This window comes from Salminus brasiliensis, chromosome 21 (assembly GCF_030463535.1).
Source record: "Salminus brasiliensis chromosome 21, fSalBra1.hap2, whole genome shotgun sequence".
In the NCBI taxonomy this organism is placed as follows: Eukaryota; Metazoa; Chordata; class Actinopteri; order Characiformes; family Bryconidae; genus Salminus; species Salminus brasiliensis.
In genome coordinates, this window is record NC_132898.1 from 30,844,945 (window position 1) to 30,987,421 (window position 142,477).

Below are 142,477 nucleotides of genomic sequence, written 5' to 3' on the forward strand. Positions count from 1 at the left end.
ACTTACGAGATACTGATTCTTGAGGATACAGCAAGAGAGAGTGAGATGAGGGTCATTGATATACATTATATGTTCAGTCCCACACTGAAGCCAATAGAGCTGCTGAAATCACATGACTCTCCTTTCCCGTTTCTCTGTGTAGCAAAAAAAAAAAACGACGAAGAATTTGCTCCAGCTCTGTTTTGGTGACTTTTTCCAAATCAACAGTGACGCTTTTCTCAGCGCACCAGTTCTAGAAACAGCAAACGGCCCACTGTGCCTTCTTTAATCGTCCCTGTCCTCTCTACGTCCCTTAACATCTTCTTTTTTTCATTCTCCGGCCCTCTCTCTCACCATTTATCCACTGTTTACCCAATATATCAAAATCTACCTTAAACCATTCAGCTCATTTTAAGGGGCTGCAAACTAGGTGGAAACTGACCGAGGCTCAGGTTTTGTAAGGTGGCCATAGATGTGTGTATGTAGTGTATTTTACAGCAGATTCGAAACGCAGCTCAGCCAATCAGAATTTAGGACTGGAAATATCAGTTTTATAACTTTGCAACTATGGTGGGCTTGTTTTTTTTTTCTTGTTTTTTTTTTACCACCAGCATGACATCATCAAGCGGTGAGCTCCCACAGCGCCCCCAACCTGTGTTTCTCTTAAATGCATATTGGGGAATGAGCTTACTTGGTGTACTAGATGAAGACAGAAGAGAAATTTGACACATCAGACACTTCATAATTTTGAATGTTGAGATATCACCAATGTTTTTGAACATTACCGTTATCAATTAAGTTTGTATCCAAAATACTCCAATGTATTTTTTCTTATTTTACCACAACCTTCAGTCGTAATGTAACGAAATGCCAATTTAATCGTAATGAGATATCGTCAGCGTTTTTGAATATTACCGTTATTAATTTTATATCGTTTGTATCAGGGCAGTCATTCACTTTGGCTAAAGATGAGTATTCAAGCCCGAAATCCCGTTTTTAAAGCTAAATGAGCCGATACCATTGATCCACATCTTACCCATGATTCCAAAGCAAAGAGCATCTCGGCTCTGTGATGACGGACTGCTCCGACTCCCCCCGACTAACTCTGCACTGACTAATGCGCTGATGGTCTTAATTATTAACTGGCAGAGCTGATGTGTCAATGCTGTGACCTGTTAAGTGGTGATGTGCGAACGCCTTGATTTACACACTGTGTTTGTCTTTTTGGCCGCAGTGGAAGCTAATGGCTAGCAATGAGATAAGAGAGGCTACGCATGCATGCTGTCAATTTTCTCATAATGGAGGCAGCATTAATGAAGAGTTTATCTCACTAATGGCAAACACCATTGGGTTATTGGGACTGTGGGCAGTCTGTGAGGAGGCGTTTGTAATTAATGGTCTGAAAATGAAGACATAAAACCATATCAGCTTCTTCACACTCTACTTCTTCACATTTAGTGAGGAAAGAAATATGAGAAATATACGTATTCCTGAGCTCTTCTGGGACCCCAGCATACTTTATTGCTGAGAAATTGCAAGCAGCAAAAACCCCTTTGTGACCCCCGAAGGCCACTTCCAAAACATTCCACTAGGAAGTATTTCTCAGACAGTTTTTTAAAAAAACGCCATTAAAAGTAAATTACAATTCTGCTCCCCAGGTTGCCTTCAGAGATGTGGGTTATGGGGGTGGTGCAGACATTGCCAAGACAAGTTATTTAACTGCACCAGCTAAAAATAATAAATATAATAAGGTATTTTAAGAATAGGATAGATCCATGTTTGCTGATTGCAGGGTAGATTTTGCACTTTTTTGTATGGTTTGTATTTTTAATATAAACTGAAAAAAAACTGTAATTAAAAATATACTTTATTCCAAAAGCATTTATCTGAGTTGAATAAAAATGGTTAAAAATGGTGGTAAAAAATTACCACATGAAGTAATATTGTGAGTTATTATTTCATCCATATATATGGAAGAAATAATAATAATAAAAATATATATATATAATATATATATATATATATATATATATATAATGTATATATATTATTTCTTTTATTATTATTATTATTTTTTTTTTTGTGCTGTCAATGTTAATTCACATGATTCATCTGCAAATTTTAACATTTTTTAATGCAAATGAATAATTTTACCAGGTTTGGCCCCAACGTCCTCCCATAGGTCTCTCTATTTATAGAGGCTAGTAACATATTAGCGCTTTTATTTACCGATGTAAACATAGCGTAGCTACTGTACAGCTCAGAGGGTAGATTACACTTTATTCATGCTGAAATATGCATTAAATCTCAGAACTAACTCCCATTCTCGTACACACACACACACACACACCGCTGCTTAATCCAGCCCAATGACCGATCATCCATTTATCTCTTAAAAAGTTGTTAAAGCTTTTATGTATTAAAGCCTTTGTGTCTGATCGTTGTCTTGTCTGAGCCTGAAGTCATATTTAATCACAGAATATTCTTATGATTAATGCAGTTTCATCTCACAGCCAAAATTTAGAGGAGAACGTCCTGTAGACTGTAGGGATCTCTGCCACTGCTGGTAGACCCGTATGACCGTATGCTTTCATACACCTGCAGATTCAGCTACTTCCTCCACACTCTGGTCTTTGGCCATGCCCAATGTAATCCCTTCTTTTAGCCAATCATTAACTGTATCTACATTGTGACCCATTTCCACATACACGGTACCACAGATAGGGTTCTCAGTCTATAAATCCTGTCACACACCCCGCCGGTATTTATAGCCCCGTCATCTTTGTGCAGTGCCATCTGCTGGAGCCTCAATGAAAAGAGTGTAGATGATTGAGAGGCTTGAGGTCAACCTTCTGAACCTCTCCTCTAACTTTTAGGCCACTATACATGTTTGTAATTTACATAAAATGGCACAAAATATTAAGTCAATTTAATATGATCTCACTGTGTACCTCAAATATGTATCTTTAGCACGTCGACTTTACATGCCTTCCTGTGCCCCCAGCTACCTCTTAGCGAACCATCTCCCAGACTCTGCAGCTTAGTTTGTTGAGTGGTCTGAGATTGTCTAATCCCAGAAGAATTTCTTCTAATGTTTGTCATCTTGGCAGGACAGGAGCAGAAAATGGAGTCGGAAAGCTGAGAGAAATCGGCGCTAACCCTCACCTAAACAAGCTGTTCGAAAATATGAACGCTGGTGGTTCTCACAGGGATCCTTTGGCTACTTTAATAAGCAGAATGTGGTCATCAAGAGGTCAGAGGAAAGTCATTTCCACAGCCTCAACCCTTTTATGGAGTAGGACTGAGAGGAAATAAGTCACTGGGTATGCTACAGGGATTTGGCAGGAGCTTACATTGTGGCCTGTGGTTCTGCAAATGACACCACTGACTTCATCTACCTTATCGGTGGCACCTGTAGTGAAATACAGATAAGACTCAGGCCGTGTTTTTGTCAACACGGTCATTCAGACCAAGATTACTGACAGCCGGTCCTGGAAAATCATGTTTTCAAACTCAGCTGATTCATGATTATTATGAATTATTATGAATTGGCTGACACTAGGTATTACAGACAGTGACTGCACTGAAGCTATTATGTAACAGGGGTACCTTATCTTGGTTGAATTAGGTGTGCCCGACCTTGGATGAATCAGCCATGTTTATGTGGTCCTCATTGCAGCAGGTGTGTTACTTGGCTCTTGCTAATCAAATGGGCTATGTAGCCCTGGTTGACTCAGGTGAACTGCATATTTTTTTGTCTTTGGCTGAATCAGGCATGGCCCTGGTTAAATCAAGAGTGTTACTTGACCCTGGTTAAATCTGGAGTGTTACTTGACCCTGCTTTAATCAGGGGTGTTACTTGGCCCTGGTTAAATCAAGAGTGTTACTTGGCCCTGGTTAAATCAGGAGTGTTACTTGACCGTGCTTTAATCAGGGGTGTTACTTGACCCTGCTTTAATCAGGGGTGTTACTTGACCCTGGTTAATTCAGGAGTGTTTTTGGTCCTGGTTTAATAAGGGGTGTTACTTGACCCAGGCTAAATCAAGAGTTTTTTGGCCCTGGTTAAATCAGGTGTGTTACTTGGCCCTGCTTAAATCAGGAGTGTTACTTAGCTTTGGTTAAATCAGGAGTGTTACTTAGCCTTGGTTAAATCAGGAGTGTTACTTAGCTTTGGTTAAATCAGGAGTGTTACTTAGCCTTGGTTAAATCAGGAGTGTTACTTGGTCCTGGTTAAATCAGGAGTGTTACTTGGCCCTGGTTAAATCAGGAGTGTTACTTGGTCCTGGTTAAATCAGGAGTGTTACTTAGCCTTGGTTAAATCAGGAGTGTTACTTAGCCTTGGTTAAATCAGGAGTGTTACTTGGCCCTGGTTAAATCAGGAGTGTTACTTGGTCCTGGTTAAATCAGGAGTATTACTTGGCCCTGGTTAAATCAGGAGTGTTACTTGGTCCTGGTTAAATCAGGAGTGTTACTTGGTCCTGGTTAAATCAGGAGTGTTTTAGTGCACATCACCTCTCTCTATGTCATGTGACCGTTTACTTTAGGAAAACACCCTGTTAATGGCAGTACAGTCGTCATCGTGGCACGTCCTGTAAACTCCTTGATATACAGAAGGAAATGTTTATCAGCTTGAACATAACTTATGTTGGATCCCCATGCAAACTAATACTGCACTGAGCTGCAGACCTGGACTCTGCTGCTGGTGCTGAACATGTCCAGACGATGTATGGGCCTGTCAGAGAGTTGATGATATTGCTGATTGATTCCCTCCCTTCCTAATTTTGTTTTCTGTGATTCAGCAGACTCAGTGGAATCTACTCGCTGGGTTTAAACAACTGCTCGCACAGATATATTAGAACCCAGATTTGAGAATATGATCAATTAGAAAAGGCACATTCTACTGAAACTGGCCTAGTTGAAAAATAAGGGGTTCGGTACATGGAAGTGACACACTGTGAACCTCAAAACAGTTCCTCCTTCAAAAGAAAATCCAACATGACCACAACAGGGATGGAAAACAGGCCAATTCCAAACCCCCAAAACTGTTACATCACAGTCTTGACTTGTTTCACCCTGTGAAATTTGCATATACCCAGCCCACTACTGAAAGCCGTAGTTAAAGGCAAGGTAGCGGTAAAAACGCCTGCGGCTTATTGAATATAACGAGGAAGCAAACAGGGATGTGAGCTAGGCTAACAGCTAATGTTTAGCCTAGCTAATCACTGCCTTGTCCACACCCTTAAAAACTTCCTCCACTGAACCAATTGGCTCTTTTTTTTTACTGGTAAGACTTGAGAAAGATAACCCAGCAGAAGCAGAAGCAGAAGGGACAGCAGCACTATGCAGGAAGACTCGGAATAATAATTAGTGTTTTTGTTGCAGTGTTAAAACTATGCTATGCTACATGGCTCCTGTGAGCCACCGCAGTGCCATTAACCAGCCAGTTAAAGCAGAGCTTAATTTTTCAGTGAGAATCAGTGGGTTTCATACTGAGGCAAAATAACAGGGTGGTAAATGGACTTGTTAAATGACATCTAGAGCATCTTGAGCCCCAACAAAAGCACATGGTTATTAATTATATGTCAAAGAACAGCTTAAAACACCTTTATTCCAAGTACATATGATCAATATAAACTTGTGGGTATGTGCGCTATGCTACCTGGCTAAGCTCTTCGTTGTCTACCCCCTTAAAAACAAACTGGACTACCTGAGCTGAACCAAGCTGGAGCTGAACACACCTCAGAAGGGGAAGCATCGGCTTATTTCTTAAGAGGTGTGAGAGGTGAGAAAACCCAACCCCGGAGAAGCAAGTTGTGGCAAAGCTAAAAGCTAACTGGCCACAATCTCTTCAGCTTGCTAACAGCACATCGCACTGAGGGGACATAGCAGAGGTCAGCAGCACTATCCGGTAAGACTCTGGAATAATTACAGAGTTTTTGTTGCAGTGTTAAAACTATGCTATGCTACGTGGCCCCTGTGAGCCATTGCAGTGCCGTAAACCAGCCAATTGTGGCAAAGCTAAAAGCTAACTGGCCACAATCTCTTCAGCTTGCTAACAGCACATCGCACTGAGGGGACATAGCAGAGGTCAGCAGCACTATCCGGTAAGACTCTGGAATAATTACAGAGTTTTTGTTGCAGTGTTAAAACTATGCTATGCTACGTGGCCCCTGTGAGCCATTGCAGTGCCGTAAACCAGCCAATTAAAGCAGAGCTTATCTTTTTTTTCCCCACAAACCTTCTGTTAAAGGACAATTAGTGGGTTTCATAACAGGGTTGTAAGAAGGGCTTGTTAAACAATATCTTGAGCATCTTGAGCCCCGACCAAAGCTACATGTGCACTAGTTATCCTACAATATTCAATAAATGCATTTGTGGCACCTTTAACCTTTAATCCACTAATCAATATATACTCATACTCTCTCTCTCTCTTTCTCTCTCTCTCTTTCTCTTCCTGACTCTCTATCAGAAGTTACTTCTGTTCCCCAGGAAACTACAAATTCTTACTGCATTGCTTTTCTCCGCTGACCTGGAAACTAAGGTCCAGCGCTAATGTCCAGTGACTGGACACTTGTTTGTATAATTGCATTCGTTATGCACCTCAAATCTGAAAATGCATTACACGCCCTGCCGCAGGGGAATAATGATAGGAACTGGGCATGCACCCAAGCCTATTATCCAAGTCTAATGGCCATGCAGAAGGTCCAGGTCTCTAATGATGCCATCTCACTAACTAACATACTACATAAATAAAGCATATGTCATATTCAGACTTCATATCTTCGTATCACCTGGATCCAACTGACGTATCCATCCATCTGGGGCAGCTAATGTACTTGCCGCAAGTGCAACTGCTGTAAAGTCAGATAAGATAAACAGAATTTGGGCCAAAATCCCATTTAACTTGATGGGAACCTGAGGAACACAACTCAGTCCCTCTCAGAATACACTATATGTCCAAATGTTTGTGGACACTCCTTCTAACAAAGGCATTCAGCTACTTTAAGCTGCACCCATCGCTGACACAGATGTGCAAATGCAAACACATACAAACACAGCTTGTCTAGTCTCTGTAGAGAAGCAGAAGTGCCAATAGAATAGGACTCTCTGGAGCAGATAACCATGCTGCCTAGTGCCAGGCGTGGGCTAGAGGGGTATAAAGTCCCCCAGCATTCAATACTTATGGGATGAGTTGGGGTGGTGATTACCCAACATCTTGATATTACTGAACAACACTCTTGAGGCCTAATCTGGGAAAGACGCATTGAAAAGCAGGGAGGCGAGCAGGTATCCGTGCTAGGCTAAAAGCTAACCCAAGCCAACTGACTGGCTTTACCTTCTCTTTAGCTAGCTAACCACGCTCCACAGTGTCTGGATAGCAAAATGATTACAAAAAATAGCCACAGTGTTTTTGTTACAGCGCTAAAAACAAAGCTATGCCATACGGCTTCCGTGTGAGCAGCCGCAGTGCCGCAAAACAGCCAAGCGGAGCAGAGCTCCTCGAGTAATTCACAAGCCAACCAGAACAGAACAATCAGTTTTAATGGGCTTGTTTTCAAAATCCTGATCAATTAGATAAAGAGAGACCTTAAAATAAGAACCTAGTGACACACCTTGTGGGAATAAACATGAAAATTCACAAGATACAATGCAAATAGATTCTGTGAATCCCAACAACAGAGCTATAAAAAATGTATGATTCACTGCATCATTACTCTACGCTGAAACCAAGGCTAGGATAATACCCAGCGTGCCATTTGTGGTGAACAGTAGGCAAATATTGGACCACTCTGAAGATAAATAGCTCTTTTTGCTATTCAATTTGGTGTAAAGTGCTCTGTCGCCTTGATCTCCACACACAGGGGAGGGTTTATCAGGGTGGCTGAGGGGGATGGCTGGAGTTCTGTTTGTTCAGAGGAAGTAAAAGGAGAAAAAAGCAGTAAATCAAAGCCCTGTTCAATCAAACTAAAGCCCTGTGATCTCTGCCTTTCGCTGGCTGTGCGCTTTGATTAACATTTACACCGCAACCATGTCTATAGCAATTATTAGAACACTGCCGCGGTTAGTTCTCCTGTGACATATTTTATCATAATCAAGGATGGATGGAGCACCATTGAGCACAGAATTCATTGTTCTACTGAAAAAGCTGCTTTTTTCCCAATGAGCAAAGCGCTGTGACACCCTGTTTTGTTTACCTTAGCATGAATCTTTGGAGATTCATGACCTAAACGTACTTCTTCTTCTTCTTAATGGTCACATCAAAGCAAACCATACAAATTTCTAATTTTATAGAAGTGTATACATATTGTAGATATTCAGCACTAAAATTCCCCCCTGTATTTGCTTGCTGCACTATTTTTAATGCTAATCTCATTCACTGCTCACATTATATTAGCCACATCAATCCTGCATTGAATAAACCTTTACATAGGGGTGGACAGTATGACAATATATAGTATATCGTGGATATCGGCAGTGCTTATAGAACACTGATTAACTGCAAATGGCATTATAAATAGTAAAGGTGCACATATCTGTCACTGTACTATGTCCTTCACATTTGACCCATCTCTGGTAGTAAACACACACCCCCAGCATGGTGGGCAGCCAACACCAGCACCCAGGGAGCAGAGAGGGTGAAGGGCCTTGCTCAAGGGCCCAACAGTAGCAGCTTGCCAAGCCTGGGTATTGAACCCACAACCCTGTGATCAATAGCCCAGAGGCCTATTCAGTAGAGTGGAGTGCAGCATATTGTAAGTAAAAATCACGGTACTCAGTACGGGAGAGTATTTGGAGAGCAGCTTTGAATATTTTTGTTGTTGGTGCTTTTCATCAATGTGACAAAAAATTGCGTAAAGGAATAATATCGAAAAAATGTCTTTCAATTTCATGATATGATGTTTTTTCCACATCGCCCAGCTCTACCTATAAACATACTGTATATCGCTGGTGTCCAATGAAAACGATGTATCTCCATTCTCATCCGTTTTCCGTTTTCTCCATGGTTTGACCCCTGTAGCTGCTTCTCTACACTGTGTAAATAATTCTGCTCTAAATTACATGCAATAAACTCTTATTTTCCATCGGCTTCCATTCATACTTTAGAACATTTTTTCCTTCTACTGTAAAGTCGCCGTTTTGGAGATGCCTGTTTTTCATCGGACGGAGACGATATGCATCTGGATATGTGCCAAACATTAAGAAAGGAGTGTTCCCTGCTATCATCATATGCTAAAACTGATTAAACTAAAAACAAACCAAAAAAAAAAGAAGCTAATTAACCATCAATGTTTGGCCCCAACTTCCTCCCGTAGGTCACTCTCTTTACAGAGCCTAGTGATGGATTAGCGATAAAACATGTAGCATCGCTATTGATGAGCTCAGAGGATAGATTACACTTCATTTATGCTAAAATATGGATTAAATCTCATAACTAACTCTAATTCTCTTACACACACACACACACTCTTAGCTCTTAGCTCAATCCAGCCCGATGACTGATCATCCATTTATCACTAAAAAGTTCTCAAAACTACAATAATTTATTATAATATAAAAAACAGACTCCTCTAGCCAGTTTATTAGGGATACACACACATTCATTCTTAGTTCTCCTTTTTCATTTTAACCTAATTAATCCCAGAATATTCAACGCAATTAAATACTTTTTCAAAGATTGACACCACTAGTTTTTATACTATGACAGTTTTAATGAAATTTCAGTAAGAAAAAATTGCAATGTTTCACATATGTATAATTTTGCCAGGTTCATGCCAGCACACAGCCCTACTGGTTCGATCACCAGGACCGGTACCCACGACCAAGGGGTCCTTGAGCTACCACGGGTTAAATGCAGAGGTAGAATCCGGCTGTACTGCTGTGCAATGGTGGGAAAATGTGCTTAAGTGTATCCAATGATAGAGCTAGAGATCTGCCCACTTTTTTGGAGAGCAGCTATTGGGAGTGGTTGCTATGCAAGGTATGAACTCCTCCCCAGAGACAGGAGCTGGCACCCATCTAGTTCCAAGCTTCTCCAAACTTTAGGCAACACTGCCCTGAGTAAATGTGCATGGTTCCACAGCTCTGGGCTGGCACAACTGTCTAACTGCCTACGTGCCAAGTGACAGGAGATCATAGGTTGGAATCCGGGCAACCCACAGCCCACCATAGAGTCTGAGAATAGGACCCCTCCCCCTGTACTGCTGTGCAATAGTGCAAAACATTGCTTAAGTGTATTGAATGATAGAGCTCTCTGCACATTTATGGAGAGCAGCTATTGGGAGTGGTTGCTATGCGAGGTATGAACTCCTCCCCAAAGACAGAAGCTGACAGCTTGAGCTGAAATCTCTGGAATGAACGTGTACCATATGGTGCTATTCTCACTACGCTTCCATTGAGCTGTGTTGCTGTTTATTAGGTCTGAAGCGGAGCTGCTGTTTTGTGATTGGTAGAAATGTGGGCAATTATGGACCTGCTTCATTTAACTCTCAATAACATCATCTAGGACAACTGCTTTTCCATGCCAGCCTGCAATGTCCCCTTCCTGTTCAGCTCTGAATCTCAGGCAGGTCAACACCACATTTCAAGCCTTCACTGGTTGCCTGTATGTTACAGAATCCAGTACATGGACCTGTTATTGATATACACACTCCTACATCACTGAGTTGCTCCAACCTTACTCCTTCTCCAGGTCTTTGAGGTCATGTGTCCAATTGCTTTTGGCTCTACCACAGTCTTGGCTGAAACTCAAAGGCGACCGGTCATTTACAGTCCCAGCACAGAGGCTTTGGAACAGCCTTTCACTGGACATTAGGTCTGCCCCCTTTGTTTCGGCTCTGAAAGCAAGACTGAAGGCACTTTATAGCCGTTGCAAGGCAGCACAACAAAGATAAGCCTTCATGTTGAACCCATTGGCGGTAGTAAACACACATACTCGTGAATAGGGGCAGTGAGCACGCACAGGTGGGCGACCTCAGCGCATGGGATGCAATTGGGGGGTTGCCTTCAGCCTTGCTTGAGCAGCATGAGCAGGGAACCTGAGCCATAAATGTTGAGGTCTGTCCAGGGGACTGAACTGGAGACCCTTCTCCAAACTTTGGGCCAAACTGAAATTAATGTGGAATAACTTTCTTTTTTCGACACAGAAATGTGAAATGGATTCACAGTTCTGGGGTGGCGCAACTGTCTAACTGCCCACTTGTCGAGAGACAGGAGGTTATAATTTTGAATCCCAGCAACACCACAGCCCACCATAGAGTCTGAGAATAGCACCTATACATGATAGGTGATAGATGGTAGGGATAAAAAATGGAAGGGCCGGAGTGGTCAGACTAAAGTTTTGACCAAATACCGAAGCAGTTTCAGCCCCAGCACATTTTTCTGATGTTTTTAAGTTGGCTGATACTGTAACGCCCCTACTGTGAAAGGACCATCCTCCGCTCTCTGTGCAAAGCGGCTGCTTTTACCGAACGTTCGTCAGTCAGGACGCCATGCATCATCATAAACACTTTGAGTGCATCTGTGAGCCCAAGCCAATTGAGAATGACGCATCCATTTCAGGCATTGTGCTGCTGGGCAGGGAGGGCTGGAGAGAGGAGCACGACAGATTTATCATTTCATTAATGAAGAGTCTGATGCCACACCATCTGCTGCCTGGCTCTGGCAAGCGCCAAGCACGGGCACAATTGAAACGTTAGAGGATGACAGAGACAAACTGTCATATCAAAAGTCACTGAGAAGGCAATGAGCAACACTTACAACTGCCAGGAGAGTCAAATCTGAGCTTAGAGACTTTACTTCAACGCCAGAGGGAAGATTCTGAGCCCACTGTTCAGGATCTCCTTCAAAATGCAGGTAAGGAATACATATTTTTCAAAGAAATGAGAAAGAAAATGAGGAAATCATTTACTGGCACCCAGTAGAAAGTTTGCTAGTATGGACCACCCCCCGGAAGGGGAGGCGAACTCCGTAGACTTTGAGCTGGATTAAGCCGTAGTTGACATGAGCCTGAAAAAAAGAGGGGAGGAGATGGGGTGGAGGTGGGTGCGAAGTATATATAAAGGGGGGTATAGGGAGTGCTGAGGAGGAGGAGGAGTTCAGGGCATGGTCCTTCTCCCAAAATGTTGCCATGTCATAACTCAGTGGTTGGTGTGGTGCAAAAGATAAAACCACTAGCTGCCAGTGAGCTATTAGACCAGGGATCGATTCCCAGTCTGGGTGCGCTACACCAATACGAGTCCTTGTGGAAGACTCCGAACACTACATTGGCCCACCTCTGTAATACGAGTAAGCTTGTATTACATATTACTGGATAAGAGCGTCGGCTAAATGCCACAAATGTAAATGTCACTCCACTAAAAGGCCTTAGTCATAGGCCAGTGATTTTTCTCTGGGTCAGAAGCCACAGTTCTGTATTCTGAATAATTATACCAATATATGATCTTTGTTCACATGATATCTATAGATAAAGATGAATTGCATATTTGCATAAAACAATGCCAATTTGACTTTGTAATTTTTTAATATCTAATAAAAGATTCCAATTCCCATTAAGGAAAAGGTTAGGACACCCTGGCCTGTACCACAATGGCTGGTGTTTCCTCCTTTGGCTGGAATAACCTCAACAAGTTTCCTACAATTGTCTACCATTCTCCGACATCAACTGGGAGAAGATGTTCTCACTCCTCCAAGCAGAAATCTTTCAGCTGTGTGATGTTTGAAGGTTTTCTTGCTGTACATCCTGTTTCAGTAGGATCCAGACTTTGACTTGGCCACTCCTGAACTCTCCATTTCCTTCTTTTAAGCCGTTCCCTGGTGTATTTCCAACTGATTCATGTGGACAAAAGTATTGGGACACCCTCTCATTCATTGTTTTCTCTGAAATCAAGGATATTGATGATGAATTTACTCCTGCTTTTGGAGTAAATGTTTCTACTCTCCAGGGAAGAAGACTTTCTACTAGATTGCAGAGCACTGCTGTGAGGATCTGATTGCATTCGGCCACAAGAGTGTTAGCAAGGTCAGGATCTTATCCGCAAATCCTCAACTCTTCCAAAAAGTATTCTCCACAGCTTAATGCTCTAGTCCACATCTGGCATTACGAGGGATGGTGCCAATAGGTGCATGCTTATCTGCTCCAGGGAGTCCCACTTCATTGGCGGTACTTCTCTACAGGGACGAGACATGCCGTGTGTGTGTGTGTGTGTGTGTGTGTGTGTGTGCTTTGGCACATCTGTGTCAGCAATGGGTGCAACTGAAAGTAGTTGAATGCAATCATTAGAAGGGGTGTCCACAAACATTTGGACATACTGTGTATATCGAGATGTTGTCACTGTACTACCCAGCTGTTAGCTGCAGGGTCACTCGCCAACAACAACAAGGCACACTGTAGGGAATGCAGGCCAGGGGGATAAGAAACACAAGGAGGGTCTGAAAATGTAAGTAAAACAATATGCAAGTAGGGAATTCTGGGAGCCAGTGAAAACAACGTTGATTTTTACTTATTAAGGCTGCATTGATTAACAAACACTATGACAGTTCCACATCCCACATCCCATTTTTAGGGGACCCAAAGAGGTTCTTCTATGGCATGATTCCAAAAACCCTTCAGGCACCTATAGCCATATGCACCCCAGCCACCCCAGGCAGTTCACTGTAAGTCTAGAAGGGGCCCCTCTGAGATCAGCCATTGTTTTAGCCTGCAATCACAGCTGCATCACGGCTGACTTTCATCTGATTTCCATCCACCATATGGACAAGGCCGCTTCGATAAGACAACCGCCCAAATCCGTCGAAACCACCTCATCCACGATGCATAATTCAGCGAATGTGACAGGGGGAGCGTCGCTCTCTGTATGTGTTCATTGTTATTCCTGTCAGGCCAGTCCAGGGCCAAGGCGAGCGGAGAAACTTGTGCTTCACTGGTTTATTAGGCCCTCCCTCAGAGACTGCCCAGGCAGTCTGAAATGAAAGAGAGAGAGAGAGAGACTGGGGAAACGTGTCCAACGCAAGAGACACTAATTTTAACAGTTCTATTCAGCAGACTTTTGTTTATTCACTTAATCAGCCAGAGCTCCGGCATTCCCCACAGGTCGAATTCAGACCCATTAGGTTGTATTGCAGACGTTTTAACCAGATTAGCAAACCGCAACTGATTTTATTTTCATTCGAAACGATGTGAAACGTGCCAACTATCATGTTCAGGCAATGAGAGCCTGGACTCCCCAAAGCCTAAACACTGGCCCTGAGTCATGTATCTGTGTGCACATGGGAAATTCATGGAATTTACACCATCTGTTCAAATACTTGTGGACACCTCTTCTAAGGAATGCATTTAGCTACTTTGCTGCCCCAAAGGTGACACCCATTGCTGACGCAGATGTGCAAATGCACACACACAGCTTGTCTAGTCCCTGTAGAGAAGTCATGCCAAAAGAATAGAACTCCCTGGAGCAGAAAAACATTGAGGAACCTTTCATCTCCATGCCTAATGCCAGCCGTGGGCTGTGGAGCAGTGGATGAGGTAGGGTGGTGAACATCTAACATCTTGATATCCACTAATACTCTTGTCGCTGAATGCAATCAAATCCTCACAGCAATGCTTCTCCAAAAAGCACAGTTACTCCTACAAAAGCAGGAAAAACATTTTTATAGCAGAAACGACTCTGATTGTAGAAGAAACTAGAATTTAACAGGTGTCCCAATACTTTTGTCCGTATAGTGGATAGGGGAAACTTCTGGTTTGTTGGAACGGATGATGTTGACTTGTAAAACTTTGCTAGTTAGGAACATGCTATCAGAATAGGATAATGTAGGAGACTGTAAGAGAAAGGGAACTCTAAGGGTCTTCAGTCTGGAATTCAGGTGGCCTCGGCTTTGAGCTTGAACTGAGAGATTTCCCTGGGATGGGATGGTCATGGGAAGGGGAAACTGGCATGGGAAGATAAAAGTGGGATGTTTATAGGATGTTAGATTTAGAAGAGGAGGGGTTCCAGGTATGTTCCTTACAAATGCAACTATTTCATAACTCCACTACATGATATTTTGAGGTATAATTTTTGTTGACCACAAGACCATACACACGACCTCAGGAATGTTTTTATAGGTTCCTATAACACGTTCAGACATAGATGTAAGTACTAGAGACCCAGACTTGTGTAAAAGTACAAGTGCTCTATCAAAAAAGTGACTTGAGTAGAAGTAGAAGTGTCTTTAAGCTCCAGACTTAAGTGGAAGTACTAAAGTATTCAACATTTTGTACTTAAGTACTGCTAGTAGTTTATTCTAAAAGTTACTACTTCAGTACTGAAAGTAAAAGTACTGTATTGTGTTATGTAGTCATTAACCATGGCTAGGCCATTATTCCACAATCTTTCGGGAGGCAAAGTCAGTACTCCAGCGCTGATAAGGTAGGTTTGAAATGATCCGTACCATTCATTAGAAGGGATGCCCACAAACATTTGGACATATAATGTATGCCATTTAGGGATGCTGTTACTGTACTACCCAGCTGTTATAGAAACATGCTTAGCAGCAGGGTCACTCTCCAACAACAACAAGGCACACTGTAGGGAATGCAGGCCAGGGGGGTAGACAACACAAAGAGGGTCCGAAAATTTCAGTAAAACAATATGCAAGTAGGGAATTCTGGGATCCAGTGGGAACAATGTTGATTTTTATTTATTAAGGCTGCATTGATTAACAAACACTCTGACAATTCCCCAATTCCACAAACGGCTCTTTAAAAAACATTTAGTGAAACATTTTTAGGGGACCCAAAGAGGTTCTTCTAATAATGGGGTTATTAAAATTATTAAAAATAGTAATGGTTAATGTAAATAAGTTGCCGTATGAAACTGTATTCTGTACTACACTGTAACACTGGTATACACAAAACCTACAGCAATGATAGCCTGGCTGCCTGTTTTAGGAGCTAGTCATAAGGCTAGGCTATTGATAACAGGGTTGTGTGTTCGATTCCCGGGCTCAGCAAGCTGCCACTGTTGGGCCCTTGAGCAAGGCCCTTTACCCTCTCTGCTCCCCGGGCGCTGGAGTTGGCTGCCCACCGCTCTGGGTGTGTGTGTACCCACTGCTCCTAGTTCACTAGTGTGTGTGTGTGTGTGTGTGTGTGTTCACTTCCACAGATGGGTTAAATGCAGAGGACACATTTTGCTGTTCATAGTACAGTGGCATGCTGCTACTGTTGGGCCCTTGAGCAAGGGCCCTGGAGTTGGCTGCCCACCACTCTGGGGGTGTGTGTGTGTGTGTACTCACTGCCCCTAGTGCACTAGTGTGTGTGAGTGTGTGTTCACTACCAGATGGGTTAAATGTGGAGGACACATTTCGCTGTACAGTGACAAATACGTGCACCTTTACCCTTTTTTAACAGTAGGCGAATGAGCAGATGAAGACGGAAGAGTCCGTTGTTCCGATGTCTCCATGTTTGCAGTAGCTCTTGTATCGGTGGCATTAGCAGCGCTACCTAAGCGTGTTTGCTTAGGTAACTAGCAATCGGTGACGGATCATCTTCCAGAAGCTGTGCATGTGACCTACTGTAGGTATGTAAAGATGTGACACGACCAGAAGAACCCCAGCAAAAACCCACCAGACCTCCTGTTTTTAGAATGGATATATTAGGCCTTGCAGGGATGGTCATGTCTGCTAATACCATTTACCATTACCTTTTTTGGTTTCTCTTATTCCTGTGAAAGTGCACCACTACCCAACACACACAAACACACACACACACATATACACTCTTAAAAAGGACATACTGTACAAGCATCGCAGTGTGAAGGTCGGTGTAGCTACGTGATGCATGGCCTCCATTCTCAAAATAATCATTGTTTTACCAGGGCGGCTTTAGGGAAAGTCACCCCCAGATCAATAATACCAGCTGGCTTAGGGTTCTTGATTAGACAGAACAGCAGTACATCAGTACATGGCTCTGTCTATTCCACTTCACCGGAGAGCCCTACAGAGTAATCTGAGGCGATGGCAGACAGCAAAGATTATCAAGCACGCAAGCCGTCCCATCGAGTAGCCATAAATCCAGCTTAATTTGAGGAGGTGGTGGAGGCCAAGTCCAACTCCTGCAGAGAGATTACTGTGGTACCTGCACAACAAGTCGTGTCATTAATTTCAATAGCCTTGTGATTCACCAGCTGATTTCCAGCGCTGATTACTCGCTGTGAGAGGTCAGCAACATGTAGTTATGGGGATTATGAGATCTGTGCGAACAATATAAGGTTTAAGAAGCACAAGGTCTGCTCCATTGGAGCCGATCTGATGGCTGGAAGAGCCTTCTTGGGCTGATTTTCCCTCCAGCCAAGCCATGCTTGGGTGTTTTGCACTGAGGCTAATGGAGTTAACAGGTAATGGATAAATCTCCATACTGATGCTTTAAAATCATGTTTTCAAGGTTTTAAAGGATTAATATCAATAATATCCACCCTTGATGGAAACTATTATAACCGTTTTTAATGCATTACTTTTGTGATGTCATAAAACTCCACATTTACATATATCTGCCTATCCCCACCCCCAAACTCTTATTAGGAGTGTTTTAGCAGGGACTAATTTTTAATATAATACAGGGCAGCTCATTTACATATTAGTTTTCAAGACACAAGTAACAAAAATAAACTTTTCGATTCTCAAAAAGGCCGGAAAATACCGCAAGTAGACCTAAGAAAAAAATTCCAATAGAAGGAAAATGTAGTGTATGGGCCCTTTAATCTTAAACACACCCACTGATTTTGCCTAATTAATTGGTGGGATATAAGCTTCCATTACTTGTAAGCGACATTAGCCTCGTAGCTGCAGTGCAGAGTATAAGTATACTACTACACTATTACTAGTCTTCTATACTGCACTATTACACAGTTCTACTAGGACAAGTCGCAGTGTTCACTCACTTGTATATATATTACAGTGGAGCGCATACACTATATGGACAAAAAAATTTGGACACCTGTTCATTTATCGTTTATTCCAAATTCAAGCGTATTAAAAAGAGTTTATCTTGCTTTTGTTGAAGTAACTGTCTCTACTGTCCAGGGAAGAAGGCTTTCTACTAGTTTTTTTGGTGAGGATCTGATTGCATTCAGCAGAAAGCTCATCCCCAACTCCCCAACTCATTGCAAAAGTACTGGATGGAGCACCATCGCATCATTCCAGAGAGCACAGTTCCTCCACTGCTCCACAGCTCAATGCTGGGGGACTTTATACCCCTCAAGCCCAGGCCTGGCATTAGGCAGCATGGTTCCAATAGGTTCATGTTTATTATCTGTTCCAGAGAGACCCTATTCTATTGGCAGTACTTCTTCTCTACAGGGACTAGACAAGCTGTGTGTGTGTGTGTGTGTGTGCATTTGCACATCTGTGTCAGCAATGGGTGTAAATTAAAGTAGCTGAACGCATTCATTAGAAGGGGTGTCCAGAAATATTTGGACACATGGTGTACTATATATTATACCACAGTTAGTTCAACTTGGTTAAGAGTATCTTACAATAATGACATCTCTGTCATTATTATCAGCCCGCCGTTTTCGCCTGTAATCTAGCAACGGCAACATCTACGGGTTTACCACGGCTGCTTGTGCTTTACTGCATATTTCTTATCATGGATGTACTCAAACACAGATAGAATCCGAGTGACTAAACATATGTTTCCTCCTCCCTGAACTAAACATGAATCTGAGCTGATATTATCGACTGTGTGCTCTGGGCCTGCGAGGGAGGCTGTAACGTGGAGTTCCCTACTGATCTTGGCATCACTTCACAGCAATGTTCCGCCAAATGATACAGCAGCTGCGAGAATTTCCTGTAGATTCAACCTCCCAAAGGACACTTATTGCCTATTGGATCATGTTCCTATAAACAGCAGTAGCACAGCACCCCATAGAGCTGCAGCAGTCCTTGAGTTCAGTCTTTAGTTTTACATATACTCGTCTGTTTGTCCATATTAACGTCACTTGAGTTTCATTTACATAATTACTTATAACATCACTGCATGTCACTGATTTATGATCAATTACTTTTGGTTGAATGGGCCATTCTTTGGAGGTTTGCAAAGGTGTCAAAAGTATACACATGCATTCCTCAGGTAGAAGTGAGTGGAGATACGAGGGTTTAAAAGACTTCTATAGAAGTTGAAGTATCAACTGAAGCTTTTTACTCCAGTAAAAGTGTAAAAGTACTGGTTTCAGAACGACTTCAAGTAGAAAAGTAAAAGTAATGGAAGGAAAACAAAGGCCGAAAGCTTAGGCCGCGCCACAGGGGTCTATAGTGCACTACCCCCCCCCCAAAAAAAAAAAAAACATTTCTGAATTAATGAGGAGAATGATCTATTAAAATGTTGATGTTAAAAATGTTGGGCTGCACTAGGCTCCTGTTTCAGCTGCAGATCTGCCCATTGAAAATGAAGCATTTCAGTAATATCAGCTCTATTAAAGGAGCGTCTCTGTGCTCTACTGAGCATCAACATGAGCTTCATGGAGGAAAATATGAGGAGTCGTTGTCTAGAAGTTTTGTAAAGCTGCAGAAAGTCAAACTTCAAAGGCATGTGATTAATAAGCTTTATATTTATTATAAACCTCTAGATATATTATCATCCAACCACAATCAAATGCTTTTTTTTTTTAAATGTAAGGAGTAGAAAGTTTAGATAATTGGGTGAAAATGTAAGGTGTAGAAGTAAAAAGTCAGCTCAAATATAAATAATTAGTAAATAATTAGTAAACATTTCTACTTAAATAAAGTACTTTGCTACTTGAAATCTCTGTAAGAATGAAGCAGGATGTTTTCTAATGTAATCTAATATTTTCTAGTAATCTGTGTTCTGATTGGCTGCCTTGTACAAATGGATCACCATGCTTAGCAGGCGAACCAGGCGTTGTGACTATATATATATATATATATATATATATATTTTTTTTTTTTTTTTTTGTTCCAGGCTAAAAGCTAACCCACACTCAGGAAAGTGACGTTTGGGGCAGCCCCTCTTGGGCGTGCCTCTTCTATCACTAACACTAGCTGACCGGGTCATCTCTTCATCTCAGCATTATCCAGTAAGACTCAGGAATTATTACAAAAGAAACAGTTTTTATATCTAAACAGAATATTATGAGAATATTATGATTGTGATTGGCTGGCATACAGCAGTGCAATGGCTCACAGGAGTCTCGTAGCATAGCATAACATGGCATAGTTTTAGCAACTATGCCATGCTCTGCTATACAGCATAAAGCATACAGCATATACCTATGCTATGAGACTCCTGTGAGCCATTGCACTGCTGTATGCCAGCCAATCACAATCATAATATTCTCATAATATTCTGTTTAGATATAAAAACTGTTTCTTTGTACTTATTTGTATAAGTAACAGGGTGGTAAATAGGCTTATAGAACTGCATCTGGGCATTTCTAACCTCAACCATCGTCCACACTTACTACTCATACATCAAAAAAGAGCTTAAATGCTGTTCTATGGCATTTCTAACAGGTCTTCCACATCTTTTACAGCAGCGAGGCTGAGATTTGTAGCATCTGCTTGATTATCTAATAGCCCACAGCTTGTGACTCATCAGGGTGCAGAAGCCTCTGGAATAGAGCAGCCAATTACCTGCTTGGTCAAGGTCAGTGGTTAAACGGTTAGGAGAAATCTAACTCGGTGTGCCACAGCATGCATTTTAACAGGAGACCACACCATCGTACAACTTCAGACCACATTCAGGAGTAAAGGTACATACACAGGCACATCAGAATATAATGATCACCTACCTAATAGTGGCCACTAGCGAGACGGCCAGGCACAGACTGTATTAGGTGTTGGAAAGTGTTAATTCATTGTAGAGGTCAAATGCTCCACAGTGGAGCACCGATTGCTCTTTACCATTCGCTGGAGACGTTGTTCCCCTTTGGCATCGGTGGCTTGTGGGGCACCACTGTTATGGGAGGCACTCAAAGTGCAAGAAGTCCGTTCTCGGGATGCCAAAGGAGAACAACGTCTCCAGCGAATGGTAAAGAGCAATCGGTGCTCCACTGTGGAGCATCTGACCTCTACAATGAATTAACAATTTCTTCTTGAGACAGCTCAAGAAATTCAACCTGCCACAGACCCTGATGATCCAGTTCTACACAGCGATCATCGAGTTCATTCTCATAGCCTCCATAACTATCTGGTTTGGTTCCTCCACCTCACAAGAAAGAGCCAAACTCCAGCGCATCATCAGGACAGCAGAGAGGATCATTGGATGTAACCTGCCATCACTTCAGCAGATCTACACCAGCAGGGTGAGGAAGCGGGCTGGCAAGATTACATCTGACCCCTCACATCCTGGACACCTCCTCTTGTAGACACTCCAGACACTCCCCTCTGGTAGAAGACTGCGGTCCATCAAAACCAGCACAACACGCCAGGCTAACAGCTTCTTCCCCAGAGCTGTAGCGCTCCTCAACCAGAGTGGACACCTCCCACTGTAAACCTCAAAACATACAACTGAACTGTACCAAACCGGACTGAACAGCTATTTTGCACTCTGCCTATTTGCACTATGTCTATTTGCACACTGTACAGATGTTCTCTTCTGTAAATATCAGCTCTTTACTTTCTGTAAATATCAGCTCTTTATTACCTTTAGTACTTCTTACTTTTTTAATTCATCCCCTACCCTATTTATCATTTAGTGTAATTTTCCTTTAGTTTAAGACTGTAAATAATCTGTGTTCTGTGTTTTTGTTACTTGTCATACGTGTTGCTCTCACCAAGACAAATTCCTTGTATGTGTAACATACTTGGTGAAATAAAGAGATTCTGATTCTGATTCTGACAGTAACGCAGTAATAGTCTAAGTAGAAGTTTTCATAGTACAGTCCTATCGAGGACTCGTTCTACCTTGGCTGCAGCCTTGGATTTGGAACACAGTGAGCTTTGGAGAAAGTCCTGCTGTTTATGAACTTTTTGGAGCTTAGAAGGGAGAAATCATTGGTCTGACACCAATGAAGAAACGCTAAGGGTCGCTAAGGGGCTTATTACACACTAAGGTGTATTACTCAGTAACTACAGGGACTTCTGTACAAACTGGTGGAGATATTCTTCTGTGATAGACGTGTGTAATAACACTTATGCTCTCCGATTGTTTTTTACCACTTTGCGGAGTCGTCGTTCCCCTTTGGCATCGGTGGCTTGTGAGGCACCACTGTTATAGCGTCGGGAGGCACTCAGTGTACGAAAAAAACAGCCCTGAAGTCTGAAGTGAGCGGTGCAGCAAGCCAACAAAGTGGGTGAATCTAAGAGTTTATATGAACACCAAATAAAAGCTCTAGCGCCCCCTTTCTTCAGCCAATCACCAGCCTTCACCAGCCTTGAAAGACCTTTAAGTACACACCTAAATTTTTGCTGCTCTCAGAAATGATGGCACGTCTTTCCCTCCTTCCTCCCCACCACCAACTGTTTGGTCCTGACAGCTGCCTGGGGGTAGGCTCCACCCTCCTGCCTCTATTTAAGTTTGGCAGGATTTGCAAGAATCCCGATGTCGCAACCGACCTGGGCTGACGACGGGGGCCTTCGCCAAAGATTTTATCACTCAACACACAGTTTGAACTTGCTAACATTGTTCCCATCTCATTATTTGTCAATAATAAATGTACGCTTTACTGCCCTCATGTCTCCAGAGTCTTCTGGTAGAACTAAGGTTTTGGCTTAGACAAAGTCCTGACTTGAACCCCATTGCGTTCTTCTTTAAATACCCGTTGGACGTTTTGCCTGACCACAAGCGGCCAAGTAGCACCATCAAAACCAACAACCAGCATTATCGTCACTACCAGAACACAGAGATAGCCATTATGTACAGATCCAACTGTTTGGTGTAGGGATGAGATCAAAATGATCAAAGCTGTGTTGATAGACCTTCATCGCAGTCGCTGCATCATCACATTCAGCTCTGAATGGTAACGTTATCGAGCTTCCGCTTGCACCGCTTATCAGATTTAAGATTGAACAGATTTTATAGGAAAATTCATAGGAAGATATTTAGGGCGCATGAGACTCATTCTTCATGTGAAGTATCTCAAGAAACAAGATGCTGAAATTCTAAAAATAACCAAGTTAACGAGTTACAACGTACAAGAAGTACGCTTCCCGAATCCATCTTCACTTCCAAGTTAAAGCTTCAGTCGACGTCACCACTGCTGGGAAACGGCAGAACTGCCAGATGTGTCAGTCAAGAATTCTGCCTGAAGTCATTACTGAGCCCAGCCCAGAGCTTAATTTCTCACCGCTGACATTCAGTGGAACGTTAATGGCGAACACTTAGAGGTCTCGGGTTTTTACTGTCATTGTTTCATAATGACCTGCATTAAACACTAACAGTGGTTCTGGTTAAAAATGTACAGTCCAGACAATTTCCAGCTTATTTTAAAGAGTAAAAACTGCCAAGGAATGTATTTAGACTCTAGAGATAAAGGAATACCGGAATATCACACTAGAAGGTCTAGGACAGTAGATCTAGGCCGACTGGGTTTTGGTGTCAGCCGTTTTGAGAGTCCGGCCGTGTTCCAGTGTCTTGCCAGTGACATTTTTGATGTGCCTACGCTCCCATAAGCCTTCACAGGCTCAGTGCCCAGAAACCTTCGGGCTTGTGGTAGGACAGCACGTCCCACCAATCCAATCACACTCCGCCGTCAATCAGCCTTATTTCGCTGACCGCCTGGACCGAACCACGTCCTAGCAGAGAACAATTTCACAATGAAATGATTCTGGCTGCCCCAGAACACACGTAGCGATGATGCTTTCACTTGCAGACTGACCGACGTAAAAAAAAAAAAATCCATGTTAACTTGTAAAGCTGTGAGTCCTTGAACGACCGCCAAAGTGAAAAATACAAGCAAGTTCCAGGTTACACAAGTTTTAAGGTAGCTATAGATGGTCTGGCACAGTGCCCACATCAATACATTTCAATGAGATGCCCGTAAAGAATGTCAAGCAGATGGACACTCTTAGTAACTACGTCCGTTCTCCAGTGAAAAACACTGTCGGTCCATAAATTTTGTATATCATTGCATTCATGCAAAAACTCTTGTAAAAGGACCCATTGAGATCCATTCAGAGGAACACGAAACCTCCAGCAATCGACTCAACTGAGAGTCGACTCATCAAACCATTTATTGATTGGTGGTTGGTGTGGCACAACAGATAACACCACTACCTGCCACTGAGCTATCACACCATGTGGGAGACTGGGGTTCGATTCCTGAGTGACTATGCTGCGCTACACCAATAAAAGTCCTCGGGCAAGACTCCTAACACTATACTGACCCACCTCTGTAATACGAGCAACCTGGATAAGAGCGTCAGCTAAATGCTGTAAATGTAAATGTAAATGATTGATTACCTGAATCAACACCTGAATCTTCCCCTAACCCTTATTTTCTCTGTTCTGTAAACAAACACAAATGTGGTTCTGGTTGAAAATGTACAGTCCAGACAATTTAAAGCTTATTTTAAAGAGTAATAATTCATATAAATATCTGTAAAGACTGCAGGAATACAGGAATATCACACTAGAAGGTCCAGGACAGTAGATCTAGGCCGACTGGGTTTTGGTGTCAGCTGTTTTGAGAGTCCAGCCATGTTCCAGTGTCTTGCCAGTGTCAGTTTTTGATTTGCCTACGCTCCTATAAGCCATGTCATTTGATTACCTGTCATTTGAAAGCAGTGCTCTACATCAACACGACTCACACAGACACTTCAACCACTGGACCCCTGCCCTTTTCAGTGTTTACAGTGTACGCCATAATGGTCACTTCATAGAGATGGAGGTGGACATTCAATCACGGTTCTTGGTCAGTCTTTCCATTGTGTTCCCACAGCCTGCTGCTTAATTTGTATCAAAGCTGGATGCTGTTTGTGCCCTTGTCCCCAGCCCCGGTTCTAATGAGGCTGGGCCCAGTTAGCTGTTTGTTCTAGCCTTCTGTGCCCCTTCACCTCCCTGCTTTTCCCACACTCTGACTCTTTTATGAATCATTCTTGCCCTATGTTTCTGCTGCAATCAGCCGCCACTCTTCCTAGTCTCCCTTTTGTTGTCCTTCTGCTTAAGGGCTTGGAGGGGTTCTGTGGATTTGATGTAGATGCCATCTGGGCACACTTGGCACACACTGACTATGTTTCAGCACACAGTTTTGAACCTTTGGACTGGCTACAAGTGCAGAGGCGTTTCAGATGTTGCACATATATGTATGTGCAGGATATATGGCACCATATGTTTGTGGACACCCCTGCTAATGAATGCATTTGACTGCTTTAAGCTGTGCCCAATTACTGACACAGTCCCAACTGTTGTGACTAGACTAGGACTCTCTGGAGCAGATCAGCATGATAAACCCATTGCTGCCTAACGCCAGGCGTGGGCTAGTAGAGGGGTGTAAAGCCCCCCAGCATTGAGTTATAGAGCAGTGGAATGATGATGGTGCGCCATCCAACATCTATCCTGAGCTCAATAATGCGCTTGTTTTTAAGGAAAAGTAATTGCCCCCTTAAGTAACGAACACATTGACCGAATTTCATTGATAACTGGGATCAATTAAACCAGACACACCCAGGCTTGATTGATTCCAGCTCTGTTGAATGTAGACATCACTTAATTAGGAGCCGGGGCATGTCTGGTCATCAATCCAAGCTCAATCCCAGACTGGGCCGTTTACAAGACAAGAGGCCGAAGCATCAGAGCAAGACTGAGTGGCTCAAAGGGGAGGAAAAAACGAAGGCTTTGGAGAGGCCTAATCAAATTCCTACCCAGAACCCCGTTGAGATGTTGTGGCAGGACCTTAAACAGCACGCTTGAAAGCCCTGATTTAATGTGGCTGATTCTGCAAATTCTGCAAAAAACAGAAGAGCGGGCTAAAATTCATCCACAGTGACCCAGAGCTCCAGTTCTAGGAAGCTTCTGGTTGGGGAAGGTCGTTGCTGTGTGCACAGTCATGGAAAGCAAATCCATTTTTTTTTTACATTTTTTCAATTATTTAATCATTTTTATATTAAAACCAGTAAGAAACTGCTCTCTTTTTATATACGGTCCATTATAATATCCAGCCAATCCACACTGAGAACTCCAGACTTCTAAAGGTTAATCTGGTGAATGGAGGGACATACATATCAGCCTTCTATGGGTTTTGGGAATTTCTATGGGTGATAATCCTCACCGCAGGGTCTTTACTGTGGTCTGCAGTCCTCATCTCGTAGCTCACAGTGTCTTGATTTTATGCAGATTTTGTTTACAAGCCGTGCAGCGGTTTTCAAAAGTGGAGGCCTTGACCCTGACACTGACCTCTGTGGCCCTTTCAGAGCGCTTGGTCTCAGCAGGCTGTGCATGAAGCCAGCTGCGGAGCCGCACTTGGCAAGAGGAACCGTTTCCCCTTTCCTCTCTGTGCTGAACAGCGTGCCTCCTTCCAGCTCCATAAATAATCTGAAGATATCCTTGGAATGCTCTGCCAGGCGGGGAGGTGAGGTTACTTGGGGTAGTACTTCTAGGACTTTTCCCAGTCACTTGTGGGCGATGCATAGGCATTATAAGAGGTTGCCTACAAACCAAACATGGACCAACCATGTCTTCTATCCTCTATCAACATGTATTGGGTGTCTGGATCATATCTGGATGTACTTTGGCTGGATTCCATTTACTTGTGATGTCCTGATCGGATCCAGTATCCGGGCATATTTTAATGGATCGGGTATCAGCTATTTTAATCACAGTCCAGTTCCGAGTCTTTGATTTAACCACGGTGTTCAGAGCGCCATCTGGTGTCCTCAAGGCAAAATTATCGGACATTACTCCCAGCAGCCTGCAGCAGCAGCAGCAGTGCGGACGTTCTCAGAAGGTAAATAAAGGAGTTAAGGTTGAGGAAGCTATTTTACAGTGGAACCTCAAAACAGACCATAATATCTAACCCTTTATAAACCATCACTGAAACACTCGCTCACACCGCTCGCTCGCCTTTCTCTGTTTATAAACCAGCTCTGAAGAGCCAATTCAGAATCGTGTGGAGGCTAACGCTAATCGATAGACTAGCTAATAGATAGATAGATAGATAGACTTAAAAATCCTTATTTTCTATAACATTTACACAGATTTTTTTTAATCCGATTAATCGCGATTCATTATATGAAATTTCGTAGATTAATTGCGATTAATTTTATTATTTTTTAATCGTTTGACAGCCCTATTAATTATAAGTAATTTTTTAGTAAGTAATTTCTTCAGCTGCATGTGTTTAGTTGTATTACCTCCATCTCTCAGTTTTGTTCACATGAAGATCAAACGGCAACAAGATTCTCCAACAGTCAAGCGCAGGCTACGCTAACTCCTTGTCCAAACACCAAAGGGCTTTTCTATGGCCTCTCAAACATAACATAAATTGAAAAATGCAATAATTTCAGCGGTTGTGTGGGAGTTGAAGTGTAGACCAGGCAAAAAGCCCGTCTTGTGGGGTCCATAAACCATAGCGGATGTGAACAAAGCAGCCCCAAGTTGTAAATTCGTCTGGACAGCCTTATCTCTGCGTGGCCTCCATATAATGAAATCCAATCATTTGTGGGAGGTGTGAATTCTCTCTGAGATGTTTACCATCACCACCGGGTTCAAAGAGTGGTCATAATGATGTCCAAGCAGTTTTGTTTTTACCATCTCTTTCTGAAAAGGCACAGCATCATCATTTAAGCTTTATGATATACATAAAAATTGACAAAAATATTGGGACACCTGCTCACTTATTGTTTCTTCCAAAATCAAGGGTATTAAAAAGAGCTAATTCTGCTTTTGTTGAGGTAACTGTTCTACTCTACTGTCCAGAAAGAAGGCTTTCTGCTGGATTTTGGAGGAAGAGCATTGCTGTGAGGATTTAATTGCATTCAGCGTTCAACAAGAGCGTTAGTGAGGATAGTCAGGATGTTGGATCATCACCACCTCGCCTCATTTTCTTAACTCCCCAACTAATCCTATTGGAAAGTACTGGATGGAGCTCCACCACCATCATCCCAGAGCTCCACAGCTCAATGCTGGGGGCCTTAAATTGTATATTAGGTTTTTTTTTAAAGCTTTCCACAGAAATACACCAGAATAAGACGTCTCCAGTCGACTAAACTGAATAGAAACTGATTTTTTCCATCTTCTCAACACCTCTTGAGAAGAGCGTGCATGACCCTTAATTCTGGCATGTGCAAAAGCAGCATTTGCATAATCAACTCTGAATTTCACATCTGCCTCCTCGTAATAATGTACTCCAGTCAGGTGGAAAAACAAATCACTGCCTGGAATACTTTGCTCTCCTTATGGACGTCGTATAAATCAACCATGATTCCTGGTGGACAGCAGGAGGGAAATGAGGTGGTATGAGGAAGCTTCCTTGTAATTTATGAATTATGATAAGCTATCATACAAATGGGCAAGGGCCTTCTGTAATGAGCAGCATGAAGCCATGTAAAATAAGGCTTGTATGGCAGGTGAAGTGTGTGTCTCTCGATGTGCCTCTGGTCTGCAACCGTGAAATTCCTGAGTCCTGGATCAGATCAGATCAGTGTTGGATTTGGGTTGACCTCTCGCGTAGGAGGACTGGCGCTACTTGGGCTTATACTGTCTGTAGGTAGTGGTGGTTTGTGGTAAGTTTGTGACTCTTGCAGATCCTGATGGTAATATAATAACTGTGCAATTCCAACTGGACTTGTGTCTTATATCACTGCTTCATTTATAAAGAGAACTAAATATTTTGCACAGATGCACTTCTAACACTTCATGAACATCAGGAAGTACACAGCACTATTAAACCCAGTACAGCTCAAGTACGTAGAGTGATTACCATCATTTTACTTGCATGAGAAAGGAAGCGAAGGCCAAAAAAGTCCCCACCCCTAGATTACCCACTCGATCTTGCACTTGTGCTTTTGAAATTGGAAATACACGAATGGCTGAAGTTTCCCCGAGAACATGTGGGCGTTCAGTCAGAGCACGAAAGAAGGAAGTCATGTTCGCTTCAGATCTAATGTTCGACTGCAAATGGTGATCCTCACTCAAACCAGACTCATACTCAACCAAACCCCCCGTAAACCCTCCCTGTTTCCTGTTCCTCCAGGGTTACTCCATAACTCTCTTTACCGTCACAGAAAAATGTTGGCAGGCAGTCTCTGCGTGGACCGTCTTGGTGTTTTGGATAGTGTAGCTGTACCTGGTGAAGTCTGCCAGAGCTTTTCCAACAGGAACTCTTAGTGTTCGGTGAAGTGAAATATGTCTTGGATGCTTCAGAGCTGCAGACTGAGCTGTGAGCACAATCCTGTCTGTCATCCTGTCTGCTCAGTTGCTCTGAGTCTCAGTTTTGCATGTTTTTAAAAATAAAAATATGTTTATCTAATTTTTTCCTTTTTCCTCCCAATCTGGGACTGTCTTTGTAGCGCCCCCTAGTTCTAGCAATGCTTCTTAAGTTGGAATGTGATGCCAGCCACGCCTTTTTTCAGGCAGCCGACACAAGCTAACAGCCACCGCCTCTTTTTAGGCAGCTGACATGTTCGGAGGAAAAAGCCGGGTCCCCAGCTCCACCACACTGGCTAACAGCCACAGCGTCTTTTTAGGCAGCCGGCACCAGCTAACAGCCACCGCCTCTTCTCAGGCAGCCATCAGGTTCGGAGGAAAATGCCAGGTCCACAGCTCCACCACACTGGCTAACAGCCACCGCCTCTTTTCAGGCAGCCATCAGGTCCGGAGGAAAATGCCGGGTCCCCAGCTCCACCACACCAGCTAACAGCCACCGCCTCTTTTCAGGCAGCCGGCACCAGCTAACAGCCACCGCCTCTTCTCAGGCAGCCATCAGGTTCGGAGGAAAATGCCGGGTCCCCAGCTCCACTACACCGGCTAACAGATGCCTGTGCTGGGGGTGAGTGATGAGGGGAGAGAGTGCCATCTACCCACCCGGAGGAAGCACAGACAGCTGTGCTGTTTTAGAGTCTGGCTGTCACTAAATAAACCCTATCTAGGGGTGTAAATGGGAACCTGTGTGTCCCCAGTGTCCTCTTTTTTTTCTTTTTTTTTTTTTTTTTTACAAAAATATGGTCACCCATGTTTTGAAGATGATGATCAGCATACATTCAACCAGGTGTGTCCAAACTTTTGACTGGTACCACAGGGTGTGTGTGGAAACAAATCAGACACCCCAACATTTTACTAATGAAGACACTACAGGTTGCACCCAGCCAACTCAAGCTCATGTGGGGCTCCATGTGGAACGTGGGTGGCTAGGTGGGTTCCAGGTGGGTTCTGGGTGGGTTCCAGGTGGGTTCTGGGTGGGTATGGGCTATAAGTGGGTTTGTGCATGCACTGTTACTGGGACCCAGTTGGGCTTCCCAAATGGGCCCCATTGTTGCAGCCCACCATAATCTCACACGGGTCCCAACTATACCCTGTATGCTTTGTACAACCCAGACTGGCACATGTTTGACCCCTCCTGGTCCCATCACTGACCCTGGTGCTCATCCATATGTGGAGCCAACGTGGAACCCCAGTTGGGCTCCCCATACAGGCCCTGCATGGACGTGTTAGCTGGGCTGTGCTCACTGTAAGGTCATGTTTACGTGTCAGTTTGTGTTTTGACAGTCAGTGAGGTCAGATTCACGCTGCAGTGACTAAATTATACCCTGTAGATGTTCGGTGGTTGCTCCCACGTCTTGCTTCTTGGTTTGGATGTTCAGCTCTAGAAAGCAATTTTAATTGGAGTAGAAACAGCAGAACAGCAGGGTCATACCGGGCTCTACCTGGGCCACAGTACTGCCGACTTGGAGCTGACTGAATAAATCCAGTTGAGTGAATTCACACCAAGTCAGTACCAGTCAAAAGTTTGGACACAGAATTAAATTTAGTGGTTTACTCATCTTGTGCTTCTGCTCTTGGGCTGAACTTGCTTGGACGGCCTGACTTGGCCGTGTTGGCCAGTTGTTTTAAACCCCTTGCCAGACTTCTTTGCATCTACAACTAGGGATGCACCGATCCGGCTTTTTCTGGTATCAGTTCTGATACCAATACAAATTTTTAAAAATCTGCATTGTAGATTAAAAACTAGTCGTCCAAACAATGACGAAAAACATATGGAATTATTTAGCAAACAAAAAACTGTTGAACAAACCAGAATATTTCAGATTCTTTAAAGGAGGCACCTCTTGCTTACATGACAGCTTTATGAGGTAGTCACCTGGAAGGGCTTTCAGTTAACAGCTGCGCCTCGTCAAGTTCATTACTTGAATCCGAAAAATTCCAAGAACTTTGAAAGTGTCCTCTAGCGCAGTCGCAAAGACCCTCAGACGTTCTGATGAAACTGGCTCTCATCAGGACCTCCCCAGGAAAGTGAAGACCGGGACGTCCCTCTGTTGTGAGTCAGAGTTACCAGCCTCAGAAACCACAAGTTAACAGCACCCCAGATAACAGCCTAAACACCTAAATGCTTCACAGGGTATTTTGGTTTGTTTAACCCTTTTAAGTTTACAACACGATAGTCTGGATGACTTTGATATTAAAGTTCAAAGTAGGACAATTAATAAAAAATATATAAAAACATGGAATAATAAGGTGTGTCCAAACTTTTGACTGCCCATCTGAGCAGATGTAGAGCAAACATACAGAGCTGGACTCAATTTGGCGCAATACAAGTTTAATGAAGCTGGCTCCAGGCCAAAACTTTGTCTTATTAATTTACAACGAGCTTTTAATGATGATGTAGTCTAAAGTGCCCCATGCATCGTCCACCAGCCCAACAGCATTGGATTACCTTATGAACTCTGTTCGATCGATCTCTGGCAGGCCCTGGACCCTCTTCAGAGGAACCACCGCAGCACATCGCAATTATCTATTAATAAAAAATTTCCCCAAAATGATCTCCCTCATAACTCTTAGAGGGGTGATCTGACACTGCAGGACCACAAATCAGTATCCCCCCGACACCAGAAGGGAAGAGGAAATGGTTCTGCTGTGTGCTTTAAATTCACCACAGTCTCATTTAAAGGTCTGAACTCGTCTGGTTTATTTAAATTGCCTGCCCAGCTGACCAGTCCATGCAGGGCCTGTATGGGTAGCCCAACTGGGAGCCAGCGTCTCGGCTGGCCGGCGATGCCACATCGGCCGCAGTTTGAAGAGAGGCGTCGGCAGCGGCTGGCTATGCATGTGTCTGGGGATTTGCTAGTGCTAGGGGGAGCTACGCTTGAGTTAGGGTTTGGGTTTAGGGTTAGGGTTTAGTTTTAGGTTTCAGTTCAGGGTTAGGTTTAGGGTTAGGGTTTAGGTTTAGGTTTAGGGTTTTGGTTTAGGGTTAGGATTTTGGTTTAGGGTTTAGGGTTAGGGTTTAGTTTTTGGTTTCAGTTCAGGGTTAGGTTTAGGGTTTGGGTTTTGGTTTAGGGTTTTGGTTTAGGGTTAGGATTTTGGTTTAGGGTTAGGGGTTAGGGTTTAGTTTTAGTTTTAGGGTTTAGGGCTAGGATTAGGGTTAGGCTTTAGGTTTAGGGTTAAGGTTTAGGTTTAGGGTTATGGTTTCGGTTTAGGGTTTAGGTTTAGGATTTAAGGTTTAGGGTTAGGTTTAAGTTTAGGGTTTGGTTTAGGGTTAGAGAGGTTTGAGAGGGTTAGGGTTTAGGGTAAGGGTTAGGGTTTAGGGTAAGGGTTATGGTTATGGTTTAAGGTTAGGGTTTAGGTTTAGGGTTAGAGAGGTTTTAAAAGGGGTTGAAATGGTAAAGGAACCTTTAAGAAAAGTTTTTTTTTAAAAGAAAAACAAGGTTCCTTAAAGGTTCCTCAAACTGAAGAACCCCTAAAAGTTCCTCAAGAAAAAAAATAAAGATTTACTAATGAAACAATATTAAAAATATGGTCGTCCCAGCAAGTCCAGCCCAAGCTGAGTGAAGAAGCCTTCATGAAGGCAGTTTTGGGTAGACGTTTGTTGGAGTAACGGTCTCTCCTGTCCAGGGAAGACAACTTTCTACTAGATTTTGGAGGAGCATTGCTGTGAGAATTTCATTGCATTCAAGTGTCATTCATTAGTGGGGTCAGGATGTTGGATGATTGATCACCACCTCACTTCATCCTCAACTTCTCGACTCATCCCATCCAAAAGTACCGGATGGAGCACCAGGTATCATTCCAGAGAACAATCCCAGTTCCTCCACCGCTCCACAGCTCAATGCTGGGGGGCTTTATACCCCTCTAGAACCCACCTGGCATTGGGTATGATGCCTCAAGATCTCAAGATAGGTAAAAAGCCTTGGGTAGATGTTTAGATTGAACAGGTGACAGGTAGCTCATAACAATATGTACAGGAAAAACATTGGCAATGTGTGAGTGATTCATAGTTATGGTGATCAATACTGTGGATCTTATCATTAATAAAGAACGATACTGTGAAACGCAGCCGCATCGCCCACCCCTGCCAGACAGTGGCCCATATTTCCCACAGTGGTGCATGTGTCCAAATCTTCTCTATGTAAATAACTGCCTCTCTGTAGTCTTTGTGTAGTGAACAGGGCTCGTGACTGATGGGTTGCCCAAACTTGCCACCTTTCTGTTAATACCAGCACAACCACAAAGCCCTCTGTTTCTCAAGAAAACGCTGCACAGGTTTGGGCAATGAGAGTTTTGAGAGTACCAAGCCACTCTGACAGGAAAGTGTGGGCAGCGAACTTTCCAAACGCTTGCATTCAGTAACAGTAGTTAATCAATACACAACGTGGACAAAAGTATTGGGACATCTGCTTACTCAGTGTTTTTTCTGAAATCAAGGGGATTCAAAAGCATCTCTCCTGTCCAAGGAAGAAGACTTTCCACTAGATTTTGAACGAACATTGCTGTGAGGATTTGACTGCATTCAATGACAAGAAGTCTTGCATGATTGAAGTACCGGATCCGGATGGAGCACCAGCTATCATTCCAGAGAACAATTTCCCACCTTATACCCCTCTCTACCCCACACCTGGCATTATTAGGCAGCATTTTTAGGTGCCAACAGGTTCATGTTGATCTGCTCCAGAGAATGGTCCTATTCTATTGGCAGTGCTTCTCCACAGGCACTAAACAAGGTGTGTGTGTACATTTGCACGCCTGTGTCAGCAATGGGTGCAACTTAAAGTAGCAGAATGCATTGAATAGAAGGGGTGGCCGCAAATATTTGGACATATGGTGTCAATGACAGTTCCGACAGTTTCAAGACATTAAGGCTTCCCTTAATGTTGCACCAGTTCTCTCATAAGCACTGTGGAATCCACAAACACCCTCATTTACAATCAGCTGAGCGGTACCTTGCTGTTATTGCACATCCCTGATTGCAATCTTGGGGATCACTGAACGGCACAACACCTCCCTCAGAGAGGGATTTGTGAGCTAGACCAGCAATATAACCATCTAATGAATCACTAATTACTTCACCGGTTAATGAGATGAGATGACATTAAGTGGTGGGGAGTTTCAAAGATACCCCCTTTAAAGCTTTTTTAAACACACACACACACACACACACACACACACAAAGACAGGGAATCAGCTATTAAGACTGTGCTGCCCTCTAGTGTTACCACAGGAGCTGCAGGTATAGGAGGAGCAGGTATAGTACGGACATGGACATGGCCAATCAGTGTAAACCAAAAAGATTTGGAGTTTTTTTCTTTCTATTTTTGGAAGAAATGTTTATCTTTAATCATCTTTTCTAAAATGAAAATAATAGAAATGTAATTTTCCTGTGAGGAAAAAAAATCAACCCCCCCTATCTTGGGTAGATGTTTATTCAATGTCCAATTTAATCATGTCCAATCATCATGGCCAGATCCAACGGTGGCCAAACTAAGGCCTTCAGAAGGAAGGTTGTAAATAGAGATGCACCGATTCGATATCAGGATCAGATATCGGCCCCGATATTAACAAAATTAGCTGGATCGGGTATCGGATGATTAGGCCGATCCATGGAGCCGATCCTTTCACTTTAATTTGGTGGTGTGAGACGGCACTAAATATGCAAATAAATTAATGACAGATGGCAAATCAGTACATTTATATCTGTGTTAATTTGTTATATTATATAAAGTAATGTTTAAGTCAGTCCTGATGTCTTAAGTCTCTCCCACATGGTGAGGTGTACGGTTTATTAAGTAAGCAATGGTATCAGACTGGTAGCGGGTATCGACCGGTATCAGAACTGAAAAAGCCGGATCGGTGCAGTTGTAGAGGCAGAGGGCTTTAAAGGGGAGGGGGTTTAAAAACAACTGGCCAACATGGCCAAGTCAGGCCGTCTTAGCAAGTTCAGCCCAAGAGCAGAAGCACAAGATGAGTAAAGAAGTCTCCAGCAGTAGCTGTAGCTCTCGCCACAGCTGAAGTCAAAGTCTGTGCAGTGTTCTCTCTATTAATCGATTGATCGATTGGTCAAAACTCTAAAAACAGTAAGAAGTTAGTGAGTTTTTTGCATTTTGAATTTGGTTAAATTTTAATTTTCCATTTAGGAAAATAGGTATGGTGTGGTAATGGGCACTGGTACATATATAACGTATATATTTAAATTTTTTTAATAATAAATATAAGACAATTGCAGTCTTTGTGGTATGTCACTGACTCAGTCTGCCACCTGCCCTGGATCATGTCGTTTGAGAAGGTAAAAAAAATTGTAGTTGCGATGCTTCTACGACATAATTTGCTCATAAACCAAGCTATTTCCACATAAACAACCCAGGCATGTCATTTCTTTGGAATTGCATATGGAAAGTAACCTGTGTAGCAGGTGCAATTTGACGAAAATCATTTTTTTTTATAAAATATCTTGTATAAAGTAGTTTTGAATATTGATATTTGCGATATACAGCCCAGCCCTAATTATAAAAGTGGTCAGTCTCGTCTGCAATCAAACCTGAAGACAGCTCTTTCAGTTTGACGTTTAATATGGCGGCGTGTGGCAAGAAACATCAGTACACAAAACAAACTCAAGGGTTGTGAAAAGCCTTCTGATATCTGCAGAACGGATCGATTCCAAGGTGCTGGCAGAAGATACGAAATAAATAGAATTGAGGGCACAAATACAGCAATTTGATTGGACGCTCCTGCAGGCAGGATAGTCGTTTCTTCACCTTCGCTGTTTTCCATCTGACAAGTCCTTCATCATGTACGAATGAGTATGAATGTGAGTCATTAGCTGACTCCTCTGCACGAAACACCGCTGACAAATCGGGCAGATGAAGGGCTTTTCTCCTGTGTGGATTCTCTCGTGGTCCTTCACGTGACTTTTCTGACTGAAGCCCTTCCCACAGAACTGGCAGCAGTACGGCTTCTCCCTCGTGTGATTGTTTATGTGACTCTCCAGCGTCTGCATCTGCTTGAAGCGCTTGCCGCAAACGCCGCAGACGTGCCGCTCCTCGTTGTTGTGACTCACCACGTGCTTCTCCAGCCACAGGTACGTTTTGAAAGGCTTGTTGCAAACCTTACAGTAAAACAGATTGTCCGCGAGGTCGCTTTGCGAGTGCGAGGGCCGATCAGGGAGGGCATTAAAAAGTCTATACCCTGAACGCGCGCCCAGGTCGTCCTCGTCAACCTCAAAGTAATCGATGCCTTCTTGTTCCCGCTGCGCTGCGGACAGGTCCGAGTTCTCGGAGCAGGCGGCTTGGGAATCGCACAGCTCTGCTTTGACTGAGATTGGATCTATAGGCAGACCATTGCACTCCCTCTCCTCTATGTCCATAGATTTCCCCGGGAGACAGGACATTGGGTCTTGATTGTGGCCAGGAGTTAACGGCTGTTGTGGTTCTAGGTTCTGCTGTACAGCGCAAAGCTCCAACTTCACTTGTATCATGGGTTCTGAGTCGTGTGGGCCTTGGTTGGTCTTGCTGTCCTCTGCAGGACAGGGCTGTATGTCCGGGGGAACTGAGCAGAAGACAGAAATTAGCGCAAATCAAAGCAAGTTCAGATTTTCCACAGAATCTAAAATCACATCAAATAATCTTTAAAAAGGTTTTAGTTATTAATTTCTTTCTATATTTTGCCCCATTTCGATGGTCAATTACCCAATCACTCGACAGCCATACTAGGAAGGGCCATAAACCCACCTATGGAAGAGCAAGGCCAATTGTGCTCTCTGGGACTCCGGCTGCTGATGGCAAACAGCATGAACCAACAATCCCTGGGTCATAGTGGCAGCGCCTTTAATCCTTTGGACCACTGGACCAAACTTTGATTCGTTCATTAACCAGGGGTGGAAAAAGCCTACTTCACTACATTCAATTGGGGTCAATAGTTTACATACACTCAGGAATGTCATTGGCAATATTGGGCTTTCAGTGATTTCTTTAAACCGATCTTTTTCTGGGCTGGAATGAAGGACAACACAAATCTTTACTAGAAAAAATATGAATTTGATTTCCAAGTTTTCATTTTGGGGTTTTCTGAATTCAACACAGGATCAAAACTAAGATCTGATTAAATGTCCCTTAACAGGTTGCATCTTGAACACTTAATTTTGAATTGGTGAAAAGCAACAGACCCGTTTAAGCACAGTCCACATGCAGTATTTTCAACAGGCTTAAGGTCATCAACATTCCACAACCATCTATGATGTTTGTTTGGGGTCGTGGCTACCACCACCATGTTTAACAGCAAGTACAGCGTTACCCATTCGACCCCAGAAACTGTTTGTGAAAGCCCAAAATTGCTATGATGACTATAATGGGTGTATGTGCCCTTCATACCATTACTGTAAATATTATTTTTTAAGTATTTTAAGTATAAACTGGACTATTATTTAAGATAATTACGTTTGGAGGTATCACACACTGGGGGCACAACTAACCTAAAGTGAAATATAACTTTTTTATGTAGTTAAACATCTTCTCATACTTCTAAAGCTGCATCATTGGCGAACTTGACTTTATTAAGACAGATATTTCTTAAGAGTTACTTTTAAACTTGTAATTAATTTGACAGTATTTTTTCCCCACAGTATTTACAAGTCTTCCTGTACATGAAATTGTGAACGGACACTAATTATTATTGGAAATAAATCATATTTGCATTTCATATATATATATATATATATAATATATATTCTGTTTATTTGTTACGACCATTTAGTAAAAATGTAGTAAAAGATTTGTCCATGGTTTATGAAATACAGTGAAATGTTATTGTATAGATTGTAAAATCAGAGATACTGATAATGTAGGGTGGTCTCTTCTTTTTTTCCTTGTTTGTTTGTTTGTTTACAATGTTGACAAAAGGTGGTGCTGTTTACAGTCTTCAAAGGGCTGTCATGACGTCATTATGGTGGTATTATGACTTCCTGGCAATGCAACTTTCATCTGTGCACAATATAAGATCATATTAGGGGGTCTTTCTCTCTTTCACAGGGGCTTCTCAGCTAGCTGCTTCTTCACGTTGTCAGCATGCTGTCAGAGCTTAGGAGAGCCTCCAGAGAGCCCTCAGAGAACCTCCAGAGAGCCTCCAGAGAGCCCCCAGAGCCTCCAGAGAACCTCCAGAGAGCCTCCAGAGAGCCCCCAGAGAACCTCCAGAGAGCCCCCAGAGAACCTCCAGAGAGCCTCCAGAGAGCCCCCGGAGAACCTCCAGAGAGCCCCCAGAGAGCCCCCAGAGAACCTCCAGAGAGGCCCCAGAGCCTCCAGAGAACCTCCAGAGAGCCTCCAGAGAACCTCCAGAGAGCCTCCAGAGAACCTCCAGAGAACCTCCAGAGAGCCTCCAGAGAGCCTCCAGAGAACCTCCAGAGAGCCTCCAGAGCGCCTCCAGAGAGCCTCCAGAGCGCCTCCAGAGAACCTCCAGAGAGCCTTCAGAGAGCCTCCAGAGAGCCCCCAGAGAGCCTCCAGAGAACCTCCAGAGAGCCTCCAGAGAGCCTCCAGAGAGCCTCCAGAGAGCCTCCAGAGAGCCTCCAGAGAGCCCCCAGAGAACCTCCAGAGCCTCCAGAGAACCTCCAGAGAACCTCCAGAGAACCTCCAGATGCTCTGGACACCATGACCTGTCCTAACCTAGTGCTAGTCCCCCTGACTGCCCCCTGAACCCCCCTATTATCCAGCTGCAGCTAGGTTAGCTGACTAGCACTAGCGCGAGCTCCAGCTCCCTGCAGGTCGTTACCTCGTCGCTCTTCTCCTCTGGTGTTGATGCTCACCAGCATTTCCCTGAGGTAGCGGTTCTCCTGCTGTGCTCGGTCTATCTCCTCCTGATATTCACAAATCGTCTCTTTAACCACCTGAAAGATCTCCCCAGCTGCTGCGATCAGGCGCTCCTTAAAGAAGCAGCTCAGAAACTCCAGCTTAGCCATTCCAACAACTTTTTACCAAACTATTACGAAAAAAAGATCTTTCTTAAATAAGAACGTAAACCTCTGATTTAGAAGTTTAGCAAATGTTTGTTTTTTTCCACAAATAAAACGAAGAAACCCTCTTATTGACCAAAGGGTCATAACAAGCGTGAATGCACTTCCGGTCGTAGTCGCTTGTACTCTTCAAAATAATAGTCTGGCAATTATTTTTTTATTATTATTTTTTTTATGTATTTATTTAATGTTAAGTTTGATTATTAATGATTGACAAATGTCCAAAAATTTAAAGAAATATATATATGAAATGTATTATACTGAGAGTTTGAACACAGAGGCTGTGTAATGGTATACACTAATGCAGAATAAAAGTGCCTAGAAAATCACTATGCAGTGTTCAGGACACCAACATTGCCACCACCAACATCACAAGAACAAGGTTTATTTATAGGATTTGAGCAGATAAGTTCCAAGTATCTTATTATGTTGAAAGATATCAGGTAAGACAAAATGGAATAACATAAAAAGGAATAACATAAAATGTATTTACTTATAGTGTAAATTATTTATCCAAATTTTTGCTAACCCTTTCTGCTGTTACACTGGGAATTTCCCCACTGCGGGACTAATAAAGGACTATCTTATCTTATGAGGAAGAAGCATTTTCTTTATAAAGGTCAGGCCGGTGAAATGGAAATCCAGTAGGTGCAATTCTGCACATTTACAGCAGTTGGCTGATGCTCGTATCCAGAGCTTCCATCTGAACCGTGTTACACAGGCAGGTGAGTGCAGTGCGGTGTACTCACTGTGCACTGGGCAGTGGTGGCTCAGCGGTTAGAGCGCCGGGATATCGATAACAGGGTTGTGGGTTCGATTCCCGGGTTCGGCAAGCTGCCACTGTTGGGCCCTTGAGCAAGGCCCTTTACCCTCTCTGCTCCCCGGGCGCTGGAGTTGGCTGCCCACCGCTCTGGGTGTGTGTGTGTACTCACTGTCCCTAACACATGTGTGTGTGTGTGTGTTCACTACCGGATGGGTTTACATTTCGCTGTACAGTGACAAATACGTGCACCTTTACCTTTTGAGTGGGAGCACCCCAAGGACTCCTTCAGTGTAGTGTGAAGTCTGGACACAGCAACTCCAAGAATAGGTTTCTACATTTTTATTATTTTCTGTATTTTAGAACAGGGAACACATCACAGCTATGAAATAACATGAATTTGGGCCATTAAGAAACTCTTGGGTCCCTCCTGTGTGTCTTGGAGAAGCTTTACAGGCTCTTGCTGAGCTTTATGAAGATGCCCTTCCAACAGGACTGAAGAAGCTCCTGATGAATATGCTACATACATATCGTTGGCTCCATGGACATCTAAATATTGCGGCTGTTCGATGATAAAACGCCTCTCTGTAGCTGCTCTGTACACTGTGCGACTAATTCTGGATGAATGGACCAACAGAAATGCTTTAAAAAGACTTGGAATACAAAGAAGTTCTCTGCAGTTTTGGATGTTTTTCAATATATTTTTGTATAATTTCACTATTCATACAGTGACGACAAAACCTCTGAGAACACTTTGAAACATGCTGTGTTTTATTTAAAGCTAGAAAAATAAAGATCAGAAACTTTTAGAGATAAAAAACAAAAAAACAGAAGTTAAAGTAAAATAAAGAAGAAATTTTAGGTAAATATTCAAATTTAAGCACATTTGGAAGTGTTGACCATGATACGGTCCTCACTTCTATAGAGACAAAACGTTCCATGAGGTTTAAAGCCCACAAGGTCTTTAAAGCCCCCAAAAAGAAAAAGAAATTCATGTTTATATATATAAAAAATAAGATTTTGTAACCCCAAAAATGTATAAAATCAGGTGGAAAAAAGGCTAAATCAAAGCATGTTCACTCCAGCTCTCAGACTTTTGGGCCTTACTGCATTAAAATGCGTCTCAAAAACAACATTCAAACATTTGAGCTCAAACCTTTACATTAAAATATCGGTAAAATGATGAAAAATACATTCGGTCAGGTGTGCAAACGTCCGAGTTATGCATCACAAGCAGTCAGAGCACAAGTCCACGAGTCAACTTGATCAAACCCACAATCTGTCCTCTATTCCAGGCCATAAACTACAGACAGACAGAAAACACGTCTGACGTTCATGAGCTGTTCACGACTGTTTACCTCCGACTGTTCGCTAAATAAACAGCCAGATGTGACGCCCAGAGCACAGCCAAAACCGTCTACATACACGCCGCATTAAACAAATATCTCATATCTCCATATCTCCCAGCACACAACCAGTCATTTGCCAGGATCAGGGCAACACGAGTAATTGCTCAGCCCCGGTGCAGCCATTCCGCATAGACCTCTCGATGTCTGATGCTGGGCTCCTTCAGTTGAGAAGGGGAGATGTTAGGCTAACGTTGCTACTAAAGGAAATACTGGACTTAGACGGTCACCAATCCTTACTGTGACGGACTTCTTTCAACACAGAGACAGGGACATGGGCACCTAAGGCTCTCCAATGCTCAAGGAGAGCACCACCCACCTTGCAACTTCCAGGACTTAAAGGATCCAACGCTAAGCAGGACGCCTTCAGAGGTCTTTAGGGGCCTCGAATGGTCAGATCTGTTGTGGCACTCAATGTGGGGTACTCAATATTAAGGAGGTGGTGGTAATGTTATGGCTGTTTTGTGGCAACAGAGTTAGTTAACATGCTAATTAGCGCATTAGTGGAGAAGAACTCACCACTGCTGAACATAGTTTTCATCTAAACCTGAGTAAATGCTGACATGGCGGGAGTATCTTCAAGGTTGCTGCGTTAGCCAGGTGGCTAACTGCTAAGTTAGCTTCTAGCCAAAGCAGTTCTCAATTGTTTATAGTTGGTTACTAAGCTAGTTAGCATGCTAACAGCACCGAAATGGAGGGATTTTTGAGGACCAGGCCTTTACTGCAAATGGAGAGGCATTTTTGGGCGTGTATTTTGGGCGAGTGGTGACAGTCTAAGGCCTCTGATGTTCATTAGCTACATTAGCCTAGCTTCTTTGCTCCTAAACCACATCTGGAGTAAGAGTTAAAGCATGCTAATTTGATTGGCGTTCTGAAGCCCGAAGCCCACTGAACAAATCCACCATGTTGTTACGTCATCATATCCTGTGTTTTCAGCTTTTCCACTGCCTGTAGTTGATCCTGATGGTTTTTGCGAACGTGTGCCCGGACATGATTGAACTGGGTGAAGCGCTGCCCACACACCGAGCAGCCGAAAGGTTTTTCGCCTGTGTGGATCCTTTCATGCTCCTTCAGGTGACCTTTCTGATTGAAGCCCTTATTGCAAAACTTGCAGCGGAACGGCCGGAGTCCCTGGTGCACAATCATATGGTTCTTCCAGGTCACCCGTTTTTTGAAATGCCTGCCACAGATCTGGCAAAGGTAAGGGTCAGTGCAATTGTGACATTCCAAGTGTGACGCCAGCTGAGAAAGGTCACCGAAAGTCGTGCTACAGTAGGGACAAGAATGGGTGTCCTCCACCTTTATACCTTCCACGCGAGCAGCACTTACGCTCTGACTTAGCATCGCAGCGGAGTTAGACATGAGCTGGGCGTCACAAGGCACTAGGTTGATTGCGATATAGGAATTCATCTGCAGAGCTTCGTGCTCTTTTGTTCTCGGGGGGCAGCGCGGCGCAACTCTCGGAGGGGGCGCAACTTTCTTCACAGGGGGGGTGGAGCTGCATGTCGAGGCATCGTTCAAGAGCTGCGGCTCGGCATCCTGCTGAACGGCGCAAACCTCCAGCTTCACCTGAATTAACGACGGTTCGGAGTTCAGTGGTTCGTCCCTGGGTTTCTGCTGTTCGGGTTCTGCTGGCTGGCTGGCCTGAGTGTCTGAGGGAAAAGCAGGATGCAGGATGAGAACCAGGCTGACACAGACTGATGAGAGCACCACACTAATTTACCTTAATCTCTGTCTCTAGTGAACCAGTTGGGACACTTCTTCCGATGTCAGTGCAATGTGCCAATCACGAGCATGAGTCAAGAGCGTTACCAAGCTGCTCCATCATTATCACCAACTTGACCATCCAGCAAATCCATCGACCTCAAAACCCCAAAAGTTGGTTAACCATGCTGCTTGGGGTACAGTAGGTGGACAAAAGTATTGAGACACCTAATTTACTGTTTCTCTCTCATCCCAAAAGCATCGGATGAAGCATCAACCATCAATCCAGAGAACACTGGACGTTCCCCAGCTCCACTTCTACCCCTCCAGCCCACATCTGGCATTATCAGGCAGCATGGTGCCAACAGGTTCATGTTGATCTGCTCCAGAGAGTCCTATTCTCTTGGCAGCCTTTCTCCACATGGGTAGACAAGCTGTGTGTGTCTGTCTGGGTGGGAGTCAGCAATGGGTGCAACTTCAAGTAGCTCAATGCATTTATTACAGGGGTGTCCACAAACATAGCAAGTCTTCACCACCACCACTAGCTTGTGCAACCCTCAAAGGCCAGCTTAGACCATCTGAGAGCAAGCTTGATGAACGGGGGAGGGTTTAAATCCCTTTATTTTGCTGGTAACGATCTAGAAACAAGGCTTTTTAGATATTACTACTAACATTACTGCTACACACCTCAACATATGGCTCCTCCAGAGCTTATTTAGCTAGCAAAGACACGTATCTGCGAGGAGAACTGGCTACAGAGGAGCTAACTAGGCTAAGTCAGCACATGTTTACCTGCTTCCTTGTTTACGCTAGCTTCAGCCAGCACTCTCCTGAGGAACCGGATCTCCTCCCTGGCCTGTTTTATTTCATCCTGCTGCTCGGAGACGATTTCCTGAACAGCCTGAAATATTTCTTCAGCGACGCCGATTAAACGCTCCTGCAGGAACCGGCTAAAGGCGTCTAGTTTGGTCATGTTGCCCCGCAGTCGCGCCGCCGACCTCGCCTCCTCTCCAGCCTCCTCTCCAGCCTCTTCTCCCCGAGTTAAAACAGGGCGATGCGCACAAGCGCCCCCTAGCGGCCGGAGCGCCCGTCGAGCTGATCCCCCTTGGGTTATATTAGCTATCATGCTACTCGTTAGCCAGCCGAGTTGCCCCCCTCCTCCCCTCTGTACAGTGTATTTTATTTAGTGCTAATTATTTTTTTTTAGCCCTTTATTATTTTATTTGGATCCCAATTATCCATCGATAGCAAGTGAAAATCCATTTTTTATATTTATTTATTTTTTATTCAAATTCTAGGTTAATCAATTCACTTTTTAAATTTTTTTTTTACTTTTAAACTTAAAATTAATTAATTATTAACTCAGAAACTCATTAACACCATAATTCCTACACAACGTAAAGACAGCAGTAGTAACAGGGTGGTGATGTTTTTTTTACAGAGATCCTGAAGCATAATATATCAACTGGATTCACACATTCATAATGAAGCTTTGGAAGTATTTAAATTATTATATTTAATGTAAATTAAATATATTAATATGTATAATTATATTTATTATATTTCATATAATAAATTAATATGTATATTTTCAGGTTGCTTAGTCATTAACAATTATTTTATCATTGTATTGCAGTTTAAATTGATAAAACCTGGATCTCCTATGCCCTGTTCACATGTATCCGGATAATTCAGTTTTTTAAATGAGGTTGCTGTCTTTGTGAAAACGCTTTTTATTTTGGTCACTGAATATTAAGTTTTCTAAAAAAACTCTATACTATAACTATAACAGCTCAATCTCAAATACCTCCTTACTCCCTACATAGTGTCCTTGGGCAAGACTCCCAACACTACACTGACCCTCCTCTGTAATACGAGTAACCTTGTAAGTCACTCTGGATAAGAGCTTCAGCTAAATGCCATAAAAAACTACATAAGTCATAGAACTACAACGTCCACACATATATGAATACATTTAAATGGTTCAATTACAGGAATATAATTCTCTGTTTAGAGTCAGCATGGGTAATTTGATTACTTACATAGTACACTTCATAGGGAGTAGTGTCTAATTTGGGATTAAACCCAAAAAGGTACTATCACCCCATAGAGGGTTAGCATGCTGATGCAAGCATTTTTGTGTATGGAAAGATCACCAAAAAAGGATCTCTAATCTCTAATTAAAAGGAAACGTGTGGACAGGGCCTAATATTTGTATTTTTATGCATTTACTGTATTTATTGTCTTTTGTACTTTTGTTATTTATGCAACATGTCTTGTCTATTGTCCTGTTGCACCACGTCCTTACCTATTCTGCACTGGAAACTTAGCCTAACAGTGCTACACTGTACTGTACAACCCTGTATTAGTATAATGACAATAAAGCTGAATTGAATACTTTGTCGATTGCAATACATCAGAGATTATACACTAGACTGTCGGGGGCATCAGGTAAAATCACTGACAGGATCAATTATTGTAGAATTATTATAGAAAACCTATATAACAAAATTTGTATTTTTTTCTATTATCATTGATATTCTTTGTATAGTTGTTTATTTTTATTTTCTTTTGCTTGCAATATCACCACTTCGACACAGTGGTGGCATCTGCCATCTTTTATGGAGTGGTCTGCTGGGGCAGTAGCATCTCGACGGCAGATAAGAAGAGACTGGACAAACTCATAAAGAGGGCCGGCTCTGTCCTGGGGTGCTTCTTAGACCCAGTGCAGGTGGTGGGAGACAGGAGGATGACAGCCAAGCTGGCATCCATGCTGGAGAACAGCTCCCATCCCATGCATGAGACTCTGGCAGCACTGGGCAGCTCCTTTAGTGACCGGCTGCTTCACCCCAAGTGTGTGAGGGAGGGGTATCGCAGGTCCTTCCTTCCTGCTGCCGTCAGACTACACAACCAGCACTGCTCCCAGCGGACCACATACACACACACTTTACTACACACACATGTTCATGTTCAGGGAATACTATGTGCAATACCCCCCCCCCCCCCCATGTGCAATTAAGAGTCTTTTGCTGTAAATAATATTGTTTATTGTTTTTTTAATTCTTATTAATATTGTGTATATAGTGTAAATTATTTATCTAAATGTTTGTAACTGAGTGTCCTGCTATCCCTTTCTGCTGTTACACTGGGAATTTCCCCACTGCGGGACTAATAAAGGACTATCTTATCTTATCTTATCATGCACACCCTTACAATACTGTCATCTACTGTCTTCTTCTCCTAATAAATAAAAAGTTGTCCACAAAAATTTGTTGGCAAGCGTATAAAGCAGATACTAGAAAATCTGGTATCGGTATCGGAAAGGAAAAAGTGGTATCAGTGCATCTTCAGTAAAAACTGCAGAACACGGGTTTTCTCCCATTGCATTGCTCAATTAACTATGTGTAGTATCTTTACTTTTAAGAGTGCATGACCAAGATATCGTCGCTGTCCAATGAAAAACACGTATCTCCGAAATGATCCATTCATCCAGAATTACTCAATCACTGTACAGAAGCAGGGAACCCGACAGGGTTCGAACCATGGAGAAAAAATGGAAATGGAAATACCAATTTTATTGATTTTCTTGGACAGCAGCGATATATATATACTGTAGTCAGATGTACAGATATAACACCACCATTTTTTAATATCCAGTGTAGTGAATAAAAATCTTTATTGTGCCATTTATGAGGTTTCCAAAACACCTCTATATCATTCGTATTAAGGTCCGACTTAAAAGGCAGAGAATCCATGATGCAGATTTGCTGATTTGATGTTCATGACTTGGATTTCACATCTACCTTACAGGCACTACCTTCTTAAGCACTGTGGCTAGCTGACCACGGTGGTGATTCTGAATGTGCACCTTGACCTGATTTGTCCAAATGAAGCACATTCCACATGCAGAGCAGCTGTAGCGCTTGTCTCCGGTGTGGGTCCTCTCGTGGTCCTTCAGATGACTCTTCTTCTTGTACATTTTACCACAGGACTGGCACTGAAAGGGTCTCTCAGTGGTGTGGGTTTTGAGGTGCAATCTGAGCACGTGCACGTCACCATAGCTCTTCCCACACAGGTCGCAGCGGTACGGCCGTTCTTTGGGACACGTAATCCTGTGCTTCTTCCGTAACCAGGCGCTTGTTAATGGTTTATCGCATACGCCACAGCTCAGCGATTTCTCAGCTGAAGGCGCTGCTGCATCGGGCAAGTCACCACGTGCCGGGTTGCAGGGAACACTGGGACAGATGGCCGGCTCAGGTTCAACGAAGTCAGAATGATTTTTGCTTTGAACCCGAGTGTCAGACGGATGCGGTTCCTCAGGATCACATGGTTCTAACTTGATTATCATTAAGGTGTTTCCGTGCAGACGGTCATCTTTCCGTCCCTCCGCGTCCACAGCGTTCCACGAAACAGACTGAGGTGGCTTTTGGCCACCAGCTCGTTTTTCCACGCTCAACTGCGGTTGAGGACCCGTGTTTTCTTGCATGGTGGCCAGCTCGAGCTTCACCTGTATTAGTGAGGGTGCTGGGTCCTGTAGGCCCTGGCTGGTGTTTTGTGGTTCATGGAGCACTCCATCTGTATGGCTAGTCCATGTGTCTGAAGGGTATATGACAGAATAGTAGAAACATGAAATGAAAAACTAATCGCCTCCAAAGGAAATAATTAAAACGAGAAAAACAATAAACTAATATTTCACTTTTTGCACTCTTAATAAAGATGAAAAACCCTCGACCCTTAACCCAGGTCCTGGAGGCATCCTGCCCCGCACATTACAGTGGACGTCCTGCTTTAACACCACCCCCACAGCTCTGAAAGGCTTGTTAATGAGCCGATTAGTTGAATCAGGTGTATTGGGAGCTGGGAATCCACTCAAATCTGCAGGGCAGGGTGCCTCCACAGGGACCAGGGTTCAGGAACACTGGGCTATGAAATAAAGAAACACACTAGACACTTATTTTTGACCCCTTCTCCAGCAGACATCCACAATGCAATTCATTTGTGCTCTTTGCGTTTTATCTACCAAAAACTACCACACTGAGACCTCTGGGAGGAGGTGGTCTCTGCCTGGTCCCAAACGAAGTCTGGAGCGGTTCGTTTGTGATGAGAATGTGATCTGACCTGATCTAAACAGGAGACATAGCCCGTTCAAAACGTTCAATTACAAAACGATGATTTAACGAGACGAAAGGGTAAAGTACTGTTAGCGTCACTTCTAGCTTTTATTTACTAAAAATGTTTGAATGCTTAGTTTGACTCTGTTTTGCTCTCTCTAGAGATTTGAACTGAATATTAGGCTATTTCGCATTGTTTATGATAAGCTGTGAAATACAGTTTGTTACAACTGGCCCAAATAAGACTTTCTTATGAGAATATTTGAGAACTTCTTAAGATTTTTTGGAGATCTGCATTTAAAAGAACATTCTCATGAACCTTTTAGTGTTTATTTTAATCACCTTCATCAGGTTTTTCCAAGAAAAGCTTTTGTGAATTCAGCCCTGGTCTCGTATGGCTGGAAATAACTGCCCGGTGGCGTTGTGAAGATTGCCGCAGACTTTGTTTAAGACCAGAAACTACATTTTTGTTAACGTCATCTGTTCTTTGTAATATTGGCCTCTTTTTTAACCTCCTGTAACTGTGGATCAGACTTCGAAACATTTTAAAGTACCAAGAGGTAGTCTGTGCTATAATTCGCCTACAAGAAACAACAAAGTTGAACTGAATTTAGTCTTTTAAATGCACAACATTTGATTAAACCCCCATTTGCCGTGTTCACTCTCTCGTTTCACTGAGAGCATGACCGAAAAGTGTAAGACCTTCAAAAACAGTCCACTGTAAATGAGCTAGCACTGATCATTTGTGCCCTGATTTCAGCTGAATTTGTATGTCTTGCCCTTCTAATACCTGCAGCTGATTGCGATGCTTATTGCGCATGTGGGACTTGAGGGGAGTGGACTGAACGAAGCGTTTCCCACAGATTGGACAGGTGTAGCGCTTGTCTCCAGTGTGGATCCTCTCGTGTTCGTTACAGTGGCCTTTTTGAATGAAGGTCTTTCCGCAGAATTTGCAGCAGTACGGTTTTTCCCCTGTGTGCTTTCTAAAGTGGATCGTAAGGGAATGGGGCTGCCTGTAACACTTCCCGCACAGCTTGCAGCAGTAGGTTTTACGCTTTTCCCGCACGACCTGTTTATGTTGCGACAGGCAAGCGCATTTCGAGAAAGGCTTTCCGCAAACCTTACAATCAAGCGGTCTGTCTTCGTGATTCTGCAGATGTGACGCCAGAAAAGAAGGGTCAGCGAATGTTTCTTCGCAATGAGGACAAACAGGGGGGCCTTGCTTAACTGTTTCATTTCCCATAAGATCTCTACTCGGGCTGACGGCAGGCACAGCAATTGAGTTCGTAGTGTTGGAGCATGTGAGCTGGGAGTCGGGCTGTTCTAGTTTGACAGTGATCATCTGGTCCTTTTTCTCAACCATAACTGGTGTAACTGATAAACATGTAAAGTCCTCACCATGGACACTCTTTGCACACGGAGAACTGCTTGCGGACACATCGTTCAGTGGCGGCTGCGACTCAATTTCTTGCTTTATGGTGGCGAGCTCGAGCTTCAGCTGTAATACTGAGGGATCCGAGTCCAGTGGTCTTTGGTTGGAGTCTTGCTGAACAGGAGACCCCTCAGCGTGACTGGGCTGCAGATCTGTAGGTAAATGTAGTAGAAGACAGAAGGTCAGTAAACAGAGGGGCAAATGGACCAGTACTTGCAGTTGCAGCTGTAATCTTCTCATGTTTTCTATGCCATGTAGGTTACTCGTTAATTTGAGGCCTTTGAGCTCAGTGCAAGGTCGTAGCTCTGCGACTCCCTAGCTCTTCGTCCAGGATTCCAGGCCTAGCTTATGTAGCTGATAGAAGCTACAGGTAGTTATTGTTCCAGTGGCCTTGAGGGTGCAGGCTCTCTCATCTTAGAGAAACCAAGTGTCAGATGTTTGATTGTTGACCATGTATGAGTTTCCGCCCTTGTCGTTAATTTGCATATATGTTTTGTATACATTTTTATCAGATTTTCTGATGAATTTGGACATCCAATTAACCAACCCGAACATATTAATGCATAATAAAGTATTGAAATAATAAACATAGGTAAGATTACACTCATTTCTTTTGAATATGGGTTTCGAGATCTTTATAATATATTCTCTCACCATCATTGTTGAAATGTGCACATCCATAATAGTCACATTTTTTACTATTTTGCTGTTTGATACAAAAGGAAAATTCATGCAGTTTTCATTTTCTATGACATAAATACCAGAGGCAGATTACATTTGCCCAATGTCTTTTATTTCACACCAATATCGGGTGCATTGAGTGCATTATTAATATCAGGACATGCTGGACCAGCTGAAAAATATATATATTGCGATGTCGGTTTTTCCCGTTTTAGTTTATATATATATAAACTAAATATTTATATATTCTAGTTTATATATATATATATATATATATATATATATATATATATATATATATATATATATATATATAAATAAAATAAACTAGAAAGACTGTTGAGTACCTGCTAGAAAGCAGATCACAGAAGAAGGCAATAATCATCTTAACTTTCAATGGAAGAATTTCTTATCAAATTATATATTTACAACAAATGGACACATTAAGTAAATCCCCCAACAAACAATCAAACCAATCAAACCACAACTTTATTTCTTAAAAAAGACATTTAATACAGTACATATGTTTTTATTACTGCGAAAACGCAGTAAAACTTCAAGCTTATGTAATTACCATGATATTACATATTTATAGTGGGACGTGTCTTCCTGCCGCAGAGAAGAGTCTAACAAAAAGCCAATCACAACAGTAATTCAGACGGTAAAGGCAAACAGGGCATTAACTGTAGATAACTTCAAGTGTTTCTCTGGAGGAACTATTAAAAATGGGACCCTGAACGTACGACATATAAACCAGACATCACAACTCAGTCCTGTGGAAAATAAGATCATCAGTAAAGTGTTTCTCATGTGATGTCCTGTTCACCAAGGAGGTGGTGGATGGAAGCAGGCCTGGAGAAGGATGGAGAAGGCCTTGGCCTGAATGATTTTTGCAGGGAGGTAAATACAGGGGGTTGTCACGTAAAGCGGAAGCCAAAAATATGATCAACAATATTACATATAAAACTGAGGCCCTTTGGGATAGCTGGGACCTCTAACTTCTCTACACATGTCTGTCAGATGCCTACAGACAGTCGTAGGAGAGGTAAAAACTGAATCATGACATTATTTACATTTACATTTACGGCATTTAGCTGACGCTCTTATCCAGAGCGACTTACAGAGGTTGTGGGCAAATGTAGTGTTAGGAGTCTGGCCCAAGGACTCTTATTGGTGTAGCGCAGCACCCAGTCACCCAGACCGGGAATCGAACCCTGGTCTCCCACATGATGTTGTTGTAACACAATGGTAGGTGGTGGTGTTATATGGTTGGTGCATTATCTTAAGATAAGAAGTTCTAATTGGTCTTAACACACTTAATTCAAGTGATCCTCAACCATGATGTTATAATGGCTTCATGACTGTTTTATCAGTTTTGTCAGAAGTTAAACATCTTACAGTCCCTCACAGACACTGAGGCAGGCAGCTGCTGAGGAGTACAGGCTGTCTCTAATACTCTACAATGCAGATTTATGGATTAGCCAACTAAGGTTAACCAATAAACCTAAAAACTAAATGGCTCACTCACTTTCTGACCTCACTCAGCTATTATCCCCAGGCCAGGTGTGCTCACAGTGCTTCAGGTCAATCACAAAGCCTCCTAGATTGCTGCCATCAGTGAAGTCTGCTCCCTATTAAACTCCTACAGTTCCCACAGTCGCCCAACACAACACACGCAACACGTGACTGGCTGGCTAGCTACAGCAGCCACGCTGAAGGTCCTAACGCACTCGTTTTTTGGAGCTTATCATATAATTGAAGCGTTTTATAGACAGTATTATATCATATCTACAGGAAAAGGTAGTTAGTTGGTTAGTTAAAGGACTGACAGACTAGGCAGCCACCGTTACCTGGTGCTCTGAGCTCGCTGCTGGCGCTGACGCTAATCTCGGTCAGTATGTCCCGCAGCCGGCGGTTCTCCTGTTTAGTGCGCTCTATCTCCCCCTGGTACTCAGAAACGGCCTCTTTAACGGCTTCAAAAATCTCTCCAGCGACTGACAATAATTTCTCAACGAAGAAAGAATTTAAATGCTCCATTTTAGTCATTTTAAAGCGAGGGGAATCACTGCCGCCGTGAAGAGCAAGCGAAACGGCTCTTCCTCAGCGTCTCCACCGGCCGGAAAAGCCAAGCTTAGCCCCACACTGCCCCCTGTCGGATTCTCGGGTGTGTTGGAGAGGTAAACAGTGCGGTGCTCGGTTGAGTTGTGCTACATTTTATTTTATTTATTATTATTATTATTATTATTATTGATGATGATAATTTGGTTAAGCAATAATGCAATCTTAGCTTACTGTTTGTTTGTATAAATGTTTTAATAAAAGGTGTAGATGGAGAATTAAAAAAATAAAAAAATAATAATAATCACCCCAATTACCTTACCTTTACCGTCTGATTCACACAATCCAAATACCCCACCTAATAATACCTAATAATGAATATCCAAACCCACAGATTTTTACTAGCTGTACCAATAAGCAAAGGCTGCGTCCCAATTGCGCACGACACACTAATACCATAAGATATACACTGTATACTAACCTTAACAGCGTGGGTATTTCAGGTCAGTAGACAAAATATTAACGTACCAACCCGTTTTGTACTAACTAACTAAGTGATGAAGCGTTGCTATGCCAACAGCATTCCTGCAAGGTGAGTGGCTCATCACTTTCCAGCTCTGGCTGAGTTTGTGAGGGATTCTCCATATCAAAGTACAGCAAGTTGGACTGTACGGCGAGGACAGACTACCAAGGACAGAAGGACGCTGTACGGTAATTCTGCGATTGGAACAGCAGCGTGGTGAGCAATGCATTCTGGGAACCTTACAGGAATCCTACAGGAACCCTTTGGTGGGATTTGAAGAAGGTGGCTGTGGCAGCAAACCCAACATCATCTGTGAGCTGGAGGAGACTGTCCATGAGGAACGGGCTGAGCGATGGTTCCTCAGGAAACTGAAAGTGGTTCTTCGGACAGTCCGGGACACTAAAATTGGGCTTAAATCAAGGTCTTCATTTAACGCTTAGTCTAAGAAACATCACTCCTTAAATAAATATATAAATAAATCTATGTATTATAGATTTTTTTGCCTGTGTGACCTGAGAGACGAGACTGCTGAAGAAACGTGGCTGTTGAGCTGCTCTGGTTGAATGCAGGTGCTGCTGGCAGATACAAGTCTGTATGGGTGTAAGGTTATATGGTCTATATAGCATTTCTTTAAGAGAAATTACTACTTTAATTGATCAATTAAATTATTATTATCATTTTTATTTTTATAGTTCTTCAGTTAGGTGCTGTAGAATTGAACTATTTTATATTTGCAAGCTGCAACAAGATTCAAGGCTAATTTATTTGTGTGATTATAAAGAGTAAACAATATTGCCAAAACATCCCGCAAATGAGAGAAAATAGAATTGGAATAGATTCCAATACCAGCACAGGCCTAATACAATCTACCGCCCCCTGCCACCCACCGCCAGCGAGGCAAGCAACTGGCTGACCACATATACGCAGACACAGGCTGTAACTGAAGACAGCAGCGACCTCACTGCCGTTATACGGACTGCTGGTGAAGGTTACGAATGTGCTTCTTCACCTGACTGGACTGGACAAACCGTTTCCCACAAACTGAACAGCTGTACGGCTTTTCTCCAGTGTGAATTCTCTCGTGGTCATTCAGGTGACTTCTCTGCCTGAAGCATCTCCCACAGAACCGACAGTGATACGGTCTCTCTCCTGTGTGAGTCCTGTAGTGAATCTCCAGCACCTGAGCGTAACTGTAGCACTTCCCGCACAAGTCGCAGCGATACGGCCGTTCCTTCTGATGCACGACCAGGTGTTGTTTCAGCTGTCCACGGCTTTTGAAAGGCTTTCCGCAAAACCTGCAGCAGAAAAGGCCTTCAGCCGTCCGGCTTTGAGAAACAGGATCCGGCTGTACCGGACACTGATAAGAAGGGTAGCTGCCGTGATCATCTCTTAAACCTTCCACATGATTCTCAGGCAGGTTTTCTGTTTGTGCCACAGCTACATTATCAGGGCAGAAGCTCTGAGAGTCCCATGGCTCCAATTTGATTGTGGCTCCTGCGTTATGCGGACCCTCACCTCCTATTTCTTCCTTCACGGTCGTTCCAGAGATGTGGTCAGGTGGTTCTTCACTATATGCAGTTGCTGCCGAGGGGGAAGAGGACGGGGATAATGGGTTGTTTAATGGTTTGTGAGACTCTGCATTCAGATGCATGCCAGAAAGCTCCTCCTTTACTTGTATGAACGAGGGCTCTGCGTACAGCGGCTCCTGGTTGATGCTTGGGAGCTCCTGAGGAACAGCTTGACTGGTTGGATCACCTGTAGAGAATGAGAATATTAAAATAAATAAAGAACACAAAGGGATTTATAGACAATACAGCTAAAGGCAATCATATATATATATATATATTATATAAAACTTTCAGTAATATTAGCACCATTGTCAGTTATTTCTCTTTTTTTTCTCGACATGACTATTAAGAGTGTTACATTTTATTGATTATATTTCATTATTTGTTCCATGTTCATCTTATTTAAAGGCAACTGTTGGGGGAAAGGGTTAAAAGTGATAATGAAGATGGACTTCACCTAAAATCAGATTTTGTTTCCTGTGTTTTTGTACCTGATTTTTGTGTATTAACCAGACTTCTAGCTGAAAATGCAATAGTTACGAAAAATGTCCACATTGGTCTTTACTGGCAGGGGTTATAAATCGGCATCATGTTATATGTGTCTTACTCGGACTAAATGTATGGACAGCATTTAGATTCCAGGTATCTTCCCAGTATCTGAACACCTGAGCCGGGAGTCAAAAGGTTTTCCAGTTGGACACTGGCTGTGTTTACATGCCAAAAGATTTTCGGGTTCATCTGTATATCATCCTACATTTACAGCATTATGCTGTCCTGCCCAAGGACTCTTATCGGTGCAGTGCAGCACCGTCACACAGACCGGGAATCGAACCCCACACCACCCTCCACATGGAGCGATAGCTCACTGGCAGGTAGTGTTGTTATCTGTTGTACCACACCATCCTACTTTCTCTTAGTCTCATCCAGCTGAGCTGAGAAACACAGACTCCTCACCATGGGCACAGGCAGAAGAGCTTGCAGACACACTGTTCACTAGCAGCTGTGGATCGCCCCCTTGCTCAATGGTGGCAAATCCCGGGTTGAGCTGTAATACCGAGGGATCTGATTCCAGTGGTCTTTGGTTGGAGTTCTGCACAGGAGTCTGTCTGTCAGCACAAGGGGGTAGTAGATCTAAAGGTAAGTACAGAAGGAGACAGAAGATGAGGGAAATACTTAAAGAAGACAACAACAAAATAATTCAGTTTTCTCTCTTAAAAAAGCCACATATTTCCAAGAACAAACCAATCTCTACGAATTGGTATAAAGCACTCTGGAAACATAACTGGTCACTAGATCGTAACGTTAGTCACACTGCTCTAATCAGCCTAGATTTCACACTGTTTACGAAGATTTGTTGACTATAAAATAATAGAAAAATACAATAAACTAAATTCAAAATAAAATATTCAGTTTCAGGATTAAATTTGTTTGTTCGGTGGATCATTATCTACGTTTTTTTGGGCAAATGGATACAATCTCAAAATATTAAACATATTCCTTCCATCTTCTCTGCAGTTGGTGCAGTTTACAGTTTAGTGCCGCTTTCTATTGCTGCCCCTGGTTTGACGTCGCACAGAAACCACAGGGACTTTGATTTTCTTTCTCTAGTTAAAATAATAGATTTATAGATTTGTTTTTTTTCTCATAAGCAGTTCCTGAAGAAGACAGCATGGCATTGTCAGGTAGTAGTTTCCTCAGTTTATGATGTCATTTTGAGTTGAGGTCTGGAAAACCAGAAAACCTTTTAGAGAGAGATCTGCAGGTAGGATTGCATCAATTTACAGAACATTAGTTTGACAAAGACCTGCAAAGGACCTTCAGGAAGATTTAGGAAGAAGCTGACTCTGGAGAGGTGGTGCACTGTTCTACTGTGCAGCGATACCTGCACCAGTATGACCTTTCTGGAAGACCTTCCTGTGCTTACCACAAAATCCAGCATCAGAACTGATCCAGCATCAGATATGATCAAAGAATCGTCGCATAGGAACCACGTAGAGATTTTTTTGTATTTATTTTTCATTAAATTTTTTTAAAATCAGACTAGTAATAATTGACAATAAGGAAGTTTGCTTGCTGCCTGGCAGAATGACTGACTAGTCAGGAGAACTATAGCTCTGTAGATTTATATACACTACTATCACTACTACTACTACTACTACTAATATTACTACTACTACTACTACTAATAATACTACTACTATCACTACTACTACTACTACTACTAATATTACTACTACTACTACTACTAATAATAATAATACTTATACTACTACTACTACTACTAATAATAATAATAATACTAATAATACTAATAATAATACTTATACTACTACTACTAATAATAATAATAAGAAACAATAATAATAATACTAATACTACTAAAACTACTAATACTACTACTAATACTACTACTATTAATACCACTAATAATACTAATACTACCACTAATAATACTACTACTACTAATAATAATAATAATAATAATACTTATACTACTACTACTACTAATATTACTACTACTACTACTACTAATAATAATAATACTAATACTACTACTAATACTACTACTAATAACACTACTACTACTACTACTACTATTAATACCACTACTACTACTACTACTAATAATAATACTACTATTACTACTACTACTATTAATACTAATAATACTAATAATAATACTTATACTACTACTACTAATAATAATAATAAGAAACAATAATAATACAACTAATACTACTAAAACTACTACTACTACTAATACTACTACTAATACTACTACTATTAATACCACTAATAATACTAATACTACTACTAATAATAATATAAATACTACTACTAATAATAATACTACTAATACTAATAATACTACTACTATTAATACCACTAATAATACTAATATTAATAATAATAAAAATAATTAACTAATAATAAAAGAAATCTAAAATCTTTGTGAATTTACACAAAGGAAGCCTGTATTTTGAGGGAGATCTCAGGCGACACTTCAGGCTGAATCGGTTCTTCACACACAGTCATATTCATATAAACTCAGTTACAATACAAACGCAGCCATAATTAGCGACATAAACAAACAAACAAACAAACAAACAAACAAATAAATAAATAAATAAATGAATAACGAATCCACTGACCTGCTGTCTGCGCGTGTCTGCTGATGCTGACCGTGATTTCCGTCAGTATTTCCTTCAGGCGGTGATTCTCCTGTTTAGTTCTCTCCACCTCTTCCTGATAAGCAGAAACGGTGTCTTTAACTGCTTCAAATATCTCCCCAGCCACCGCCATCAAGCGCTCAATAAAGAAGGAATTCAAGCGCTCCAGTTTAGCCATGATGAGCATCAGGCCATTAAACCCTCCTCTTCTGCAGCGCTCCGGCGGCAAGAAAAACAACCGGCCGCGCACACTGCCACCTGCTGCCTGGGAGAAGCAGCGCTCCAGCACAGGGGCTCAAAAACATTCAAATGAGGACATTTACATGTAGATAGAAATATTAGCTATTTAAAGCTCTACAGGGAATAATGTTAGGCTGCAGTCTTTACTTAAGGTGAAAGTCAAAACAATAAATTAATTAAATCTGGCAATCTGGCAAATTGCTATCTAGCATAATAGATATCTAAACAGTGCCATAACTGTTGCACATGCCACATTTTCATCATATGCTAAAGGACACAACTAAATTAAATAAAATTTGTTCCCTGCAGAGGATGTGTGAATTATTTTTACTTAGAAAATCATTAAAATATGTAATCTGACCAGGGATGCATGGGGGTTCCCAGTGGTACAGAGCCATGCCGCTTTGCCATCAGCAGCCGCAGTCAGGGAGAGCACAATTGGCAGTGGGTCCGGGTGGGTAGACGGTGCCTAGCTCCCGCCATCACTCTAAATACGCTGTTAGTCGGCACCTGCTGATGCCAGCTGTTTGAAAAGAGGCTGTGGCTGGCTTTGGGTGTGTAGGAGGAGGCATGTGCTAGTCCTTATCCTCCTAGTGTTAGGGGGAGCTAGAGCGGATGGCCTGGTTGGCAGTACCAATTTAGGAAAATAAGGGTAATATTTATTTTTAAAAACCCAAACAAACAAACAAAAAATCCCTCAATTGCCAGAAAAATGAGACAACACAAATATGGAAAAAAAAATACCAAATTTATTTATTTTTTCAGCTTAATAAATTAATTCTTGTTTGGTCAGCTGTACACTGACCCCACAACCCACATAATAGACCACACACAGACATAAGGACAATCAGTACACCAATCTATGATGCTGTAACCCCAAGATTCAACCGGACTGAGGACCTCATTTTGCCACTATGCTAACAAATAGGAGATGCAATCATAGGTAAGCTGAGGTTGAGGATGCTAAAGATGCCCGAAAATGTCCATGTTTAGGTAGAGCTGGGTTAAGTAAGGAAGTGAACCCCACCATGAGCGTCCTTGATAACATGTCCATGTGGGGGGCCGGTATGGTTGGCCTAACTGTGAACCAGAAGGTTTTGGCCCCACATATGGATGCCCAGTAGAGTCAGTGATGGGCCCCCTCTGGGTTGTACACTGCATATGGGGCCTAGATGGGACCCATGTGAGATTAGGGTGGGCTGTAATGATATACAACCAAATAGGTCCCAGTAACAGCACATGAACCCACACTAGAACCCACCTAGCCCAGGTTCCACCCATATTACCCCCACCTGAGCATGCTGGCCATTTTAATGGCCCTACTGGTCTCCCTTACTATACATTTACATTGTTTAGCATAAAAAATAACTTTTCTTTTTTAATTGACTACTGATAATCGATAGTGACAGCCCTAAACTTATCAGAAAGCAGGGAAACACAGTGTGGGCTTTGGGTTTAATAGGTAACAGATGTTGTTTTGCACATATCAGAAATATTCAGTTTTACTTCCATCAGTAACGTTAACACTGCATTTACTGGTCCTGTAAATCCCATGTTTGATTTGATCCATATCTGGTATCGTTGTTGTCAGACAATCAGAACACACCCAAGACTGTTTTACAGTTCTGCATAGACGCACCTCTGCGTTTCAGTGAACATGCACAGCATAGGTGTTGTATGACTGTATGCGGAGGTCTCAGCACTTCACTGTTGAATAATACTTTGAGGACGGGGTGTAATTCTCAAGCCAACCGATCGTCAAACTGATCCTTTTTGGTTTCTTGCTGGTTCTAGATCATAAAATGTGTTTTTAATTGTAGTGGACATGCTATGATGATGATGATGATGATGATGATGATGACGGGGTCATTCAGCAAGGCACGTTTGGGGCCGGATTCACAGAGGCTTTTCATAAGAGGAAGTTAGGAAGACTCTTAGGATGAGCACTTAGAAGTTCATAAGAACCTTCTGAAAAGTAATTCTCAATAAATAAATAAATAAATAAAAAAACTCCTCATCCTCTCCCTAAATTCATTATTAGGGATAGATAGATAGATAGACAGACAGATAGATAGATAGATAGATAGATAGATAGATAGACAGATAGGGGGGGCACAGCTTTTAGACCTCATTGTTGATCTTTTATGTTGCAGTTTGTTGCATTTCCTTTCTCCACATTTTAGACATTTTAATGTATTAATTAATGTTCAAAAATGTCATTAAGACATAGCAGTGATGGTGGAGGCAACAGCCAAATAAAAAAAAAAAGGTCTCTTTTTTTGGTTCTCTGTGGTGAAACATTATTTTGAACACATAATAAAATTAACCAATTATGCAACACCACTCGCAGCAAGTCCACTTCAATGCGAACCCCAGAGCACCAATTTCTCTTTGAATGATTGTACCGAACTCTCGGGAGCAAGCGGACCTGGGTCTGGGGAAAAACGCTAGGGTGAAAATGTCCTGAAAAGACCAGAGTAAAGCTTTCGTTAAGTTAAGAAACTATGCTGCTATACTTTATATGAATTTATTTTCCAAGAACGACGATTGTTTAAGAAAAAAATGGCAAAATTAATGGAAAAATCAAAGACATCCATGAAGAATTTCGTTCTTAAGACACTTTTGTGAATCCGGCCCCTGCTGTTTAATGTCAGTCTGTACATTAATGTCAGCTCTATTGCTACATGACTACAACTCTGGCTAATGAAATGATCTGCTTAGAAGTATCTCCTAAACGTGTCTGGCTGTGCTGAGTAACAGACAATATAAGTGCTAGTCATAAGTTCAAGTGCTCACAAGTTCTTGACGGTATTCAATTCTGAGCATTTTCTACGAAGGTCTGCCCAAAAAAGATCTGAGAACAGTTGGTCGCTTCAACATGTCCCATCAGATTCAACAGTTGCTCTTTATTTTCCTTATAATTGTGGCCACCTGATCGTGATGAATCCGAAGATGCTCCTTGCCCTGACCCAGCCAAGTGAAGCGCTTCCCACAGACCGAACAGCTGTAGATTTTTTCTCCTGTGTGGATCCTTTCATGGCCCTTCACGTGACCTTTCTGGTTGAAGGTCTTGCCGCAGTACTTGCAGTGATACGGCCGCTCTCCTGTGTGAGTGCGAAGGTGGATTTTGAGTACATGTGCATAGCTGTAGCACTTCCCACACAGCTCACAGCGGTACGGCCTCTCTTTCTGGTGCACCACCATGTGCGCCTTCAAGACCCGATCGTATCTGAACGGCTTGCCGCAGACTTCGCAATAAAGCAGTCTGTCCGTGGTATGGCTTTCTATGTGAGGAGTAAACTCGCTATAGGAGTCCTCGCCTTGAGAGTACGTCTCGGCGTCTGGTTCATCCTTGATATCTTTGACGGCTACCAAACAATTCTCAGGTCCGCGTTCAGACTGCATCGAGTCATCAGAGGAGATGGCCTGAGAGGTCCAGGCTTCTACTCCGCTCGTAGAGTCCGTCTGTGAGCAGTCGCCTCGTTTCTCCTCAGCGTTCAGACCTTTGGACATAAAACAGCGAGGCGGCGACTCCTCCTGACCGCAAGCAATGATGGCGTATGGAGAAGGACATGACGACCGATCTTTCACCGGCTGTTCCGGCTCGGGATCCTGCTGTACGGCGGACAGTTCCAGCTTGACCCGAACAACGGAGGAGCCCGAGTCCGGGTGGGAGGTGTTCTGAGCAGACGTTACACCTGCATGGCTTGGCTGGATGTGAGAATCTATCAGGGAAGAAGGATGGGTTAATAAAACCTCACACATATAACACATATAATCCACTCTACATCCAAATTACACCCTTAATGTAAAGAATGCACTTACAGATGTGCAAACGCACACACACACTTATCTAGTTCCTGTAGATAAGTCCGGCCAATACAATAGGACTCTCTAGAGCAGACAGACATGAGCCTATTGGCACCTTGGTGCCCATGTTGGGGGTATAAAGCCCCTCCAGCATTGAGCTGTGGAGCTCATCCAATACTTTTGGGACATCCTGACCTCACTGACACTCTTGTAGATTGCAAAGTGCAATCAAATCCTCACAGCAAAGCCTTCTTCTTCCCTAGACAGTAGAGAGTAGGGCTAGTTAGGCCCTTGTCAGTGCTTCTCCACAGGGACTAGACAAGCTGTGTGTGTGTGTGTGTGTGTGTGAGTGTGTATTTGCACATAGCTGAATGCATGCATTAGTAGGGGTGTCCACAAACATTTAGGCATATATCTAGTGTCTCTTATAAGCCTATAAAGCCTTTAAGGATGCTGTGGCCATGCAGAAACCACCCCAATTTACACTGAAGAAACCCAGGAACCTGAAAAAAGGGCCACCACGTGTTATTTAATGTTATTTAATGGGCATTTCTTCCCCAAAATGAGCAGATACAGCCCTGAGTAGCCCTAACAGCGCAGTGCAGAGGCCGCTGTTTACCCGAGCCGCTGTTTATGCTAGTGCTAACTTCTGCTAGCATTTTCCTCAGGTACAGATTCTCCCGCTGGGAGCGATGCAGCTCCTCCTGATACTCGGAAAAAGTGTCCTTAACAGCCTGAAATATCTCCCCTGCGACAGCCATCATCCGTTTATAGAAGAAGGAGTTTAAAGACTCCAGTTTAGCCATCTCTGCTGCCGACGCCATGGCCAAACAGCTGCTGCTTCAGTGACGGGCGGCCGCGACCGCAGAGGTCCTCCCTATCGCCCCCTCATGGACGAGCAGAGGACCATCCCATCCTGCCACACACTCCCAGCCCTTACGATTATAACAAATATTCATCATATTTTATATTTGTTTACAGTTCAACGAACGTTTTAGGGGTTAAACTGCTTTAATATTTAATAATATTCCCGTATAAAACGCTGTAAAAGTCCAATTAAAGCATTTTTTTGTAATAATTAATATAAATGGCCAGCTGTGGTCTGTTTCCTCTTTTCTTTTTAATTCGATATTAAATTCAGTAAATAAACAAGTAGTTATTGGTAAATTCAACTATGCAAAACTTGCATTGTTCTCACTTCAACAGTACAGGTAATCTGAACAGGGGTGACCAAACCTTTGCACACAGCTGTACAGATTACCTCATGTCTTAATTTAATCAAATTGTTTTATTTGTTCATATTTATTCCTAATGTCACTTCAATTTGATAATGGAAATCATTTCAAAAATCAGTGTTCAGTTTTTATTTGTATATAATTTGCAGTCTTTTATCAATTTTACTGTTATTGCCATTCCCATACTGCAGACTTTAGTGTTGTAGTGATTATTATTATTATTATTATTATTATAAGTAATACTTGCATAAATCGAATAAATGCTAAGGTTCTAAAACAAATAAATAATAAGAATAGTCATATTATAATTAAAATATGTATTATTATTGGTATTATACATCTAACAAATGTGAAGTTTCTAAGACAATAAATACTAATAAATAAATAATACTCATCATATACTATTATTAAAATATGATTATTATTATAAATCTAATAAATGCTAAGGGTAATAATAAATAATCATATATTACAATTACATATTATAATTATACATCTAATAAATGGTAAGGTTCTAGAACGACAACATAATAATGAATAATAAATACTCGTCTTATATTATTATTAAAATAGTATTATTACTATTATTATTAGTAGTAGTATAAATCTAATACAGGCTACGAATTACAAATTAAATCATACATAAATAATAGATACTCATCATTTATTAATAAAATATGATGCTGATTATTATTATTATAAATATTAACAAGCTGGCTAGTGCTAGCTACCATAAAACTAATTCAATAGAAAAGACACTGATTTGTTAGGAGATGGAAAATGAGGACGGGCAGCCCAAGACAGATGGACAGGCTCAAAGACATCAAGAAGAAGCCACAACAACCTGACCTCACTAACACTCTTGTCGCAGAATGCAATCAAATTCTCACTGCAATGTGCTTACAATAAAATCTAGTAGAATGCCTTTTTCATTGAGAGTAATATGTGTATATATATATATATATATATAGTTGGTTTCAAAAGAAACAATCAATAAGCAAGTGTCCCAATACTTTTGTCATCATAGTGTATTCACAATACATCCAGCTGTACAGACCTTAATAAGTGGATTTATTCATGCAGTGTGTGATTTTGGACACAGCCACAGTCTTAGTCTTCCAAGCTTTGAGGCTTTCCCATATCTACATTCTGCTGCTGCCATTAAAAAAAGCAATCACACTGTTTTAAAAAAAGAGAATTATTTCTTTAATGGTTTAATAAAGAAACCCATGGGCCGTTACAGCAAGTGGAGGAGTAAAACATAGCTAGTTACCAGTTTACTTACACAATATTATTACATGGTTTTTGTTATTACTATTATTATAATTATTATTATTATTATTATTATTATTATTATTATTATATAATCTGATCTCAGTAGTATCACAACGAGCAGGCATAGGTGCATGTAAGCAAACAGCAAGATAGTGCTCAAGCCAAAATAAAATAACTACTAAAACTTAAGAACTTTCAGTGGTGGAAAAAAAAGCAGCTCTCCTAAGCCACTATTAAAAACACGCTGCAGCTCAGTGCAGAAGAGCCGGACAGACAAAAGCTTTTCAGCATGTTTAGCATCTTTACAGACCAAACCTGTGAAACCGCGAGAGAGCGTGGACTGGCAGAAGGGACAGTAAGGTCCAGGAAAGGAAGTGGAAGGGCATGGTCTCTGATTCTAAGCACATTTTATCATTTTAATGCTTTGGTACAGTCTTTCATTTTTGTGTACGGTCACTGTAGATATGCAAACAAAATATAAATAAATAAAATAAAGACAAACAAGCTGAAGAACAGCACATGAGCATTAAAAGTGACCAGTATGACAAATAAAGGAAAGTACTACAGGCATGTGCTGTGCTTAAAGATTGGCTTGCTTGAGAAGGGGATTGAGTGGACAGGAATACTTCACATAACAAGGAGACATCAAATGCTTTAAAGTATAAAATCCAGGGACGTCTGATGTTATCAGACGGCACATAATCGCTTAAAAAATAAAAGTGTAAGAAATGTTGGTAGGTTTACATGTGGCCGATACTTCAAACCGTATTTATTGGGCTCCAGGAGAGAAGAAGTGCTAAAATATCTACATTTAAATTGAGTTATTGGATAAGTGTCGGCGCTGTGACTTAAAGAACCTGTATCTCAGGTTATCGGAGACGGAGGAAAAAAGGCTTTTTAACTTTCAGTGGAAGTCGATGTATAAAAGATCTTGTTCCAAGACTGTCTGGCACATTTCTAAAGTGAAAAATGGCAAAAACTGAGATACAGGACTTTTGCTTCACTGTAATGATATGGTGCATTTCTCTGCGATGCCCAGTTTCTACATATCAGCAGAAATGTACATGGAAAAATAATGGATTCCCATTTTTTTTAACAAGGTGCATCACAAACATGGATCTCTACAACGTGTTTGTTTTCCTTCATGGCTGCAAAAAAGCAGCGTACAATAAAATACAATGCATTACAATGTGTGTACATCACTCATTCTGGCCAAGCAGAACGAACAAGTATGACTCCTGATGTGGGATAGAATAAATACACTTTCCAAAGAGCTTTCCAAATTATTGCTTATTGCCGGCTTTTGACAATAGTAGCCACTTGGTCAGGGTGATAATTCCGAATGTGTACTTTGACCTGATACGTCCGATTGAAATGCTTCCCACACGCCGAACAGCTGTAGGGCTTTTCACCCGTGTGGATCCTCTCGTGCACCTTGGCATGTGCTTTCTGATTGAACGTCTTCACGCAGAACTTGCAGGTGTACGGCCTTTCACCCGTGTGAGTCCTCAGGTGGAGTTTGAGCGCGTACGAGGTGCTGTAGCACTTCCCGCACAGGTCACAGCGGTACGCTCTCGCCTTGTGGTGCGCCACCATGCGCGTCTTCAATAGCCCTCCTCTGAAAGGCTTGTCGCAAGCCTTGTGAGGAAACACGTTCTCCGCAGCCGGGCTCTGCAAGTGAAACGGGTGATGGGAGAAGTCACACTGAGATGGGCGGTGGGGGCCTGGTTCGTCGTCGATGGTCCTGAACTGATTCCACAAGCTTTCGTTTTGGACCGCACAGGGGTTCATCTCGTCCGAGCAGAACGTTTGCGAGTCACAGCGCTCAAGTTTGACGGTGACGTGCGAGTCCACCGACACGCCGGCGTCCTCCTCGTCCTCCATGTCAACCGCTCTGTGTTGAGGTGGCTCTTGAGGAGTGTCAGGATCCGCAGGGATGCAGCAAGCGGGTACGGCATCGCTCAGCGGCTGCTGCGTTTCGGCGTCCTGCTCCGTGGCACTAAGCTCCAGCTTCACTTGAACTACCGAGGGCTCTGGGTCCAATGGGTCTTGGTGAGAGTTCTGCTGCTCGAGGAGAACTCCGTCCGCCTGGATGGTCTGCACATCTGCAGGAAACATACATTAGTTTACAAGCTGCAGATAAGGTCCTCCTAGTAGACAGTTCTCCAGGCATCTCTGTAACCAGCAGCCCCTTGTACACTCAGCTAAACTTGACCTGCATACACTATATGGCCAAATGTTTGTGGACACCCCTTTCTAATGAATTCTAATGCATTCAGCTACTTTAAATCACAGCCACACACAAACACCCTGTCCCTGTAGAGAAGTACTGACTAGAGTAGGACCCTCGAAAGCAGATAAACATGGCTACTGGCACCATGCTGCCTTATGTCAGGCGTGGGCTAGTAGAGGGGTATAAAGCCCCCCGGCATTGAGGAGCTGTGGAGCAGGGGGGGGGGGGGGGGCAGAACTCCATACTCCATTACTTAGGGGCATTTTAGTGGCATTTTAGTGGCATTAACCTCTTCAGGTGGCTGTTGTCCTTCATTACCCCTGCCTTGTGCTGCAGTGACAGCTTCTACACTATCTCCAAGCCTTTACACTAGACACTGGAACACTGCAGTGAGGATCTGACTGCACTCAGCCTTACTGCAGAGGTCAGGGACAAACGATGGACACTTATTTTTGAGCACCAATCTCATCCTAAAGCTCCTGGCTGGAGCTTCATCACCCCATAGGACTCCTGAGACTCCTGGGACTCCTGAGAAGGCAGTTGCATTGCATTGCATTGCATTGCATTGCTCCACAGCCCGATGCAGGGGGGGCTAATGCCCCTCTACTGGGCACCAGGGCATCCCATTACACTGACAGTGCCGGTGTAATGTCAGGACAGCCAGTATCTGACACATACAGAGCCTCAGGCTGGCTGGCTGGTTGGCTGGCTGGCTGGTTGGTTGGCAGGCTGGCTGGCAGGCTGGCTGGCAGGCTAGCTAGCTTCTCTGCTGCTGCACTGAGGATAGCTAGCTACGAGGCTAAAATATCGCTTCAGCAGCGTTGTTAGACACCTAATTACCGTCTAATAAGATGATCCTTTCTTCTGAAGGGAAATATATGAGGGGTCACACCGAGCTGGCAGTGTTAATGAACGCTACAGCGGAGGAGCGAGCTCCGGGACTCACCTGCTCCGCCGCCGCCGCCGCCGCCGATGCTAACTTCTGCTAGCATTTTCCGCAGATAAACGACCTCCTGCTTGGAGCGGTCTATCTCGTCCTGGTACTCCGACAGCGTGTCCTTGACCGCCTGGAAGATCTCCGCAGCCACGGCCATCAAACGCTCACAGAAAAACGAATTGAGCGTCTCTAGATGAGCCATTTTTCCGGCGCAGGCCATCGCGAACGGACTCTCTGCCATCTTCTTCCTTTTGTTTTTAACAGGAGGGGCCGCGGCGTTACAACAGCGCCCCCTGCCGCCCTCTTCTGCGGGCTAGCACGGATGCTCACACCGCCACCTACCGTGTTTTGTTTTTTTTTGCGCCGTTAGGGAAGATAACGAAAATAAAGAGCAAGACGAAGTACTAAACCCTTAACTAAGCCTTTTTTAATTTCCTAAACCTTGTTTTAAGGCATTATTTTGTAAGGGCCTCCTAGTAGAGACCCTCCAAGCAGCCCCTTGTACACTCAGCTAAACTTGACCTGCATACAGTATATGGCCAAATGTTTGTGGACACCCCTTTCTAATGAATTCTAATGCATTCAGCTACTTTAAATCACAGCCACACACAAACACCCTGTCCCTGTAGAGAAGTACTGACTAGAGTAGGACCCTCGAAAGCAGATAAACATGGCTACTGGCACCATGCTGCCTAATGCCAGGAGTGGGCTAGTAGAGGGGTATAAAGCCCCCCCAGCAATGAGGAGCTGTGGAGCAGTGGAAGAGCTGTGTTCTCTGGAATGAAAAGTACTTTTTGGGATGGGATGAGTTGGAGGGGTCGTGATCGCCCAACATCCTGACCTCAGTAATTGTGCTCTTGTTGCTGAATGCAATCAAATCCTCACAGCAATGCTCCCCTTTCAAAATCTAAGAAAGCCTTCTTCTTCCCTGGACAGTAGAGACAGTTACTCCAATAAAAGATCAAGACCAAAGGGTCAAGTCTTTTTAATACACTTGATTTTAGAAGAAACAATGAATGGGCAGGTGTCCCAATACTTTTGTCTAGTCTGTATAGTGTAATTGCTTAGAGAAGAGTGTGATGGACCATTTCCACAACAGGAAAATGTTCATTTTTTTTTTATTCAATAAAGTATACACTCATTTTCAGTGTTAAAAAGTATGTACAGAATGTGACCAACATTGAGGATTGAATAATGAGAAACAGACTTTTATTATAGGAATATTATAGGAACATCAGGGGTACACCACAGGTACGGTATGGACCATTGTTTATTTGGGAAGGATGTGTTGTAACAATGCATTCACTATGCATCACTAGACCCTGCTTTGCAGAGGCTGTACTTTAGCCTGGCTAGCTCTCACCATGAGTCATTTATATGCTTCAAAGTCGATAAAAATAATAGATGTTAATATTGTGGCTTAAAAAAAACACAGCTTGGATTTCAAAAACATGATAAAAAATACTTCTATGGTGCAGAAACAGTCTTCAGGACGAACTACGGGAAGTATCTGTCCGGCTGCTGTTAAACGTCTCAGATGCCGTTGCTATGGGAACAGCAGAAGATGATCAAAAGCACGTTCCACCTGAAACTTTCCACATTTAACCCCATGTCAGGTTGTGCCACACTCTCCTCTCCAAAATGAATGTCTGAAGTCCCTGGGTGGTGCAACTGTCTAAGACCCCGTTTACACTTGGTCACTTCATGCGACTAGTTTCTGGACTGTATCCTGATAAGGTGGTCAAATATGTCTCCAGTTAGTCAGACTGAAATCAATCCAATCACTGAGTGGGACTGCCAGCCCAAATCCGATTTAGGCTGGCAACCTGGTCAATCCATGTGACTAGTATCTGGATTGTATCCTGATGAGATTATAGCCACATGCGTTTACAGTGGGTAGTCAGGCTAAAATTAGCATATTCCATAGGCCGGAATATGCAAATTCGCTCATTGCACAGCAATTATTACTGGTTGTATTACTGGGAGGGGTTTTGGTTGTGGGAGGGGTTTTGGTTGTGTCTTAAAGAGAGACGGATGTGTTTATGCTGCTAGGACATGTGGATCAAATGCGTATCAGATCACCTCCTGAAGTGGTTTGAGTGATCGGATTTGAATCTGGTTTCAATGAGTCTTGGGAGCGTTCACACTTGCATTTTTTAATCCAGATCCACAATCCTGATACTCACGATGGATGAAGTGACCAGGTGTAAAAGGGGATCATTGGATATAATCAGACTACCAGCCTAAATCTGATTTTTGGCACATCTAGATTGGATCCAGATTGTTTTTTGGTAGCCTGGACAGACTGACAAAAAGCCACATGAAATCTGACGCTCTATCTGGGCGCTCTGGGCGCCCTGGCCACTCAGATCGGATTTCAACGTGTCATTTTGCATCATGTGCCCATGAGTGATGGAAGTGAAGTTACCTACGTCGTTACCATAGCAACCCATGCAGATAGGTTTGTGAATTCTGAAATCCGATCTGATCACTTGTAACTCAAATCCGATCTGATCACTTGTAAATAAACAAATAGCAGTGCGGACAGTCATCTCACCAGATCTGACTGATCTGAGAAACCAATCGGACTTGCCTGCAGTCTGAACACTGCCTTAGTGTTGGCCCCATCATCATCAGACTGCAAATTCAGATCTACGTGACGCCACAGCCAACCGCGTCTGGGAGTCCAGGAGAGCATAACTGGCCTTGCTTTCTCTGGGTTGGTGGGACGGCTCTTCCTCTCTCTCCTTCTGTAACAGAAAAAGATGTGGTTGTCTGGCTCGTACGGGACTTGCTAGACAACGGACGTGCTAGGCTTCAACCTCCTAGCGCACAGTGGTGGAAAGTGGTAACTGCTAAATTTGTGTGCTGGTCTGTATATCAGTCTACAATAATCATCTGCTGTGTTCGTCTACTGATTCAGAGAGTACTGCAACTGTTCGCGATGGTGAGTCCGAAGGTGTATCTTCATGGCATTTGACCTGCTAAAACCCCTCCGGCAGACCGGGCAGCTGAAGGGTTTCTCGCCCGTGTGGATCCTCTCGTGCTCTTTCAGGTGGCTCTTGAGTTTGAAGCGCTTTTCACAATAACCACAACCGAAGGGTCTCTCCCCCGTGTGGCTGATAAGGTGCACGTTCAGAACTTTGGCACAACTGTAGGCCTTTCCGCATAACTTGCAGTTGAAGGGTCTCTCTTTCTGGTGCACTATCATATGCGTCCGCAGGGCCCCTTTTGTCTTGAAGGGCTTGCCGCACACCTCGCAGCTAAACAAAACCATGTGCCCCTGCAGGTGCGAGGCTAGCTGAGAGGCCTCATCGAAGGTGCGGCCACAGTAAGAGCACGACAGGGAGCCTTGCTCGTCTCCGGCTTGAAGGTTCACCTCTTCTTTCTGGGCTTCAGATGAGCTCGTGGGTCCAGAGGGAAAGGCTTGGTATCTATCCGGTTCAGCTTTGACTGCAACTACCGTGTCCATATGTAGACCGCTGTCCTCGTTTTCCTCCAAGACCACAGGCTTGTCTGAGAAACTCGGCGCTGGCTCCGGACTACGGGCGCTCTTTTCCAGGTCAGGAGTGCAGGCATACGGATTATTGAAAGACGGCTGTGGCTCACATTCCTGCTTTAGAGTTGCGAGCTCCAGCTTTACCTGTATTACTGAAGGCTCAGAGTCCAAAAGCTCCGGGTTTGAACTGCGCTCCTTAACCCCGTCGCCACTGCTGGTCTGAGAGCCTGTGGGGAAGGTGGCACAAGATTAGCTCAGAACTTAGTTTGAGAGTTTGAGACTTGCAGAATGCTGTTTCCATTGCACCTTTAGACACATTTAGTGACACTGGAAATGAATGGGTTAATGGGTTGGCTGAATTAGGTGTGCTTGGGTAGGAAAAGCACAAAACGTCCAGGACAGGCGTTCCCCACCCCTGCTTTAGGGTAAAAAGACATCATGAATCATAAAGCATTTTTCTTATGTGTTCCGACGTAATTCCAAGTCTCTGAGCAACCTGAGCCTCTTTGCTTAATGATTTTGACAATGGGAGGTAAAATACAGCATTATTGGTTAAATACAGACAAAAGTCACTAAATTCTGATGAATCAAGCTCAATGTGACCAAGATTCTGGGAATTCCTGCAGGAATAGACTAAATTCCCAGCTGAATGTGTCTGAAAACAGTGGAAAACACTCTATCCTTTAAACACGTGTGATTTGAGCCTCAGTTAGGTGGACGTTCCTGTTCAATGTACACGGATCATTGGTTCTTTGGTTCTTTGGTGATTTGGATGAACTGCTGTTGAGTCCAACTGCAGATAATCGCTTGTGTCATTCCCCATTCAGTCCGACTAAAGGCGCCGGGTTCCAGCGGGAGTGTGATGTCAATGCCTAGCCTCTATAGGTGGAAACCTTTATGTAAATTTTTCCATTTTCGTAACAAAAACTGTGTCAAAATGACTTGGAATAAGATATTTTTCCACTGACATTTAAGACGTAACTGAGATAACTGCTACAGTATAATGATGTAGTTGGGGTAACAGTTACAGTATATTAAAATAGTTGTAGGTAATGGTTACTGTGTGATGCAGTAGCTGAGCTGACTGTAACAGTATGATACAGTAGTAAAGGTGAGGGTTACAGTATGATACAGTAGTAAAGGTGAGGGTTACAGTATGAAACAGTAGGAAAGGTGAGGGTTACAGTATGATACAGTAGTAAAGGTGAGGGTTACAGTATGAAACAGTAGGAAAGGTAAAAAGGTGAGGGTTACAGTATGATACAGTAGTAAAGGTGAGGGTTACAGTATGATACAGTAGTAAAGGTGAGGGTTACAGTATAATGCAGTAGTAAAGGTGAGGGTTACAGTATGATGCAGTAGTAAAGGTAAAGGTGAGGGTTACAGTGTGATGCAGTAGTAAAGGTAAAGGTGAGGGTTACAGTATGATACAGTAGTAAAGGTAAAGGTGAGGGTTACAGTATGATACAGTAGCAAAGGTGAGAGTTACAGTATGATAAAGTAGTAAAGGTAAAGGTGAGGGTTACAGTATGATGCAGTAGTAAAGGTGAGAGTTACAGTATGATACAGTAGTAAAGGTAAAGGTGAGGGTTACAGTATGATGCAGTAGTAAAGGTGAGAGTTACAGTATGATACAGTGGTAAAGGTGAGGGTTACAGTATGATGCAGTAGTAAAGGCAAAGGTGAGGGTTACAGTATGATACAGTAGTATAGGTAAAGGTGAGGGTCACAGTATGATACATTAGTAAAGGTAAGAGTTACAGTATGATGCAGTAGTAAAGGTAAAGGTGAGGGTTACAGTATGATACAGTAGTAAAGGTGAGGGTTACAGTATGATGCAGTAGTAAAGGTGAGAGTTACAGTATGATGCAGTAGTAAAGGTGAGGGTCACAGTATGATACAGTAGTAAAAGTAAAGGTGAGGGTCACAGTATGATACAGTAGTAAAGGTAAAGGTGAGGGTTTCAGTATGATGCAGTAGTAAAGGTGAGGGTTACAGTATGATGCAGTAGTAAAGGTAAAGGTGAGGGTTACAGTATGATACAGTAGTAAAGGTGAGGGTTACAGTATGATACAGTAGTAAAGGTGAGGGTTACAGTATGAAACAGTAGGAAAGGTAAAAAGGTGATGGTTGCAGTATGATACAGTAGTAAAGGTAAAGGTGAGGGTTACAGTATGATACAGTAATAAAGGTGAGGGTTACAGTATGATGCAGTAGTAAAGGTAAAGGTGAGGGTTACAGTATGATGCAGTAGTAAAGGTGAGAGTTACAGTATGATACAGTAGTAAAGGTAAAGGTGAGGGTTACAGTATGATGCAGTAGTAAAGGTGAGAGTTACAGTATGATACAGTAGTAAAGGTAAAGGTGAGGGTTACAGTATGATGCAGTAGTAAAGGCAAAGGTGAGGGTTACAGTATGATACAGTAGTATAGGTAAAGGTGAGGGTCACAGTATGATACATTAGTAAAGGTAAGAGTTACAGTATGATGCAGTAGTAAAGGTAAAGGTGAGGGTTACAGTATGATGCAGTAGTAAAGGTAAAGGTGAGGGTTACAGTATGATACAGTAGTAAAGGTGAGGGTTACAGTATGATGCAGTAGTAAAGGTAAAGGTGAGGGTTACAGTATGATGCAGTAGTAAAGGTGAGGGTTACAGTATGATACAGTAGTAAAGGTAAAGGTGAGGGTTACAGTATGATGCAGTAGTAAAGGTAAAGGTGAGGGTTACAGTGTGATGCAGTAGTAAAGGTAAAGGTGAGGGTTACAGTATGATGCAGTAGTAAAGGTGAGGGTTACAGTATGATGCAGTAGTAAAGGTAAAGGTGAGGGTTACAGTATGATGCAGTAGTAAAGGTGAGGGTTACAGTATGATGCAGTAGTAAAGGTAAAGGTGAGGGTTACAGTATGATGCAGTAGTAAAGGTAAAGGTGAGAGTTACAGTATGATGCAGTAGTAAAGGTGAGGGTTACAGTATGATGCAGTAGTACAGGTAAAGGTGAGAGTTACAGTATGATGCAGTAGTAAAGGTGAGGGTTACAGTATGATACAGTAGTAAAGGTAAAGGTGAGGGTTACAGTATGATGCAGTAGTAAAGGTAAAGGTGAGGGTTACAGTATGATGCAGTAGTAAAGGTAAAGGTGAGGGTTACAGTATGATACAGTAGTAAAGGTGAGGGTTACAGTATGATGCAGTAGTAAAGGTAAAGGTGAGGGTTACAGTATGATGCAGTAGTAAAGGTGAGGGTTACAGTATGATACAGTAGTAAAGGTAAAGGTGAGGGTTACAGTATAATGCAGTAGTAAAGGTGAGGGTTACAGTATGATGCAGTAGTAAAGGTAAAGGTGAGGGTTACAGTATGATACAGTAGTAAAGGTAAAGGTGAGGGTTACAGTATGATGCAGTAGTAAAGGTAAAGGTGAGGGTTACAGTATGATGCAGTAGTAAAGGTAAAGGTGAGGGTTGCAGTATGATGCAGTAGTAAAGGTAAAGGTGAGGGTTACAGTATGATGCAGTAGTAAAGGTAAAGGTGAGGGTTACAGTATGATACAGTAGTAAAGATGAAGGTGAGGATTACAGTATGATGCAGTAGTAAAGGTAAAGGTGAGGGTTACAGTATGATGCAGTAGTAAAGGTGAGGGTTACAGTATGATACAGTAGTAAAGGTAAAGGTGAGGGTTACAGTATGATGCAGTAGTAAAGGTGAGGGTTACAGTATGATGCAGTAGTAAAGGTAAAGGTGAGGGTTACAGTATGATGCAGTAGTAAAGGTGAGGGTTACAGTATGATGCAGTAGTAAAGGTAAAGGTGAGGGTTACAGTATGATGCAGTAGTAAAGGTGAGGGTTACAGTATGATGCAGTAGTACAGGTAAAGGTGAGAGTTACAGTATGATGCAGTAGTAAAGGTGAGGGTTACAGTATGATACAGTAGTAAAGGTAAAGGTGAGGGTTACAGTATGATGCAGTAGTAAAGGTAAAGGTGAGGGTTACAGTATGATGCAGTAGTAAAGGTAAAGGTGAGGGTTACAGTATGATACAGTAGTAAAGGTGAGGGTTACAGTATGATGCAGTAGTAAAGGTAAAGGTGAGGGTTACAGTATGATGCAGTAGTAAAGGTGAGGGTTACAGTATGATACAGTAGTAAAGGTAAAGGTGAGGGTTACAGTATAATGCAGTAGTAAAGGTGAGGGTTACAGTATGATGCAGTAGTAAAGGTAAAGGTGAGGGTTACAGTATGATACAGTAGTAAAGATGAAGGTGAGGATTACAGTATGATGCAGTAGTAAAGGTAAAGGTGAGGGTTACAGTATGATGCAGTAGTAAAGGTGAGGGTTACAGTATGATGCAGTAGTAAAGGTGAGGGTTACAGTATGATACAGTAGTAAAGGTAAAGGTGAGGGTTACAGTATAATGCAGTAGTAAAGGTGAGGGTTACAGTATGATGCAGTAGTAAAGGTAAAGGTGAGGGTTACAGTATGATACAGTAGTAAAGATGAAGGTGAGGATTACAGTATGATGCAGTAGTAAAGGTAAAGGTGAGGGTTACAGTATGATGCAGTAGTAAAGGTGAGGGTTACAGTATGATACAGTAGTAAAGGTAAAGGTGAGGGTTACAGTATGATGCAGTAGTAAAGGTGAGGGTTACAGTATGATGCAGTAGTAAAGGTAAAGGTGAGGGTTACAGTATGATGCAGTAGTAAAGGTGAGGGTTACAGTATGATGCAGTAGTACAGGTAAAGGTGAGAGTTACAGTATGATGCAGTAGTAAAGGTGAGGGTTACAGTATGATACAGTAGTAAAGGTAAAGGTGAGGGTTACAGTATGATGCAGTAGTAAAGGTAAAGGTGAGGGTTACAGTATGATGCAGTAGTAAAGGTAAAGGTGAGGGTTACAGTATGATACAGTAGTAAAGGTGAGGGTTACAGTATGATGCAGTAGTAAAGGTAAAGGTGAGGGTTACAGTATGATGCAGTAGTAAAGGTGAGGGTTACAGTATGATACAGTAGTAAAGGTAAAGGTGAGGGTTACAGTATAATGCAGTAGTAAAGGTGAGGGTTACAGTATGATGCAGTAGTAAAGGTAAAGGTGAGGGTTACAGTATGATACAGTAGTAAAGGTAAAGGTGAGGGTTACAGTATGATGCAGTAGTAAAGGTAAAGGTGAGGGTTACAGTATGATGCAGTAGTAAAGGTAAAGGTGAGGGTTACAGTATGATGCAGTAGTAAAGGTAAAGGTGAGGGTTACAGTATGATACAGTAGTAAAGGTGAGGGTTACAGTATGATACAGTAGTAAAGGTGAGGGTTACAGTATGATGCAGTAGTAAAGGTGAGGGTTACAGTATGATGCAGTAGTAAAGGTAAAGGTGAGGGTTGCAGTATGATGCAGTAGTAAAGGTAAAGGTGAGGGTTACAGTATGATACAGTAGTAAAGGTAAAGGTGAGGGTTGCAGTATGATGCAGTAGTAAAGGTGAGGGTTACAGTATGATGCAGTAGTAAAGGTGAGGGTTACAGTATGATGCAGTAGTAAAGGTAAAGGTGAGGGTTACAGTATGATGCAGTAGTAAAGGTGAGGGTTACAGTATGATGCAGTAGTAAAGGTAAAGGTGAGGGTTACAGTATGATGCAGTAGTAAAGGTAAAGGTGAGGGTTGCAGTATGATGCAGTAGTAAAGGTGAGGGTTACAGTATGATGCAGTAGTAAAGGTGAGGGTTACAGTATGATGCAGTAGTAAAGGTAAAGGTGAGGGTTACAGTATGATGCAGTAGTAAAGGTGAGGGTTACAGTATGATGCAGTAGTAAAGGTAAAGGTGAGGGTTACAGTATGATGCAGTAGTAAAGGTAAAGGTGAGGGTTACAGTATGATGCAGTAGTAAAGGTGAGGGTTACAGTATGATGCAGTAGTAAAGGTAAAGGTGAGGGTTACAGTATGATGCAGTAGTAAAGGTAAAGGTGAGGGTTACAGTATGATGCAGTAGTAAAGGTAAAGGTGAGGGTTGCAGTATGATGCAGTAGTAAAGGTAAAGGTGAGGGTTTCAGTATGATGCAGTAGTAAAGGTGAGGGTTACAGTATGATGCAGTAGTAAAGGTAAAGGTGAGGGTTACAGTATGATGCAGTAGTAAAGGTAAAGGTGAGGTTAGAGGCTACTGCACCTGGTCGGGGCTCAACTCTGCTGATGTCAATTTCAGCGAGAGTCTTCCTCAGACAGCGGTTCTCCTCTAAGATCCGCGCGATCTCTCCCTGGTACTCAGCCACCGTGTCTTTAAACACCTCGTATATTTCTCCAGCGACTGACATTAAGCGCTCCGTCAGAAACGAGTTGAGAAACTCCAGCTTGCTCATTTTGGAAGAACACGAAGGACTCCCCTTTGTCGACTGCTGTTCGGCTCGGTGGTTTACGAGGATGACGTTCTGTTAGTTGGTGAAGATCGCCCACCTGTGGCCTGGAGCGAGTACAACTGGCGGATACTGGCTAATGTAGCGTCTAAACCCACACGAGTACACTACTACATATACTACATATCCCACAATGCACTGCTGAATAATATAATTAATATAATATTGCAACAATTCATATACTATTATAACACGAATTCATACTTCATATATATTAATACATAATATTTTTAATTATTAATAAACAATGCAACAAATTCATGCTAATTTACTTAATGATTATATGATGTTTATTGTAATTATACTTCATAAATTAAAGGACAAAACAATACATTATAAATTAAATGTAATATTTCTTAATAATATAAATATAAGAATAATTTGTATACATACTTAATTATTAATAAATGATGCATCAAATTCATGCTAATTTACTTTATGATTGTATAATGTTTAATGCAATTAAACTTCATTAACTAAATGAACAAATAATGAATAATACAAATTAAATGTAATATTTTGTAATGATATGGATATAAGGAAAATGAATATAATATAGCAATTAATACTTAATATGATGCATCAAATTCATGCTAATCTACTTCATGATTCTATTATGTTTAATGTGATAAAACTTCATAAACTGAAGGAAAAAATAATTAAATATAATAAATAAATATTATAAATTAAATAGAATATTTCTTAATAATATAAATATAACAATACCTAATATAATATTATTTATATTAATACTTAATATGATGCATCAAATTCATGCTAATCTACTTCATGATTATTGTCTCATTTTTCTATGATGTTTAATGTGATTCAACTTTATGAATTAAACGTTCTTGGTAGTTAGGTAGTAGGTTGTTTTGAACCCGGCCAAAGTCGCTGTTTGTTTAGGTGGCGTCTTTTATGCCGTATGTAAAGACATGGGCCTTCTGCTCAGATTTAATTGAATTAATCAAACAAATATTTAAGAAAATTACCTCAAAACAAATGATATTAATGCTTATGAGGGGAACATACCTTCTAGTAGGGTATGCGTACATGAAGATCATGATATCATAATATGTGGATTTTTTTCTATAATTATTATTAAATACACACTACCTAGCTTGCAATATTGCCATGGTCCAGCATTTACCCCCAGGGCTGGCCCAAGCCTTTATGGGGCCCTAAGCAGAGCCCCCATACCAATACACTGAAGCGCCCGGGCCTTTATCGACCATCCAAGCGGTGCGTATCTGCATTTGCCCAAGAGAGGCAGCAGCCAACAGCATTTCATTTTATTACTCAGTGTTATTTAATATATATATATATATATATATATATATATATATATATATATATATATATATATATATATATATATATAATTTTATCATGATATCTTGGTATCTTGATATCTTTTAGGGGCCTCCTGGTGATGTTGGGGCCCTAAGCGGCTGCATAATTCGAGTATGCCTTGGGCCGGCTCTGTTTTCCCCTGTCCCCTGCAATAAATAACTGCATAGAGGTGGTCAGAGGTTTTAACAAGATCCAATGGTCAAACCTAAAGTGACTGTGAGGCGGGTCAGTTCTGACAGCTGTGGTTTAAGGGTGGCTGAGGTGAGGTGTATAACAGCTGTAACACACAACCTCATCGTAACGACAGAGTTACATAAATGATTATTTTAATCTTTCCTAATTGTTCTTGTATTGTTTTTATCTTCAGGTGCAGCTGTGGCCAGATGTTTGCATTCACACATGTCAAATAAAGCCTTTTTATGTGGCACAGAGAAGCTGCCAGCTGTAGTCAATCATGATAACTAACAGGAAGTTAAGAGGCTTTGATTAGTTTAGAAACTTTCAGCACTACTGAATCAATAATCTGAGTGGTTGTATGAATATTATATGTATATTTTAGACCATGTCTGTATTATTTTGACTGCATATTAAATTCTTGTTTTTTTTTCTAGTACAGATGACAATACAAAAATAATGAAATAATGAAAGCGTAATATTGATAATATTGCAATATTGCTTAGTGTTTACAAACTTCCAACCTCAACTTCACCTAAAGTATAGGTCCAGTTAGCATGTCTGGCACATTTCTCAACTATTGCTTATTGTGGGCCAGATGTAAATGCCACATGTAGCTGGTGGCCCAAAATCAGTACATACAGTATGTTCTGTTTAGGTTTTAATAAAATGTATTTTATAATTTAAGGATAATTTATTGTCTTTATTTCTATATTAATACAATCTATTGATCTGTTGACTTTGCCTTAGTTAATAATAATATAAACGTAAGAATAATTCATATTCTAGCAAATGTACTTATTTATATTATTATTATCTCACTTTATAATGTGAGATAATAATAACTAATATTAATATTAATATTATTAATAAGAATAATATGACTATTATGATGTTTAATGTGATTACAGTTCATGAATTAAATGTTCTTGACATGAAATATTACATATATATTAGTTTTTCCTTGTTGAACAAATACAGTATAAATACATTTGAACATAAATGGCATTTTGTTATTGTCATGCAAAAACAGGGTATCTTCATTATTTTGGAGTTTCTCACTTTTTGACATAATGTGAATCTGGTTCTTGACATAGTCTCCGAATCTCATGATGAATGGACCAATAGAAATGCTCCAAAATGACTTGTAATAAATTCTTTTTACTTTGACCTTACATATTCCATTAAAAGTTAAGAATAACTTTTCCATAGCAGAAAATATGTGTATGAATATGTACTCGTGACCTCCACATATACATCTACTATGTGCTTAGGAGCAACAAGTAGCAATTGTATGATATATATAATTGTATGATATATATAATTACAAATATTATATATATTATAATTACAAATATATGCAAATATATTAAATATACTAATAAAGCATATGGTGTTCATAGTATAGTCCTATATATATATATATATATATATATATATATATATATATATATATATATATTAGATTTGTACTGGAATGTGCTAAAAGTGTTAAAAATGGGCATCAGCTGTCTGTACATTCACCTAGAATAACAGCAACAGGTCTATGTTACTGTAAATGGTACAGTAACTGTACTGTAAACTGTAATGTTTGTAAAGCATGACACAGAAAAGATTGGCTCTTAAGTGAGGCAACATAAGCTTTTAAATTCCCCCTTATGGTCTTTTATTATCTATAAGCACTTATTTGCTTTTTCATTCACTGAAAGTAAACAGACACGGGTCACACCTGTGGTAAGTGCTTTTACGAGTCGATAAGGAGATATTCTGAGCCCTTAATCAGTAACGGAAACTGAGAATGTATTTATCTGTGCATATCACTTTTACTCTGTTATTTCACTTTCAGCTTTTTATATTAATCATTCATGTGATTATAAAAGTGTTCATTTATTCATATTTTAATATTCTCTCCTATTTTGAGTTCCCTTGTTTCAGTAATGTCTTCTAGAATTTGCTGTGAATTAGGTGTTATGACATTCACCAGACAAACAACCATTTCAACATTCAAATGTTGTACTTTTTTAATCGTGTAAAGTATATTTTCGCAAGTGGTGCAAATATAAAAAAAAAAAACTCAATTAGCTTTTCCCTGTTGGACAAATACAGTATAAATACATTTGAACATAAATGGCATTTTGTTATTGTCATGCAAAAACTGGGAACGACAGCCTGAACCCACACCTCAGTGTACAATGTAAATGTATATTATATATAATTAGTAATAATATATAATAAATATAATATGGTATCAAACTATAGTAAATAAAAGTCAAATATAAGTACATAGTCTTTTCTACGTAGCTCTGTAGTTACTTTTCCATAGCAGAAAATATCTATATGAATATTTACTCGTGACCTCCACATTTACATCTACTACGTGTCTAGGAGCAAACGTACTGGATATGGCTTTCTATCAAGTTCTGTACAGTACAGTAAGTGCTGCATTTATTTAACAGTGTTAAATTTAAGGACATTAACCTGAGTAAAAGAAGCTCATTTAGTTATTACCCTCCACTGCATCGAATTCACTTAAAAGAATTATGATATATATATTATATCTTATATATATAGAGAGAAAATATTAATACTTATTTTATATTGATATATTAATGTATATACATATATTATATTAAATATATTTATTTATTATATATAAATATAATAATTTATAAATATATTTATGTGTACATATGTAGTATTTATAGGATGATACTATAAACTCAGTATGCTTTATTAATATATATATACATATATATACACACACATATATATATATATATATATATATATATATTACAAATTATATGTTATATATATTTAAATATACTAATAAAGCACATGGTGTTTATAGTATAGTCCTATAAATACTACATATGTACACATAAATATATTATATTATATTATATTATATTATATTATATTATATATGTATATACATTAATATATCAATATACAATAAGTAATACTATTATATATATATATATATATATATATATATATATATATATATATATATATAAGATATTATATACATATATATGTATATATTATTACTAATTATATGTTTACATATATATATATATTTACATATACTAATAAAGCATATGGTGTTTATAGTATAGTACAACATGGTAATCTACTGTAGTAAATAAAGGTAAAATGCTATATAATATGTATTACTTTCAATGTATGATGGGTACATAGCTCTGTAGTTTTGGTGTATGGTGGCTTTACTTTTTACTTTTTTCTTTAGTCTTTTTTGTTTGTTTACCAAAGTAATAATAATTTCACTGGGGTGTGATCTTTTTATATATTACATATATTTATGTACAGTATAGTATAGGACTATATTATAAACACTAAATACTATATAATTATATATAATATATTATTATGTAATTATGTAACATGTAATTATAGGTATTATACACAGTATTATACTATAGTATACTATAGTAAATAAGAGTAAAACACAATATAGTGCACAGTATTTTCTATGTATGATGAATATGTAGCTCTGTGGTTTATTTTCCATGGCAGGAAATAAATGTATTCATACTTACTCCACATATACATCTCTTACGTGTTGCATTTCATATGCAATGTGAAACCTTAGCAATACGTTGTACCTTGAAAACAAGGGCAGATGAAGTTTATCTGAATTATGAGCCATGTCTGGAAAGTTATCACTGTTAAACCTCTTCGGAAAGTGCTGACAGCTGAGAGATTGGAGTGGGCAAATATGTGTGGAGGAGAAGGGATTAAGGAAAACGTTGCAGCCTAGGGGTATATAAGGGGGCAGGTGCCCACTGTTCATTGCACATAGGCAACATGGGCAAACTACTGATTTGTGTTGGTGAGCATGCCTTCTATTACTTTCTGTTTCTATTACTACTTATTACATATATATACTTACTTACTTTTTACTTACTTTTTTAGTATATATACTATTATATATATATACTTACTATATCTTATTTTCATTCTACAGTTTCACATTTAGACTATTAGACTTTTTTACTCAACATTTAAACTCTAAAAAATGACGTTTCCAGAAAGAAGGACATAAAAAAACATTGAATTAGATGTTATTGTAGAAACATGCTTGTAAATGTAAAGATTCTACACCAGTTATATTGTTCTTCTAGAGCTAACGGAACTTTTACTTTGAAAAGTGTAGGCCGTTCTGTTACCAATACAGTTACTGGTGCAATTCGTTCTGTCAGAAACCTTTTTAAACAACAGCATTATTTTATTAGAAATCATTTTGTGTTCTGTTTAGGAGGTTTTTTTGGTCTATTTAAGATGATGAATGTGTGAAGATTTGAACTGATGTATATAAATCTTTTTTTCATTTCCAGGACTGGCTCTCCTGCTGCACGTGCAGCTAGGTAAGCTTCTTATACCAAATCCTTTCAAATATCAGTAGTTTGCTGCTGTTTCCAGCTCTTGTAAATATGTACTGATATGAATATTATTCTGCATTACGCTGAAATCAGTCTAAAATTACTGTAAGAGAATTCAGTTGTAGTTTTCCATTTTAAAAAATCCTTCATCTACCTTCTATACCTAAATAAGTGTTATTATTATAGTTGAACATTTGCTTTGCTTAAGTTTTATTTGGACTGAATACTTTTAGTATTTTAGCTTTACTCAATTGCATTTGCAAGAGAAGAAGAGAAGAATGTTCAAAGTAGTGACAACAAAGCTGATCTTAAATTTTATTAGACGAGTTTTTTTTATAACACTGTAAAATAAGCCGCATGATTATGCAAATTACACCAGCGCTTTATTTATTTAGTTGCCACACCACACCGTCAAATCACACAAATGGAAAATCAAAAAAGAAAATGTGTATTTTGTAATAACATTTTTATATATTTATTTAAAATAATTTTTAATAATAATTTTAACAGATTTTATGTTTTATTATGAAAGTATTACATTTACTAAAATTATTATAAAACAAAAATATATTTTAATTGTTATAAAACATAATGTATCATTTTTTATGTTATAATGTTTATGAGAGTTACTATTGTAGTATGGCAGTTTAGCTTTGCCCATTCATTTAAAGAAGTGTTTTGGACTGGACTGCTTTCTTGAACAAACAATACATAGCAGCCAATCAGAGCAGAGGTCATTTCCATGTAAAGGATGAATTATAACAGTTCATAAAGTCACTTTGGACCTTTAGTTGATACTTTCACTTTCGCTCATGTAAACTCTGGCTTTAGTTTCTTGAGGAATGAGGTTTACTTTTGATAAACTACCTTAAGTTTCACGCCTGTGCTCACAATGATGCCTCCTCTAGGATCCTCCTACATCCTGTCATGTTACTTCACCAACTGGGGACAGTACAGGCCTGGCGCAGGAAAGTACTTCCCCACCAATGTTGACCCATGCCTGTGTGACCATCTGATCTACGCCTTTGCTGGCATGAACAACAACGAGATTGCCACCTACGAGTGGGACGACGTCAAGCTCTATGGCGAGTTCCAGGCCCTGAAGAACCAGTAAGATGTTTTCCTTTGCTTTAAGCTTTAAGTTGCTGTCCAATCAGACTAGCTTGTTACGAATAAACGATTTCTACTATTTAAAAGTTGACCAAAGCATTGACAACTGAATGCTCTTTTTGTTTTTAACAGGAACAGCAACCTGAAGACCCTTCTGGCTATTGGTGGCTGGAACTTTGGGACCGCCAAGTATGTTAAGCCTTGATTGTGGTCTGATTTAGGAGATGCAAGCAATTCTGCAGTTTCTACAATCTCATTAACATTCATTTCTCTCTCTCTCTCTAAGGTTCTCTGCTATGGTGGCTAGCTCTGCTAACCGTCAGACCTTCATCAGCTCTGTGATCAAGTTCCTGAGGCAGTACGAGTTTGACGGTCTGGATATTGACTGGGAGTACCCTGGATCCCGTGGCAGCCCTGCTCAGGACAAACAGCTCTACACCACTCTTGTGCAGGTGCGCACCAAAATACTGGAAATCGGAGCTGTTTCTTTCCATGAATGATCTGAGGAGTCATTCACGTCCTCATCACATACACAAGAATATGACTGGAGGAGGTAGGGGGGCTAACACTCGCTAACCCTTCCATATGTTGTCTCCACGTAATAGGAAATGATGGCTGCTTTCGTGGCTGAGGGCAAGCAGACCAACCGTCCTCGTCTGATGCTGACTGCTGCCGTCTCCGCTGGCAAGAGCACCATCGACTCTGGATACCAGATTGCCCAGCTTGGCCAGTTCGTAGTCCTTCTAGAGTCTTCTTGAATCCCTCTGGGTACTACGACAGCCAAACTGTATAGTCATAGTATATAGGGGCAGTGGTGGCTCAGCGGTTAGAGCGCCGGGATATCGATAACAGGGTTGTGGGTTCGATTCCCGGGCTCGGCAAGCTGCCACTGTTGGGCCCTTGAGCAAGGCCCTTTACCCTCTCTGCTCCCCGGGCGCTGGAGTTGGCTGCCCACCGCTCTGGGTGTGTGTGTGTACTCACTGCCCCTAACACGTGTGTGTGTGTGAGTGTGTTCACTACCAGATGGGTTAAATGCGGAGGACACATTTCGCTGTACAGTCCACACTGTAAAGTGACGAATACGTGCACCTTTACCTTTTTAGTCCTCCACACGTTGACTACAAAATCCCTCTGCTTTCTTCGCAGGGTTCTGGACTACTTCCACGTCATGACCTACGACTTCCACGGCTCTTGGGAGCAGCAGACTGGAGAGAACAGCCCCCTGTACCAAGGACCAGCTGACCAGGGATCCTACATCTACTTCAACGTTGTACGTGTCCATCTTCATGCACATAACCAGAGCGAAATCTAGCCTCTATCTGAGTTCCACTGAGTTCTAATGCTGTAAACATCCTCCTCCTCCTCCTCCATCACTACAGAACTACGCCATGAACTACTGGAAGAGCAATGGCGCCCCTGCTGAGAAACTGCTCGTCGGCTTCCCCACCTACGGACACACCTTCAGGCTGGCCAGCTCTTCCAACACTGGTGTCGGAGCCCCCGCTAGTGGACCCGGACCCGCTGGAACCTACACCAGGCAGACTGGATTCTGGGCTTACTATGAGGTGAGGCCTTTAGAAAAAAAAAGGGGGGGGGGGGCATATCTTACACTTTTCCTTTAGGACCTTCATTATCCCTTAGAATGAACTGTGCTTTAAAGGTTGATATATGTAAATTACCACAGCTCTGATTGGCTACTACCGTACATAAAGCAGTATATATGCAAATTATGACATCACAAAAACACTCAATTGAAACCTGCTTGGAAATTTTGGGATATGGGCCCTTTAATGTGTGGCCTACTTACTATATGATGCTTGGCCTGTATTTATGGTTCTAGGTGTTTTAATCCAATGCTCTCTTCCTAGATCTGTACCTTCCTGTCTCAAGGAGCCACTCAGGCATGGGACACTCCCCAGGATGTGCCATACGCCTACAGCAGCCAGAACATCTGGGTTGGCTATGACAACATCAAGAGCTTCCAGATCAAGGTGATGTTCACTTTACCGGTTCCTCACCCACCTTATATATTTATATGAGCTTTAATATTGAACCACATCAGCGTTGAGGTACGACATCTTTTTAAACACTGACTGTCTGTTTCTGATACGCTACAGATTGACTGGCTGAAGAAGAATAACTTCGGAGGTGCCATGGTGTGGTCTCTGGATTTGGATGACTTTAGCGGTACCTTCTGCAACCAGGGCAAATACCCTCTGATCAACACCCTGAAGAGTGGACTGGGAACTGGCCAGAGTGAGTCAAACACACACACACACACACACACACACACACACACACACACACACATACACACACTCATATTGTATTTCATAAACCATAATATCTTCTTTCAGGGTCAATTCTGGCCCTGGAGTACCTGTGGACACTGGTTTTCCAGGCCTGGAATTAAAGAACCTTGACTTTTATTATGTAGCAGGAAATACTATTAACCAGATATTAAATAAATATGCATAAATAAATGTATATTTTCTTATTTCATCTACTTTATAAACAACAAAAGTGAATTAATTATAAATGATATTCTGTAATTATCTACTTATGATCCTTTTTGGTCATGATATCTGAGATTTGATCACCACTTGTTATTAATATTGCATATTAATTCCATTTAATGACTTTTTTGATGCTTTCTCCATCATTTAGAATCATCTACAGCTGTTTATCCTTCTTAAATCACATCAAAAATGTCTGTTATTCAAACATTTTTCTTCTAATATAACTGCAGGTTGCTCCGCCCCTGCCAACCCCCTGCCCCCCGTCACCGCCGCCCCAGCCCAGCCCAGCGGTGGTGGCAGCAGCGGCAGTGGAAGCAGCAGCGGCGGCAGCGGTTTCTGCGCCGGCAAGGCTAACGGCGTGTACCCCGACCCCAGCAACAAGAACCATTTCTACAGCTGTAACCAGGGCGTGACCTACGTTGAGCACTGCGCTACCGGCCTGGTCTTCGATGCCAGCTGCTCTTGCTGTAACTGGGCCTAAACCCATGTCCAGAACTTAAGAGGGCCTGTTGGCTACTCTCCATGTGATTTGTCTGATTGGTCATTAGTCATGTTAATCTCTGTTCCAAAATAAATAAAACCCAGCAAAGTCAAACCCTGCCTGGTGTTGATGGTGTTGTTTTGTCCGCTCCTTTGTCCTCTGTCTCGCTCAAACCTCAGCAGAGCAAAATGTGGACCATTTCTATTGGTCTGTTCATCATGCAGTTTCTATTGGATAGAACAATCATTGGAAAGGTCATCTTCAAATGGAGATCTCATTCCAACAGCAACCATATATGATCACCTACACCAGGCAGACTGGATTCTGGGCTTACTATGAGGTGAGGCCTTTAGAAAAAAAAAAAGGGGGGGGGGGTCCATATCTTACACTTTTCCTTTAGGACCTTCATTATCCCTTAGAATGAACTGTGCTTTAAAGGTTGATATATGTAAATTACCACAGCTCTGATTGGCTACTACCGTACATAAAGCAGTATATATGCAAATTATGACATCACAAAAAACACTCAATTGAAACCTGCTTGGAAATTTTGGGATATGGGCCCCTTAATGTGTGGCCTACTTACTATATGATGCTTGGCCTGTATTTATGGTTCTAGGTGTTTTAATCCAATGCTCTCTTCCTAGATCTGTACCTTCCTGTCTCAAGGAGCCACTCAGGCATGGGACACTCCCCAGGATGTGCCATACGCCTACAGCAGCCAGAACATCTGGGTTGGCTATGACAACATCAAGAGCTTCCAGATCAAGGTGATGTTCACTTTACCGGTTCCTCACCCACCTTATATATTTATATGAGCTTTAATATTGAACCACATCAGCGTTGAGGTACGACATCTTTGGAATTCCTTTTAAACACTGACTGTCTGTTTCTGATACGCTACAGATTGACTGGCTGAAGAAGAATAACTTCGGAGGTGCCATGGTGTGGTCTCTGGATTTGGATGACTTTAGCGGTACCTTCTGCAACCAGGGCAAATACCCTCTGATCAACACCCTGAAGAGTGGACTGGGAACTGGCCAAAGTGAGTCAAACACACACACACACACACACACACACACACACACACACACACACACACACATACACACACTCATATTGTATTTCATAAACAATAATATCTTCTTTCAGGGTCAATTCTGGCCCTGGAGTACCTGTGGACACTGGTTTTCCAGGCCTGGAATTAAAAAAACTTGACTTTTATTATGTAGCAGGAAATACTATTAACCAGATATTAAATAAATATGCATAAATAAATGTATATTTTCTTATTTCATCTACTTTATAAACAACAAAAGTGAATTAATTATAAATGATATTCTGTAATTATCTACTTATGATCCTTTTTGGTCATGATATCTGAGATTTGATCACCACTTGTTATTAATATTGCATATTAATTCCATTTAATGACTTTTTTGATGCTTTCTCCATCATTTAGAATCATCTACAGCTGTTTATCCTTCTTAAATCACATCAAAAATGTCTGTTATTCAAACATTTTTCTTCTAATATAACTGCAGGTTGCTCCGCCCCTGCCAACCCCCTGCCCCCCGTCACCGCCGCCCCAGCCCAGCCCAGCGGTGGTGGCAGCAGCGGCAGTGGAAGCAGCAGCGGCAGTGGAAGCAGCAGCGGCGGCAGCGGTTTCTGCGCCGGCAAGGCTAACGGCGTGTACCCCGACCCCAGCAACAAGAACCATTTCTACAGCTGTAACCAGGGCGAGACCTACGTTGAGCACTGCGCTACCGGCCTGGTCTTCGATGCCAGCTGCTCTTGCTGTAACTGGGCCTAAACCCATGTCCAGAACTTAAGAGGGCCTGTTGGCTACTCTCCATGTGATTTGTCTGATTGGTCATTAGTCATGTTAATCTCTGTTCCAAAATAAATAAAACCCAGCAAAGTCAAACCCTGCCTGGTGTTGATGGTGTTGTTTTGTCCGCTCCTTTGTCCTCTGTCTCGCTCAAACCTCAGCAGAGCAAAATGTGGACCATTTCTATTGGTCTGTTCATCATGCAGTTTCTATTGGATAGAACAATCATTGGAAAGGTCATCTTCAAATGGAGATCTCATTCCAACAGCAACCATATATGATCATATATTCAGTGAATCTCATCCAGCAAAACAGAGTTCATCACATTTGTTTCCATTTTTATTACAAAATTTCAAACAATTGCTTTTGTGAATTGCTGACACAACCAAAAATGACACTAAACATAAAGACCCTAAAGCAAATTAGCTTTGATGCATCGGCTAGCAGGCTAGCAGTAATTTGGGGAGAGAGAGCGAGCCATCTACCCTCCTGAAAAGAGCAAACCCAATTGTGCTCTCTCAGGTTCCTGCTGCTGATGGCAGGCAGTGGACCCAGGATTCGAGCCAGGAATCCTCAGGTAATAGTGGCAGTGCATTAGTCCGCCAGACCACTCTGAGCCTGAGTTGACAAGTTTGCAGCTGACCAAATTAGTTTCTTTCCAGTCATTTCTATTGGTCTGTTCATTATGCAATTTCTATTGGATAGAAAGATCATTGAAAAGGAGATCTCTTCATCTTCAAATGGAGATCTCATTCCAACAGCAACCATATGTGATCATATATTCTTATCCAGCAAGACTGAGTTAATCACATTTGTTTCCAGTTTTATTACAAAAATTCCAAACAATTGATTTAGTGAATTGATGATACAACCAAAAAAATGACACTAAACATAAAGACCCTAAAGCAAATGACCCCCACAATCCCCCGAAACACTGACAAATTGAAAAACATGATACAAAGGATCCATATCACTCCTTTCAAACAATAAAAAATTAAAATAGAAGCCTGATATATACAATACACAATACACAATAAAAAAAATACACTTGCCTGCTAACACTCAAAAACAGTACAGCACCACAGATGAGGAGCACAAGTGCACTAAGTGCTTGCGTCACCCATTCATGAATAAACTACTGATGAAGCTCACTGAGTACTTACAGCTATGAACACTCAGATGTTTGCATACACTCATCATTTTTAACCAGATTACCCAATAACTCAACCCACTCATTAGTACTCTCCCCCCATTACAAGTAATGCTCCAGACACTCCAGAGAGTGAGGCCTTCCCTGACACATATGCAGCCAGCCACCAGGCATCCAACTCACTCTGAGGAAAGCACTCGGAACCCAGCTCTGATGCATCGGCTAGCAGACGCCAGTGCCGCCCTGCATCACACTGAAGTGATGTGGGAAGAGAGAGCGAGCCATCTACCGTCCCTAAAAAAAGCAAACCCAACTGTGCTCTCTCTGGTTCCTGCTGCTGATGGCAGGCAGTGGACCCAGGATTCGAGCCAGGAATCCTCAGGTCATAGTGGCAGCGCATTAGTTGGCCGGACCACTCAGAGCCTGAGTTGACAAGTTGGCGGCTGACCATATTAGCAGCTTTATGGTCAGATATGACAAAGATTGAGTTGTTTGGAGGAATAAAGGTGAGGCCTTTAACACTGTATATGTACAGTTAAGCATGGTGGTGGTAGCATCATGCTCTGGGCTGTTTTGCTGCCAGTGGAACTGGTATACTGCACAACGTGGGTGGGATGCAGACACAATTGAATGCTCCAACAGGATATAGACCCCAAACACACATCATAGGTGGTGATGGAATGGTCAAAGCAGGCCTTGCGACAGTCCTGACCTCAACCCAATTGCAAATATGGTGGTTCTGCTTAAAAGTCGGGTCAATGCCAGGAAATTGAAATAAATTATGCCAAAAAGATTGGTCAAATGTCCAACCAGATTTCTGCTAGAAGCTTGTTAATTGCTATGACAAGTGTCTGAGCAAGGTGCAACTAGCTAAGGGCTATTATACCAAATATTAGGTGTGATGTATGTATGTTTTCGAGCCTGTATAAATATGCTCATTTTAGAAAAACACTCAAAAATCCAACCTGTGCACCAAATTCTTGTTTTTTCTATTACAAAACAATCAAAGAAGCCCAATATCGCCATGACATTCATGTCTGTGACTGAGATATGTAAACCTTTACATATAACTGCTGTATAATTTTGAGTATTCTTGCCTGAATACGTCAGCTTTATGATTATTTCTGCATTAAAGTACATAAATATCCATCACTGGATCAGCAATATGAGCCCCAAATGAACTCAAAGTCTTTGAATAATTCCTCACATTTGAACCCAAAGTCAATTACGACTTCATTATGTCTAGTTTGTAGCAAGTGTCCTCAAACTTTTGACCAGTTTTGTGCATTGGACACTTGATAACAGATACTGTATAATCCATAAAGTGTTGTAGCGTCTCAGCGTAACTTGATAGCGTCTCAGAGTCTGGTGGTGTTTTTGTTTGAGATCACGTAGACATTCGAGTCGTCCATCCTTGCTCGACCGTAGCGCTCACCCCTGTGCCGTTCCAGGTAAGGACCCCAGTCTTCGGTGGGCAAGCATGTGGATTTGAGACGCTATAAGGAGAATCAAGCCAATCAAATAAGAGCAGGAGAACATACAGGCTTTTCACACATTTGCCTGATCACATTTTCAACACCCATCATTCCATGCCTTAATATAACATCCCCTCTTACCTGCCAGGGGCTTCCGCTGGCCTTCACAAGCTTCCAGACGGCCACAACTGGGATCCACATTAGGCAGAAGGCAGTCATGCACCAGCCCAGGGCAATGCCCCACTCAGGATATTCAACTGAGCCATAAGTGGGTGCTGTGAAGGTGTACACGGACCAGGCAAGAATGACCTGCAGATACACAGACCGTTCATTTGAGCTTCATAGATTTCACAGCCTATGGTGCTTTACAGTGTTTAAATATATGAACATAAAAAAGTGAATTGAAAAATGTTTTTAAAATAAAAAAACAGGACTGTGATTTGCTATTTAACATTTTTTATTTAATAAATTATGATTTTTATATAATAAAATAAGCTGTTTTTGGCATTTAATCCAGTTTCTTGAATCAGAAATTCAATTTGTAAGAAAGTAAAATTCTAGCAAATAATTATTAAAGTCGAAAAATGTATTAAAGCATCCAAATTCAGATGTTACTAGTAAAGAATATACAGTTAATTCTTATGCAAATGTTAATCATAATGTATTTCATGTACAAATACTTTTGCACACATTTGCTACACATTATTTGTCCTCACATTTTACACTAAAAGCTATATATACTATAAGCTACTAAACAGGAATTATGCTCTAGAATGCACAGGCATGTGTCCTCTGCAAAGGATGTGAACTGATCTTCACTTAGAAATTCAAAAGCACATGTCATTTGACCAGGGGTGTCCAAACGTTTGCATAAGACTTCAGAGTTTAGTTGTCCCTAAATTAAGTTATGCTTGAAAAGTGTATTGAAAAGTGGTCATTTTTTCTGCCCAACTATGCCCAGTCTCTGCATGCCCAGCGGAACAGCGCCACCTAGGGTAGGGTGGAGGGCAGAGGTTCTTAAATGCCTTGCACAAAGGCACAGCCATGAATATCCAGTCAGCCCTGGAGGATGTTGGATCAGGAGGCTGTAGGACTTAGGAGAAGACGTTAGTGTCCCTATGCCTGGGCTTTGAACCTACAACCTTCAGATTCTCAGAACTTGATTTTCCTAGATTACTTTAATGGTAGGGATATCATTGACCAGTATACCAAAATTACCATCTAATTTTAATTTGTAAAGTAAAATATTACATTTTGATATGTTACAATCCTCATATTCTTAATATTAAACATCGAATATATGAAAAGGTTCTGTAAAATATATATGAATAAATATATATATATATATATATATATATATATATATATATATATATATATATATTTCTATTCCTACTTTTTACTTTTACTATTTTCACAATTTAACTATTTTATTATTACTATAAATGACTATTTTGCTATTAACAATATACTTAAACTATATATACGGTCTTTACATTATATAAATTTTATATATACACTATATATGTCTATACACTATATATATATATATATATATATATATATATATATATATATATATATATATATATATATATATATGGTCTACAGGTCTATAGTGAATATCTCTATAACAATAACAATAGTTTAGTGAACGCACCAGGAGAACGACAGGTGTGATGAAAAACCAGCAAGCTCTCCACCAGATCCAGAAGAGGGCGCTCCTGGTCCCAATCATCATCTCAATGTCTTTGACAAAGCGGTTCCCACCTGAAAGCAGAAAGAGCTCCAGCTCAGAAACATGAGACCAGCACAGGATCAGTGAGCTTCAGTACACCATTGAGTTCAGTCAAACACTGACCGTAGATGCAGGACAGCCCAAAAACCTCCAGCAGCCCAGCAACCAGAAGAATCCATCCAGCACAGAAAGTGTCTATGAGGTTCACCCAGTATATACCTGCCTTTAAAAAGAGCATTTCACGATGAGCTGCTTTGATGGTGGGCCAGTTTGATTGACAGGATGTACCGGCTGATTGCAAAAGACCTACCCCAGTGACACACGGCAAGCCCAGCAGGAACAGAACTACGCAGATGATCACGGTGATGGGGCCTCGCTTGGACTTCAGGATCTTGGGGTAGGCATCCTGGAGACACGTGGTGATGACCTCTGCAGGACAGATCATGTGTAAGTCAGAGGTTTCCAAAAAGGTCACTGACCTCCAAAGTCCTCCCAAGACATAGTGGCCACAGGGAGGATTACACCGGCCATATGTAGACTGTAACCTTCACACATAAACCTTTGTGTGCATCCTGCACATGCTCAGATAGCCTCACCTATTCCAGCAAACTGGGAATCCAGGCCGAGAGTTATGAGCATGAAGAAGAACAGGATGGACCACAGGGGAGATATGGGCAGTTTGGAGAGGGCATCAGGGTAAGCGATAAAAGCCAGTCCAAAGCCTTAAAGAAAGAGGGGAAATAGATTTAAGGCTGAAGTGAAGCTTTCTGCTTTAAAATCATAGAATATTTTAATTAGTTTTAATTATTTGGTTGTTTACTAGTTTATCTGTAGACGGATGAACACACCCACACACAAGTAGCTCTGGTAGCTACAGGGTACTTCTGTACTAACTGGTGGTGCTATTTTTTGGTAGTAGAAGTACAGATTAAGGCTTTTTTATAAAGGATTAAATGTCTATGATGATCATTACTATAAAGCATCTTAATTAAAACCTAAATTCAATTATTAAAAATGAAGAAAATCAAAAGATACATACAAATTATAACAAAAATATTTTTTAATATAAAAAAGTAAGGGATAAATTAGACTTTAAGCTTTAAGACTGAGAAAATGTGTGTGTGTGTGTGCGTGTGTGTGTGTGTTACAGAGAAAAAGACGAAGGCAGTAAACAGAAAGAGCTATAGGGAGCTTACCGGCCTGTGCAACCTCTGAAACAGGCCTCCCGTAGACATGCGCCATGTGCCCGAGGATGGAGAATATGGCAAAGCCAGCAAAGATGCTGGTGCTGCAGTTCGTGACGCACACTATGATGGAGTCTTTGTAACAGTTGTTATGGAACTTGTTGTAGGAAGCCAACGCCGTTAATCCGCCCCAGGCAATAGACAGGGAGAAGAATATCTGAGTGGCTGCATCCTTCCAGACCTGCGTAAAGACAGAAGGCAGACTGAGACAAGGACAAGGAACAAGGATCAAGGCCTAGGGAGGATGTGATGTTTCAAACAGATGGTAATAATGATAATAATAATCTTAAAAAAATTTAAAAGCCCTGAAATCTGAATCTGGAATCTTGCCTCGGCCTCAGCCAGTTTGGTGAGGTTGGACTGGGAGCCGATGTAATACTCAATGCCGTTTCTCGCACCCTCCAGAGTGACGCCACGTATTAGCAGGATCAGCAGGACAGCATATGGAAATGTGGCTGTGAAATACACCACCTGAATGAATGTAAACACATAGATCGTGTATGATAAACATCATGAATTCCACGTTATGATGACGATAATCACAGCACTCACCTACTGAACCACTGTTTACTGCATTAACAGCAGTTCATTCTGGGTATTTCGGGGTTCACTTTTCCAATTACTGTTACCATCACTAGTTTTATCAATCAAATCAAATCTAATCTAATTTATTTGCATAGTTTTACAACTGGCGTTGCCACAAAGCAGCTTTACGGACGAAGTAAGATGGCAATAGAGCAACAACATAGAAACGTAGGACCCCAAGCGAGCAGCCAGAGGCGACGATGACAAGAAACGACTCCCTTAAATTATTGATAAAAGGCACTGAACCAACTTATAAGACTGTTCATAAGACAACGAGAACCTCCAAAAGTTCCTCAAGGGTCTCATTAGGTACTTTGGTTAAAACAAAGTACCTAAAGAGACACAAACTGAAGCTTCTGGATTGGCTAAAGTTATGAGATTTGTATGACACATAATCACATAAATATGGAAACACTCACTTTCCCTGAGGACTTAATGCCTTTGAAGAGAGCTGCCCCGATCATGATCCAGCCCAGCAGCAGACAGAGGGCCAGATGCCACACCACCGGCCCCATCTCGTCCATACTGCTGGTGCGCTGCAGAGCCACCACACTAAAGCACAAAGCATTTACGTCACTTTACAGAAATGTCAGCGTCACCACAAATATCTGATGATCAAATGACCTTTACCCCTCCTCACTGGCCATTTTATCAGAAACACCTTCCATATAGCATATACGCCCTTTGCAGGTATACAGTTACTGATGGAGGCTCATCTCTTGCTGGACAATTTATCAACAGGTATGACTGAGGTGGCAGACGACTCTCAGTACAGCAGTAATGCTGTGTGTTGTCCAGAACTTGGCGTACAGTAGGTGTTGAGGCATTTGATTGCATACATTAGCACCAGAGGTGAGGGCAAGTAGTGATGTTGGATGGTCAGTTTTGGGTTACAAACATCACTCCAACTGGTCCTAAAAGTGCTGGGTGGTCCAGAGAACTCGCTACGTGCTACTCCACAGCTCAATGCTGGTGGCTTTATACCCCAGAGCATCCCATTCTGTTGGTAATGTTTTTCAATGAACTTACACAATCTGGCCAAAAGTATTGAGACACCTGCTCATTCATTGTTTCTTTTGAAACCAAAAGGTATCAAAAAGAGTTAATCCTGCTTCTTTTGGAGTAAATGTCTCTACTGTCCAGGGAAGATGGTGTTCTTCTAGATTTGAACTTGGTGATACAATAGGTATCACAATACAGAGTACAGCACTGCCCTCTAGTGTCTATAGCACACTATAAACTACTGTCTGACACCAATCTGTACATTTAAGTAATGCATTAAAATCAACACTGTGTTTTTGAGAAGCGATACAGTATAGAGCGTATGCATGTGACGTCACAGGTGGCGGAAAAAAGACAGACTGAGTGGCAGCGTTCAGGTTCATTTTCTTCGAATGACGCTAAAACACAGAAACGAGAAAGAGCTGCTATGCGACAGACTGTACAAACAGCCTCTGCAGGAATTCATTAGTTTCTCTTCTCTTTTTCAGAAGAGAAAAGTTTCTCTTTCTCTTTTTATCGAGTGGATTTGCTGCAATACCTAGAAACGACTGGAATCCAGGCCCTGAAACATGTAGGAACTCACTGAGTGGGGAAGTCACGCTCTGAAAACAGGTGGGAAAAAAACAAGCCCACTGTAGTTGCGAAGTTTAGCAACATGCTAAGTTCAAGTAAGAGAGAAGATGTGGGCCATCCTGGTTGAGCCTCCTGAATGTGGCTGAAAACAGTGGAAAACAGTCCTTAGACCATTCACTCGCCTCTGTGCTCTCAGATATGAGGCGCTATCCTCTAAACCCTGCTGGCTACACATCACTGTCCATGGACCATTCGTTCTTTAGTAATTTGGGTGGATATCTAGTGAGAGGCCTTTGGATCTTTTGGTGGTCATTTTCCTCTGATGACTGGACTAATAGGTGGCTAATAACAGGTCAGCTACAGGCACTAACTGTACACCTTCACAGTGCACCTCTATGGTAGGTGTTTCTGATAAAATGGCCAGTGCCTTTAGATACAGGGTTGGTGTCGCCAATATACCATGAAAGCTCTTTCAACAGTTCTGGAAACTGCCTCTACACGTCTGGGAAGACATTGCACTAGATGTTGGAACATTGCTGTGAGAATTTGATTGTGTTCAGCCACAAGAGCATTAGTGAGATCAGGTACTCGTCGAACCTTGCTGGCTCCACATCACTGTCCGTGGACCATTGGTTCTTTAGTAATTTGGGTGGGTGGCTGTTGAGTCCAGCTGCATTTCACTTAAGGGGGCGTGTACCAGCATGAACTGCCCTCTATTACTAAACATAATATCATGATACTTCGATATATGGAAATTATTATACACCCCTATGAGTGATACTGTGTTATGGGTGTATCAGGCCCAGTAGCATTGCTGTGGTTTGTGGAAACACAGTCTAGACTCACTGACCACTTTATCAGACATGCCTAACTACACATAGTTTGTTAGTCATGCTCTAGCCCTTCATCAGTGGTCAGTTTCTGACCATGACAACGCTGCCAGCACCTGATACACTCATACAACCACCATGTTGGTGTCTTTCCTGTGTGGAGAATCGTCAAGATAACCCAGATAATATCTAGTGAGTGGCCTTTGGGTCTTTTGGTGGTCATTTTCCTCTGATGACTGGACTAATAGATGGCTAATAACAGATCAGCTACAGGCACTAACTGTAAACCTACACAGTGCATCTCTATGACAGTCGTTTCTGATAAAATGGCCAGTGCCTTTAGATACAAGGTGGGTGTCGCCAAAATACCATGAAAGCTCATCCAACAGTTTTCCAAAACCAAAGTTTTATCAAAGTCAGGAACTGCCTCTAAACATCTAGGAAGACATTGCACTAGATGTTGGAGCATTGCTGTAAGGATTTGATTGTGTTCAACCACAAGAGCATTAGTGAGATTAGGTACTAAGGTTGAACGATTACGTCTAGAACCAGAACCTAAATTTAAGGTCCACATTTGAAGATCTCCATAGTGCAGTAGGTGTTGAGACATTTGATTGCATACATTAGCATCAGAGGTAAGGGCAAGTAGTGATGTTGGATGGTCAGTTCTGGGTCACAAACATCACTCCAACTGGTCCTAAAAGTGCTGGGTGGTCCAGAGAACTCGCTACGTGCTACTCCACAGCTCAATGCTGGTGGCTTTATACTCCTTTAGCTGATGCTTGGTATTGGCAATGGTGAAGTTCGGCACATATGTGGAGTGTCCAGAGCATCCCATTCTGTTGGTAATGCTTTTCTGTGAAACTACACAATCTGGGCAAAAGTATTGAGACACCTGCTCATTCATTGTTTCTTTTAAAATCAAAAGGTATTAAAAACAGTTCATCTTTTGGAGTAGCTGTCTCTACTGTCTAGGGAAGAACATTGCTATGAGGATTTGACTGCATTCAAAAGGATGTTGGACGATCACCACCTCACTTCATTTCAACTCCAGAGAGCACAGTTGTTTCTCTGCTCCACAGCTCAATAATGCTGGAGGTCTTTATACTCCTCTAGCCCACACCTGGCAACTTCTATTGGCAGTACTTCTCTACAGGGACTAGACAAGATGTGTGTATGTGTGTGCATTAGCACATCTGTATCATCAATGGGTGCAATGTAAAGTAGCCAAACGCATTCATTAGCAGGGGTGTCCACAAACTTTTGGACATCTAGTGTATCTGATTGACTTTTCTTGTTAAAAATCCAGAATACTCACTCCCAGTACTGCTCGCTGAGGCTCTGTAATGGTGCATTGACTATGAACTCGTCAGGACAGCTCTGGTTTCCATCGGCCATCACGCTCCTGTTCACAGCCGCAAGACTTCCATTGAAAGAAGTCATATTGCAATACTCTGTCGAGATAAAAGAGAATGAGTGATAGCAGAACCTGTCCATTGTTCTACTTTACGTGTGTGTGGTATAAGTGGTGGTGCTGGGAATTTCTATCAATGGCAGGCAGTCAAGTGTTTTCCAGGAATTCTTGCTAAAGACACGTCTCTTTGACAAGGACGTTCCACTAAGCTGGTTTTCGGCTGGGTTCAATATTAGCAGTGAAATTCCTAGGCAGAACAATGCCACCATGGAATGCTGTTAGCTCAGGTGAGGTTGAGATGTTAATGATTGATTTCTTTCTCAGCAAACAGACGAGCTACATCTATCGGCCAGTCTGTTCTAGAAGAAAAGTGCTTGTCAAACCTGTAGCGGTGATGTTACAGTCCATGTCAGACCAGCTTGAGCAGTCGCTCCATGGCAGGGGGTACTGAAACGATGCAAACAAGTAGTAGATACTGTATGCGATGATGACGTTGTAGTAGATTGACACGAAAGTGCTGACTAGCATCATGGTAATGCCCACACCTGCAAAAAAAAAGTCACAATACACAAGGACATTAGCTTGAGAAGCTTAAGCTAAAGAACGTGATAGTACCATATCCCGTTATTTTCTCTTACATTGACCCCATGACCCCTAAACCTCAACCTTGTACTGACTCTACAAGACAGCTGACAAACCAATCCCTCCTAATACTGTGATGGTACAACCTACTCATTCATGCAATGTTCATATCCACCATCAGAATGATTTGTTGGTGCCAGAAGGGCTGGTTTGAGTATTTCTAGGCCTGCTGATCTTCTTGGGTTTCCAGCATAACACTCTCTAAAGTTCCTTTAGAGAACGCTAGAAAGAAAAGCATCTAGTGAGTGGCAGTTCTGCAGACGGAAACACCTTGGAGAATGGAGAATGGCCAGGCTGGTTAGAGCTGACAGAACGGCTACAGTAACTCTGCTGCTGTGTTCTCTCTTCACAGGCTTCCTGTAGCTGCTGCCCACATGATTCAACCCCCTAAAGCTGGTCTACAAAGCCAAGACTGGACCAGCCAGCCCCTCCGTACTTGATGGCGATGGTCAAAAGCTGATCTGCACCGAGAGACCTTCCAGCTTCAAGTACGGCTCGACCCGTCATCCTTTAAGATCCACGGAAGACGAGCATCCAGACTTTTTTCTGTCCTGCACCAAAGTGGTGGAACGAACTTCCCCTGGGAGTCCGAACAGCAGAGTCCAACGCTCGTCTTCAAACCCAGACTGAAGACCCACCTCTTCTGAAAGTACTCAGGTTAAGAGAAGAGTACTATGGTCTCCATATTGACTTGTATTTAGTAGAGTCTAAGATTAGAGGATCTTTGAATTCTAGTCTATTTAAACTAGCTGAGGTTTTTCTTAAGTAAACAGTGAAGCTCTTTTGTAAGTCGCTCTGGATAAGAGCGTCTGCTAAATGCCTTAAATGTAAATGTAAATAACCACTCTGTACAACTGCAGTTGTAGCTCAACCTGAAGGTGACTGGGCTACAACAGTAGAAGACCCTGTTGGGCTCCACTTCCATCTGCCAAGCACAGAAAGCTGAGGCTGCAGTGGGCACAGGCTCACCAACACTGGACAGTTAGAGACTGGAGAAAAGTTTATTTTCAGATGAATCTGGATTTCTGCTGAGGCTCACAGATGCCGGGGTCAGAATTTGGCACCAACTGCATGGATCTATGGCAACAGTCCAGGCTTGTAGAGGTGGGGTAACGGCATGGGGAATGGTTTCTTGGCACACTTTGGGCTCTTAAATACCAATCGGTCATCACTTAAATGATGAAGCCTATTTAAGTATTGCTGCTGACCATGTGCAGCCATTCATGACCACAGTTTACATGATGATGTCACATATCATGTCCTCAAGAACATGAAAATGAGTTCACTATTCTTCAGCGGTGGGTCTTCCCAGTCACCAGATCTGAATCCAATACAATTGGTGGTTCGCAGCCTGGAAGTGCTGCGGAAACATCTGCAGGAATTTCGGGATGCAATCATGTTGACATGGACCAGAATTTCAAAGGAATTTTTATAGCATCTAGGGCAAAGGGAGGCCCTACCCAGTATTAGTATGCAGTAAATATAGTATATCAATCTTCCTCATAATAATCCTGGTAGCTCGGTAGGTGTATATCACTTCGTTTCCTCTTGAACTGTGCTTCCTTTTCAGCAGCAGCATATTGATTGCAATATCAAGGTCTTCCATATAAAAAGACATCAAAATACACAAAGGTGTGAACACTATCAGGTGATTTCTGATAAGACAGTGAAGACTGTATCTCACCCTGCAGGATAGGCACGGCCTTCCACACATTAATAGGTCCTTGGCTGCAGAACTGCCCAAAAGAGCTCTCCATAAAAAAGAGAGGCAGCCCAGCGATAGACAGCATGATCACATAGGGGATCAGGAAGGCTCCTGAAAAGACAGAAAATAAGGAAGAGCAGTGAAAAAAATAGAATACCTTTACTGGCCAAGTAAGATATCACAAGGAAGGAAGGTGTCTTGCTAGTACCTCAAACTGAAACAAATATTTGTCAGGATGGAAGAAATGACAGGATTACCTGGTGATTCTCTATTGATTCTATTAGGGCTTTGCGTAGTCTAGGTCAAAGCTATAATGTAAGGAGGTTCCCCTACGTCTTTATGGTTGCGCCTTCAAATATCTAGAATATAGAGAGCTTCAAGAATCTCCAAGATTCATCAGACCAGGCAAGGTTTTCCCAGCCTTTAACTGTCCAGTGTTGGTGAGCCTGTGCCCACTGCAGCCTCAGCTTTCTGTTCTTGGCTGACAGAAGTGGTACTGGACGTGGTATTCATGCTGTTGTTGTAGCCCATCCTCTTCAAGGCTCAACATGAGTCAATACTTCACGGACGGGTTGAATTCTTAAGGCAACATGACCCTGTGTAACCCTTAGTCCAGCGGACTAAGATGCTACCGCTATGACCTGAGGATCACTGGTTTTAATCCTGGTTAATGCTCCCTGCCATCAGCAGCCGGAGCCTGAGAGAGTACAATTGGCCTTGCTCTCTCTACAGGTGGGTAGATGTCTCTCTCTCTCTCTCTCTCTCTCTCTCTCTTTCTCTCCCCAAACCACTTCAATCTGTTGGCTGATGCATCAGAGTTGGGTACCTGGTGCTTTGTTTGTTGGTTGGGGGTTAATTGTCTAATCTAAATTTGAGGATGAAAAATTGGGTAAAAGTTTTATTTATAATAATAAAAAAAAACTTTCAGGGAATGTGACATAAAACTACACAAACATTTATGACGTCTTGACAAGCCACAGTAGTAATAAAGGCCGCTTAGGTCAAATTTTTCAAAAGCACATTTGCGATGTCTATCCAGTGCAGAATAGGTACAACAGAGCAAGGACAACAGACAAGACATGAGACATGAGTGCAGAGACAATAGTACAAAGACAATAAAAACAATAACTACAGTAAAAACAAAAACCTGTGCATGGGCATATTGTCGCTGTCCAATTAAACACATGTATCTCCAAAACGATGACTTTGAATGGAAGTCAATGTAAAATAAAAGTTTATTCCAGAGCATTTAGAGCATTTCTATTGGTCCATTCATTCGGAATTATTTACACAGAGTACAGAAGCAGCTCCAGGGTTTAAACCATGGAGAAAACTAAAAATGAACAACTTTAACATCCTATACAATGTAATGTCTATGCAAGTGTACGTCTCGAAAGTCTTATGTTGGTGTCTTGTAGCCCTATAAACACTGCCCATTCAACACCGTCCATAATTACATATCGGCACTGTCACACAAAAGCAGCTTTACAGTAGATGGACAAACAACTGTTTACCTTCAATGAAAGTCAATGTAAATAGATTTTATTCAGAGTCATTTTGAAGCCTTTATATTGGTCCATTCATCTCAAAATTTGGATAATGATAACAAGTAGTTTGCCCCTGTTATATCTGACTACTCCCCCATTAAACTGAGATCTGACTTATGTACTATCATTAAACACACTGTCCAATGGCTTACAGTGTACCAGGAACGACCCGAGAACATGAAGTCAAGGTAGCAAAAAGCAATGTTCCACCTGACATTTAGTCGAATTAACAGTGTGATGGCATAAAGTGCATTGTAGTAAATCCATTTTACAGGTCAGTGATAGATAGAGGCTTATACAGTACAATGCAACACTGTTAGGCTAAGTATCCAGTGCTGAATAGGTACAATAGAGCAAGGACAACAGACAAGACATGAGACAGGGTGCAGAGACAATAGTACAAAGACAATAAAAACAATAACTACAGCAAAAACAACCAGCTCCAGGGTTTAAACCATGGAGAAAACTAAAAATGAACCAAAACTGAGATACATGTATTACATTGGACAGCAGCGATATGCAAATGTTTGCATGAAGGCCGGGTGATTAATTTGCAAGTTAAGCTACTGTACTTACATTAAAATTTAATAAATATGTAGACCAATGATTAGAATAGGGTGTTGTGGGAGTAATGAAGTCAAGTAATGAAGTACAAATACTTTGTTATCTTACGTAAGTAGAAATGTTGGTTATCTAAACTTTCCTGGAGTAATTATTTATTTTTCAGACTTTTTACTTCTACTACATTTTCACCCAATTATCTGAACTTTCTGCTCCTTACATTTTAAAAACAGCCTTGTTACTCCTATTTCATGTCAAAGTGTGACACAGCAGCGTCTGTAGTCTAGTATGAAGACTGTGTCCGAGAGACTCAAGAGAGCTGCAGTGAAACGTCCCGACTAAGCCCCACATTTACATTCCAATAAAGCTTATTGATCACACGCCTCTGAAGTCTGATGTTCTGCAGCTTTACAAAACTTCTAGACAACGACTCCTCATATTTTCCTCCATGAAGCTCATGTTAATGCTCAGTAGAGCACAGAGATGCTCCTTTAATAGAGCTGATATTACTGAAATGCTTCATTTTCAATGGGCAGATCTGCAGCTGAAACAGGAGCCTAGTGCAGCCCAACATTTTTAACATCAACATTTTAATAGATCATTATGACTTTTAGAGAAATGGGTTTTTGGGAAGGGGGGGGGGGTGCACTATAGACCCCTGTGGTGCTGCTTAAGCTTTCGGCCTTTGTTTTCCTTCCATTACTTTTACTTCTACTTGAAGTCGTTCTGAAACCAGTACTTTTACACTTTTACTGGAGTAAAAAGCTTCAGTTGATACTTCAGCTTCTATAGAAGTCTTTTTTATAAACCCTAGTATCTCCACTCACTTCTACCTGAGGAATGAATGTCAATACTTTTAACACCTGTGTAAACAGCATCACATAGGCAAGCAAAGTGTGCAGTGTGGTATGAGGATGAGTCTCTATGAGTATGAGATGAGTCTTGAAGTCAATCAAAAGGTGGCTTCAGTAGATATAACACCCTAATGCCCTAAAGACAATATAAAAACAAGCAGACGGGCCCAGCTCATCCCATAGCATCTCCAGGTGTGGGCAATCAGTAATTCCTGATAAGCTTGCTAACTCACCCCCTCCATGCTTGTATGTCAAATAGGGGAATCTCCACACATTCCCCAGGCCGACTGCATATCCAATCATAGACAGCATGTACTCTCTCTTACTGCTCCAGTTCCCCCTGTCTGCGTTCTCATCTCCAGTCCCGACATGGGCATCTTGGTTTTTACCTGCATTCTTCTCCTAGAGCAGCAAACACATGGGTTTAGCATGGGTTATTATGGACCACCACAGGGGAACACAAGTCTCATGGACAAAGACACAGTGAAGCACCTGCACACCTGCTCAAGACAAGCCTTTAATTTGCAGCTGTGCACACACACACAAAGCAGCGTTTACCTCATCAGACGCCGTGGGGTTTTTGAAGACTAGGTCTGAGATGCCGTTCAACCCGTATTTCCTCATTGTCCTTGTGAAGCAGCACGTTGACTATGGAAATCCTGGACAACATGAATGGTAATGGCAACATTGCCTCCAGCAATGGAGTTTTATACCCACCGTTCTCCTCCCTCCTCCTGAGGGCGCATGCTAGGCCAGAGCACTTATGACAGAGGAGCATAGTAGATATGTCCACAATTTCCTGGATGCTAGCTTGTACCTCAGTGAGGAGCCTAGAGAGTTCTCATGAGGTATGTTTTATAGGTTTGGTATAATGGCTAACAAGCACAGGTGGTTTTTGGGAGTCATTATTGTACTAATATACAATACTAATATTTTTTTTTTGAGCAAAGCCACAAAAGACCACTTTTTAATCCTCAAAGAACCTAAAAATCAGTGGTTTCTTTAAAAAATGACTTTTAAAATGAGATACGTGTGTTTGGAGAGTATTTTTAATGGTAGAAACTCTTTATACCAAAGCTTTTTCCTAGAACTTTATATCTAAGCCATGAACCATTCAGGAACCTTCATTCCGACCATGTTATATTAAATGAGTGTATAATGCAGTGACAGTGTCTCGGTCTAAATCTCTAGTCAAATCTCTTTAGTTAAATCTCTAAATTTGCTAAATCACATTAGGGCCTTTTTATAGTCTTTATATATTATTCCCATGTAGAGGAGTCTATTCCCTGTAGGAGTCATGTGATTTGCATTAATGCCAAAAGTTCATTGACTCTCTCTACTTTACTGCATCATTTTATTGCCCACAACACTATCAACAAAATATTCCATGGCACGATTACAGTGACACCATTCCAAACCTGGATTTCGCCATACCCTTCACCTTTGACCTTTCAAGCTGCTATTCTCTGCTATGGAGCTTCTAAAAAATGTATGGAAGTAATGGAAAGTCCTGCAGAAATGGTTAGTGTAAGCTTATAGAGTAGTAGTGTAGTGGGTTAGGTTTAGGGTTAATGTAAGCTTATAGAGTAGTAGTGTAGTGGGTTAGGTTTAGGGTTAATGTAAGCTTATAGAGTAGTAGTGTAATGGGTTAGTGTTAGGGTTAGGGTAAGCTTATAGAGTAGTAGTGTAGTGGGTTAGGGTTAGGGTTAATGTAAGCTTATAGAGTAGTAGTGTAGTGGGTTAGGGTTAGGGTAAGCTTATAGAGTAGTAGTGTAGTGGGTTAGGGTTAGGGTTAGTGTAAGCTTATAGAGTAGTAGTGTAGTGGGTTAGGGTTAAGGTTAGGGTAAGCTTATAGAGTAGTAGTGTAGTGGGTTAGTGTTAGGGTTAGGGTAAGCTTATAGAGTAGTAGTGTAGTGGGTTAGGGTTAGGGTTAGGGTAAGCTTATAGAGTAGTAGTGTAGTGGGTTAGGTTTAGGGTTAGTGTAAGCTTATAGAGTAGTAGTGTAGTGGGTTAGTGTTAGGGTTAGGGTAAGCTTATAGAGTAGTAGTGTAGTGGGTTAGGGTTAGGGTTAGTGTAAGCTTATAGAGTAGTAGTGTAGTGGGTTAGTGTTAGGGTTAGGGTAAGATTATAGAGTAGTAGTGTAGTGGGTTAGTGTTAGGGTAAGATTATAGAGTAGTAGTGTAGTGGGTTAGGGTTAGGGTTAGGGTAAGCTTATAGAGTAGTACTGTAGTGGGTTAGTGTTAGGGTTAGGGTAAGCTTATAGAGTAGTAGTGTAGTGGGTTAGGGTTAGGGTTAATGTAAGCTTATAGAGTAGTAGTGTAGTGGGTTAGGGTTAGGGTAAGCTTATAGAGTAGTAGTGTAGTGGGTTAGGGTTAGGGTTAGTGTAAGCTTATAGAGTAGTAGTGTAGTGGGTTAGGGTTAAGGTTAGGGTAAGCTTATAGAGTAGTAGTGTAGTGGGTTAGTGTTAGGGTTAGGGTAAGCTTATAGAGTAGTAGTGTAGTGGGTTAGGGTTAGGGTTAGGGTAAGCTTATAGAGTAGTAGTGTAGTGGGTTAGGTTTAGGGTTAGTGTAAGCTTATAGAGTAGTAGTGTAGTGGGTTAGTGTTAGGGTTAGGGTAAGCTTATAGAGTAGTAGTGTAGTGGGTTAGGGTTAGGGTTAGTGTAAGCTTATAGAGTAGTAGTGTAGTGGGTTAGTGTTAGGGTTAGGGTAAGATTATAGAGTAGTAGTGTAGTGGGTTAGTGTTAGGGTAAGATTATAGAGTAGTAGTGTAGTGGGTTAGGGTTAGGGTTAGGGTAAGCTTATAGAGTAGTACTGTAGTGGGTTAGGGTTAGGGTTAGGGTAAGCTTATAGAGTAGTAGTGTAGTGGGTTAGGGTTAGGGTTAGGGTAAGCTTATAGAGTAGTAGTGTAGTGGGTTAGTGTTAGGGTAAGATTATAGAGTAGTAGTGTAGTGGGTTAGGGTTAGGGTTAGGGTAAGCTTATAGAGTAGTACTGTAGTGGGTTAGGGTTAGGGTTAGGGTAAGCTTATAGAGTAGTAGTGTAGTGGGTTAGGGTTAGGGTTAGGGTAAGCTTATAGAGTAGTAGTGTAGTGGGTTAGGGTTAAGGTTAGGGTAAGCTTATAGAGTAGTAGTGTAGTGGGTTAGGGTTAGGGTTAGGGTAAGCTTATAGAGTAGTAGTGTAGTGGGTTAGGGTTAAGGTTAGGGTAAGCTTATAGAGTAGTAGTGTAGTGGGTTAGGGTTAGGGTTAGGGTAAGCTTATAGAGTAGTAGTGTAGTGGGTTAGGGTTAGGGTTAGGGTAAGCTTATAGAGTAGTAGTGTAGTGGGTTAGTGTTAGGGTAAGATTATAGAGTAGTAGTGTAGTGGGTTAGGGTTAGGGTTAGTGTAAGCTTATAGAGTAGTAGTGTAGTGGGTTAGGGTTAGGGTTAGGGTAAGCTTATAGAGTAGTAGTGTAGTGGGTTAGGGTTAAGGTTAGGGTAAGCTTATAGAGTAGTAGTGTAGTGGGTTAGGGTTAGGGTTAGGGTAAGCTTATAGAGTAGTAGTGTAGTGGGTTAGGGTTAAGGTTAGGGTAAGCTTATAGAGTAGTAGTGTAGTGGGTTAGGGTTAGGGTTAGGGTAAGCTTATAGAGTAGTACTGTAGTGGGTTAGGGTTAGGGTAAACTTTATAATAGATTAAGATTAAGTTTAGGCTTTGGTTGAGATGTAGGTTAGGTTACAGTTTAAATTAGGTGTTAGGGACAGTAGGTTATGTTTAGGTTAGGGTTAGGATTAAGTTTAGGTTTAGTAGATTAAGATTAAGTTTAGGTTGAGGTGTAGGTTAGGTTAAGTCTATGTTAGGTTAAGGTTAGAATTAGGTGATAGAAAAGGAGGTTAGGTCTGGGTTAGAATTAGGTTTAGGTTTAGGCTTAGGTGTAGGTTGAGATTATAGGTTCAGGTAATAAAACATAGATTAGCTATAGAAGCTACTTATCTATGACATTTTTATTCATTTTAGAGTGATTACTGAGGCTATTCCTATGTTTGGCAAACTGAACTTAGCAGATCACTCCCATTTTTTTCCAATTCTTTGAGCAGGTAACACAAAATCTTGCAAAGTACATAAACATAAAAAAAAAAAAAAAAAAAAAAAAAAATATATATATATATATATATATATATATATATATATATATATACATAATATTATAATATAATAATATATATATATATTATAATAACTATATTTATATTACATATTTTATGTATCTGCTAAATATACTTTATTGGAACTTTTTTTTATTAAGCAAATCAGTAAATTAATTGTAGCTAAAGTTTAGGAAATGGTTCTGTAAAATGCTCTGTTCTCTTAGAAAATTAACAAAATATAGCGTTTTTACACAATAACAGTTTTCCTCAAATTTGAGTAAAAACAATTCTGATATCTTGTAATACAAATAGTATGGCCAAGTTCTTGTTGGATGTTCCCTCAAGACAGGTTTACAGAGATCTGGGCCTGAGCCTTATTAGAGCGATCCAATCACGGGAGTCCCTCAGATCAGGAGGAACCAAGACCTGTTCTTTACCGAAATGGAAGCAGTCTTATTTTTATTGCCTTTTTAACTTTGGAGGAAGCAAATCAGCACCGACTCTAATTGTTGTTGTGATGTCGTCCAGTTGGGTGAAATTCTGACTCAACTTCCCTGTTTTAGTTTTGTAGAGCAAGCATGGCAAAGCACACACACCGGCACTTTTACCACCACCACCCAGATTCACGATCACGCCATCTAATCTTTAGACTCTCAGGCCTTCAGATATCAGCAATACACTGGAATTCAACTGGATGAACTCTGGAAATGACTCTTCACACCCAGTGCTGGGAAACTGCCAATAATAACAGTGTTGGCACACACACACACACACACACACACATGCGCGCACACACACACACACACAAACCACAGGCTGAGCATAATATGAGCTATACAACATTGGTTATGAGTCTCACTTGGAATGACAGTTGGTCACTAAGGTCATCATTAACGCAATTCCCAGGTGCCCCGCGGTCAGAGGAAAATAACACTGTCACCTTTGGTGACTCTCAGGGAGACGAGGTGAGGCTCTCTGGTTCTCTCTGAACAACAACAGAATTCAAAGGTGTTTGTGTGTTGTTGTTTTTTTGGGGGCAAATCCAGGTGAGCATGAGCAGATTTTATTCTTATACCCTTTTAATTTTACAAACCTCTATTAGCAAAGAATCGCCCCATCAGTTTGGACAGACGTCCCTGTAGTTACTGAGTAATGCACCCCTGCGTTAATAAAGTGTAGCGATTTTCTCAGGACGGCTTCTAATTTAGGTAGACTCACGTCTATCACACAGTTCCTGTCTGTCAGGTCATGTCATACTGCAGACAGTTTCCTCCCCGTGGACCTCCAGGTTCAAACAGCTCTGTCATTAGCAGAGTTCAAATTAATGATCCCCTGAAGTTGAGGTGGACGTGTGGGCAGCTGAAATGCTTTACAATTCTGAGTCTAAAAAGATTTTATTTGATTTTAACTTTAAAAAGTAAACGTTTAAGTTCACTGAACATCAGATAAGCTCACAGCACAGAACCTAAGATCTGATATTCAGTTAACTCAACTTTTAGGTCAGCTACAGTATATGGAAGCCCTTCCCCACCACTTAAAATAATAATAATAATAATAATAATAATAATAATAATGCACCTATTTTACCTATTTTTTGTCATTATTACCTGAATTCATATATATATATATATATATATATATATATATATATATATATATATATATATATATATATATTTGAGATGCTAAGTCATTAGTGTGCTTTCTCATTATTTTGAGATTTTTTCTTGCTGTTTTAAGAGCATCTGTGCTTTTGCTGTGCTTTTTTTTAAATTAGAAGTGGTGGTAACATTTTTCCATAAAGTTTAATTACATTTTTGGATTCATAAGTTTAAAAACAACACTGGGATATTTCAATATTTTAGGTGATGCTATTACTCTGTTTCTACTACTAGGCTGTTTCTATGTTGGGCAAACTTAGCAGATCACTCCAATTTTGGTCCAATTCTTTGAGCAGGTAACACAAAATCTTGAAAAGTACATAAACTGTTTTATATATTTTTAATAAAAGAAACAATATATAATATTATATATTATAATAACTATATTTATATTTTTGTATTTTTTGTTTTTTTTTTACAGTTTATCTTAATACCTACATTTCTTACAGTCTACCCACCTACCTACACACCTCCCAGCCACTGGATCTGACTCCAATAGAACACCTTTGGGATGTGGTAGAATGGGAAATGTGCTGCATTAAAAGTCCTGAAAAATCTGCAGAATTGCACAATCTAATCATGTCAACATGGACCAGAACCAACATCATGGTGAATTCATGGCAGGATGAACTGAGGCTGTTTTGAGAGCAATGGGAGGCCCTTCCCAGTGCAGTAGTATTAGTTTGTTGCCACTCGGTTTCCTCTTTAGATGGAATTGTGCTTCCTTTTCAGCATAATATTGACGATATCAAGACACACAAATTCATGAACTGAGGCAGTTTTGAGAGCAAAAGTAAGCTCTTCCAAGTATATATATATAGTCAAATAGACCCATACCCTCTGCAGGAAGCTGCATATCTATGCCATTTTTATTTATTTTAGAGCATATTTTTATTTATCTGCTAAATGTACTATATTGGAACACATTTCACACATTTTTTTTTGTATTAAGCAAATGAGTAAATTAATTGTAGCTAAAGTTTAGAAAATGTTTCTGTAAAATGTTCTGTTCTCTTAGAAAATCAACAAAATATGCCATTAGGGGCACCCAAACTTTTGCATACCACCGTATATGAGCCACATTCCAAGTGCATTCCATAACATATTTAGATGTGGTTCAGTGGTTCACTTTAAGCCCCCTGTTGCTCTAAACCTCTGAGGGATGACGCGTCCATTATTATGTCCCTGACAATGTGTTATTAAGGTGCTCTTTTTTTTTACCTTAAACCTCCCATGTCAACGTGAATCCCAAAACAATGGCTGACCCCTACATTACACGTGTTTTCTTCATGCTCATGAATAACAGCAGTGTCTTGTTGGGTTAATGGCGTGGACAATGACGGCCTCCTGGTTCAGCTGGAGCTCAGAGGAATTCCAAAGTAGCTGATATTTCAGTCAGGCTTCCAAATAACACCGGCTTGGGACGTTCCTTAGGCGACTTCCTTCCATCTTCAGTCAGGGTGGCTCACTTACCTTGGTTTTCAGTGATGGAAACCTGCCTGTATCTCTGGATGCTTTTACTTTCACTTTTTACATTTTTGCTGCTGCATTTTATGAAACAGTGCTTCTGCTGCTTTTATTGTATACTATATGTCCAAATGTTTGTGGACACACATGTGCAAATGCACACACAGCTTGTTTAGTCCCTGTAGAGAAGTATTGCCAATAGATTAAGACTCTGGAGCAGATTAACATGACATCATGCCTACCGCCAGGCATGAGCTATAAAGTGTATAAAGGGTATAAAGTGAAGTGATAAAGGTTAATATTAAAAATGTGATTATGATTATGAAAGGTGGCCCAGACCATGCCATTAATTGTGGCATGCTGGAGCGGATGGATGCCAGGGTCAGAGTCAGGGTGCTTCCATGTCTGTGTTACCTTCTGGTTCTCTCCTTTTAATTATGTTATAATCAGACCTGCCAGAGTCGTCAGCCACAGTCTGATAATGTTACCATTCTCTGTAATCCAGGAATCTAATTAGATCTAATTATATCTCCTTGCCTTCTCCCACTTAATAACTGCCCACATGTCTGGCCCGACACTAACTGACCACTAGGCTCCTCTGCTACCCATGTCAGACCAGCTGCCCACCCACCAGACTGACTGCTGGTTAGGCTGCTTTGTGATTTGAGTTGTAAGTGAGTGTTTCAGCCCAGACAATGTTTTAAATGAGGTGCAGTACAGGGCAGCCAATGATAACAGAACAAATTTACATATATTAGTCTTAAAGGCACAGTAACAAAAACATCTGGCTTAATTCGTAAGGATAAAGAGAGGTTGGGAAATGGTCATGTAAAATGAATTCTGACTGTTTATGGGGTAAAAATATAGATGTTATAATTGGTCTTCTGGGGGAAAATAAAGTCCAGGGCCTTAAAGTACCCATATCTGTGGACTGGTTGCATTCTTAGCCTTTGCAGGTTTAAGAGTCTAGACCTCAAAAGGTTCAATCAAATATCTAATTCTGTGATTCTGCTAAAAATACCACTGCAGTTTTACAGCTCACTCATCTGCTTTTACACTACTACTAAAGTTGTTTCTTGGAAAAGTGCTTTTACTTCCACGTCACTGAAGTCCTCATACTTTTCCTTGATTATGGGTTAAGACTACTCTACCCACTTCTGATGGAGGTCACTCCAACTATTCCTCTTCTTTTATTCTTGTATTATAACATGTATTATAACGTGGTTAGCCAGGGCAATGACTGATAGGACACATGCCTGTTTTATGATCTGCTATTCAGGCCACTATACGATCCTGCCGTATTTTTCCCTTCACAAGACCAAAGAATCTGGTGACGAGGATCTGGGGCAAAACCGATGAACCGAAATTTCCTTATCGGCGTCTTACTTTTGATGTTTTTACACAGAAAGAGAGAAAGAGTGAAAGAGTGTTCGCTCTGTTTCTTCTTAAGGACAGAGAGGCAATGACCGAACAAGCTACGAGGTAAGCAAGGAAGTAACTTTCCACCCACGTTGGTCATAGATCACAGCCTCGACATGGTTGATTTCTTACTAAAATACGTTACTTTTATTAACTTCAAAGATCTGAGACATGTCAGAAACATCAGGACCTCAGTCTGTCATAACTTGTTACATGCAGTACACTCGCTCTTAAAGCATCAGAACATGAACGTGAGCCGTTCGCAGTGTTTGACTGGAGGAATCCAGCCACACTTCCTTATCTAATCTTAGAATACACAGGGAAAAAAAAAAAAGCATCTAGGCAATGCCAAAAAGCACAAGTTTTACCAGATGCGCCCACAGGCCGACTTCTCCCAGGCCTGCAGACAAAATAAATACTCACAGCATTTTTGTTCAACTGCCACTCCTGAGCTCACATGAGTCCAGGTAAAGCACACCTAGAGCTGACCTGCAAACATTAACTGTGACCGACTGACCACCATGTTGACTCTAACACTGACTTTGGCAATAGCTGTAGACATACACACTGACCAGCACCTAGCCCATGCAAACAATGATAAAGAGATGAACACCCACACACATATTACACACACATACCGTGCAAAAGTCTTAGGATGGTGTATTTTAACAGTAAGTGTGTTTTTGCTTGAAAAAAAAAATACAGATATAGTCACTCACGAAAAACCTTGTATCTCCATTTTTGATGTAATTGAAATCTTGCAGTTGTTCTTCACATTGTTTACAGTCTGTCACAAGTTCAAATCCTGGGCCTTGCTGCGTTGCCATCAGCAGCCAGAGCCTGAGACAGCACAACTGACCATGTTCTGCTCTCTGTGGGTGGGTAGATGGTGCTAATTTTCCTCATCACTCTCAATGTGATGTGCATCTGCTATAGGCATCAGGTATCAGAGCTGGGGATCTAGGGCTTCACATATATTAGAGGAGGCATGTGCTTGTCCTCGCCATTCTAGTGTCGGGAGCATTGCAGGTGATAGTGGGAGTCCTAGTGAGTGGGTGGGTTTATTGACTCTAAAACTGGGCTAAAATTGGGGAGAGAATTGGGAAAATAGAAAATTATGATGAATGAACCAATAGAAATAAAAAAGGAGTTTTTCTTTTTTAAATTTGCTGTTTTTGAGATACAAGGTTTTTGTGTGACTGCAGTTAAACACATATACAGTAATATTTATGTTTTTAGAAGAACACAGGTTTGCTAGCTGACTTCTGACTGATTAGATGCAGAAGGTGTTGGATGGTAACTGAAGAAATATCGAGCATCCTTGAATACACTTGAAGACTTTTGCACAGAGCTGTGCACCACAAACATGTAAATATACACTGAAAAAAGTGATGCAATAAAATGACCAGATTCAAATATGTACATCGTTTCCACATTAATAAAATATATGACATCAACTTCACTAATAAAATGCTGCATGACATCCACGACGCTCCCATTGTCTATATTATTTTGGTAACAATGACTAGTCTAAATGACTAGTAAAACCTTTGTTTACTTTGTTTGGAGTATAGGTGAGGCATTCAACCTCAAGAACACTACAAACTGTTAAGCATGGTGGTGGGGGTAGCACCATTCTCTGGGGTTGTTTTGCAGCCAGTGGAACTGGTATATTGCGCAACATAGACGGAATAATAAAGGAGGAGGACTACAGAATTCCTCAGCATACAGTCAAAATTTGGACACAGTTGGGTTATGGAACAGGACAATGAGCCACAAACACAAATTTAGCGGTGGCTGTAGAATGGATAGAGAAAGCTCATTTTTGGCTTTAAGCTTTTGGAATGGCCTTCCCAAAGCCATGACTTAGCCAACCCTATCACAAATACGTACGGGTCCAATCAGAGTAAGTTCTTTTAGCATGATTGCACTTCTCTAGCAATCTGTAAGAGGTGGAATAGGAAAGTCCTACGTTTTTGGGATGCGCTGTATGTTGTGGGAAGACTAATTAGTGGACAGTTTGATGAGTATGATCAGTAGAACTAAAGCCGAATGGTATATCAGGTTAAAAGTAAAGATAATTAATTGATGAGTAGTGGTCAAATATCCAGCCTTAACACTGCTGTTTTAACTTGCCTTTCTAATTCAGGCGCTGCCCTCAACTACGCGACTGCAGCACACAGCGCCAACTAGTGTATTAATTGTGCATTTGTTGATTGTCAATAAAACCCCTATCACCTACATATCTGAATCAAGTACATTTAGTGCATTACTTTTCTTTTTAGTGTACAAGGCAAAACGTGCAGGAAGGTCCATCCAAACAACCTCAAACTGACCACAAAAATTAAGTATACCCTTACGTTACATTTTCAATACCCATCTAGAGCTCCTACCTTTCTTCTGACCTTCTCTCCTTGTCTTTCTCCTTTCCATCCACACTACCTCTCACACAGGATACACAAGAACAAACCACAGTCCTCCTTAAAATAGAAATATACATCAACACAAAGCACTGAACAGGCAGGAAATCAACACGACAGGTAATCGGGCACAACACAATAAAGGAGCGCTTGACAATTCTGGACAACACTTAAGAAGAAGATGAGCGGCGAAAGGTGGACCAACGAGAGGTGGACCAAGGCAAGGCTGCCCTCTGTCTCCTGGCTTAAGCAGTTACAGGGCAATGTCTGAGGCCAGACGGAGGCACAAGGACGACTCGGATGGGATGTCGCTGCGACTGATCTCGTTGCCCTCCAGGCGCAGGACCCTCAGCTTGGAGAAGTTCATCACATCCACCACGCTGCAGAAGCTGCCCAGGGTAAACTCTGTGACAATTCGGAGAAACGGGAACAGATCAGACATCGGCTTCAGAAGCTCACTCTGCGTTACTGAAAGAAGGACTGCAAAAACAATGAAAGGTGTGAAGCCACGCAAGGGTCAAACATTCGCTGCTGTGCTGGTGATGCAGAGCAAAAACACACCGTGTCACCAGTTACGGGCATGTTCACACTCACACAAGTGGCAAATGTGATTCATGTAGCGGAGCGTAACTCTCATTATTACAGAGCGTTGAGATGATCTGCCTTGTATTTCTTTAATCCGCTCGTAATGAAACCAGGCTGCGTCAAACAACAGAAGGCCAGATCTGCAGTGTAGTAATATTCGAGCAGATGCATGCACATGGACATCATCATCATAGCATAAAAACCCCCAAAATAACATATGCTGACTGTCAAAAGTTTGGAGACACCTCACCTTGTTGTGAATCTTGTTACACTTTATTTAAGCAGGAACTACGTAAATGCAGGGTAGCTATGAAGGCTTTCGCTGATTTGTTAAAAGCACATATTGAAACTCTTTTGCCTCAGATGTGGTTTAAAGAAAATTCCATTGTTTTTTTTTTTTGGAAAGTTTAACATAAATCAGTCATTGAGACGTAAATAACGCTGCTCAGAGTGGCTTGGTGGACGCTTTTCTGTATAGTAACCATTTTATGTATTATTCAAAAACAATAGTGGATAGTATGTTTTATAGGTAAAGAGAATGATGGGAAAATTATAAAGGTATATAAAAAACATTTATTTTGGATGTTATTTTAACCTATAACCTTACAGCCTTACATATATAATTAGTTTTAGGATTTTAACTGAATTTTTAAAGTTTGACGCCATAAAGTCTTGTATCACAGTGCCTCACGCTTTAGAAAAACAGCATCTATTAGAATCATTAAATCATCTGCCTCCTCTTACCATCACTGTGAACCATTCTGACTAAGCGAGATTCTCCAGAATGGAACATTTCACAGCAGTCCCACTTTGAATGACTTGACTTTGAATGCTAACCTTGATCGTTTAATTATGCATTTTTTTGCAAACTGATGGATTTCCCCTAAACTCTTTGAACCCTAGGCTAATTCTGAGATCCTGTGTAACTATTAATTATTCAGTAACACCTATAAATTAGTCAGTAACTGTGATGAACATAATATATGTAATATAAGGAGTTGAGGAATGATCCCACACACAGGCCTTTGAGGTTGAAGTGCTGATAAAAGGGCATAAAAGTGTGGAGGTTGTTGATATTCCTAATGTAACACTGTCATAAGTACTGCTATTAATATTTTAAGATATGTAAGATATTATTTCCTTAGAATAAACCTGGATAGTCTTTGTTGATATGTTAATTTAATACAATAAAGAAAAATTACTTATTTATTTAATAAAATCCTGAAACGTAAAGGGGCTTCGAATGGTTCTTTGAGGGATGCCATTTTTAATAGAGATGTGTCAAGACCTTTTGCATCAAGTGAAGGTACTTTAGACCTTTTAAAGGTACTTCGCCTTCTTCACACATCTTCACACATTGGAACAAAAAGTGGTTCTTCTATAGGATCGCTTGCAGAACCCTGGTTAAGAGTGTATGGTAATGAAAACAGCCAGTTCCATGACCCAAATCTTTCTATCAGAGCATTGACAAAGTGCCCAACAGATGAGATCAGCTAAAACTGTGCAACCTTGGAAACAACCACTAGAGGGCAGAACTGGAGATTTCTCAAAACTCACACACACACACATACCAAGAATATGAAGGTTAAGGCCCAAACAGCTGTACCTTTGATCTGATTGGCCTGTAGATAGAGGTGCTCTAGAGTGGTGCTGACGGGAGGGATCCTCTCCAGCTTATTGAAGGAGAGGTCCAGCTCGACCAGGCCGCTCACATTGAAGGTGTTGGTCGGGATGCCCTTGTCCGTGAGGTCGTTGTGAGAGAAGCGCACATACTGCAGGTTGGAGAAGCGGTTGAGGAAGTTATCCGGGATGGTGTCGATGGCGTTGAAGCCCAGATACAGCTGGTGCAGCATGTTGGGCAGACCTTCTGGAACCTTCTTCAGCTGGTTGTTGCTGATGTCCAGCAGCGTGAGGGAGTTGAGGCCCTTCAGTGCTCCACCCATGTCTTGGATGGCATTATCGTTGAGAAGCAGGATGGTCAAGTTGTCCATTCCCTCGAATGCGTTGGGCAGCACCTTGGCGATTTTGTTGTGGTTGAGGCGGAGGTCACGGAGGGCACGCGACAAGCTGGCCGGAACTTCGGTGAGGTTGTTGCCGCTCAGGTAAAGCCGGTCCAGCTTGGCTAGGTTGGCAAAGGCCTTCTTGCCCACCGTGCCAATGTGGTTCTCATGCAGCATGACCCACACAAGGTTGGTGGCGTTCCCGAAAGCGTCGTCCGACACGGCCTCGATCTGGTTGTGCTGCAGGTAGACGTACTTCATGCGGGATGGGATGTAGGGCATCTGCTTTAGTCCGCGGCTCTCACAGTACATGGCGATGGGGAAGGTCGGAGGGCAGTCACATTCGGCGGGGCAGTCCCCTCCAGTGTTGTCAGCCTGCAGGGCGGCCATGGGGTGCAAGTTGTAGATCCAGAAGAACGGGTCTCGTTCCTGGGCCACCGTGAGGTGCAGGAGCCCCACCAGCAGGAGAGCTGCCAGGCTCATTGTTATGGAACAGGGGAGGCTCGGCAGCTGCAGAGGAAAATAACAAGAACTTACTGCAAATCAGGAGCGCAAACGTCTGGTGTCCCACACAGTTCAGGAGTGGCCCTGCTCAAACACACCTGATACGACTGAATTGAGTGTTTTTAGATTAGTGGATGTGTTGGAGCTTTGGAACCAGGTGTGGACACCTTAGTTTAGGGTCCTGGTACTGGAGTACCCCTTCACATTTTAGAGTTTTGCATGCTTTAACAATCCCAACTCTATCACTAACTCAGGTAGAACTTGGGAATTAGCTGGATTAGGTCTGTTAGAGCAGGGAAAACACAAAAACATGCAAGATTGCAAGACCAAGGTTGGGAACAACTGTACGAGGCATGCAAAGGAATGAAGGAAATAATCAAAAACAGCAAACAGAAGGAATACAAAACAGAATTCTACACAAAATAGAGTTCAACATGAGTGTAATGTAGAATACAGCATGTAGAGGAGCCCCCATGCAAGCTACAAACAAAGAAACACTCTCCTTGAGGTACCTACTACCTACTAAATGTTCCTCAAACAAAAAGAGGTTCAGTCATAGCTGCCAAATATCCATCTTCCATCTAATATTAAAGAAAACACTGTAAAACAAGCCCAGACTCTAAATGCAGCCACTGAGGGCACCTCTTCATGGAAGCAGATTCCAAAAATTCAACAAGTGTCCCATGAAGAAACCAAAACCAGTAAACCACTGTTGTTTTACAGTTTCCTCTAGCATGCTGCAGATTACATAGGAACACACCTACCTGCTTAAGTTAAAAGGCAATCCCGCCTTCTCGTCCAGAGCCTCTGTAGCACTGTGCAGAGTGGCTTTGCCAAAGTCTTTGTGAATACCCCCTCTTCCCCTTCAAGCTCTTTGCCTCCACCCCCCACCCCCCACCCCAAAAAAAACCCTCCCAACCCCTGTCCAATTACCGCACACTTCTCCCCCTCGCCATCCTTGGGCCACTCTTCACCAGTGTGGGGTGGGTGATGGCTCTTGCTCACCACCAGCTGGGAAAGAAGTTAGCGACATGCGTTCATCTGCACGTTGACGTTTTAATGTTGTGGGAAGAGTGGACCTCAACGTCCGACCAACGTGACCCCATTAATGGGGCATCAGTGGGCTGATTCCCTGAGTGGGCTTCGTTTTGTCCCAGCTGAGGTCCAGACCATGTAGGCTTTTGGGCTGTTCACAGGGGGAGGCAACATCTGGCCTTTGCTGTGGTAGATGTTTACAAAGTCAGCAAAAACTGCTGAGACATGTTCGGTGTTGGAGATTTAAGGCCAGTTTGCTACTGGGCACTGGAAGGACATCCTCCATTAATAAGCAAAAAAAATTACATCAGGCCAAATTAAAATGATGAATTAATTAAGTGATTTTTGACTTAACTTAGTTTAGTCACAAGTTTAGCTGAGCTGAAACTGATTAAACATGGTGTAAGATGTTTAGTCTGTGGCTCCGCACCCCCCCCAACCCCCCCAATCTATTTACCATCTATTCCCATCTGCAGATTAGGACTCCCCCATCACATGACCTCCCCAGACTGGAAGACAGTGCAGCTCTGAGATCTTGCTGAGATTTGAACCTATGGCCTCCTCACACTTGATGAGCAGCAGTTAGACCACTTTAATAGTACCTTCCCTTTAACCGGAGTCACCGGAGTGACTGTCTAACTGCTTGCTTGTCTCATCAAGTTCAAAAGGTCAAAAACCTTTTGCAAAACTCTCAACAAACACTTTCTTTGAGAGAGCTTTTACAGGCATTAAACATTTTAGACGTCTGGTTCCTTTCATCATCACTCTGAACAACTCTGGTTCTAGCTTTGTCTAGAACCGAGCATTTCAAACCAAACCACTCCAATCACTTTGTTTGCTTTCATTTAATGCTGCAAAAATGTTTGAAAAATCGATGAAACGTCCCTTTAAAATACAGCACATCCTGAGCACTGATGGCCTCAAACAGTCTCAAACAGCTCCGTAGCAACAACAGCCTCCCAGACAGCGGACATCTCTGTTAAAGTAGCAAAGCAGGGGCTGACCATCCATCCCCCAGAACGCAGACCTTGAGTGTAATTCGACAGAACAGGACTCGCTGTGTGCAAGCAGACTTTCCACTCTCCGCATGGGACCAGGATGTAACGTTTGCCAAGTAACATTCAAGCAGGAGAGAAGCTGAAAGGTGAAGAGAGAGAGACTCTGGCTGCTCCTTCATGAGACTTCTGGTCAAAACCACAGCACTAAACGCTCTGCCACTGTTCAGTTTATTTTCTTTAAAAGACTGAAGCCACTGAGTTTCTGCTTGTCTTTCCCCGCGCCTCCTCATTCTGCATGTCGTGTCTGCCCCGCTGTGGAATGCCTGGTCCCTCCTTGCCCTCAGAGGCCTCTTTAATGCCTGGCTGGAGCAGACAGCTGGTTTCAGATAAGCAAATCCACGGAGCTAGAAGTGGAGACAAGAGAGCGGGGCTACAGATTACTACCAGGAGAGAGGAATGGAGCCAGGCAGCCTCAGGTTGGAGAGATTTCCTGCTGTTGCTTCATGGAGCGTGGATGGAGAGCAGCCTGAACAGCCTGGCTAACAGTTCACTGTATTTATTTATTATTATTTTTTTACACATGGGTGGACAACGTGGACAAATCCTGTACTTGAGTAAAAGTACAGATATTTTCAATGTTTGCAATGGTTGCAACTTGAAGTAGGTTATGGCTAAGGTTAGCACATTCCTTATAGAAAGAGTGTCCACAAACATTTGGACATTTAGCGTAGCTCCAATTTTATTCCAAATGTTTAAATAAGGTGCTTCTAACTTCGTGGCAGCAGTTTGGGGAGGATCCCCATTTACAAAGAAATGGTTTCCCCAGTTTGGTGTGGAAGAACATGACTGGTCAGCACACAGCTCTGACCTCAACCCCATTAGGCACCTTTGGGATAAAGTGGAATGCTGGCTGCTAGCAGTTCCTGTCAGTCCTTGACCTCCTTCTAACAGCCCTGGAAGAGTAGAGGACCAACTCGCTATTAATGACCATGCTATTTTGAAGCACATGTGGATATGATATTCTGGAGTCCATATACTTTTGGCCAAGTGTTTTTTTTTACCACTTTCCCCACAATTAAAGCATTTTTGAGTTATTTGTTTAATCCCCAGCTGGCATGCTTATAAGTGTAATGTGGACTAGGTGGGTTCCAAATGGGCATCTGAGTGGGTTTGTACATATGTTTTTACTGGGACCCAATTGGGCTTCCCATGTGGCCCCCATTGTTACAGCCCACCCTAATTTCACATGGGTCCCATCTAGGCCTCATGTACAGTGTACAACCCCTCCTGGTCCCAGCACTGACCCTGGTGGGCATCCATATTTTGGGCCAACATGGAACCCAAGGACAAAATGTGCTAGTTCCAATTGGGCTACACATACAGGCCCCACATGGACATGTTAGCTGGGTTGGGTCTCTGATGTTTCTTCAGAATGGGGCAATATAAAAAAGCACCCAGTGTTTTGAGAGAATGGCCAGACTGGTTCAAGCTGACGCAAAAGCTACAGTAGCTCAGATAACCACCCTGTACAACTGCAGTAAGCAGAAAAGTATCTCAACTTAGAGGTTGATGGGCTACAACAGGAGAAGACCACTTCTATCAGTCAAGACCAGAAAGCTGAGGCTGCAGTGGGCTGGACCTTGACTTCTGCAGAGGCTCAAAGATGGTAGGGAAAGAATTTGGCACCTACAGCATGAATCGATAATGGACTCAAGCTGCCTTGTGTAGTCCAGTCCAGGCTGGTGGAGGTGGGGCAATGGCATGGGGCAATGAATGCTTTCTTGACATACCTTGGTCCTCTAATGGTTACTGACTGTGTGCATCCCATCATGACCACAGTTTACCATCTTCTAACGGCCACTTCCAGCATGATGATGCACCATGTCCCAAAGCAAACGCCAGTGGAGTACAGCTGCTTTGGGAAGTGGTCCAGCAGGAGATTTGCAGCATGGAAGAACTTCCATATGCATGATCAGAATCTCAAAAGAACGTTTCCAACATCTTGTGGAATCCATGTTGATCCACGGACTTGAGGCTGTTTTGAGAGTAAATAGAGGCCCTACCTAGGATTGGTAATAAAAGTGCTTGGTGAGTGTATGCAAGACAACCGAGCAAACCACCGCCTCCCCCATTTCAGTGGTCCTGTCATGCACACACTGAGCTGGATCTCATCCCATATGGAGCTGAGACTCACATCAGGAAACACTCCACATTCCTGCAGCCCTATGTCCTCGCATGGTAAACTCTCTCCAGCCGTGACGAAGAGCTGAAGTCTTTGATCGACACACTGGTAGTATGACATGAAATGCTAGCATGTCAACCAACAAGAGAACAAGCAATAAATAAGTCTGCTCAAGGCTTCACTCAATCATTTAATGTGACTCATTTTTTTTAGTTTATGACTAAGATTTTGAAATGTTCACCACTGAAGAATTAATGACGTGCCAGCTGTCAGTGCCCAAGCAGTGCCCAGGCCTCTAATTTATTTAATATTAGAATATCCATAGAAATATCCATGGACTCCTCAGATTATTATGAAAACGTTCTGATTACAAACCTTTGTATTGCTAACACAGACCCTGAGCTACTCATGTAACATCAGGACCTGACCCCTTGATGTTTTAGGGAGCCCTGACCCCAGCCCCATCCAACACCTCTGTAATGAATCCGTACCCCGACCACTATAGACATCTCAAGTCATGTGTCCTTCTGTAGAACATCCATCCAGGTCTAATGATGCACAACAGCAGAATTGTATGGTCTAACATTGTCTAAATACACTTATTAAGGCTATGATGGTACTCATGTCTTACTCGATTTGCTTGATAATCAGGCAAGGTGTAGTATATGTTGAGTAGAGTATTTAAGTATATTGGATTGTAAAGATATTTGAACACTTCTGTAAGTCACTCTGGATAAGAGCTTCTGCTAAATGCCTTAATAATATAAATGTAAATGTACATGTAAAGCCTTCCCAGAAGCGTAGAGGCTGTTACTATAGCAAATATGAGTCAACGTCCCCAATAATCCCCATAATTCAGGGAGAAACACCAAACTGAGCAGATGTCTACAAACTTTTGGACATGCAAAAGCTGGAGCTCTGTCTACTCCTACAAATTAGTTTAGGCCCAAGAGACACTGGGTATGTTTGTAAGAAAGTGCATGTACGTTTCTGTTCCACCTTAAATGCTGCATCGGTTACAATTGCGACTTCTGGCACCTGGTTGTAGCTGTTGCACCATTTAAGGTGGAATGAATAGTTAAGAATATGAAGCTGATGAATGAACAGGCAAGCTACTTTAGGCTGTGCATTGTGTGCATGTTATGTCTGTAGGACTGTACATATATTAACCCTCTGGAGTCTATGAATGCGCTGGTGCGTCAAATTCGATGTTTCGATGTTTGTATTAATATCTTTGGGAAAATACAGCACAGAAATACGGCTCTGACATTTCCTGAATCTCTGCCCTGAGTGGTCCAGCAGAATAGGGTGCTGTCACTATGACTAGAGGGTCACTGGTTTGAATGCCGGTCAATTGGCCTTGCCCTCTCCAGAATGGTCCTCAGAGTGCATTGGTTGGTGGCCCGACGGCATTGCATTAGTGGCAGTTCGGAAAATGTGATGGGGGTGGGGGTTCCTATGGGTTGGGTGATTGGCCGATGGGCCAAAAGTGTTATTAGAGACTTCTATTACCAAAAAATAGCCCCACCAGTTTGTACAGACGTCCCTGTAGTTAGTGTGTAATAAATAAGACTTCCTGCATTAAGGGGTTAAAAGGTCATTACAGTGTATTTGCTCCTTTGAGAGAAGGAATGGAGGGGAACAACTCGACAGCACTGCCATGGTGGAAGAATGGGCCTCTGTGCTCAGCTGGATTACTAAAGCAACACGACACCCAGCCCACATTGTTGCATGAGTCTCCTTTGTGTCTCCTCAGGCACTGCCGGCGTAACTGCCAGCGTAACTGCACTACCCAGAAAAACACGGCCCGAATCGTGAGAAATGCCTTTTTGCTTACATAGTTGTTGCCTGTTTGTAGCTACAGGCTCCCTCTTTCATTTACCTCATACTGTACGTCCTCACCACATGCCCATCACATGTTCCTGCCAACACTACGCGGAAGTTTCCAATTAAGAGCCATCGGCTCATTCCGCGATGCTCGATTGAGAAATCAGTGTTCATAACTGGCCCGAGAGTCAATGAATGTTCTCGTAAGCTGAAATGAAACAGGAGGTGATAGGTAAAAAGACGCCATACGTGGAGCACTGATGTTTTTGGTCAGCATGTATGACTGCTCTTGGTTCCAGCTAAAGAGGTGACAGATGCTTTACAAGAACCCTAAACACACTGTAAACTTACCTGGCTGGGGAAGTTCATGAGGTTCCTGATGAAGTGTGTTTTTAATGAAACAGATGTGATTTGCAAAGCAGGCCTCAGTGCTGTCCGGAGCATGGACATGACTGGCCGGGGCTATTTCCGGTCCTCCTGAGGATTATACAGTGCCTATAAAAAGTTAATACCCACACCCTTGGATATTTTGCCATTTTATTGCTTTTATACATGGACAATAAAATTCATGGCAAATAAAATGTATAAGTTATAAATTATCCATTTAATTTATAATATGTAATTTATAATTTGTATTTTATAAATTGTTTCAAGAATTTACAAAAAACTCTTTACTATCAAAGTGAAAACAGATTTGTACAAAGTAATATTTAATATTTAATACTTAGATGACAGGATTTGACCTGGGTTACGCAGCACTACACAAGTGTTGTCCTGCCCACTTCACCAGAGCCCAGAGGAGCAATGATAGAGACACTATTCTCCAGGTTACAGTCTGTAGATCATTTCAGTGATTTTAAAGCTGAAGGTAAAAATGCTACATAATGCAGCTTTAACTCCCAAACACTCTTCAGAAAGATGACCGAACAAAAGACATGATATGTATCACATGCTCTGTTCTCCATAAATCCAATCAGAACTATATTTAATAATCTTTACCTTCTCAAAGTTAATGACTGAATTAAAGGCTGACTGCTGGGGTCCCCTGCATCTAAGTCAGACTAGCTGCCACCCACCAGACTGGGTAACTAACCACCAGGCTCCCCTGCCACCCATGTCAGACTAGCTGCCCACCCTCCTGCCACTGTTATCTGCCTAATGACTATGTTAGAGTTTACATGGACTCTCTAACTATCTGCCACTATGATTATAACCCCTCCAAGTACAACCAACTCCTCCCAGCACAGCCAAGATTTATTCCAGTACAAACAAAACTCCTCCCAGTATAACCAAAATCCCTCCCAGTACAACCAACTCCTCCCAGCACAGCCAAAATTTATCCCAGTACAACCAAAATTCCTCCCAGTATAACCAAAATCCCTCCCAGTACAACTAATTCCTCCCAGCACAGCCAAAATTGATCCCAGTACAACCATAATTCCTCCCAGTATAACCAAAATCCCTCCCAGTACAACCAAAATTCCTCCCAGTACAACCAAAACCAAATTCTTATCAGGAAACACTCCAGATAACAGTCACATGACGTGACCAGGTGTAAGCGGTCTCACACAGTTAATGATACACATTTAACACACTTGGTTAAATTTGGTTTGGGACGACAATTTTCATATCTTATGTTACTGGATATTAAAAATATGGACAATTCAAATTTTATGATACAAATGGTTCAAATACTGGAACTGGAGGAGAAACTGGGTAAAGTGGGGAATGCATCCTAATAACTGAACTGAATTTTCAAGAAGGGTAAGAATGCAACAGAGAGCGAGGCTGGAGGAAAGGTCTTGTTTTGAGAGCTTCTTGCAGGAATGGCTCCATCCCTGTAACTTAAACCATTGACCCCTAAAGAAGGGGGCACCACAGGACTCCAAACACAAAACACATGGCCATAACCCTCAGACAGCACACTCATATACATTCTTACAATATTGTCTATAACTGTTGTTCAGCTAACAGACACGTTTTTATTGACCAGAAACATAGTGACTATGTTTATTGTCCAGTTTTTAAAGGTGCTACAAAGGCTTCCTCCCTGAAGAATTATGGCTGTGTCCCAATTGTGTACTATACACTAATACTATAAGGTAAATACATCATATACTAATCTTAATACTGCGGGTTCGGCAGGTTAGGACCCAAATTATTAACATACTAACCTGTTTTGTACTAACAGTAAGTGATGAAGCGTTGCTATGCCAACATACATCACTACAGATGAGTATACTCAACTTTGACACTTTGACCATATGCTTCATACTGAAAAACGAGGCAGTGTTTCTATTCCTGGTATGCAATTGGAATGCAGCCTATTTACTCCCCCACACACATCTCTATTACAAACACTGGGCCTCGTTCACCACGTGTTTCTACGAATATTCTTCAATGTTTTCTTGAGAAAACTCAAAAGATTCATGATGTCATGATGTGTTTTTAAAGCACAGAATTGTTCAGAATTCTACGCTTTTAATGACGGAGCCCAAACTGATTGTCTTGGTAAATGGAACAAATCCCAAATGTCAGAATCTTTGTTAAAACGGCTTTAAAAAGTGGGTTTAAAGAAAATAATTCTTCTCAAGAATAGCTGGAGAATGAGACCCATGGTTCCTTAGTAGTTCTTTCCCAACTTATGATGTTAAATAGGTTTTATGTATCAAAAAAACACAAAATTACATTTTTACACAACCACTATCGAGCCTCTCTTCCCCCCCTAGAGTTTACATTTACATTTAAGGCATTTAGCTGACGCTCTTATCCAGAGTCCAAGAGTCTTGCCCTGGGACTCTTATTGGTATAGCACACCATAGTCAGACAGGGAATCGTACCCCAGTCTCCTACGTGGCGTGATAGTTCACTGATGGGTGTTATCTGTTGTGCCACACCAACCACAGAGTTAAACAGCTTACTGTGCCTTTAGCTCCTTAAAAAGCCTATGTCCCGCCGGCGGGCAGAAAGTCAGAGAATCGCCCCACCAACTTGTCCAGAAGTCAAGTCAAGTCAGGTCAAATTTATTTGTATAGCTTTTTGCAACTGCTATTATCACAATAAATATACATCACATAATTAGTAATTAGTAAAAGACAGAAACAAAAAAGAAATAACGTAAGACATGAAGGATCCAAGACCCCCAGTGAGCAGCCAACGCCGACTTGGCAAGGAAAAACCTCCCTCAGAGCTGGAGGAAGAAACCTTGGGAGGAACCAAGACTCACAAGGGGGACTCGGCCCATCCTCCTCTGATCAGAACTATTTATAAATTATTGATAAAAGCTACCAAACTATCTATACTGTTGAACTGCTCTGATCATAATCATAATATAATAATCATGGTGTAGATAATTAATAGTGGTGATATTAATAGTGCAGATAGTTACGAGTCCATTTAGGTTTTAACATGGTCATCAAACAGGTAGCAGTGGTAGGAGGGTGTGCCGCTGGTCTGGTATGGGTGGTGGTGGGTGGGGGTCCTGCTGGTCGGACTGGTAGGTGGCAGCTGGTCTGACGCAGGTAGAGGGGACCTCAGTGGGCAATCTTCCAGCAGGTCGGGCTGGGTGGCCAAGTCCCTGTAGTTCCTGAGTAATACGCCTTAGTGTGTGATAAACCTTGGAGTGTTTAGTGTTTAACCCCTTGACCCTTACATTTATTATTAAGTCAATAATCCTTATTAATGAAGAAAATATAGTGATTTTACACAATATTTAGTCCCACAAGGTTCTATTTTAGGACCTATGAAACTGACAGTAATTCTAACTGTATGTTCTAACAATAATGAAATAGAACCCTGTGGGACTCCACAAGATTTGCTGCTAAATCCATAAAATAATCACAATATGTTCTAAAAGTAAAGATGTTTGGGTTACAGGGTCTAATGGGTTAAGACTTAAGATGTGTGTAAATGATATCATGTGTCTATAGACCCCCCTTTACTGTGCCTCATTCAATAAGTAATATCTAAATGTAAACACTCTCTGAATGAGTGGTGCCGAACTAAGACGGACACTCCACTGGTGTCTCAGTTCTGCAGTTTCTTTTTTTCTCAGTAAGTTTCATCCTCAAGCGTTGTCATTTTACCGTCACAGTTAATCTGTGCTTATAATCATGCATCCAGCCACAAGCTCCCTCGTGTCTTCAGGAGAGGCGTATTTTCTCACAGCTGTATTTAACCAAAGCCAAGTTCCCCATCACTGTGGAGTCGCACATATACATTTCCTCCCAGGCAGGGTATACACTTCCTGCCTTCACAGATGGGAAAAATTATAATCCCTTCAAAAGCCTCTTATTCCTTTTTTCAAAACATAAAAAAGCACATGAAGGATCAAAAGCATATGCAGAGCAAACGGTGGAAACTCCACTGTAATACAGCTGATAACTTCACTGAGCCATAGTGGTGCTTTGGGTTTGGGATGTAGCGCCCTCTAGCCAGCACACAGGGAAGGGTCAAATAGTATATCTGCAGCCTGACTTATTTGGCATCTTTGAGGGCTCTGTCTGGGCTGCTCTGATCTGCAGGACTAGCTGAGATCAGCTCACTGTAAATATTTCTGGAAGAGCCCCAATACAAGTATGAAAAGGTTCTTTGGAGCAATGCCATAGACCATGGAGTTCCATTGGGTTCCCCAAGGATTCTCAAAAATAACAATGCAAAGAACTACACTACATTTCCAAATATTTGTGGACACCCCTTCTAATGAATGCATTTAGCTACACACACAGCTTGTCTAGTCCCTGTAGAGAAGCACTGCCAATAGAGTAGGACTCTCTGGAGCAGATAAACATGAACCTATGGGCCCCATGCAGACGTGGGATAGAGGGGTATAAAACCTCCCAGCATGATGGATGGTGGTGCTCTATCCAATACTTATTGGCCAAGTTTTGGATGAGCTGGGGTGGTTATCATCAACATTGGGATCTTATTATAGCTCTTGTCGTTGAATGCAATCAAATCCTCACAGCAAAGCTTCTCCAAAATCTAGTAGAAAGCCTTCTTCCCTGGACAGTAGAGACAGGAAAAACTCTAAATGTAATTTATTAAAAATACCCTTGGAGAAACAATGAATGAGCAGGCCGTCCCAATACTTTTGTCCATAAAGTGTATTTGACTGCTTGAATGGTTCTTCGTGCAATTACGTGGTCCAACCTGGTGTGCACGGTTGTTTATTAGTTTATTAGTTTTTAAACGGTTCGATATAGCACCCAATAGGGTTCCACTGCCGTAATAATTCCATATAGTACTTTTTTAGAGAAACATGAAAACTTAAAGAACCATTTGACAGCTAACAGGTCATAGTTGTTTTTTTAACCAGTAAAACTCAAGGTGATACAAAGAAAACCTCTTCTGTCTCTTCTAGGTTCTTAAAACCTTTAGAAAAGGTTCTGCATAGAACCAAAAAGATCATAAATTTTATAGGTCCTAAAATAGAACCCTGTGGGACTCCACAAGATGCTAAATGCTAAATTACTTTCTGCGTATTTTCTGGCTACAGATTAATGACTGAATAATAAACTTCAAAAGGGTTCAAGGGGATAATCTTAATTGAAGCCACTGAATCAAAAAGTTCTTCAGGTATCTCAAAGTGGTTCTTCTGTGGCAATGCTTTAAAGAACCTGTGTTTTTAAGAAACGGTAACATCTATCCTTTCACCCATTCGTCATCATGATTGTTATGAAGTTCTGGTTTCAAACTGACTTCACTGCAGAGAGCAGAACTCTCAATGAGTCTGTTTCTTTCATGACGTCCTCCACTTATTCACAATTCAGCCTTGCTGTTGGTAACTGCTGCCGCATCTGTCCTCATATGACAGAGCGGTCGTGTGTTGAGAAGTGGGACAGCAGAAAGAGAGAGCGCGAGATGAGTCAAATCCCATGTCTGCCGAGCGCTGAGTAACACCTACCACTTTCATCCAGTCTGTCTGTTTTGTCACTGCGGCTTGGCTCGGCTTCCCCACGGCACAGAGCCGACCGCAAGCCTTCCTCAAAGAGCTCAGTCACAGCCAGCCAAGAGGTAAGCGAAATGCACAAGCGACCAATGTGTATCCAGCAAACAGCAAAACCTGCAGGTCTGTGCACATGCACACTGCAAGGCATGCACAGATTTGTTGCTTGGTGCATGCGAGTGTGGGTGGGTGGGTAAAAAAACATGCATCGATCAGTCATAACATTAAAGGCACCTGCGTGATATTGTGTTTCTCCTTGTGGCACCAAAACAGAAAACACAAAAACTTCTGTATCTTCTTAGGTCTTAAAACCTATAGAGCATCAATTTTATAGGTCCTAAAATAGAACCCTGTGAGACTCCAAAAGATGCTAAATGCTAAATCACTTTCTGCCCTGACTCGTAGAGGCATAGTCTCCAAAAGACCTCCTGTGGAATCCGGCACCAAGATAACATTTGCCAGAGATCCTTTAAGTCCAGTAAAGGCTGTGAGGTCAGACCTCCATGGATCAGACTTGTTTGTCCAGCACTTTCCATAAACGCCTGATCTGACTCAGATCTGGGAAATTCAGAGGCTCTTTGTCATGTTCCTCAAACCATTCAGAGTTGCCAGGAGCATCATCCTGCTTAAAGAGGCCATGGCTTTTAGGGAGTCCCATTCCATAAAGGGCTGTACCTGGCCTGATGTTTAGGTAGATGGTACCTGTCATCCACATCTAACATCCACATGAATGCCAGGCCCAGAGGTTCCCAGCAGAACATTGCCCAGAGCAGCTGCCAGCTTGCCTTCTTCCTATAGGGCATCATGGTGCCATCACTATACCAGGTAAGTGACACCAGACCACCTTCTTCTCCTTCTTTTGGCAGTTGATAAGCCTTGGGCACATACGGTAGTAGTATAATATCCACCAGTTTCCACAGACGAGGACCTGTGTCTGTGGTTAAAGGCCCTAAATATAAAAAACACCCACCCAAACCGAAGTCCACAGTCTGCTCTTGGTTTCTTCTCTCTTTAGTGGAGAAGAAACCAACCCCAGAACATCCTCACCCAGAGAGATGGCTCAGTTCTGAAGCTTGTGAGACTAGATTAGATAGGTAGATAAGTAGATAGGTAGATTAGCTCTTAGGCTACTGTCTTAACTCACAGTTTAATATGATACAACCATAAATCATTTAATATGAAACTGTCATTTTAATTCTAACACAAAGGTGAAAGACCTCTTGAAAGTGGGCGGGGCCAAATAAGCTGTATAGGTGGATAATAGTGGAAAATCAGTTTTTATGTTTTCTTTGGGAAAACATACCTTCACATGTATCTCTCTGCCTCAAATACCAGAGCATTCAACTCTAGAAACACTCTACCAACTGTTAAGCATGGTGGTGGAAGTGTCTGCACATTGTTCAAAACATATTGAATACTGAAGAAGGAGGACTACCTCCGAATTTCTTAGAGTAACTGCAAAGCATCAGCTAGAGGGTCGAAACTTGGACACAACTGGGTGTTCCAGCAGGATAATGTCCCCTAACACACTTCAGAGGTGGTTGTGTAATGGATAAAGCCGACCAACATTAAGCTGTTGACCAGGATGGTCTTCCCAAATCCTGGACTTCAGCCTATTGGAAACATGTGGACTGCTATCAACGATTTCACATGCAGAAATGGATGGCTTTTTCCATTCTCCATAGTACTACCAGTGCGTGAACACACGTTTTCTAGACATGGACAGGCTTCATTTTTGTGGCCATGTTGCAATGCTTCCCAGGCCACATTCAGCAGAGTGAGGGTCTCCGTCCAAAAAAGCACAGCACGGCTCCTTCATTTCCTTCTGTTTTCATGGAAAAGAAATTAGGCTGCCGATGGCAGACTGCTGTGTTCTTGGGGGAATGGCATGTGCTACCTTTTCACAAACATGCTGCTTCAGACTAAACGTAATACTCGCAAGGTTAGGTCAATGTTTTCAAGACATTAAGTGTCCAGACATCAAAGAAGGAAGGGCACAAGATCTCGAATACATACAGCCTCACAGGAGTTGGGCTGAAGCACATTTCTTATTATCTGTCAATCTCATTATGTAATGCTTCAAGGAAGCAATGCTAGAATATGCAGTATGCTTTTGATTTTTACATAGCTTTGTTTTTTGTTTTTTGTTTTTGCATTTCGGGCCTAATTTGGGACATATTTTCATGTACAGCATTAGTGTACTGATTTCCACATGCCCATCAGTGAGCCTTAGTCACATACAGTGAGTAGTATAATATCCACCACTTTTCATAGACCAGGACCTGAAAAACCCCACCCAAATAGACGAGAAACCCACCCCAGAAGTGAAGCAGACGCATCAGCTCTTCACAAGCACCCCCTGCGTCCACTTCACCGGAGCTTCATGACCAAGTGATTTTACTATGGGTATGGTTTAGGTTCAAGCCTTTTAGATTCAGACTTGAACCCAAAGTGGGTGTGGCCTAAATCTGACCGCTATGTGTTACAGGTCCTTTATATATGAGTTGTTCTTTTAAATATTGTGATTTCCAGGCTGTTCATGCGTCTGCCATTAATAGTATATATGTATGTATAAGGATTAATGCTTCCACTGGTGGCATCAAATAACTCGCCTATATTTAACAGGTTCACTCGGCAGTCCTGCGGTCTTACATAAACAACAAAGGAATTTGAGAATGGGTCTGAAATTACACGGTGGTTTGTGAAAGCATGCATTCACATGAGGAAAACTATCCCCAATGCTAAACACTCCATCCAGAACTTGGCATAAGGTTTGCCATTTAAGAACCAAGTGACATTTAACACTATGCAGGTTCTACAAGTCTGTATATCAGCACATATCTCACTTTTACCACCTTGCTCAATTTAAAAGGCTTTCCACTAGACTGCAGAACATGATGGAGAAGAACATGGTAATTTCATAAAACCACAGAGTTATTGGTGAACTGGAGCACTGATGTTGGGTGATAAGGTCTGGCTAGCAGTCAGGCATCCACAAGTTGAGGTCAGGGCTCTGTGTAGGCCAGTCAAGTTCCTCCACAGCTTTCTTGACACAGTTACCACAGAGTTGGAAGCACAAATTCAATGAAATTGAATCTCATTGTATGCTGTAGCCTTTAGACTTCAAATAACTGGAACCAAGGAGCCCATAAAAAATGCCATCAGATCATGATCCCCCCTCAACCAAATGTTGTGGTTCGTATTATATATTCAGCCAAATAGGATTCTCCTGAAATTCTGCACAGTAGATGACCAGATTGACCATGACAGAGGACTTCTCCATGGTCCATTGGCATGGTCATTGGCTTTGGCATTGCAAATAGTGATCTATTTTGTGACAAAAATTCCCTTGCCCCTTATCCAAAAGGGTACTAGCCAACCCTAAGGCACCTCCTCTCTTTGTTTTGGGAGTGAAATTGAGCTTTTACACACAGTTGAACTGTCTATAGCTCAGGTTAGCTTCTTTTCGGAGGTAATTTTTATTTGCTATGCCCTTTAGCACTCTCAGGGCCTAAGCTTGCTATGCCACATTAGTTATAGCAGCACTAATTATACCAGCACTTACAGTTGACCAGGGCATCTCTAGCAGAGCAGTAAAATAACAAACTGACTGTGCATAAACCTTTTTTTTTTACTGAAGGCCTGTAAGGCTCACAAGGCTTTGACATCTACATAAGCCTAGGATAGGAGATAAGCCACCAAGCTCTTCAGTACAACCCATTCTAATAGCCAAACCTACCGATTAGGAGCAATGTCCGCATCATTTCAGCCTTGTGGTGTTTTTGATGTCGACCTTCCAGCATGACAGTTCAGCACTGTTGCAAGATGGCCTACACAGCGGTGAGTAAGTTACCAGTGAGTAAGCTTTGGGCCTTTACAAAAGCACAGCGAATAAATATTTCTGTTTGAATTGAAAGTCTAAAAGGGATTTTGGACTATAGACAGGAAGCCTGATGACAGCTGCACTCTGAACATCTCAGTATAACGTACACTTTCATCCTGTCACTCAGTTCAACCCGCGGCTGCTCTGCAAAACATACAAGCTGTACAAGCTGGATTTCTTCGTGTACAGATCTTTTTATTTCAAAGAGCTGAAAAGCTAAAGAAAATAGAGCCAACTTCAAAATCATGTGGTTGGTTGTATACATCCCTACAGACATGGCATTGTTCATACAGGCTCTCTGACTCTTAAAAGCGATGTCTGCAATCAGACACAAAGCCAAACATGCAGCTCCACTGTTATTGTTATGGTTCTCTCGTGTGATAGGGGGCACTCTGACTGCTTTCAGCGCTCATGCCCCAAAACACTGTCATGCTGTTGCTGAGGAGGATTTCTGCAGCTGAACCACATGCACACACACACACACACACACACACAGGGTCTGTTTGGCTCCCCAGGCCCACTTCAGCTTTAGCACTGTAACTGGACTCTCAGAATTCGGAGCTGTACTGCTGTATACGGGTTCTGTGCAGAGAGGGAACACACACACACACACACACACTAATTTTTCTGTCTCTACACTCCTTTCTACTTCACTCAAAGGCTTGGTTAGCACTTATGAAGTCCCTAGCTCCCATAACAGTGGCATGCAAAAGTTTGGGTACCCCAGTCACAATATCTGTTGGGGTGAAGAGCTAAGCCAGTAAAAAATGACCCGATTTTCAAAAGGCATAAAGTGAAAGATGACTTTAAATAAAAGATTTTTTCATTAAAATTGTTTAAGCAAGATATTTTTTTTTATTTACATATTTTACAATTTCAAAAAAAGCAAAAAAAAGGAAAAGGTTTGTGAACCATGCATGGTCAGTATTTAGGACACCCCCTTTGGCAAAATCACAGCTTGTAAATGCTTTTTGTTGCAGCTAAGAGTCGTTCAGTTCTTGTTTGGGAGGGTTTTGAACATTTTCTCTTTTTCTCTGCTCTTTTAAGGACCTATCCACAGATTTTTGATCATGTTTAGGTCCGCGGATTGTGAGGGCCATGGCCAAACCAGCTTCAGCTTGCACCTCTCGAGGTAGTTTGTTGTGAATTCTGAAGCAGTTTTTTTAATAATGTTTTTCTGATTTTCACCCATTTGTACTCAAAACTGGGTCACCAATACCCAAAACAGACTCTCCCCCATCACATGCATTGCTCCGGACACTGGGAGGTAGATGACCAACACATGCCTCCTTTGACACGTGGAAAGCCAGCCATCGCCTCTTTTTCTGAACTGCAATGTCACCGGGCAAGCAATGCCCAACGCGCTCAGAGGAAAGTGCCATGTACCCGCCCAGTGCCGGCCACCCCCACGCTGGTGCCATCTACCTACTCTAGAGAAAGAGCAAGGCCAATTGTGCTCTCTGCTGGTGCGGCTGCCGATGGCTAGCAGCATGACCGAGCCAGGTTTCGAACCAGCGATTCTCTGGTCATAGTGACCGCACCTTATTCGTCTGGACCTCTCAATTTTATCCTAGGTGTTCTGCTATCCGGTGTCGACCAGAGGAGGATGGGTTCCCCTATTGAGTGTTGGTTCCTCTCGATCTGAGGGACGTTTTTCTTGCCACAGTCGCCCATGGCTTAATCAAGGGAGGCTTGAAGCGGGAAAACTGAATTATTTACTGTACAAATTCACTTTTATATGCAATGCTGTTACAAGTAATGCTTAGGTTGAACCTGTCTTATGCCCTTATTGTGCACACACCCTTAAAACTTAATCAGAATGACATCATCTTAACGTGTCCTTGATAACTTTGATACGTCTCTACAGCAGGTCTTTATCATGCCCTGATGCCTTCCACTAAAAGCTGAGCAGGACTGAAACCCAAGCATTCCCTTTGGCATCTCTCTATAGCCTTTCCAGCACATGTTTCTACCAAATGCTGCAGAGTGGCCGGGCTGCAACTATAGGCTGCTGAGAGGAAAAAAAAGCGAGAGACTGGAGGGTATGGAATGGAACTGATGAAGGACTCTGGGGCCTTGGCTATGAAAGAGTGAGGAATGCTTCTGTGGCTGGGGAAGCGCCACAGGTTGCCTGTGCAAACAGCTTGCAGTAACCTGCACGAGCTGCCGCAAGAAGAGGCTAGACAAACCTACTGTATCTCTGCAGACTCCGAACCAGTCGGCCAGCTGTGGAAACCAAGGTATGCGCGTTCTCACTGCATATGAATGGAATTATGATCTTTTTTGTTGGGCTCAGGGTGTTGCTGACCGGGTGGGGGGGGTTCTGGAGGGGGTGGAAACAATGAGACAAAAAGTGGAGAGCTGCTTTGAGGCTGATTAGCTTTGCATGAAGCTTCGAGACTGTGCAATAGTCACCGGCGTATGTAAAAGATGTGAAAGTACAGAAGGAAATTCATACACGACTGTCACTCCTGAAGGAAAGGTCTCAGCAGGAGGTTGTGAGATACAGAGCAAACAACAAGCCCCTAGCGTCACTGTCACAAACCGAATGGCATGTACGGAAACACGCAGTTTATCAAAACTTGCCGTGATTTCTCTGTTTTAAAAGGTGCATCCTGTGCACTCTGTAATAATAAACCCTATGAGCAGCACAATGTGTCATTACCGTCTGTTTTTGTTTAACTCAGACAGGCCGAGCGATGGACATCAGGCCGCTTATCCTAATACTGTCTGCGTGTGGGCCGGTATGGGCCACAACCGTAGACATGGATTACGGTGGCGTGCCCCTGTGGATCAACCGCTTTCTGGGCGAGCCGAGCGTGCTGACCTTGAGGGATCGGATGGAGCCAGGTTGGTTTCGAGCGGTCAACACTCAAAGCTGCCCCCTAGAATGCGACTGTCCAATCCAGTGGCCCACAGCTTTGTACTGTGAGTACAGAGGCCTGCGGCACCTTCCGGAAGGCCTCCCCCCCAGGATCCAGTACCTCTTCCTCCAAGGCAATGCAGTTACTGGCTTCACCCCTGGAGCCTTCGCCAATGCCTCAAGTTTACGATGGCTTTTCTTGGACCACAATCAGCTTCTCAGCGAGAGACTTGAACCCACACTGCTGTCCAATCTGACCCGATTAGTGAACCTGTTCATGAACCATAACAACCTCACAAAGGTGCCAACCGGGCTGCCCAGTGGACTCAAGCAGCTCAGACTCGCGTACAACCACATAGAGAAGATTTCTCCAGGAGCTTTTCAGAATCTACAGAACCTCACGCTGCTTCTGCTGCAAGGCAATCGACTGAAGACTGTTGCAGAGGCTGACTTCAAAGGTTTGCTGTTTTGGGGGAATTCCACTATTTTTCTTATAGTTGCTGCATAGATCCAAGCAAAGTCATTCAGATCAAAGATGGGGATGCAACAATTTTGCATGACTGTGATGATATGTTCTATTATATGGACGTCCCAATCCAATCCGGTTACGTCATATTACCCATAGCCACTTAGAAACTGAACATTTTTAGCCAGCAGTTAGCTGTAAACATGCTTTTGGGTCTGTTGGAGTGAGCTTTCTCTGTATATCCAGTATTTTCAATGTATATCCGGTGTCATTGTTGCTTTTACTGGCAACTTTCACCATGCTATCTGGGGTCTTACCCAAGTTGTGGGGCTGTATGATTTGTAAAAACACAAAGATTGGAACTGGATCGATATCTGCTGACAGCATTAGGGTATGTAATATGTAATGTTGGTAATGATGGACTATTTGGCCATAGAACACCTGATGCATTCCCTCTCTACCAGTGGTTCTCCATCCTGGTCTCGGAGTCAAGTCAAGTCAAATTTATTTGTAAAGCTTTTTACAACTGTTGTCGTCACAAAGCAGCTTTACATAATTAGTAATTAGTAAAAGACAGAGACAAAAAAGAAATAACATAAGACATGAAGGATCCAAGAACCCCAGTGAGCAGCCAACGGCGACAGTGGCAAGGAGAACCTCCCTCAGAGCTTGGGAGGAACCACGACTCACAAGGGGGACCCGACCCATCCTCCTCTGATCAGAACTATTTATTAATTATTGATAAAAAATTACCAAACCATCTATACTGTTGAACTGCTCTGATATAATTATAATAATCTATATAATATAATATAATATAATATAATATGATATAATAATCATGGTGTAGATAGTTAATAGTGGTGATATTAATAGTGGCAGATAGTTAAGAGTCCATTTAGGTTTTAACATGGTCATTAGATAGGTAGCAGTGGTAGGAGGGTGTGCCGCTGGTCTGGTATGGGTGGTGGTGGGTGGGGGTCCTGATGGTCAGACTGGTAGGTGGCAGCTGGTCTGACACAGGTGGAGGGGACAATCTTCCAGCAGGTCGGGCTGGGTGGCCATTTACTCGGAGAAGGTAAAAAGAGAAAGTTAGTTCTGGAGGACCCCCTGGCCTACAAATCTGAGTGATATCCTGGAGTTTTTTTTTTAGCTGATAGGCTGGATCTGGTGTTGGGAGCAAGGTAAACGCCAAAATATGCAGGGCAGGGGGTCCTGCAGGACCACAGTCTGGAACCACGGCTCTATGCCATACATGGACTTTTTAGGCCAAAACCTTTCAGCCAAACTGCAGTGATTCAATATTTCAGACATCCGGCAGCATATTCCAGACCATTAGCTTAATAGTTTAATAGTCTGTGAAGAGCTGAAACTCTTTAGACATCTGGTTCCATTCTCTAGAGCAGAACATTTCACACCAAATCACTGTAATGTCTTAATTCTGCAGACAGTTTGAGAAATTGGTGGACTTGCCCTTTAAATTGTATTCAATGTAAATGATTGCTTTGCATGTAAGCTTTGGTTCCTACTCCTCAAGACCAAGGTCAAACAAGTGATCTCCTCTCTAAGAGTTACTTAATCCTTTAAAAATCCACTTGGGCCTCTGACATTTCCTCCAACAGTGAAACTATGTGGAAAGACTGAATTAGTGTCTGTAGCTGCCTTAGTCACACATGTAAACACAGGAATTATGGTGTTGTGTCTGTCTGTCATGTTCATCACCAGGTCTTCCAACGCTGAACTTGCTGGATCTCAGCCACAATCTCCTGGAGACGTTCCCCAAGCATCTGCCTCCATCTGTTCAACAGCTCTACCTCTCCAGCAACAACCTGACAGGCCTGTCTGATGACAGCCTCCAAGACTTTAACGGGCTCCGTTATTTGCGCCTTAGCCACAACCAGCTAAAGAACCAAGAGCTGACCTCTGACGCCTTCAACGTGACCTCTCTAGTGGAGCTGGACCTCTCCTACAACCAGCTCACTGAGATCCCTGTGGTTCCTACCACCCTCCAGTACCTCTATCTGGAAGTCAACCACATCAGAGGTGAGAGATTATACAGCCAGACATGATTTTTTTTTTGTCCTCATTGGATGCTCTCCTCTCTCAGACTGACATCATTTATTGGCAGCTGTGAACCATTACTGAACCATTATAGAGGTGCTTATAAATGAAACAGAGGAAAATTCTAGCTTCAGACGAATTATGTCATACTTTGAGAGCTCTTAAAGATAAATATAATAGAAAAGCCCATACAGACGACTCACTGAGGAAATGGTGAGAAGAGAATGTTGGTACTGACAACAGGGGATTACTGATATAATCATGGGCGTCTGATTTTGAAGGAAAGTTGGGGAGCAATCTCCTTGTTTCCAGACAAGGAGAGCGTTATTTTGACAAAACAGGCCAAAATCATGAGGAAGTGAGTCACTGTTTTAAAAAAGAATCATAAGAATTGTAATAAAGTAGGCATTATCTCATGAAAACAGGTCATCAACAAGAACAAATCTCAAATTTTAACTAAATAGTACTAAACATTCTAAATATATCTCCAGAAAAAAGGTTAATTTGACAAAAAATTACAAGCAAAAATAAGTAAATTCATCAGAATCAAAAAGAAAACCAATTTCGGACATCAGCGGTTAGAACTCCGGGCTATTGATGACAGGGTTGTGGGTTTGATACCCGGGCTCAAAAAGCTGCCACTGTTGGGCCCTTGAGCAAGGCCCTTCACCCTCTCTGCTCCCCGGGTGCTGGAGTTGGCTGCCCACTGCTCTGTGTGTGTGTACTCACTGCCCCTAGTTCACTAGTGTGTGTGTGTGTGTGTGTGTGTGTGTGTGTTTACTACCACAGATGGGTCAAATGCGGAGGACACATTTTGCTTTACGTAGTACACCAACAAATACGTGCACCTTTACCATTAGTTTTTACCTTAAATACAGCCAGCCATAAGTATTTGGACAGTGCCCTAGCTTGTTTCAGGTTGTAAACTTCTGCAGCATGTTCAGAAGCAGTTGTGTGTGTTCAATTTTAAACCTTCGACCAATTTTACAATTAGCCAAATTTCCCTTACCAATTTTAGATCGCCAATTACCCGACCCACTGGTTAAAACTCTCCCCATTACATGTAATGCTTCCAACACATGCACAACCAGCCACTGCTTCTTCTCGAACAGCCGCCGGTGCAACGTCCCCGGGCAATCAGTTGCCTGTGCCAGCCAGCATTACACTATAGTGATGCCACCCACCCAGAGAGAGCAAGGCCAATTGTGCCCTTACAGACTACAGCTGCTGATGGCAGGCCGCATGACGCAGTACTCAAACCAGCGACCCTCGGGTCAGAGTGGCAGCACCTTAATCTGCTGGACCTCTCAAAGCCTGCAATTTGGACACTTTCCTAGGACCACTAGACAAACTAGGACCACTGCTGTGGCTGGCACATGGCTTACGCCCACTGGAGCCATTCAGAAGATCCTTTTAGTGCGAACTGTGAAAACCAAAGTTCACCAAACCAGAATAGTAGATTAACCGGCTGTGTCTGTATTAACCCGAACACTCCCAATTCAGGACTACAAGCTTTCTGAAGAAACACCTCTGAGGTCATAGTTGTAAGCTGGCTTGCAGCAGGTCTTGCACTGTTTGATGGCTGAAGTCTGTTGCAGTGTTTGCATGCTGGACAGGCCAGCTGCCACCGCTCAGGAGAAAAACCAATGTCGTCAGACCAGTGAAATAATCCTTGGCATGGGAACGTCAACAGTGGGACCACAGCGAACAGACCATGAGAACAGTGACGGAAAAAGTGACATGGCTGGACGAGAAGGGAGAAAAATCGCTCTCCCCCTTCCCTCTCCCTTTCTCTCTCTCTCTCTGTGAAGTGTTTGTCACAGTTATGAGACGTAGACGTGAAGCCCTCAGAGAAGCACGAGGCAGCCCAGGGAGGAAAAGTGGGTTAGCTAATGAAGTGGGAGGGACAGGAGGGGTGGGAGAAAGGTCTGGAAACATCTGCAAACACTCCAGAAGGAATCCAACAGTGCCAAAAGCACGCTCTGTTCCCTCCCCCTTCCTTTTGCACTCACGAGTCTCCTGCTTTTGAATAGAGAGGGGTGCAAAAGGCTGCCCCTTTCAGTCGGAGTTATCCAGTTTATCCCGAGTGTCATTTTTTCTGATGTACAAACCAGGATAGTTATTAGTAGAGTTATAATTAGTGGCCGTCAGGCTTGGGTTTATATGGGCAGATGTTTGTAGATGATTCAGAACAGGCACACAGACACCAGTCTGTCAAACCACCATCCTAAAAACAGACACAGGAAAAGCGCAAGAACTGAGGAGGGAACATTTTGACCTGTCCTTTTGAGAAGGGGGATTTGTCTGGATCTACAAAGCAAAAGGAAAGAATGTCTGCCTGTTTACCACAAAGATCTTCAGCAGACACGACATGGAGTCCAAGCATCAACAAGACCTAGACCAATAAGACCAAGCATTGATGGAATTGTCCTTTAGATGCACCTATCCAATGTCTGACTCTTAGACGGTCCCTTCACAATAACAG

At 41.9% G+C, this 142,477-nt stretch overlaps 12 protein-coding genes across 12 annotated transcripts in view; 3 read left to right on the forward strand and 9 right to left on the reverse strand.

Annotated features, from left to right (window-relative positions):
- Nucleotides 1–35,883: 35,883 nt before the first annotated feature.
- Nucleotides 35,884–39,428, reverse strand: LOC140543184 (uncharacterized). Its single transcript, XM_072666215.1, has 2 exons — nt 39,089–39,428; nt 35,884–36,877 (listed from the first exon to the last, which is right to left on the reverse strand). The coding sequence occupies exons 1-2, from the start codon at nt 39,273–39,275 to the stop codon at nt 36,084–36,086; spliced, it is 981 nt and encodes a 326-aa protein (XP_072522316.1). The 5' UTR covers nt 39,276–39,428; the 3' UTR covers nt 35,884–36,083.
- Nucleotides 39,429–40,406: 978 nt separating this feature from the next.
- On the reverse strand, nt 40,407–44,214 carry LOC140543011 (uncharacterized). Its single transcript, XM_072666010.1, has 2 exons — nt 43,992–44,214; nt 40,407–43,147 (listed from the first exon to the last, which is right to left on the reverse strand). The coding sequence occupies exons 1-2, from the start codon at nt 44,170–44,172 to the stop codon at nt 42,405–42,407; spliced, it is 924 nt and encodes a 307-aa protein (XP_072522111.1). The 5' UTR covers nt 44,173–44,214; the 3' UTR covers nt 40,407–42,404.
- A 2,644-nt stretch (nt 44,215–46,858) lies between these two features.
- Nucleotides 46,859–53,656, reverse strand: LOC140543012 (uncharacterized). The gene is made up of 3 exons (XM_072666011.1): nt 52,274–53,656; nt 49,709–49,894; nt 46,859–47,795 (listed from the first exon to the last, which is right to left on the reverse strand). Exons 1-3 carry the CDS (start codon nt 52,467–52,469, stop codon nt 46,999–47,001), a joined length of 1,179 nt encoding a protein of 392 aa, XP_072522112.1. The 5' UTR covers nt 52,470–53,656; the 3' UTR covers nt 46,859–46,998.
- Nucleotides 53,657–53,749: 93 nt separating this feature from the next.
- Nucleotides 53,750–58,380, reverse strand: LOC140543419 (uncharacterized). Its single transcript, XM_072666533.1, has 4 exons — nt 58,344–58,380; nt 57,725–58,036; nt 55,527–55,703; nt 53,750–54,759 (listed from the first exon to the last, which is right to left on the reverse strand). Exons 1-4 carry the CDS (start codon nt 58,378–58,380, stop codon nt 53,972–53,974), a joined length of 1,314 nt encoding a protein of 437 aa, XP_072522634.1. The 3' UTR covers nt 53,750–53,971.
- A 369-nt stretch (nt 58,381–58,749) lies between these two features.
- LOC140543013 (uncharacterized) lies at nt 58,750–62,644 on the reverse strand. Its single transcript, XM_072666012.1, has 2 exons — nt 62,412–62,644; nt 58,750–61,707 (listed from the first exon to the last, which is right to left on the reverse strand). The coding sequence occupies exons 1-2, from the start codon at nt 62,614–62,616 to the stop codon at nt 60,875–60,877; spliced, it is 1,038 nt and encodes a 345-aa protein (XP_072522113.1). The 5' UTR covers nt 62,617–62,644; the 3' UTR covers nt 58,750–60,874.
- A 2,053-nt stretch (nt 62,645–64,697) lies between these two features.
- On the reverse strand, nt 64,698–67,720 carry LOC140543079 (uncharacterized). Its single transcript, XM_072666092.1, has 2 exons — nt 67,482–67,720; nt 64,698–66,407 (listed from the first exon to the last, which is right to left on the reverse strand). Exons 1-2 carry the CDS (start codon nt 67,711–67,713, stop codon nt 65,593–65,595), a joined length of 1,047 nt encoding a protein of 348 aa, XP_072522193.1. The 5' UTR covers nt 67,714–67,720; the 3' UTR covers nt 64,698–65,592.
- A 944-nt stretch (nt 67,721–68,664) lies between these two features.
- On the reverse strand, nt 68,665–77,309 carry LOC140543420 (uncharacterized). Its single transcript, XM_072666534.1, has 4 exons — nt 77,120–77,309; nt 70,454–71,198; nt 70,066–70,222; nt 68,665–69,018 (listed from the first exon to the last, which is right to left on the reverse strand). The coding sequence occupies exons 1-4, from the start codon at nt 77,307–77,309 to the stop codon at nt 68,893–68,895; spliced, it is 1,218 nt and encodes a 405-aa protein (XP_072522635.1). The 3' UTR covers nt 68,665–68,892.
- A 5,412-nt stretch (nt 77,310–82,721) lies between these two features.
- LOC140542624 (acidic mammalian chitinase-like) lies at nt 82,722–87,406 on the forward strand. The gene is made up of 11 exons (XM_072665423.1): nt 82,722–82,746; nt 83,252–83,281; nt 84,205–84,406; nt 84,539–84,595; nt 84,693–84,858; nt 85,012–85,136; nt 85,553–85,676; nt 85,786–85,971; nt 86,275–86,397; nt 86,524–86,662; nt 87,156–87,406. The coding sequence occupies exons 1-11, from the start codon at nt 82,722–82,724 to the stop codon at nt 87,404–87,406; spliced, it is 1,428 nt and encodes a 475-aa protein (XP_072521524.1).
- Nucleotides 87,407–87,671: 265 nt separating this feature from the next.
- Nucleotides 87,672–89,219, forward strand: LOC140543422 (acidic mammalian chitinase-like). Its single transcript, XM_072666535.1, has 4 exons — nt 87,672–87,746; nt 88,054–88,176; nt 88,313–88,451; nt 88,951–89,219. The coding sequence occupies exons 1-4, from the start codon at nt 87,672–87,674 to the stop codon at nt 89,217–89,219; spliced, it is 606 nt and encodes a 201-aa protein (XP_072522636.1).
- A 335-nt stretch (nt 89,220–89,554) lies between these two features.
- Nucleotides 89,555–105,302, reverse strand: slc6a14 (solute carrier family 6 member 14). The gene is made up of 14 exons (XM_072665789.1): nt 105,116–105,302; nt 104,791–104,959; nt 101,575–101,706; nt 99,632–99,793; nt 99,153–99,288; nt 95,849–95,981; nt 95,175–95,315; nt 94,797–95,025; nt 94,197–94,322; nt 93,911–94,029; nt 93,724–93,823; nt 93,523–93,632; nt 92,004–92,171; nt 89,555–91,883 (listed from the first exon to the last, which is right to left on the reverse strand). Exons 1-14 carry the CDS (start codon nt 105,179–105,181, stop codon nt 91,746–91,748), a joined length of 1,929 nt encoding a protein of 642 aa, XP_072521890.1. The 5' UTR covers nt 105,182–105,302; the 3' UTR covers nt 89,555–91,745.
- Nucleotides 105,303–115,894: 10,592 nt separating this feature from the next.
- On the reverse strand, nt 115,895–118,709 carry fmoda (fibromodulin a). Its single transcript, XM_072666192.1, has 2 exons — nt 117,833–118,709; nt 115,895–116,046 (listed from the first exon to the last, which is right to left on the reverse strand). The coding sequence occupies exons 1-2, from the start codon at nt 118,707–118,709 to the stop codon at nt 115,895–115,897; spliced, it is 1,029 nt and encodes a 342-aa protein (XP_072522293.1).
- An 18,592-nt stretch (nt 118,710–137,301) lies between these two features.
- LOC140543327 (lumican) overlaps nt 137,302–142,477 on the forward strand; it is a 7,664-nt gene continuing 2,488 nt past the window's right edge. The window contains exons 1-2 of the mRNA XM_072666402.1: nt 137,302–137,923; nt 139,657–139,974. Coding sequence (XP_072522503.1) covers nt 137,302–137,923; nt 139,657–139,974 — 940 coding nt within the window. The remainder of the gene's footprint in view (nt 137,924–139,656; nt 139,975–142,477) is intronic.

What these genes read in the sequence shown, in the direction of transcription:
- fmoda (XM_072666192.1), bottom strand. Translation starts at nt 118,709, where the DNA reads ATGAGCCTGGCAGCTCTCCTGCTGGTGGGGCTCCTGCACCTCACGGTG. An exon ending in ACAGGCCAATCAGATCAAAG is followed by an intron (nt 116,047 to 117,832) that starts GTACAGCTGTTT and finishes GAATTGTCACAG; the next exon opens with AGTTTACCCTGGGCAGCTTC.
- LOC140543012 (XM_072666011.1), bottom strand. Translation starts at nt 52,469, where the DNA reads ATGACTAAAATGGAGCATTTAAATTCTTTCTTCGTTGAGAAATTATTG. An exon ending in CAGCGAGCTCAGAGCACCAG is followed by an intron (nt 49,895 to 52,273) that starts GTAACGGTGGCT and finishes ATTTACCTACAG; the next exon opens with ATCTGCAGCCCAGTCACGCT. An exon ending in GTGTGCAAAGAGTGTCCATG is followed by an intron (nt 47,796 to 49,708) that starts GTGAGGACTTTA and finishes TATACCCTTCAG; the next exon opens with ACACATGGACTAGCCATACA.
- LOC140543419 (XM_072666533.1), bottom strand. Translation starts at nt 58,380, where the DNA reads ATGGCTCTGTACCACTGGGAACCCCCATGCATCCCTG. An exon ending in CAGACACGCGCAGACAGCAG is followed by an intron (nt 55,704 to 57,724) that starts GTCAGTGGATTC and finishes ACTTACCTTTAG; the next exon opens with ATCTACTACCCCCTTGTGCT. An exon ending in CTCTTCTGCCTGTGCCCATG is followed by an intron (nt 54,760 to 55,526) that starts GTGAGGAGTCTG and finishes CATTCTCTACAG; the next exon opens with GTGATCCAACCAGTCAAGCT.
- slc6a14 (XM_072665789.1), bottom strand. Translation starts at nt 105,181, where the DNA reads ATGAGGAAATACGGGTTGAACGGCATCTCAGACCTAGTCTTCAAAAAC. An exon ending in ACCCCACGGCGTCTGATGAG is followed by an intron (nt 104,960 to 105,115) that starts GTAAACGCTGCT and finishes TTGCTGCTCTAG; the next exon opens with GAGAAGAATGCAGGTAAAAA. An exon ending in TTCAGAGGTTGCACAGGCCG is followed by an intron (nt 94,323 to 94,796) that starts GTAAGCTCCCTA and finishes TCTTTCTTTAAG; the next exon opens with GCTTTGGACTGGCTTTTATC.
- LOC140543420 (XM_072666534.1), bottom strand. Translation starts at nt 77,309, where the DNA reads ATGAGCAAGCTGGAGTTTCTCAACTCGTTTCTGACGGAGCGCTTAATG. An exon ending in CAGAGTTGAGCCCCGACCAG is followed by an intron (nt 71,199 to 77,119) that starts GTGCAGTAGCCT and finishes CCTTCCCCACAG; the next exon opens with GCTCTCAGACCAGCAGTGGC. An exon ending in TGCCGGAGGGGTTTTAGCAG is followed by an intron (nt 70,223 to 70,453) that starts GTCAAATGCCAT and finishes TTTCTGTTACAG; the next exon opens with AAGGAGAGAGAGGAAGAGCC.
- LOC140543079 (XM_072666092.1), bottom strand. Translation starts at nt 67,713, where the DNA reads ATGGCAGAGAGTCCGTTCGCGATGGCCTGCGCCGGAAAAATGGCTCAT. An exon ending in CGGCGGCGGCGGCGGAGCAG is followed by an intron (nt 66,408 to 67,481) that starts GTGAGTCCCGGA and finishes TGTTTCCTGCAG; the next exon opens with ATGTGCAGACCATCCAGGCG.
- LOC140543184 (XM_072666215.1), bottom strand. Translation starts at nt 39,275, where the DNA reads ATGGCTAAGCTGGAGTTTCTGAGCTGCTTCTTTAAGGAGCGCCTGATC. An exon ending in CAGAGGAGAAGAGCGACGAG is followed by an intron (nt 36,878 to 39,088) that starts GTAACGACCTGC and finishes TCTTCTGCTCAG; the next exon opens with TTCCCCCGGACATACAGCCC.
- LOC140543013 (XM_072666012.1), bottom strand. Translation starts at nt 62,616, where the DNA reads ATGGCGTCGGCAGCAGAGATGGCTAAACTGGAGTCTTTAAACTCCTTC. An exon ending in TAGCATAAACAGCGGCTCGG is followed by an intron (nt 61,708 to 62,411) that starts GTAAACAGCGGC and finishes CTTCCCTGATAG; the next exon opens with ATTCTCACATCCAGCCAAGC.
- LOC140542624 (XM_072665423.1), top strand. Translation starts at nt 82,722, where the DNA reads ATGGGCAAACTACTGATTTGTGTTG. An exon ending in GATTCTGGGCTTACTATGAG is followed by an intron (nt 85,972 to 86,274) that starts GTGAGGCCTTTA and finishes CTCTCTTCCTAG; the next exon opens with ATCTGTACCTTCCTGTCTCA. An exon ending in TCAAGAGCTTCCAGATCAAG is followed by an intron (nt 86,398 to 86,523) that starts GTGATGTTCACT and finishes GATACGCTACAG; the next exon opens with ATTGACTGGCTGAAGAAGAA.
- LOC140543422 (XM_072666535.1), top strand. Translation starts at nt 87,672, where the DNA reads ATGGAGATCTCATTCCAACAGCAACCATATATGATCACCTACACCAGG. An exon ending in GATTCTGGGCTTACTATGAG is followed by an intron (nt 87,747 to 88,053) that starts GTGAGGCCTTTA and finishes CTCTCTTCCTAG; the next exon opens with ATCTGTACCTTCCTGTCTCA. An exon ending in TGGACTGGGAACTGGCCAAA is followed by an intron (nt 88,452 to 88,950) that starts GTGAGTCAAACA and finishes ATATAACTGCAG; the next exon opens with GTTGCTCCGCCCCTGCCAAC.
- LOC140543011 (XM_072666010.1), bottom strand. Translation starts at nt 44,172, where the DNA reads ATGACCAAACTAGACGCCTTTAGCCGGTTCCTGCAGGAGCGTTTAATC. An exon ending in TAGCGTAAACAAGGAAGCAG is followed by an intron (nt 43,148 to 43,991) that starts GTAAACATGTGC and finishes CTTTTCCCTCAG; the next exon opens with ACACTCAGGCCAGCCAGCCA.